Source organism: Magallana gigas, chromosome 4, assembly GCF_963853765.1.
Source record: "Magallana gigas chromosome 4, xbMagGiga1.1, whole genome shotgun sequence".
Taxonomy (NCBI): domain Eukaryota; kingdom Metazoa; phylum Mollusca; class Bivalvia; order Ostreida; family Ostreidae; genus Magallana; species Magallana gigas.
In genome coordinates, this window is record NC_088856.1 from 4,970,530 (window position 1) to 5,114,708 (window position 144,179).

General features: G+C 34.4%; 4 protein-coding genes and 1 long non-coding RNA gene across 14 annotated transcripts; 3 read left to right on the forward strand and 2 right to left on the reverse strand.

Annotated features, from left to right (window-relative positions):
• Positions 1-22,836: 22,836 nt before the first annotated feature.
• On the forward strand, positions 22,837-38,837 carry LOC136275166 (uncharacterized). Its single transcript, XM_066083489.1, has 5 exons — positions 22,837-23,089; positions 30,279-30,378; positions 37,113-37,228; positions 37,363-37,494; positions 37,709-38,837. Exons 1-5 carry the CDS (start codon positions 23,038-23,040, stop codon positions 37,783-37,785), a joined length of 477 nt encoding a protein of 158 aa, XP_065939561.1. The 5' UTR covers positions 22,837-23,037; the 3' UTR covers positions 37,786-38,837.
• A 15,713-nt stretch (positions 38,838-54,550) lies between these two features.
• Positions 54,551-74,412, forward strand: LOC136275165 (uncharacterized). Its single transcript, XR_010713695.1, has 4 exons — positions 54,551-54,717; positions 71,383-71,494; positions 73,589-73,721; positions 73,877-74,412. It is a non-coding gene; the product is annotated as an uncharacterized lncRNA (long non-coding RNA).
• Positions 74,413-99,923: 25,511 nt separating this feature from the next.
• On the reverse strand, positions 99,924-105,764 carry LOC105346475 (E3 ubiquitin-protein ligase Hakai). 3 transcript variants are annotated; one of them, XM_034449481.2, is made up of 6 exons: positions 105,726-105,764; positions 103,675-103,836; positions 102,758-102,864; positions 101,893-101,979; positions 101,371-101,432; positions 99,924-101,239 (listed from the first exon to the last, which is right to left on the reverse strand). In XM_034449481.2, the coding sequence occupies exons 1-6, from the start codon at positions 105,739-105,741 to the stop codon at positions 100,162-100,164; spliced, it is 1,512 nt and encodes a 503-aa protein (XP_034305372.2). In that variant the 5' UTR covers positions 105,742-105,764; the 3' UTR covers positions 99,924-100,161. The 3 variants fall into 3 exon arrangements, with proteins under 3 accessions (XP_034305372.2, XP_034305371.2, XP_065937075.1); XM_034449480.2 differs by having other exon boundaries at positions 102,758-102,867; XM_066081003.1 differs by lacking the exon at positions 105,726-105,764 and adding an exon at positions 105,398-105,642 and having other exon boundaries at positions 102,758-102,867.
• A 210-nt stretch (positions 105,765-105,974) lies between these two features.
• Positions 105,975-127,615, forward strand: LOC136274381 (ubiquitin carboxyl-terminal hydrolase 19-like). Of its 2 annotated transcripts, none has more exons than XM_066081004.1 (29): positions 105,975-106,252; positions 107,076-107,213; positions 107,862-107,989; positions 108,457-108,643; positions 108,828-108,874; positions 109,022-109,122; positions 109,410-109,481; positions 109,790-109,905; positions 110,294-110,514; positions 110,868-111,024; positions 111,385-111,518; positions 113,284-113,376; positions 113,530-113,595; positions 113,821-113,931; positions 114,196-114,306; positions 115,249-115,332; positions 115,430-115,524; positions 116,333-116,393; positions 116,651-116,766; positions 117,206-117,349; positions 117,671-117,872; positions 118,826-119,124; positions 119,321-119,520; positions 120,266-120,366; positions 120,481-120,523; positions 120,638-120,713; positions 123,738-123,890; positions 124,178-124,338; positions 124,730-127,615. In XM_066081004.1, exons 1-29 carry the CDS (start codon positions 106,153-106,155, stop codon positions 125,194-125,196), a joined length of 3,984 nt encoding a protein of 1,327 aa, XP_065937076.1. In that variant the 5' UTR covers positions 105,975-106,152; the 3' UTR covers positions 125,197-127,615. The 2 variants fall into 2 exon arrangements, with proteins under 2 accessions (XP_065937076.1, XP_065937077.1); XM_066081005.1 differs by having other exon boundaries at positions 105,976-106,252; positions 117,671-117,842.
• Positions 127,616-127,710: 95 nt separating this feature from the next.
• LOC105346477 (uncharacterized) lies at positions 127,711-141,437 on the reverse strand. Of its 7 annotated transcripts, none has more exons than XM_011455043.4 (5): positions 140,572-141,370; positions 135,364-135,590; positions 134,832-134,970; positions 133,359-133,550; positions 127,711-129,559 (listed from the first exon to the last, which is right to left on the reverse strand). In XM_011455043.4, exons 1-5 carry the CDS (start codon positions 140,645-140,647, stop codon positions 128,259-128,261), a joined length of 1,935 nt encoding a protein of 644 aa, XP_011453345.3. In that variant the 5' UTR covers positions 140,648-141,370; the 3' UTR covers positions 127,711-128,258. The 7 variants fall into 7 exon arrangements, with proteins under 7 accessions (XP_011453345.3, XP_065937080.1, XP_011453344.3 ...); XM_066081008.1 differs by lacking the exon at positions 140,572-141,370 and adding an exon at positions 139,900-140,110; XM_011455042.4 differs by lacking the exon at positions 140,572-141,370 and adding an exon at positions 138,208-138,867.
• Positions 141,438-144,179: the final 2,742 nt, after the last annotated feature.

Consider the following 144,179-nt stretch of genomic DNA (forward strand, 5'->3'; position numbering starts at 1 on the left):
ACAGATAATGAGATAATGAATGAGCATTGCAAGATATAATCTATCATAGAATCAAATCAATCATGCACAGGTGTAAAAAAAAATGGTTTACAAAATCATTATGAATTATGGAGAAAGATAGGCACATTTGAAGATATCTTGAGATTAATCGAAACCGGCTATAACATTCCTTTTGCAGTTAACCTACCGAGGATTTTTTGAAAAATAATAAGTCAGCTTTACAGAACTTTTCTTTTGTTACAGAAAGCATTGGAGACTTAGTAAAATCGGGTTGCGTCATACAAGTTCCTTTCAGACCATTTGTTGTAAGTCCATTGAGCGTCGCAGAAAACAGAGAAAAGAAGCGTTTGATTTTAGATTTGAGTATGTTAAATGTTTTTCTGCAAAAAGAAAAGATAAAGTTTGAGGATCACAAACTGGCTTTACAATATTTTGAGAAAAATTGTTTCTGTATTAAATTTGATCTTAAATCTGGTTACCACCATATAGATATTTGTAAGGAATGTCAAACATTCCTTGGTTTTGAGTGGAAAGGGGAATACTATTGCTTTACAGTACTTCTATTTGGTTTGTCTACAGCCCCGTTTATATTTACTAAGTGTTTAAGAGCTATTGTAAAGTATTGGAGATCTAACAATATAAGAATTGTTCTGTTTTTAGATGACGAGCTAGCTATGGCAGAATCATTTGAGGAATGTCAGAGAATTTCGCAGCAATGTTAAGGCGTCCCGATGCTAAAACACGGCTGGAAATCGATATTATTTGAATCATCGCAAAAATACTTTGACCGGGATTATTTCTCAAAATCTATGTTACATTTATTGACACCGATGTTAAACATTATATTTCATGCATTTTTGTGACGTCATATGTTCTTTGTAATCACGTGACGGGCGAATCCTATTCAAATCGCATCGGCGCAGGTGATTAATGAAACTAAATCATACATATTTTTAAGAAAAATCCTTTGTTAAGTCATATACTTTGAAGTTCTTGCTTGGGAAAGAAAACAACAATTATGTTAATAATTGTATTTATGTGTTGAATGCTATAATTTTATTTGCTTATTTATTGTATTTTTCATGTTTATGTTTGATTAGATAAGTTGCATTTCTTTCCCAGGCATTGTAGTGGTCGTTGGCCATATTATGTAATTTCCCTGCAGTGGTCACTGTCCATGTCTATTTTTAGCCCAAATTCTTAGTCTAAAAACCTCCCAGTGACCTATCATGTAATTGATAAAAATCCAATGGGGAAATTCTCCCCAAATTTAATTTAATAGCCAATCAAATTAAGCGATACGGTAACGTGGTTTGATGCGGTCAGTATCTGACCGGTGAGATTAGGGTCATTCTGTCTTCATCTCTGATAGTGTTAGCACGAGTAATGTTTTGATACAGTAAGTTTTGAAACGCAGTTTCTAGTTTTTTGTTGTATGCGATATCGCATGATTATTTGTGCTGGTTCCGGTTGGGGTACAATATGTAAACAATGAGTATTTTAAATGTGTGCGTGATTGGACATTCTTACATCAGAAGATTAAGAGATTATGGTATGCAGACAGAAGCAGACAATCTAAATTTGGACCCTGAAGTGTTTAAAGTATCATTTAGAGGAAAAGGCGGTTTGAGATTAAGCAAGCGTGTCTTCAGATCGGAGATTCTGCATTTTGACTCAATTCCCGATGTGGTGTTTTTACAGATTGGTGAAAATGATATCTGTGAAAATACAAACAGTGAGAAATTAGCTAGGGATATTATATCTGTGGGACAGTATTTAAGAGATGGGGTTGGAGTAAAGGTAGTGATAATAGGCCAGTTAATTCGCCGAATGCAGTTTGCATCATGCCAAAATTTTAACGTCTTTGTGGTTCAGACTAATGAACATTTGAAACGTTTTGCTGAGCCACTTGGTGGAATTTATTTCTGGGGACATCGGGGTTTTTGGAAGGATTTTCATTATTTAGGCCCGGATGGTGTCCATCTGCTGTGTACCCCTGCCGAGGACCAGCCCATGAGGAAGTTTCGCCGCAGCATTAGGAATGCGGTGATCATGCACTCAAAAGTTTTGAGGCCAGTATGACTTTAGATCTTATGTGCTATCACTCTAGAATTATGATATTCAATAATATGTGAATGTATATATTCATATTTATATATATTTACATTTTATTTGTTTGAATTAAGACAGTGTAGGGGCACTTTATGTATTAAGTCCCTGAAATTTAGATGCGTGATTTTTCGTGTTGATGAGCATCAGTTAAAATTCTACCTTTCATTTTAATTAAGCGTTTTGGCTGGAACTGATAAATTTTATGTTTGTTGAGTTTGCATACTAAAGAATGATGAAGGAATATTGGGTCTATGTAACCCATATGGTCAGTGGGACATGTTCCTTACAATTATGAATTTAATGTTACCATGTAATTAAAAATCAGGTTGAGATTTTTTGGTTACATGAATGTTTGGATCTACATGTACTGTTAATGATGAAGGAACATTGGGTCTGTGTTACCCATATGGTCAGTGGGACATGTTCCTTACAATTATGAATTTAATGTTAATAATGTTATGTAATTAAAGTCATATTGGGACTATTTAGTTACATAATGATTGAATCTTCATGTACTAATAATGATGTAGGAACATTGGGTCTGTGTTACCCATATGGTCAGTGGGACATGTTCCTTACAATTATGAATTACTAATAATGATGTAGGAACATTGGGTCTGTGTTACCCATATGGTCAGTGGGACATGTTCCTATTATTATGAATTTTATGTTAACATGTACATGTAGATCAAAATCTTGTTGGTATGCGTTTAACTGATCAGGTCAAAATACCAAGTACATGGTTGAAATCATCTGTTAATGCAAAAGTTGATTATGAATTTTTTTTTTATGGGTTAGGCTAATCATATATGTGAAAGGATAGGATTCATACCTATTATTCTTATTATATATTTAGCCATTATGCCACCCAAAAAGAGAGCCAGGAGAGATGATGTGGCAACTGGAGGATTACCACCAACAACACCACCAACTGCAGTAAATAAGGGGAAAAAAGGGCCAAAAAGAACCCGAAAACAGTCGGAGAATGACACTGTCAATGTGCTACCAAATATTGATTATGAACTTCTGGCAAAAGAAATTGTAAACCAACAAAAAGCTGATAGTGAGAAACAAAACATCAGTGAAAGTGTTGGGCAACCTCCGATGGTGAATTCTGTTGAGGATACTGCACCAGTAGTTGGGGAAGCTATACCGGCCGCTGCCACAATTCCTGCCTCTGCGGCTGCCACAATTCCTGCCTCTGCACTTGGAACATTACTGGATAATGTGTTCACAGGTGAGCCCGCAGGCAATTTATCTCGGAGTACTGGTAGTAGTTTTGCATGCTCTAGTAGCCCTCAAATTCACTTATCAGATTGTGTGCCTCTAGGGGCATCGGTTTCCTCAAAACTGAAACTTAAAATGTGGAACAATGAATTTGTTGACTTAAAAAATTTATTGCCGACCTCAGGAGATGAACCCCTTTCAATTGTGGTACAAGCGGGTAAAATTGAGCTACAACAAGCGGCTTCACATAAAACACCTATTACAATCCATCAATGGACAGATGCTTTTCTGGTATTCAGTACAATTTACTTACAGAAATTTCCCCATGAGGCATGCAATCTGTTAAAATACATGTTTACAATTAGGGAGATTCACAAGCTTCATGGGGACCAACCCTGGAGAATGTATGATGAGTCATTTAGGAAAATAAGAGAGACATCCCTCCTGCCGTGGGAGAGAGTAGTAACAGAGTTGCGACTTAAGGTAGCCTCTATGGGTTTAAAGTCTCCTACCCAATTTCAAGCTTATAATGGTAAACGGCAGCCCTTTCGGGCAAAGCAGTGCTACAATTATAACAATGGGCAAAAATGTCACTCCCTACCTTGTCGATTCGCCCATACTTGCCAAGCCTGTAGTGGACCCCACCCCCGATTTAAGTGTAAAACATGTCATCCAAATCTTTCACTTCAAACAGTAATGGCGCTGGTTCTTCCAACTCCAAGACTTCACAATGAACTATTAGGTTATGAGGCAGATGAATTGAAATTGTTAGTGAATGGCTTTACATTTGGTTTTAGATTAGGCTGTGTTAAGTCCCCTTCCATTTATCCTCCTCATAATCATAAGTCTACATATGAGCACCCAGAAGTTATTGAAGATTACATTCATACGGGTTTAAGTAAGCAGAGGATAGCTGGCCCATTCACAAGACCCCCTTTACCTCTTTTTAAAACTTCTCCTCTGGGGGTTGTACCAAAATCCGAGAAAAACAAGTTTCGAATCATTCATGATTTATCCTTTCCTGCTCAGGACTCAGTTAATTCTAATATACCTAGGGAATACTCTCAGGTTCATTATGATTCAATTGATACGGTACTCAGTTTGGTTCATCAATATGGGATGGGTTCTCTTATGGCAAAAACAGATATAAAGGATGCCTTCAGAATAATCCCCGTGAACCCAAAGGATTATCATATTGGGTTTTACTTGGAAAGGTCAATTCTACTATGAACGCTGTTTGCCAATGGGGGCAAGTAGCTCCTGTCAAATATTTGAGAAGTTAAGTACAGCTCTTCAATGGGTTATGTTAAACAAGCTAGAAGCAGGGGGTATGTCTCATATGTTGGATGATTTCTTTTTTATTGGGCCTCCTCAGTCTGAAAAATGTAAAAATGATTTGATGAATTTCTTGGATTTATGTGGAAGGATTAATATTCCAATTAATGATAAGAAAACTTTCTGGCCAGTAACATGCATCACCATTTATGGTATTGAGGTTGATTCTATTGATATGATGAGTCGGCTGCCACCAGACAAATTAGAAAAATGTAGGACTCTTGTATTTCAGTTTAGTAGGCGTAAAAAAGTTACTTTGCAGGAGCTTCAATCATTAATTGGAGTCTTAAATTTTGCTTGTTTGGTAGTAGTTCCTGGTAGGGCATTTTTACGTCGTCTCATTGACTTGACTATAGGTGTGAAAAAACCTTATTATCGAATAAAATTTAATAATGAGGTAAGAGCTGATTTAGCCATGTGGCTACATTTTCTTCAAAATTTCAATGGAAAATCAGTTCTTCTTCCAGAGGAATGGGAATCTTCAGATGTCACGCGACTATTTACAGATGCTTCTGGTTTGTTAGGATTTGCTGCTGTTTTTGGTTCAAAATGGTTTGCTGATGCGTGGACACAAACTCTTCTACCTTTGCAAATTGCCGTAAAAGAATTGTTTCCAATTGTTTTGGCTTTGGAAATTTGGGGTTCAGAGATGGCAAATAGAAAAATCTTATTTATGTCAGATAATATGGCAGTGGTAGAAGTAATCAATAAACAGTCCAGTAAGGAAAAGTGCCTCATGCATCTACTTCGGCGTTTAGTATTGGTGTGTTTATCAAAAAACATATTCTTTAAGGCAAAGCATATTCCTGGAAAATATAATGTGGTAGCTGACTCCCTGTCACGTTTGCAATTTCAGAGAGCCAGGGAGGCAGCACCATATCTAGACCAACAACCAACTGCCATTCCCGAGCATCTATTGCAGATTTGTCCTCAACCACCCAAACAATCTTAGTTGCAGCTTTGTCTCCCTCTGCACGTTTATCATACAGACGTTCATGGGAACTTTTTCTCACATTTCGAAATAATCCAGTGTCGTTACCTTTGTCTACCATTGATATTTGTAATTTTATTGGTTTCCTGTTTGAAAAACAATACAGTTCCAGCAGCATTGCCTCACATGTATCTGCTCTGAGTTATATACACAAAATTGTAAATGCGCCTGATCCAACACAAACATTTATTGTTCGAAAACTCCTTAAAGGATGTCACAAGCTTCTTCCTTCACAAGATGCTAGATTACCAATAACACTGAGTATAATGCACAAAATTCTCTCTGCATTAGTTTTCACTGTTCCAAATGCATCAAATCGGGTACTTTTGCAAAGTCTTTTTCTTCTTTGTTTTAACGCCTTTTTACGTTTAGGGGAAGTTGTCACAAAAAAGGTATCAGATAAAGACAGAGTACTTCAAGTTCAAGACATTACTTTTATGGGAGATAAGAACAATCCTTCAGCAGTTCAACTTGTTTTACGATATCATAAATCACAAAAGAAAAATGATCCTATAATCATATCTATAGAAACCAACCCTGTTTCCAATTTCTGTCCAGTACAGTATCTCTATAGATATAGATCACATTTTCAACATGTTTCAGACCCCTTTTTTCAATTGATCAATGGCTCTCCAGTCACATATTCTTGTTAGCAGTGAGCTTTCGAAAGCCATAGCATTTGCGGGTCTTGACCCCAATAGATATAAAGGGCACAGTTTTCGGATAGGGGCAGCAACACATGCTGCACAGTTAGGCTATTCTGAGAGTTTTATTCAGCATTTAGGCCGCTGGAACTCCAATGCATTACACAGATATATTAGAATACAATCGTTTCAACTGTAATTATTTGTATCTACAATCTTTCTTACCCCTGCAGTTTATTTATAGCAGGCCAGTGAGTAACTGCTGCTATTGATCTGTACCAAAAAATGTCCTTATATTTGTTACTTTTTCCATAAGAGAATCTTGTGCGTAAAATACGGAGGGTGTCTCAATTAATTTTGTTAGTTATAGTATGTTTACAGGTGTAGTAATGTGTAATGATAGGTCAGTGTTTAACTGCTATTTTGTAGTTGCACATTGTGTCTTTAGATATTGTTCGTACAACTTTTAAGTTAGTTTATTAGAGTGCCTGCGGGTTTCACCTTGGAATTGCCATTCATGTTACGTTTGTACGGGTTATAGTATAATGAATTATATGCACTTATTGCCAGGTCAGTGTGTAACTGCTGGTAACACTATGCCAAGTCAGTGTTTAACTGTTGGTACATTTGACTATAAACTGTGATTTGTGTATGTGTTCACATCAGCATCAACAAGTGCACAACTCACCTTGGATGGCACAATGGAATTGCCAATTGTCATTATGCAATTCACATTTGGTGGCATATTTCATTTTTGAGGTGCCATCTTTTTGCTGGTTTTGTATATATTGTATATAATTTTGAACAAAATATTGTTTTTCTGTATTATAAGGGGATCAGCATATTGATAAGTTATTTAACATTTTGTGTGAACAGCTTTGGGTCTGATCCCCTACTATTTTGTTTATATTTTTCTTTACTTTCGTCATTTTTAATAAATGACATATTTCATCATGCACAAGTGTTGAGTTCATTTATCCGACAGCAAAAACCGAGCTGCGGTGGGGTTGTGCAGCATGAGAAAACATAAAACAACAATTATGTTAATAATTGTATTTATGTGTTGAATGCTATAATTTTATGTGCTTATTTATTGTATTTTTCATGTTTATGTTTGATTAGATAAGTTGCATTTCTTTCCCAGGCATTGTAGTGGTCGTTGGCCATATTATGTAATTTCCCTGCAGTGGTCACTGTCCATGTCTATTTTTAGCCCAAATTCTTAGTCTAAAAACCTCCCAGTGACCTATCATGTAATTGATAAAAATCCAATGGGGAAATTCTCCCCAAATTTAATTTAATAGCCAATCAAATTAAGCGATACGGTAACGTGGTTTGATGCGGTCAGTATCTGACCGGTGAGATTAGGGTCATTCTGTCTTCATCTCTGATAGTGTTAGCACGAGTAATGTTTTGATACACCCACCACCATCCCCGTTTCACCACTCCAATATTCGAAAGTTGCATACATGTACAAAATATTGTTCTTTTGCATATGGCATATTTTATTTTTGAGGTGCCATCTTTTTGCTGGTTTTGTATATATTGTATATAATTTTGAACAAAATATTGTTTTTCTGTATTTTAAGGGGATCAGCATATTGATAAGTTATTTTACATTTTGTGTGAACAGCTTTGGGTCTGATCCCCTACTATGTTGTTTATATTTTTCTTTACTTTCGTCATTTTTAATAAATGACATATTTCATTATGCACAAGTGTTGAGTTCATTTATCCGACAGCAAAAACCGAGCTGCGGTGGGGTTGTGCAGCATGAGAAAACATAAATAGATATTTCGTTTATGGAACATATTGTTAAAACATTCCACAAAGTCATCAAGATAATGCACACATTTACTAATCAAAAGCGATTTACAAAGAATTGTGGTAAATCCGTAGGTTTCCCAAGCACGATTCACATTGCCACTTATATTCTCAACAAATTTTACATGAAATTTTCTAAAATTATGTTGATCTTTCACCTGCGCCAAGCTGGTTTTAGATGCATTAAAATGTCTTCATTCGGTTGTTTACACGTAGCAGGGAGAGTGTCCAAACCACTAGTTTATAAATAGTTTTTACTTAAAACGAAGCTTTAAAACTGCCGATTATTTGATACTGGTTTTTAATATGAATGAATTCTGTACGTCTAGCATTAACGGCAGCATCTATGTAAAGAAAACATGCGGTTTTATAGTAGTTTGTTATATTTGATTAATTAATCAAGAAAAATCTATTTTCAGTCCAGTACAAGATATTGAATGATTAGGGAACAGATGGAATTCAGTAAGATTTAGCATTTCCATTCCAGAAAGAAGAATTCAAGATTTTGAGTCTACTATTGTTCAGTTTCTTTCAGATTTACCAAAAATTTCAGTTAGGGCGCTGGCCAGAGTTGCTGGGAAAATAATTTCATTGCAACCTGTCTTTGGTAATATTTGTAAACTAATGATAAGATACTGCTATGTGGAAAGAGTTTTCAGAGTGTCATGGAATAATACACTGAATTTCAAGTTTCCTTATCAAATCAATAAATGAATTAAAGTTCTGGTTAATAATTAATGTTCAAAAATATAATAACAAACAAGAGGCCCATGGGGCCACATCGCTCACCTGAGCAACAATGGGCGTTTAAAAGATATTGTGCCGTATCGTCCCTCGGTAGAATAAAAAAAAATATTGTAAAGTATTCGAATTTTACACTTATTTTTGCATACACGTATTCTTTGACATTGTACCTTCATGAAATACTATTTTTTACCAGAATAAGAAAATCCTACGCAAGATATAAAACTAAACATTGGTAGGAGTACACTGTTAAGTTGTTAACTTCCAATTCCCTATATTTTCGTTCTGCCCCCCCCCCCCCCCATCTTCGCTAGCCAAGGGTTTTTGGTCCACCCTGTTCCCCATAAACCCTTGGCGGATTTTATTACGAAAACTCGGTGATGTGGTGGCGCTATCTAGCGAGCAACTTGAGTTGCGCCCCTTGCATATTTACATTTTTATTGAATTAAACAATGGGCTATATACACACTGCGGCATTAATACAACTTGAAAACATGTTGACTACCGAATATCGGAACATACATGTAATTACAAGTTTGTAGAACTATGTTCAATCTCAGTAAAATATATAGGATTTTAAAGCGATCTGGTTAGACCATCGTTGGGGAGGCAATGTACTGGGGAACTTGTGTCTCAACTTGTTGAAAGCACCGAATGTTTTACCAAAGATCACACTTGTGTATTCTTTTAAAGTTTATGTATACCAGCACTGCGATTGGATTAGCTACTCGCAGCTGCAGCGAATCATAAAACGGAGCTTGTCACCGAGTTTTCGTAATGAAATCCGCCAAGGGTGTATGGGGAGCAGAGTGGACCGAAAACCCTTGGCTAGCGAAGATGCCCCCCCCCCCTTTGTAAAGCGATCAAAATATATGAAAGCATATAGGTACATTTCTTTCATCAACTACTTACTAGTTATTGTATTTTTGAAAAAAAATATAATAGTTATTGTTTTTTATTTTAAAAATCCTACATGTATAGATGTGAAGAAGAAAATTGTACCTCAATGTACTCAATCCCTCAAATTAAAAACATTCAAAAATTTTATTTGTCTTCTCCATTATAATTAAATGACTGTTATTTACTTCGCGTACAAACCAGGATAATTTTCCGCTGTGATATTTTCTTAGGAATAGCGATAATTACTTTATCCCTGCAACAGAAATGTGTCAGAACTATGGAAACTGTTTTAAAGATGTCGTTTTTATTTACCCATGTCTGAAAAACTATCAAAATTGATGTAGATTTCACTCTATTCATTGTATAAAGAGGGGGCCCCAGAGAGTAGGTATATACAGAATATCATTCTTTATTTTGTTTGTAAAAGTATTTAACATACTCTAATTCATATAGAATTTCTAATGTTCAACCAAAATTTCAGCGTCAATCGTAGAATTATAAGCAAGATACAGAGCTCACAGTTCGCCTAGGTTTGAGTCATATTTTGTTCACATGAGTTTATTACATTCAGCTCAAGATTTTTAACTTGGTATTTCCTATTCAGCATTTAGAATGGAAAAAAAGAATGGCCTAAGATTTTCAATTCTTTTATTCACTCAAGACCAGTTCACTGGTATTTGAGGTTCAAAATCAGTTTATACAAATGTACACAAACACAGTGAAGGATCACATGTACAGTAGGAGTAATAAATGACGAAAAAAGGTTAAGTTTAAAATACAATAAGTTGTTAAAGTTGGTTTCAGGAAGAACAGACTTTGAAAATTTTCTTAATAAATATTGAAATTTTTTTTTACTTTTTAAACCTTTAGTTTTTAAGATCTGTGTACAAACATAGAATTGTGAGCAAATCTCTGTATCTTGCTTATAATTCGAAGCTTAACACTCAAATGTGGTTAGCAAATAGAGATTGTAAACAATTAAACACAAGAAACATGCACTCTAACGAATAAAGAACACGAGTTATTTTTTCGAAATGAATCATATATATATATATATACATGTATATACCTACATATTTCCGTCAGCGATATCAAACTCTATTTAAACTGAATAAACTCGAGAAAATGCCGAGAATCTCAAGAAAACCTATTGCATTAATCTACCATTACGCTAAAGATAATGCCGATAGAATGAATTTTATTTCAGTGCTTTTTTGATACATCAAATTTTGCTTAATTTGCGCAGGTAAACAGGTAACTGTTTGATTTACCGAAGTCTCTGTTTGATTTGATACGTAAAAATCACGAAATACAGACGATAGTTCCCAGGTTACAAAGCATAAATAATGAAAACGAAACGAAAATCAGAACAAGCTAACACCAACGTCATGTGTGAAAACTGTCAACGCATTGAAATATTTAGCCTCAATTTACTTCACAAAATCGGCACCAATATATTTTGCATGTTTCAAAAATTTCCCTTCATTCGCGAACTGTTGCACAACAAGCAAATTCATCATAGTCAGATCGACCCTGTTTCGTACAATGTCATGGCTGCTTTAAACAAAGAACCTCGTTTTAGAAGTATGGAATACAAGTCTTGGTAAAATGGTTATACAAACCCGGGCCGTGGCAAAATAAAAGCCGGGGCAGATCGGCAATCGGCAATTCCAAATACGCATTATTTTGCAGCAATAATTACGGCAAATACAAATATACTGGTCCATCAAATATCCTTAAATTTTAATGAGATTGGCAGATTAATAACTGCCAATCTTTTGTTTTGGCCAGGCAAAGTCTTGTCTACCCATTTTACCGGATGCCGAACCTGAAGCTATTAAACTGATTGAAACACGCCTTTCCTTTATTATTATTTTCGTAATAACTCATATTTGAAACAGAATAAGACCTTAATTTTTGCAATTTATATTTTTTTTCCCATAAGGATAATTTATGCTAAACTACGTTGAATTGGAATCAGTAGTTCTTGAGAAGAAGATTTTTAAAAATGCACCCCCTTTTTCTACAGTTTCAAGGTTTTCTCCGCTTTGAATATAGATCGGACTTTTTTTTCTGCAATTTATATTCTCCCTTCCATAAGATGCTTTGTGCCAAATTTAGTTGAAATTGGATGAGCAGTTTTAGAGAAGAAGATCAAAATGTAAAAAGTTTACAGACGGACAACGGACAAAAGGTGATCAGAAAAGCTCACTTGAGCTTTCAGCTCAGGTGAGCTAAAAATTAACAGTAACGGAAAGAGAAAGTACGATAGTTTATTCAGATGCTAGCGCTGTAGGTGCTGGGTCATTTACTGTAGGTGTGGATGAAAAGTGTTTCCATCAAATGTGGAATGAAAATGAAATGAGCAAAAGTTCGACATGAAGAAAGAAAGCGAGAAATGAAAGCCATAGAATTGGCTTTGGTATCATTTAAAGAATTGTTATTTAACAAATGCGTCAAATGGTATACAGATAACCAGAGCTGTGTGAATATTTTGCAGTCGGGCAGCATGAAAGCAGATTTACAAGAAATAGCATTTAATATATATTCTTATTTTGCAGGGAGCACAACATTTCAGTCGACATTCAGTAGATCCCAAGAGACAAAAATCAGAAAGCTGATTATTTAAGCAAACTTGTTGATTATGAAGACTGGGGGTGTCTCTAGATTTTTTCAGTTTCATTGATTCTTTATATGGTCCACATTCCGTTGACAGATTTGCTAATTCAAAAAACAAAAAGTTGCCTAGATTTAATTCGTTGTTTTGGAATCCGGCTACGGAAGCTGTAAATTCATTTACTCAAGACTGGAGAACAGACAACAATTGGTTAGTTCTGCACATTTCTTTAGTGACAAAAACCATTAAATATCTCATTAATAGCAAAGCGGTGGAAGCATTGATTGTACAAAAATGGAGATCTGCTTCTTTTTGGCCTTACATTTATAAAGATAAATATTCTACTTATGAATATATCACAGATATCTTAAAGTTCAAAGACGCATCAGGAATTTACGTGCAAGGTCAGAACAAATCCACGGTTTTATTATTTATGTTCGTTTTAGTGTTAACGAATAAGAACATAAATGTATTTATTGAAGGTATTACAACACGTGTTTCGATCAAACAAGTGTTTACCTGGTGTTTGATATGAAGACTAACCATTTTGATTGGTAATTATAATTATAGAAAACCTGTTCTACAGGTATTCTCGTAAGGTACGCACGATTTGGTAAAGAATTGAGTTTTAAGTCATTCGAAAGCTCTCTTTCAGTGCAAGCAGACGTTTCCCCATCCACCCGCCCTCAAAGATAGTCATATGAAAAATATATATATTTTGCTAATATGTGTTGTTTTGTTTTTGTAGATAAAAAAACACAAGAAAATTGATTTATGTGAATTGTATACATGTAATTATTAAACTGCACTTCTTAGAGCGCTTCTGCATCTATATACGTGTTGTTATTTATTTTATAAATTATTTATGTTCGTTTGAGTGTTAACGAACATAAATCTATTTCGTAAATGTCCAATATCATTTGCAAAGTCAACCCGTCAACCCAAGTCACGGGAGTTTACGGTAGGTAAACGGGTCGTCTATGACTGGGAAGACCAATTGAATTTTTGAATGTTTTTAATTTGAGGAATTGAGCGCATTGATGCACAGTTTTATTTTTCACATCTATTGAAATTTTTTAAATAAAATGTTCTTCCCATATAGTTCATTCCACCAACTGGTGTAATATCGAGCAATAAATATTATGAAATCTATTTTAAAAATAAAATATATAGTAAGTATTAATGAAGAAAATGTACCTATATGCTCTCAGATATTTTGATAGCTTTATAGAGTGGGGGGAGAGAGGGAGTAGGAGGCAGAACGAAAATATAGGGAATAGGAAGTTAACAGTATATCCCTACCAAAAGTTTGTTATATGTCTTGCATAGGAGTTTCTTATTTTTGGTAAAAATGGTATTACATAAAGGTACAATATCAAACATCAATTGTATGCAAAAAATAAGTGATAATTTTGAATAATTTTAAATGTTTATGTTTTGTAATTCTACCGAGGGGCATATGGTACAATATCATTTGAACGCCCAAATAAAGTCATTTTAGCCCAGGTGAGCGATGTGGCCCCATGGGTAACTTGTTTAAAAGATGGCCATGTTATACTATAGAGTCTTTAAAGCATTGTGTAAGTATTATTCTGGGTTTTTTCCACATAACGACAAAGTGCACACGGCGGATGTGACCGGTCAGCAGAGAATGCTCCCTCCTCCATTTCACCTGATCCTACCTCTGATTTTTAGAAGAGGCCCATGTTTGCTCTGCTCCTGTTCCGATTTGTCCTGTGGTCTTTTGGTTTTTGATACTGGTTATTATTAAGAGATCGAGTAATAAAATGAAACTTTAAGGTAAAATAGTTAGTCATATGATTAAAGTGAATATTTCGTTGACCTTGGCTAATGTGCATTCTGTGTTTCTTTTAAGCTGTTATCTTGCGATTGTCTGGATTCAACTGATAGCTGATAAAACTACATTTCTTTTATACAGTGCAATAATGGATTAAAAAATTATGCTTTTTTTATTGTAATGAAGTTTTTTTTCTTTAAATTTATTGCTCTTTTAACTTTTCTTGTTCTTGATTTTATACGATGGCTTTAAATTAGAAAAAAAAACGTTTAAAACGACGTGAAAAGTAAATGAGAAAAAAAATAAACGTTTACTTTTCGTCCAAATTTGAAAACATTTGAACATGAAAATACATGTCATGATTTTAATTAAAAAACTGTAATTCAAAGCGTTTATTGTACTTTAAATCTGAATACATATTATTGAATATATTTACCTTGATTGTCCAGAGAAAATGAATTTATTTTGTAACTGATTAGGCTCTACATATCTTTAGCATTCTTTTCGTCGTTCTTCATTTTGGGTGAAAAGAAGACATGGGAAGTAATATAATAAAAAGAACTTTAGTAGGCGTGATGGTCGAATCATTAACTATTAGATCCACCAAAGTTTTCAGATATGATTGACATAGCTAAAAGCTGAGAACTTAGTGAAGAAAACACCTATATTCGATACCAATAAACTTTTTGAAATTTTCTATATTTTTAGAGCTTTTCATTCAAAGCAGATAAATACAGTCTAAAAATGGCAACGACCATCAAACCCTCTTTAAAAAGTGCAGCTTTTTACATGTAACGCAGCCACCATCGTATATTTTAAAAGATATATGAGTGAACGTCGATGAAGTTTCTTTCATTGTGTATTTAACTTTTTAAAACGTTATCCTTTGTTGGTCAATGTTTTTGTTGAGTATGTGTGAAAAAGATATTTGTTGCTCATTACAAAAAGAAATCTGCCACTATATAAGGTTGGTTCTGTATGTTCATTTCACATTGATACTTGAGTTGTACATACACAACCAAACAAGTGTTTTTATTCTTAGTGCATTCAGAATTTCTAAAAACTATATTGATTTTCACTATCAGAAAGTTATTGCATTATCTGTCTAGCTACTTGTAACCCATTGTTAACTTTAGTATATACATTCAGATATACACACAATGGTTTGACGCAAAATGAGAAGAGAAGAAGTAAAAAAAGTGAAACGTTTAAAGATATAAGAGACCGTAATAGCCTCTCTAAATATTCAGCCATGCATATGCGTTTTTGTTTCCATTTTAAAGACACAGTACACACAAAATGAACAAAAAATTGTTCAAGATATTAAGCATATTAATATGCGTATTATTATAAATGTGCATTAGTATTATATCAGACATTCATTAATGTTAATTATTGTTAAATCCCGTGTTTGTGCAGGATATCATACATGTAAGAGATCTATTTGTATCATTAATACATAATATTAAAGTTTTTTCATAATAAGAGATTTTAACGTTCCATAAAATTCGTAAACATTCTGGGTGTGTTTTTTAAAATAAGTTTAGAAAAAATAACTTTAAAATTAGGGTTTCCAAGTAAAACATTAGATGAGCATATTTTGCACTTTAAAGGGACAATTTTATATTATAATTTTATTTTTTATTATTCATGTATGAAATTGTTTACTTGTGCATTTTGAATGATTAACCAAAATTTGAATGTTAGCAGTCTAGTTATAAGTGAGATACAGAGGTAAGAAATCATTGTTATGTAAACAAGGCTCGAGTTTAGAAACAATGTAAAGTATGGAACTACCATTTCGTTGACAAAAAATAACTCGTGGCAACCAAGGTAAACTGATTCAAAGTGTTCATAAATATCATTATCAACGGAAAAAGGCATTTGATTAAAATTATACCAATAAACACATGTCTAAACAATAAAAAGGCTCGAGGTTTGTTTACAAAACAAAGAATTTAAACGCTGCATCTTGCTTATAACTCAATATTTGCCTTTCAATTTTTTTCCAAGCATTAAAAATACCCATTTTAACCATTCGAAACATTAAACATGGAAAAAAAAATTTTAAGATTTTGAGCTAAAATCGTGTCTCAGTCCCTTTGATTAACAACTGTCAATTCAAAATCATCTTTTTCTAAAAGAATCCCAATTTCCATGTTAAAGAAGTAGGCAACTTAATAAAAATATGGATCACAATTTTTTTTTAGCTTTACTAACTATCCGTATACTAACAAATGGGTAAGAGAGAGAGAGAGAGAGAGAGAGAGAGAGAGAGAGAGAGAGAGAGAGAGAGAGAGAGAGAGAGAGAAATGACAACCTTTTTCATTTTAATTCTATGACTACTCGGGACATATCTGATCATTTGTTTAAATAGAAAGTATTGTTTCTGGTAATGTAACAATCAATCATAAAAAAAACCTCAAGCTCATGTTCAACGCATGTTGTTCGTGGCTTATTCAACATAAAAATACATATTTGGTATAAATGTACTAATAAGGTGCTACAGAAAAATTGTCTGAGGAACGTGCACAGTCTCTTGCAAGGTAAATATTGCTCTCTCTCTCTCTCTCTCTCTCTCTCTCTCTCTCTCTCTCTCTCTCTCTCGGTAGAGGTGCCATTATTTAATGTATATTAATTAACAATACCCCGTAAATAATATATTTTGACATATTAACAGAGAAAAAAAGGAATGAGAATATTCGTCAACACATTAAAGATGTTTTCAATAAAAGATTGAATGTTTGCAAATAACTACGCTAAAAAGGATTAACGTAAACGCATAACCACGCTAAGTATGTTTATTATAAAAGAAAACACAGTCTTGAATACAGTCACCATGTTTAACAGATAACGCCGAGTAACCAAATCTTTTTTTTAAAGGTCGCCATTTTGCTTCTCTCCGTTTTAATGATGACAGTGGATATCTCTGAGGGATTTCTTTAAAAAATTGGCAAACGGATCAGGAAACGGGTATGTGACTCATGTAAACTTGGCTGTAAGATAGATTACGTTTCGTCTCACGCCAATTTGAGGATTGGTTGTGGTCCCAAAAGGAAAGAGTGCAAACAGAAGTTTACAAGAACAAAATGTTTAATTAGATAGTAAAGATGAGACTGGTTTCCATAAAGCTAATTGTAGTCATTAAATAGCAAGAATATGTTTAAATTGAATTAACATAAAAGCATGAGATAAAATTTGTTTATTGTGATTAAAATTATTTAGAAGGACACTTTTTTGCACCGATTTTCTAAAATATCATATTGTGTTCGGTATGGAAAATTGATGTATTTTTTCCTCATTATTATTAAGATAAAATTTGCTAATAAAGAGTTAACTTGCTGCATCCATATTCAACAGGTCAAAAAGAAAGGAATGATACATGTTGTTGCTAAGCAAAGCATATAGGACCTTCCTATATCCCACTGAGTTAACAAGGTTAACACAAAATTATTTGAATTAAATGTATGAAACATTTCGACCGAACCTTGAACATTTTTTTTTCAATATGCGGTTTCAATGCGCTTTAAAATATCTTTTTATGTTTAAGGACGCACTTTTAACACTGAATCTAAGCAAGCATCACGTCCCTTCCTACTTTTGCTGTAAATAATGATATCATTGATTATTACTTCAATCTTTTGGATGTCTTTTAAAAGTTCGAATAGCTTATAGTTATGCATGATAATTAAAAAAATCAACTATGAATGTATTTTTGTCTACGGATCCCTTATTAATAAAACTAATTTCGCCTTATACGCTCATTAAAAAGTTTAACCTTTTCGAATAAAGTAATTAAGTCGTACCTTCACTGAAACAAATACATGTAAAATACAATTAAAAAGTAATAAAAATAATTAACAGTTGTAATAAGAATATATTATTCTGCAGCATAAATTTTTTGTAAAGAGTTTAACTTGGAGTTAAAAGGACTGTATATTGCCACAAACGCCCTCAATAGATACATGTACCTATAAAGATCCTCTTTTTTTTAGTATATGTCACCTATTTAAATGATCTCAAACCACCTACCTAAATTGCAATCATATGTCCTAGTAAATAAGCAAACATTAGTAAAACTTATTTTTATAAATAATCACACAATTCTGATGAATGACTAGATATGTATCATTAAGGTAGATGTAAATGTACAATAAAATTACAAGAAAAAGAACAAACCGTTAATTTAGCTTCAATTATCACCATATAATATGAACATGCTGCTGATTTAGTATTGAGCGTATATGCAAATTCATATTCATAGCACCCGTGGCTATATTAGAACATGTCACTAATACATTTTACAAGTTCAACACATTTTGTACATGTATATATTTATGCACAAAAACAACACATAAGAAAACTCCATGTTTCACTTACCTACTTAGAAGTTTTCTGTCGTAGTAATATAACATGGTATTCAGCACAGCGACCAATAAACCTCAGACAACATTTTCATCTGCATGTTCAACAATTCATATGTTGCCCAAAGCTCATTCAATAACTGTTTTAATACACCTTTCACTTAAATAATATGCCTTTAAAGCCTTTGACGCCATCTTTCCTATCATTACAAACAACAACTTTTTCTGCACTAAACTTCGGCTATTTCCGTTCTGCCGAGTTCGGACGAAAAGATATTATCTGTGACGTAGTGGTCAAACAATTTCGAAAATTAACTGATGACCGGTCAACATTGAAATTGTCTGACCGCTTGAAATGATATTCGTTTTATTGGACTTTTCATTAGTAATGATTATATATGAAAATATTCATAGGGGTATAAGAATGCACAATATTACATGAAACAGAAGGAAGGACGGACGGACGACCATATCATTTTAATCAAGCCAAAAATAAATCATTTCCAAACAAAATTACAATGATCCCCCATGCACGTGATCGCATAACATGTCATACCTTGTACATATATAATTCAATGAAATAGCGTCAAAAAACTCCATCAACAGAATTATATTGATTTAAATGTCTCTTCCTTCTGATTTGATAGACACAATTGAATTAGATTTTAGATTAGGATCTAGATTATTTATGGGCATTTAAAAATTCTTTTAAACTGTTTGCTAATTTTGGTAAATTTTAGCGTGCATATTACTCAAAAATATCCATCAGTGCTATGCTATTACGGAAAAAAAAATATTTTGATATTTTCTACATAACAAGAGGCACATGGGCCACCTCGCTCACGTGAGCAACAATAGGCATGATAAAATCAGCGTAACAGAGTCATAATTCAAACTCTCTTGGCAATGTAGATTAATACATGTAGATCCTGTATAAGTAAGAGTCCATTTTTTAACCTGGATATTCTTATGTTTATAATCAAGTCCCTTTTCTAAAAGGATTATTGTATAGTCATATCACCAGCATTGCAATTCTTAAAAAGATCATGAAGAATTGTTTATATGAAGGATATAAACCTACATCAAACTCTGAACCCCTTCTAAGGCACAAGAATCGTCAAGGGACCAAAGTCTAAAAAAATTGAAAGAATCAGCAATATGTCAAAATGCTTGCATACATTGTCAAGTAAAACCATATCATAACATTTCATTTTTTTTTTGTGAATTATTGAAATATTTTCCTTTTTAAAATAAGAATCCCAATTTGGCCCCAGCCCACTCCTCAAGATTTTGATTTGTAAGAATTTAAATCTACATTATCTGAGGTTGCTTTCAGTAAATTTACAGCTTTCTCGGCAAATGAATTTTAGAAAAAGATGTTTTATTTTTTTCTATTTATATTACGTAGGTACATTTTTGCACCCCCTCCCAGAGAACCATGATTTGAACAAACTTGAATCTACCCTACCTGAGAATGCTTTCACACAAGTTTCAGCATTCCTGGCTAATTAGTTTTTGAGAAGTAGATTTTAAAAGATTTACATTATATAATCCAATAAAAAAGTTTGACCATCCCCATTGTGGCTTTACCCTACCCCCAGAGTCATGATTTTCACAAATGTATCTACACTACCTAAAGATGCTTCCACACAACTTTCAGCTTTCATGGCTGATTACTGATTAGTTTCGGAGAAGAGGAATTTAAAATAATTAACTATATATTCCTATGTAAAAGTTATACCCCCTCAATTGTTGCTCCACCTTCCCCCCGAAGTCATGATTTTCACAAATATGTATCCACACTACATAAGGATGCTTCAACACAAGTTTCAGATTTCCAGGCTGATTAGTTTTCGAGATAAAGATTTAAAAGGATTTACACTATAATCCTTTGGAAATGTTTGACCCACCTCATTATGGTTCCACCCTCCCCCGGAGTCATGATTTTTTACAAATTTGTATCTTCACTACATAAGGATGCTTTCACCCAAATTTCAGCTTTACTGAATGATTAGTTCCTGAGAAAAGATTTTAAAAGATTTACTCTTTATATTCCAATGTCAAACTTTGACTCCCATTGTGGCCCTACCTTATCCTCGGGGACAATGATTTGTACAAATTTGAATCTACATCCTCTGAGAATGCTTCCACACAAGTTTCAGCTTTTCTGGCCAAATGGTTTTTGAGAAGAAAATTTAAAAATATTTGTACTATATATTCCTATGTAAAAGTACAACCCCCCCCCCCCCATTGTGGCCCCACCCTACCCCTGGGGGTCATGATTTTCACAACTTTAAGTCTACACTACACGAGGAAACTTCCAAAAAAGTTTCAGCTTTCCTTGCTAATTGGTTTCTAAGAAGAAGATTTTTAAAGATTTACTTAATATATTCTATGTAAAACTTTGACCCCCATTATGGCCCCACCTTACCCCCGGGGACAATGATTTTAACAAACTAGAATTTACACTATCTGAGGATGCTTTCATACAAGTTTCAGCTTTTCTAGCCAAATGGTTTCTGAGAAGATTTTTGAAAAATATCAACAAAATTTGAAAAAAATCCTAATTATCTCCCCTTGAAAGAGAACGTGGCCCTTCATTTCAACGAACTTGAAGTCCCTGTACCCAAAATTGCTTTGTGCCAAGTTTACTTGAAATTGGCCCAGTGGTTCTGGAGAAGAAGTCGAAAATGTAAAAAGTTTACAAACAGACATACTGACGGACGGACGGACAGACGGACGCCGGACAAAAAGTGATCGGAAATGCTCAATTGAGCTTTCAGCTCAGGTGAACTATAAACTGCACTAAAAAAGGGCCAATTCTCTATGGCGTAAGTGCACTTGTTATTTGCTAATAAAGAGTTAACTTGCTGCATACATATTCAACAGGTAAAAAGAAAAAGAATGATACATGTAAAAGCTAAGCAAAGCATTTATGCCCCTTTGTATATCCCACTGAGTGAACAAGGTCAACAAATAATTATTAGAATTAAATGTATCAAACATTTCGACCGAACCCTGAACAATTTTTTTTCTTCAAAGTGCGTTAGCATCGACGGTATCAACACACTTTAAAATATCTTGTTATGGTAATGGGCGTTAACTTGGTCCCTAAATCAACTCATTTGTAACACTGAATCTAAGCAAGCATCACGTCCCTTCTTACTTTTGTCGTAAATAATGATATCATCAATTATTACTTCAGTTCTTTGAATGTCTTTAAGAAGTTCGGATAGCTAATGGCTATAATAAAAAATCAAATGTAAGTGTATTTTGTCTATGGGTCATTTATTAATAAAACTGATTTCGCCTTATACGCTCATTAAAAAGTTTAACCTTTTCGAAAGAAGTAATTAAATCGCACGTTCACTGAAACAAATAAAATACAATTAAAAAGTAATGAAAATATTTAACAGTTGTAATGCAAATATATATTCTGCAGCTATATTTATTTTATAAAAAGTTTAACCATGAGTTAAATAGGACTTTGCCACAAACGCCCTCAATAGATACATGAACATATAAAGGTCCTCTCTCTTTTTTTAGTATATGTCACCTATTTAAATGAACCCAAACCACCTGTCTAAATTGCAATCATCTGTCCTAGTAAATAAGCAAACATCAGTAAAAACTTGTTGTTATGAATCATCACACAATTCTGATGAATGACTAGATATGTATCATTTAGGTACATATACATTGTACAATAAAATTACAAACAAGCATCAAACCGTTAATTTAGCTTAGAGCATCACCATAAAATATGAACATGCTTCTGATGTAGTATTAAGCGTATATGCAAATTCATATTCATAGCACCCGTGCTATATTATAACATGTGATTTATACATTTTACAATATGTATTTAATACATGAACATGAACATGAATGTACATCAATTAGCATAGAACATTATTCTGAATACGTTTTAAAAATGGTAGTATCTAAAATAACAAAACATAAATAGTGTTACGTTGTAAGGTTATGTAGAAAACCTCAAAAAAACATAAAATAAATCAAAGGGGAATAAATGATACGTCACAGAGAATAAATAACTGTATATTGTTCGAATTTCCCATATATAACAGTCTCTTGACCCAAGCGCTTACGTAAATTCCAAATGGCATTCTATTAATATTTGTTAATCTTTGAGGGTTTTTTTTTTTCGTCTCATTGAATGACTCTACTTAGATATTTTAAATTGGTTTAAAGGCAAGGACGAGTAGAATTACGTTGGTATGTCATCATTACAATCCATTATACTTGGAAAAATGACTCGCTATACGTCTTTGTGTTTGTTCCAAGAATTTCAAAATTTCTGTTCCAATTTAAAATAGATCTCGTGTAAACCGAAAATGTTTCGGTTGGTCGATAACCAAAGTACCATATTGTCACATTCATTTGGCTTGAAGTTCATGAAGCTGGAAAAACTTCCCAACATTGATTTCCCAAAGTTTGATGAAGTACGGGTTTGATCAAAAATGGCAGGTTCCAAAAGCAGCTTCAATAGAGTTATGATAGTATTGACCGTTTGTGAGTATTGAATTTTAAAGTTACGATAAATTTAACCACTCTTACGCCAGAGGTACATCGTTTACAAAACAAAAGTTAATTATTTTTTTTCAAAGGCGTTAAATCTTTTGTCATCACTCTAGCTAAATGTATTGTTTATTGAAAACTAATGTCAAATTATTTTGAAAGTTGTTGCATTGACAAAAACATTGGCGAAGGTAAACAGTCCTGATCATTGTTTTTTATTTGGTTCTTGAGGAATTTCTAAAACACTCCACCCTATTTTTTCCAATTATCTTCTTTCCCTCCTTTAAAAGGGATATGACCTTTATTTGAAACTAAATGCCTATCTTCGAAGGACGTTTTGTACCATGTTTGGTTCAAATCAGTGCAATGGGGTTCTGGAGAAGATATTGAAATGTGAAAAATAAATGTTGACAATGAAAAAAATAACATCGCTAACAAAAGGTGAAGAAACAATAGGTCTACAGGCCTTGACCATCATCTGAGTACTATACGTTCGCATTTTTAAGCCCTATATTTAAGTCTATACCCCAATCTCGGACTCCTGACTATTACCCCGCTTCTATTATTTGAACATTCATTCATGAAAATATGTGGTGGGGGGGGGTGTTACAAGAGCCAGAATAATCTCGGATTATCTATACTTTAGCTCCATGGGCCAACATTTGTCAACTTTTGGTAATAAGAGACCTGCAGGCCTGAAAAAGTAAATCTTATATAATATTCAAAGTTTCATTTTTAATGCACACAAAATGGATGCAGCTTGTTTTCTACAAGAATACAATGCACATGATATTGAGGTAGATTTCTTAAAACAGAACACATATTTATTTCAATGTTGCCAAGTTATAATTTACCATGTTGTTTGTAAGATTGAGTTATAATTGTAATTGATGACAAACAGCAATTACCCCGAGTAAAAATACATGTTCAATATATGGTCTTATTTATCACCTTTAAACACTCCCCCGATATTATACTTTAAATTTTGTGCCATGGCCTGGGCAGTGACTTACAGAATTTAATATCAGAACATCATAAACTTAATAACCATGCATGACTTTATCTCCTACGATTGGGATAGTGTAAAAACAAGTTATGAAATCAATACATTTTCATCATGTGGCGATATTGGTCCCGCCCTAGGCCTGAACACCTGTCCCAGGGACCATAAATTTCACATTTAAGTTATAAGGCTTCATGGATATTATAATCATGCACTTAGATTTTCTCGTAAAAATACAGAATTCTCCAGAAAAATATTGTTTAAGTTTTGACGTATTTTTACTATATGACCATGAATTTCAAAATGTAGTTGGAGAACTTCGTAGATATCAAACTTGGGCATTAAGTTTTTTATCCACAACGAATGGGTGTAAGAGGCCATGAATTTCACAATTGATGTAAAGGGCTTCACGGACATCACAACCATGCATTTATTTTTTTTCAAATTTATACAGGAGTATAGAGGAGGATTTTCAAAGATTTAATACATTTTTTTTTATTCATTACCATTTATTGATTCCTTATAAACAATTATATAATAACATATCAGAAAATAGCATATGGTGAAAACAGATTTACAATATATATCAGGTTCTTATAAACTAAAAATGTACACTGTATATGTATATGAGTTAATCAGAAAAAAGGAAAAAAATCAACATAATGTTGAAAAAACGTATACGATATATATCGAGTTTTTATGAAATAAAGTTGCTACATGTACACCCTACGTACATTTATACATGTATGTGTTAATCAGAAAAAAGTGATAGAAAAAAATCCTTGCATTGATAATTTACATGTGATTTTTTTTTTTTGCCAACACATAACAAAGGGTTTCACTACCATCAGTTAAAGTCTGTGTCCATGTTAGAAACCTTGTATGCAACAGAGGGACTGTCTCCCTCGGAGGGTGGGCGTATATAAATATATACATATACATAATAGATATAAGCATAAAAATATATTCATAGCATAAATGCATATTCATAGTAAAAATGCAAAATTTTGAAAAAGTTTCTTTTCTTTCATTTGATGTAAAAAAGATAGAACTGAACAATATGATAAAGTATTCTCTTTAATATACATTCTTAACGATTGACTTGTTTCTTCTAAGTTTTCGACTCTACAGAACATTTTATATTTGTAAATTCTGAATGCAATAAATGAGAGGAATATATTATAAATCTTTTTTTTTTCGTTATCATCAACAAAAAAACCAACAATGACATTTTTCCAAACAATAGTAAAATTTAAGCATTGGCTAGCCATATGCCAAACATGTTTTACATTTATACATTCAAAAATTAGATGCTGTGCATTTTCTATCTCGGTTCTACATATTTTGCATTTGTTTTTTACCCCTTTATTCCACTTACTTATTAACAGATTATTACTTAGTAAATTGTTTAGAAGTTTATAATTAAATTATAGAATATTATAATTAAATTGGAAATCAATATATTTCAACAAAATTAAAAATGTCAAAGATAAAAGTATTGCAGGATTTAATACATTTTAACTATATGGCCATATTAGTCACACCCTAAGGCCTAATTAGGCCTGACTCTGGGGCCAGGAATATTCATAGGGGTATTACACTACACAAAATTACATGAAACAGAGGGAAGGACGGACGACGATATCATTGTTATCAAGCCAAAAATAAATCATTTCCAATAATCCCCCATGCATGTAGTCGCATAACATGTCATACCTGTATAAAATAGGTTAAAAAGACCTCCATCAACTGAACTTGAATGAAGTCTAGTGTAAATTCCAAATTGGCAAAAAACGTTCAAGTATATGCAACCTGAGGTCGTTCAGTTAACATATTGATTTTTATTAAATTCCTACATGTACTTGGGTCACTAATACTGTTAAATTTATATTCTCTGGATATTATATTCTCATTTTATTATTTTTTTTATTGTTTTATGTTTATTGAGGTATTTAACACGAACGATTAGCATAGAACATTATTTTGAACACGTTATAAAAATGGTAGTATCTAAAATAACAAAACATAAATAGTGTTGGATGGTTATGTAGAAAACCTCCAAAACATAAATTTAATAAAAGGGGAATAAATTATAAGTCACAGAGAATAAATAACTGTATATTGTTCGAATTTCCTCCCATGTATAACTGTCTCTTTACCCAAGCGCTTACGTAAATTCCAAATGGCATTCTATTAATATTTGTTAATCTTTGAGAGTTTTTTTTCGTCTCATTGAATGACTCTATTTAGATATTTTAAATTGGTTTAAAGGCAAGGACGAGTAGAATTACGTTTTACTTGGAAAAATGACTCGCTATACGTCTTTGTGTTTGTTCCAAGAATTTCAAAATTTCTGTTCCAATTTAAAATAGATCTCGTGTAAACCGAAAATGTTTCGGTTAGTCGATAACAAAAGTACCATATTGTCACATTCATTTGGCTTGAAGTTCATAAAGCTGGAAAAGTTCCCAACATTGATTTCCCAAAGTTTGAGGTTTTTTCTTCGTCTCATTGAGTGACTCTACATCGGTTACAAAACGAAAGTTGTTTATTTTTTTTCAAAGGCGTTAAATCTTTTGTCATCACTTTAGCTAAATGTATTGTTTATTGAAAACTTATGTCAAATTATTTTGAAAGTTGTTGCATTGACAAAACATTGGCGAAGGTAAACAGTCCTGATCATCGTTTTTTATTTAGTTCCTGAGGTATTTCTAAAACACTCCATCCTATCTTTTCAAATTATCTTTTCTCCCTCCTTTAATAGGGATATGACCTTTTTTTGAAACTAAATGCCTTTCTTCCAAGGACGTTTGGTACCATGTTTGGTTCAAATCGGTGCAATGGGACAGTGGGTTCTGGAGAAGATAATGAAATGTGAAAAATAAATGAAGACAATGAAAAAAATAACATCGCTAACAACAGGTGAAGAAACAATAGGTCCACAGGCCTTGACGGTCACCTGAGTACTATACGTTCGCATTTTTTTAAGCCCTATATTGAAATCTATACCCCAATGTCGGACTCCTCTGACTATTATCCCGCTTCTATTATTTGAACATTCATTCATGAAAATATGTTAGGGGGGGGGGGGGGGGTTACAAGAGCCAGAGGTTTAAATTTCACATTTACGCTATATGGCTTCATGGACATTATAATCATGCACTTAGCTTTTCTCGTAAAAATATGGAAATCTCTAAAAAGGATTTTTTTTAGTTTTACTTTATGACTATGAATTTCAAAATGTAGATGAAGAATTTCGTAGACATCAAACTTCGGCATCATATTATGCATTAAGTTTTTTTCCACAACGAATGGGTGTAAGAGGCCATGGATTTCACAATTGAGGTAAAGGGGTTCACGGACATCACAACCATGCATTTAGTTGTTTTTTTTTTCAAATTTATATAGGAGTATAGAAGAGGATTTTCAAAGATTTAATACATTTTAACTATATGGCCATATTAGTCACACCCTTAAGCCTAATTAGGTCTGACGCTGGGGCCATGAATTTCACAATTATGGCTGTGTTCTTTACGAGTTTTGTTGTTGTTGCATATTTGGTCCTGTCTATTGTGCTCCGGCGTAAGTAGAGCCATGGATTTTACAATGTCGATTCATTTTCCCATAGAGATGCTTCACATACAAAATCGTAGCAATTGGCTTTCTAGTTTTCAGGGCGAAGTTTAAAATGTAAAATTATTAACGCGCAACGCACAATTGACGACGTACAGACACACGAGATACATGTAGACAAATACCTATTGCGATAGGTCGTTTGGGTAACATGGGTGACCTTAAAAAACGAAAGATTTTTTATTCTTACATCTAATAAAATAAAAATAACAATTAACATTTGTTCATCAAGTAGGTCATTCTCCTTTTTTATATCACCTAAGCTTTGACAATTTGATGTAAACTCACACAAGTTTAGGTTTGATTATTGATATTTATAAATTATAGATATTAACTTTCACCTCGTTTTGCGTTCCATTAATATTAAAAACAAACAACACTTACATTAACTGGTTTACAATGGCTTTTTAAAACATTCAAAATAATTATGAACCAACAAGAAAATTCCCGAAAGAACTAATTGTATAGAAAAAATTAAAGAGACACCGCATCTCATATTGCACATGTTCTATGAAATGATAATTTTCCCGTAACTAATATAAATTTTCTTGCAAAGTTCAAAGTATGTATCTTACAAAAATCATGCTTTGAGAAATCTAAATATATTTTCAACTAATATTTTAGAGGGACCATACAGTAAATATTCCAGGCCCATCATTTTGTTCAACAGCGCATGCGCATCGATAATAAACTATTCTCACTAACTGTTCATTGCTATTAAATTACCTCCAATTCTATTGAGAACTGCTGTTATTTAAAATCACGTGATGTAAATAACATTTCAAAGTTTAGAAAAAATTGACCACGATAAGGAAAATGAGCTTGATAATGTCTCTTTAAATAGACTATAATCATAAGACAAAATAATCGGCGCTTCAAAGCAATGGGGTTAAATACTTAGCAAGGTATTGAAGTACTAAGGAAGTTGATTTTACTGATTAATGTTTATCTTGATAGCAACAATATCTTTTTATGCATGGCAAGTAGTTTCTAAACTCTATTTGAATAATTACACACATTGTTTTCATCTATGAATTCTTGGCTTTTACTTGGTCAAGAATTCTATGTAGACGAAAAAACCCATACGAATCACGTGGTATATTATTCAAAGATAGAATTGACGCCATCAAAATCCGCGATGTTTTGTGTATGAGTAATCGAAAAATTTCTGGAAAAGTGTATCAAAGATATTTTTACTAACAAAAGATAATAAAGTCTAGTCTACGCATGTTCTGGAGACAGGTTCTATCTTTAGATTGGATAGTCAGTCCAAACGCTAACACTATAATCGATCTTTGGCCTAGGAATTCATCGATGATTTTCAAGTACTACGTTTTGTCAGCGGTGATGATATTTTATTCGGTCAAAACACTTTTTTACTTCCGGTTTGACAGAGAAACTGCATTGGAGAGCTAATTAAAATCAACTCCCCAAAAAAAAAATTAGGGCTCCAGGCAGGGTTCAAAATTAAACATAAAATTACATGGGAAAATGTTTTAAAATCTTCTCAAGAATCACTGCACCAGAAATACCAGAAATACAAGAAAACGTGCATATAAGCTATTTATAGTGAATATTTAAAATTGTAAAAATCGAGGCCTCCGGAAAAAACGGGCTTTTGTAAATTCCTAATTGTTACAATTGTGACCCCTTGACCAACAACATTGGGCCTCCAGAAGGGGATCAAAATTTAACATAGAGGTACAAAGGGAAAGTGTTCAAAAATCGTCTCGTCAAGAACTACAATGCTATTGTTTTCGAGACTAATTTTCCAACATCCCCAATTTGCAATTTCCAAAGATTCTAAACTTTGGAAGCCGTTACCACTAATCTTATACTGGGGCCACAGGCGGGGTTCAAAGTTAACATATTACTGTTTGAAAATCTTCTTCTCAAGAACTATAGTGCAACAGTTTGTGGAATTACTTTGCAAACATATGTGGCTATTATAGATTCTAATTGTTACTGTTGTGGGCCCCGGACTAATGTTGTGGCCCCAAGAGAGGTTCAAAGTTTAACATAGAAGTGAAAAAGAAAAAAATTTCTAAGTAAGAATCCTTAAATAGTGTAGATTCTAAATTATAAAAGCCTGACCCTTGACTAATACTGGGCCCCAGAAGGGGTTCAAAGTTTAGAATAGAAATATAAAGGGAAAATGTTTACAAATCTTCTTCAATTCTTCAATTTTCAGTTCCGTTTTGTTACAATTTAGTTTCGCATTTTACAGTTTCCATGTTTAAGAAAAAAAAGATTGAAAAAATGAAAAATTGTTACAAAGAATATACAAAAATAATTAGAGTTCTGTCCTTTTGTTCAACCATTGAAGTGAAAAGGGGAGTTCATTTCGAATTTGAAGTTAATAATAAATAAATACCAGATATTTCCTCCACTCTAGAGCGCTAAAAAGAGTCACAAATTATTTCTTTGTATAGATATTTCAATTATGAATACTTCATCAATTACTATATGAGGTACAGAAAACACTATTACTACAGTCCATATTAGGGCACGGTATATATTTTTAAACTTCTTAAAATTCTGTTCTAGTGAATGCATCTGTACAGTGTGGATATGACTGTGTCTACAAATTTAATGGGGGAAATAATACCAAATACTGTCTTTATTATGAGGAGCCGGCGTCTATTGGGTAAGTCAAGTACATGTAACTCCGATAATATAATCAATTCCAAGCAGCATATTGTTTAGCTTATCAATGCCAAGAGTTCTAATGAAAATTATGGCGCTGTTCTGTTTCGCCTTTGTTCAGTCATAAGGCCCTTAGTGTGTAAATTGTAATCGATGAGATCGTCAATGAAATACATAACAAATACAAAAGACAATATCTGAGAAATAACTGAATAATTCAATACTTAGGGCTCTTTTGATGTTTGATTGTACAAATTCTAAATTCATGTACAGTCTATTTGCTCAAACCAAAATATTGGTACAAAAGGAACAAATACACAGATTTTTAAATAAAATTGAAATGACGATTTGACATGAGTTAAGAGAATTTTAAAACATTTGGTATGATACAATATCTTATATCTTTGTACCTTTTCTATTCTTTTTCCAAACCCGAACATTATACAATTTTATGAAAGTCATTATCGATTAGTCTCTCATTCATGGTGTACCGTACTATGTCTGTCTCTACTACAGGAGGTGATGGTTGAATGTGCGAACACGGAAGAATTTTTTCATCCTTGGACCATATTTCGTTAAATTGGTCTTTAAATTTCTGATTTATACTAACAGCTACCCATTTTCATTTCCAGACAGGTTAGTACATCCCACAACAATTGACTTTTAGTTTATTCGATATGAAATTTACTGCTATTAGTAAGATTAGAATTAGAAATGAAATGAAAATGAATGGATTCGGGAGGTTCACTAAATGGGTTAATTTGACATTCTTCTTACTCTCTTATCAGGTAAACAATTGTGGTCTTTACATGCGCAGATCTAAAAATATTTTTCCAGGGAAGTGGTGGGGTGTTGCAGGTAAGGGATGCAGGGGAGAATTTGAATTGCCAGGGAGCGGAAGTGTTAAAACTTATTATTTACATAAAACGGTGCCATGTAAGTTAAATGTTAATGAAATGTTTGAATTTCAAGAGGCGGACCTCCTGACAAAGGATTACGTAACAAATATTTTTTTAATATCCCTATCATCTATACTGAATAATTCCAGCACTGTAAATGCTGTTGGGGTATTCAACAAACGACTAACTGCACAAAAAAAAGTTATGTCCCTTTATTTCAGAGAGCCTCGTGCACATTTACTTTTCTATCACCGTCTGTCCCTTTAAATCAAGACTAGGACAATAGCACCTGCACAACACTGGTGTCAAAAAGTGTTAACGTATATTAATCCTACTATTCTTCCGGAATTTGCAATGAACGCATAGTGTCGTATGGCTTTTGGAGTTATATCAATCATTTAGCAGACTAGCCGCTACAAATCAGTCGTGAATTTATATTCCCTGTGTTAGAGCTAGGAATGTAGGTACGTTTAGGTCCAACATGACGTCATATCGTCCATGGGCCAATTGTGGATGCCAAGCTTGACGATATTACACAATGTAAATGGAGTTAGCTTTGGTGTGATAAACCTAACCCAACTACTCAGCCGCAGAAGGTCAATTGCTTGTAGTCAGCCAAAGGTGACTAGAAGCCAAGGGAGTCATTGTGTCCCTAGTTTAGTATCAGGCAACGCCTCCCTGCAGAACTCAAGACAGTGTCTTTAGTCAAAGGGATTATACCACTGAGCTAGTCCCCAGCCAGTGGGTTTCCTTATTCCAAGGGCAGCCACAGTTACAGTCAGATTACAGTAGTCTAGTTTCAGGTTTGACAAACACAAGTTCTATGAATCCAGGAGGCACCATAATGGTTTGGGGTCTCGGGTATAGATGCTGGGGTTAGGGGTTTTACTCTGACCGCAATCATAGCACCTTCAAGAAGGCCTCGTTTAGCGCAGTTAGGTAGTCATGGCTCTAGCTGCTTTAAAAGTGTTGGCATGGCAGTCAGCTGCACTTTATAACGCGCAGTTTACAATGCGCAGGTATGATGGTAGGGCGCTGCGGTGCACCGAAAAGTTTGGTGCACTGCAATTCCGGATTTCGGTTCGGTTTGGTTCAAAACTTTCCTAACATGTATATAAAGCAAATGGCCGCCAGTAGACGCTCAGAAGTGTAGGAACATTTCAATTTCTATCAGTCGATGGAAAAGATAATAAGTCAACGACTGTTTGTTCCTTGTGTACATCACAATTTGAATATTCAACTGGATTTACCTGTTAATTTCAATCTAGTTGATTTTATTGACAAAAACCACATTTGGCGCAAGTCATGCATACAGTATAAAATATAGCTAGTAGATTTTCTTACGTTAGTTCTTGTTGATACATTTTTGTAAACCTCTTCTGGATTGAGAATTTTCTAAGAAATTCATTCGTTAGTAAATAATATTTACCTCTTAGTTGTTTATGAAGAGCACATACAAATAAAAAATGATGTTCAATTGTTCATCTTCAATTACAGTATGCTTAAAAAGAAAAAAAGCTTCTTTAAAATGGAAAATTTAAGCATGGTTGAACTTCAAGCTTGTTTAGATTTTGGGTTATTATGAATTGGTTGTAGAATGGCAATTTTTCGTTACCTTTTCCTTAGGAATTTAAATGTCTCTGAAACTGTATTTAAAATTACCTTTTCAAATTATTTTTAAAATCGTTTTAAATACTGTATTTGCATGTGAATCAATATTATTATCAAGTATTCTTTGTATACAGATTTTCCAGTAAGTTTTTCGTTTTCTTGCATTTTTTCTTTCCATTTCTTTCAAGTTTTTGATTCTCTAAATATTTCATTAAAAAGCATTCAAAACATTTTTTTGTTTGTTATCCTTAAGTCAAGGAATCTACAAAGTAAAGATTACTATTCTTATTAATGATGAGAAATATTAAGACTGATATATGTTTAATCGAATCTAACCGAAAAGAGCAAACTGTAACATATTGAACCGAAACCGAACCGAATCGAATGTACCTTAAATCGTCCCAGCCCTATATGACGGGCACCATTTGATTCTACGTTTTCCACTCCACTATAACTGATAATTATCAGCGGAGTAAACATAACTTCCTTAAGTTGAAATTTGAGAGGGACAGGATTTATGTACCTTTTTATCTTCAGATGTATGTCTGGTAGTATTTAAGCTTCAGAGAGGTGATACTCCTCCTGGAAGAGAGTTTTGGCAGACGTTTTCTAGTGTGTTCGTTGATACTGCAGGTGAGCTCAATAGTACAGAGGCAAAATAAAGATATATAACATTAAGAAGCAAAGAAACTGACACAGCTCAAAAAATATTTGATGGTGGTTCCTGATATATTTCACGAGAAATTGATAGTGAGGTTTCTTCTAGGCTGTAGAAATGGTGAGTTTAAGCGAGTAAAGACGTACCAGTTCAGTTGTAGATCGGAGTTGTTATCATTCACCTCTACGTTATTGTAGCCGTAGGTTCTCCGACAATGAATCACAAGATCGGTTTAGCGAAAGGAAAAACCACTTCCCTAAAGACTCAAGGGAAAGGAGTGGGATGCAGGCTGCCCTAGAGTTTCGAGTACACTTATAAGCTATGAGTGAAAGGAATCAGGACACTTGAGAAGTGAGTGCCCGTTCTATGCGTAGATGAGCAACTCCAGATCTCCTTTCCCACTGTTAAAAGACACTGAGGAGCCAACAGGGTGTCGGCAGTCGAATAACGTTCTTTGATAGACTGTCAACGCTACCTATGTCATTTCCTTAGACATGTCCAGGAACCAGTCATTAAGCTCGAAAGCCTGGCATGTACCTTTACAAATAATGGGCCAAGCGGTTAAAGCTACTATAGACATAACATAGGTATTACGATTGGGAAAAGTGTATGAATCGTTAAGACCATAGACCACGATTATGAGCTCGAGAGGCGCAAATTTTAGGCTTGAAGGTGAAGGAGCTTGAATGACAGCTCAGTATCTAAGCGATATTAACATAAGTCTTGGCACCTGTGATTTTTGTACACTCAGTCTATGAAGGCCAATTGCATGATATGCTTCTCGAAATAAATTTCCTGATAGCGCAGGGTGCACAGGTATCTTGTGAGGCCAGTGTAAAGAAGAATAATGACCCCCGTAGAATAAAGACCGGGGGTCATTTTTCGACGCAGAATAATGACCTCCTTGTAGAATAATTTGATTTTTTTTCAGGGGTTAATTTAAATTATCCCCCTCGAAAAATGACCCCTACTGTAAAATAAAATAGAAATTGGTTACTCGGCATCCAAATTGCAAAATATTTGACTTTAAAATTTTACTCTGTTCAGCTGATTTTGAAGCTATAAACACCGCGAACTTGTAAAGAAATCGCTGTATTAAGTTTTTCAGATCCGTAGCAAACACACACAAAGAACTAACATTGCCAAAAACTGATTGTTAACAGTTACATCATTTCTCTCGTCGACATACAGCGGGAAATGACGCTGCACTTGTGTAGAAATCTGTTATACTATACTTAGTCTGGATACTTTACTATGAATATGGCTTTATTTAAAAAAAAAAAATGATACTTAATATTCAAAATTTTTGCACATTTGCTAAACTGTACTTTATCGCGATTTTGCAATTGCATCAGCAACAGATTGCCGGGTCTAACATGTTTTTAGAAATCTGTGCTGGTGTTGCTACTGTTGCAAAGAACCTATTCCGAAATTTAAAAAAAAAAAACAAATAAAAAAAAACATACACAATGAGAAAATTGAATGATAATTAACGAACAATAATCATGAAAATCAATTGTTGTAAAAATATACGCAATATTCATTGGTAAATGAATTGTCAATTGTAGAATGATACATGTCCATATTTTCGTGAAAAAAGTTGGCAGTGAACGTAGGAATACGAATATAAAAATCATTTTACGTTAGTTATGTTTTCTTATACGTAATACATATACATCGATATACTAAAAATTTGTTGTTATGCTGTATTTGTGATCATGAATAGATTTATTTGTTTTAGAGCAAATGTATGAAGAGTATCCGACCTGACTATAGTTAATCTAAAATAGATAATAAACAATGATCGAATATAATAAAAAGAGATTATTTCTAAAGGCGTTGATAAGGGGTTTGGGCTCATTTTAGGGCTTTATATCCCCCAAAAACACACGCGTTAAAAAGAGGAAGTTTATTTATACCAAGGGTCTGAGGGCTTCTTTCATATTTAAATGTGTCTATTTAGCCACTAGAATTTGTCATTTTTTAAACCAAGCATTTAAAAAACAATATTGATAAACAGTTTGTTTACAAAAAAGAATCGAGTTTTTAACCGGGTTTTCCATCGGAAAAATCCGGTTATTAAAATGGTGAAAATGGCGGGCGGCTTCCAAATGGTACCCTCATTGTACGGATAACTCTTACTTCAATTTTCAAGATAGGAAGTTGTTCTTTTTTAGATCAATTTTAAATATATTAGAGATTAGAGGTGTGCATATTACTAGGATTTTGATGTCTGAAAAAATATTTTAAAAAATAACAGCTTTTGAACTTTTTGTACATTTTTTGGCAAAATATTGCATAAAGGGTACCCTTATCGTTCAGATAACTCCTCCTACAGTTTTCAAGATAGGAAGTTGTTCTTTTGCAGATCAGTTGAACATATATCAGAGGTGTGCATATTGCTTGCATTTCGATTTTTTATAATTTAGGCATAAATACAAAAAAAATACCAGCTTTTGAACTTAGTCATTTTTTGGGAAATATTGCATATAGGGTACTCCATTTCACTGGAAAGGAGAGGTAATGTTTATCAATTCATGGTTAACATGAATTATGGATACAGATCACATAAAAGAAAACCCGGTTTACTGTCACATTTACAGCTTTTCTCTTCTCCACGTCTTAGTGAAGATAATTCTTTTATCAGACGATACACAAAGAATTATAATTCCAATAATCATTAATATTTAACGATATAAATTGTTAACTATGTGAAATATAGATGAAACAAGATTTTTGAATCATCGAGACTGTAAATTGGGTAACTACTCCTCTCCCTGAGGGATGCATGTACTGAGAGTGTTCATTTAATCTTTGTTTAAAAATTCCTTCAATTGAAAATCAACTTGTGGTTCATACATGTAACTTATAATGTAAAGACACGGAACACTCGTGACACAAACCTGACTAGCAAAACCCCTACAACTTTATACATGTAATGGCATTTCTTCCTCAAATAAACAAAACATGGATATCAATATCTATATTTGTTCATAACATTGTAATTTTGTGTTTTTAAGACAACTTTTGACCTCAGGTATTGAACTTTTTAAAAATACTATTTTAAATTTTAAAATTTGAGTAAACGAAATCCTTAAGACTCTATTAAAAGCGATGTCAAAGTCGTATTACAAGCATGCCCGCCTCAACGTCAGAGGCGAATTTTAATAGGAGGCAAAATAACGCGATTCCATTTCATGTCTTTTGTTTAATTGTTAGAAAAAAATTATATACTTTTTTTTATTGAAATAAGGCTTAATTGACTGGCGAAACTACTACAATGTATGTTATTGCACACATACTTAGCATAACTATCGCTTAAATGTGAGCACAAAATTTGATATAAAATCGAACCAAGCAGCTTAGAAAAAGTGGCAACGTACAGTAAATGTGTAATATACACCAGTATTTAATTAACGCAAATTTTTGTGGTAAAACAATATAAACCTTTCAAGTTATGCACACATAGATGCTGCACATGAAGACCCAAGGTATGTTTTCAAAAATCAAAGTATATATCTTTTCAACATTAATTCCCTTCTGTGTAAAGTGTTTATTGAATTTTAGTTCCATTGCTGGTGGATCAATCGGAGGTCTTGTAATTCTTGCCACGATAATTGTTGCTTGTGTCAAACTCTGCAAGAAACGTTCACGATCACAATTAGATGACACCTCCGGAAAAGGTAAGCCACATTTTATTTGTAAAATTTAGCATATAAATATTTCCTGACTTTTACCTTGTCGATTGATTAAAAAGGTTACTCACATTGAATTGGGTTCTAACGATTCATCACATATTTATACATTTTATTTACAGCAGTCGTCGCTTATAATAATAATAGGAATTCACCTAACAATAGATACAGAGTTCCAGATATTTTCAGAGAAGCATCAAATAGGCAATCCTATATGGAATGTGGAGTTCCACCCAAAATAGAGATGAGTACATGTAAGACTGTATTCATAAAAATAATTACATGATGTAGTATAACTGTTTCTTTTTTAGTTACTTTGATAAATATAGTTATAGTGCTAGAATCCGGTTTTTTTTTATTCAGTATGTTATTTTTTTGTCATATATATATATATATATATATATATATATATATATATATATATATATATATATATATATATATATATATAATTTGTTCTATTCACAGGCTATAATTCGACGGATTCTTCGGAAGATAAATCTGAAGACTTTAGTTCAATCAGTTATTGTTCAACCATAAGCTAGATTATGTAAATTTACAGACAATTTCGTGCAAATGATAATTCAAATATTTCTCCAACCTTAAAAAAAATAACATGCACAACAAAATAGTAAGTATTGTGTATTATTATGCATCATGCTCTGATTGTTTGTAGGGCGAAGCCAATTAAATCAGTTACTGTCAGTAAACATTCAAAACTCGTTTTATAAAAATCTCTACACATCACGAGACTGAGACATTCGCTAATAACATGTGCAAGGTTTTTCTCGACAAACAAAACCTGTATATAAATACATTAGACAAAGACGAGGCTGATTTACTCGAGGGAATAATCACAAAAGATGAATGTTAATCAGCGGTTCGAAATCTCAAAAACGGAAAATCGCCAGGACTTGATGAATATACCGCGGAGTTTTATATTTTTTGTGGTCAGACAGGTTTTTACTGAATTCTCAAAATTTTGCATATAGATCTGGATCTTTCTAAATTACTCAGAGACAAGGTATTATCACATGTTTACCGAAAAATGGTAAACAAAAAGAGTTTCTTCAGAGTGGAATTTATTTTAAAACATTAAAATATTTTTGATTAAGTCCATAATTAAATCATTAATTCATTACATTATTCACGGATATATCATCTGCAGTCTAAAATAATGGTTTTTCTCGCCACGGGAACCCTAGTTTCACCCTACATTTTTATTTTAACGGTCAAACTCCTCAGTGCTTCAATTAAAAGTAACCCTAACATAAAAGGAATAAAAATAAATAACACCGATTATTAAATAATCTAATACGCAGATCACTAAGCCCTAACGCTGGCTGATGATATCGATAGTTTAAATGCCGCTCTTAACTGTTTCATTTTATTCTTCAATGTCCAAAACATTATAATTTACGAATAAAATATTTAAGTGAGTACTATTATAAGTCTCAAGTACATTTAAATTAAACATTTCAAATCAGTTGTTGGGTTCGAATCACTTATTTTCCTTGGTTAATATTGCTAAATAGATCAAATGTGCTTTACTAATCCGTATTATAAATTGCAAAATTGCATGAAACTCATTCAATGTATTTTAGAAACATACTGTCTTGTATGTTAACATACGTTTTAAATTTATATTATGCCTTTAGTTATGTGTAACACATGTTAACTCCAAACTGTATTTTTAATACGTATATAATATGCAACTTTACATTTAATAAACTATATGTAATGTTTGGAACTGGGGGAACTGTGGAGCTGTGGAACACTTGATCACGGGTTTCACCCCCCCCCCCCCATTTTAGACTCCAATGATTCTAATGTTTATTATATTATATTGTAATATGTGAATTATTGTAAACTAATGGGCTGTGTTGCCCAACTGTAGAGATTTTTTAGCGCATTGTTGTGGTCTTGAGCAAACATTAATTAAACACAAGCAGTATGGATTGGGGTTAGAAAGATCAAGCTACTAGGTATCACATATGATTTACCATTTCATTCATTTTATTTTTATTCTCATATTGTATAAAACAACATAGAGAAAATATACAATACATACAATATTAAACAAAAAGCAAGAGTGTATACTGTACACATCAACCTGGAGAATTGACTCTCTTATTAATAATATTGATAAATTTACATAAGTTATTAATAACAGCTAATTTATTACATGAAAATAATTCAAAAAATTTGAAAGCATTTGGTCGTCTAAAATACATTGATGGTAAATAAACTTTTCTATATTCTTTCAATTCTGGACATATCATGATATAGTGATATTCGTCGCCAATGTTATTTTTACATAAATTACAAAATCGTTGATTTCTAGGTACATTGTTCCATCTGCCTGTCTCAATTGGCAGTTTATGGTTGCTTGTTCTTAATCTAACTAATGTAGTAATGTTATTCATATAAGCACCAGAGTTTATGTAATTTCTAGGTACAAAAGTGTTATTGGTAAACAAGTTATAGATCAATCCTTTACTAGATGCGTTACAATCAGAGACCCATTTTTGTTGAAATTGGTCAATCAAAGTTTGCTTAGCAACATTTAAAATCCATTTTTCATTTTCTACATTATGCGTCAACCAGACATAGCTTAGACCACATTCATGTAAAATATTCTGTATACATTCAACCCATTTGAAATTATAATTGTTGATTTGTGTTAGGCTATGTAAAAAATTATACAATATATATGACAATTTTGATTCTTTACCTTTCAACAATCTTATCCAAAAATTCAACATTCTAATTTTTGCTTTCACACACAATGGATATCTAGCAAGTTCACCGTAGATCATAAAATTTGGTGTGGACGTCTTAAGACTAAGTATAAGTTTACAAAATTTAAGATGCAGTTTTTCAATGATACATAAATTTTCAAAACCCCACAATTCAGAACCACACAGTAAAATTGGAACAACCATTTTGTCGAACATATCAAGTTAACAATCAATCGATAGATTTAATTCTCTTGACTTTTTAATTATTGCGTACATAGCTCTGGTAGCTCTAGTCACTACATATTTCCTAGTACTGTAGAAAGAGCCTGTTCTTGAAAAGATAACTCCTAAATATTTAAATTCCTTGACGATTTCTATTTCGTTACCATTGTATAAAAATGATACATTTGAGGTTTGTCTACCTTTGCCAAAAATAATAATTTTAGTTTTCTCAACATTCACTTGTAATTTCCATTATTCACAGTACATTTGAAAACAATGAAGCTGATATTGTAGATCATCTTCGGTTTCGGACATCAGCACAGTGTCGTCTGCATACAACATAATCATAATTCTTAGATAACAATTTAAATTTTGTTCTATTTCTTCAGACAGGCTTTTTAGTCCTATGACATTTTCATGTGATAAAAAATCTTCAAGATCATTAAGATATAATGCAAAAAGAAACGGAGATAAGTTTCCTCCCTGACGGACACCATTTTGACAAGGGAAATATTCGGAAAAATCATTATTATAAAATATTCTTGATCTACAGCCATTATACATATTGACAACAACCCTCAAACATTTCCCTTTAATTTGATATTCAATGAGTTTTTTCCATAATCCTATTCTCCACACTTATCGAATGCAGCTTTAAAATCAATAAAAGCACAGAAGAGTTTCTTTTTCTTAAGAGAAAAAAGTTCAATCAGGGAGTAAAGAACAAACATATTGTCAATTGTAGAATAATTCTCTCTAAAACCACTCTGATTTTCCCTGATAAGATTAACATTATCAGCAAAAGTAGTTAACCTTCTACACAATACAGAAGTAAAAACCTTTCCTAGACAGCTCAAAAGAGTAATCGGACGGTAATTTTGTGGGTCAGCATAACTACCCTTTTTCTTATATATTGGTTTTATGTTTCCGACCAACCAGGCTTCCGGAATAATACCAGTATTAAACACTAAATTAAAAAGTTTAACATATAATGGTATCATGATATTAATGGATGACTTAATATATTCATTAACAACCGTATCTGGTCCCGGCGATTTGTTATTTTTAATAGTTTTAACAACCTCGAGAATTTCGGCCGCGGTAACTGGGTCATTGAGCAAAGAGTTACAAAATGTATCTTCGCATCTATCATTGAAGGAAGAATAGTCTAATTCAATATCTAAATCATGTTCGTTCGCGTTAACAGTTTTAAAATAGTCATAAAAATCTACTATGTTAATATCGTTAGATTCGTTACAGCTTTTATCATTAACGAGTTTCCAGTATTCTCTTGGATTTGAACTTCTTAATGTTTTAATGTTACGCTGTAGGTTATTTCTATAAACTTTGTAAGATTTATTTAATATGCGCTTATATTTTTTCTGTGCTCCTTGCAGCTCGGATTCAAACACGCTGGTTCCATATAACTTGAATTTGCGTCTAATTTTCCTACAATTTTTTCTTGCTGTGAAACAATCCGCATTAAACCATTGTTTTGTTTTGCTATTTCTAACCGAAGTTTTATTGCGCGGTAAAAATGTTCCAAAAGTGGTTTTGGCTGAGGATAATAGTACATCAGCTAAACTATTGAACAAAAAATCTACATCTTCCTTCTGTATTTCGACAGAGTCGCGTACTTTATCATCTATAGTTTGTTCAATACTTAATAAATTTAATGTATTTATATTTTGGCAAAACTCGCTCGACTTGGTTGGATCCCATGATCTGATTCTTTGTGTAGGATTGACATGATATGATATATCCTTATAATTTTCGTTATTTAACATTTCACAGCTTAACTGACAAGTCAATGGCATGTGGATATCAGAGTACAAACAGTTAAAATCTAATACTTCAAAATGTTTAACAAACTTAAAAAAATCTGCATTACAAATAAAATAGTCAACAACACTTGATCTTGTAGTGGTAAAATTCCCACTATCTGCATCTCCGTTAACTCTTCCATTCATTATATATAAACTATTTGTTTTACAAAAATTCAACAGCTGATTTCCAAAAAAGTTTGTTTTTTTATCACAACTTTTTCTATCAATATTAATGTTAAAAATATTCAACTTGTTTACATCAGTTAGGATATCACACTCTGTGTCTATCGATACTTCAAAATTTGACAAATCACTTTCCTCAAAAAAATCTTTCTTGTCAGATACTCTGGCGTTGAAATCGCCTGTTAAACACACATAGTCAAACTGAGAAATTAAATTTAAGTACTCAAGTTCTATTTCGTTAAATGCTTCTGATGAACTATAATTTGAACATTGAGGTGGGATGTATACAAAACCAAATAAAACATCGTTCTCACAATCAAACAATTCACCCTTCACCCTAAACCAATAAACATATTTACATTCTGTTTCTATAGGCGAAATACATTTAGATAAGTTTTCACGGAACCCGACGACGATACCACCCGACCAGATTCGCGCACACACCTGTCTATTTTTCGCAAACAATACGTAATTGTCCAGTTCGATGGTGTCCAGGTCGTCTGTTTTTGTTTCGTTGAAGCACAATAGATCATAACGGTTCACTAGTTCTATGAACTCTGGATAGTTGAGACGTCTGTTGATACCGCAGACGTTTATGGATAATAGTTTGAGAATATTTCCAGAATATTGTAGGTTAACATCATCAGAAGTATCAGTCTGAGAATAGTTAAGAGAGTCGGTGCCATAGAAATCATGCTGGTCATCAATCACGTTTTCATCGCGCCCTCCATGGTTTCCCTATCTCCTCTGTCCTCTGCCTCCTCGACCTCCGCCCCTGGGTCTTGGTGTGAACGTCGGTGCCGCTGCTGATAGCCGTCTCGATACGGTGGGCCCAGAACGTGTCGGAGGATCTAGTTGTGGATTGTTTGTGTCATCTTGGGGTGGTGGTGTGAATAATTCGCCATCGATGTAAAGTTTGTCATATATGAGTTGGGCCCGCTTCTGCTGTCTTTTTACTGATTTATAGTAAGGATAGAGTAATTTTCTCTTCTCATTAATTTCACGCGGAAACTGTTCGTTAATTCCATAATTTCTATTTTGTTCTCCTTTTAACTTAGTAAAGGCTGCTTTTCGCACTAGTTCCCGTTCCTTAAATTGAACAAACTTCGCAATGATGGGTCTCGTTTTTCCGTGCACCCTGCGCCCCATTCTATGAACTCGATGGAATTCTACGGTGTGCCTTATGTCTAACTTTTCTGCAATGAACTCTTTTAACTTGTCTTCACAATTTTCGTTATCTGTTTCGACAATTCCATGAAAGATTAAATTGTCCCTCATGCTCCGTGACTGTAGGTCGACATGTCGTTCATTCAAATCATTCATTTCACAACTTAATTTTTGCAATTGGGCAGAAATATTGGCATTAGTTGTTTCAAGAGTTTGTATGCTCTGTAATTTTGTTTTAATTTCTGAATTATTTTTTTCAGTCTCATCTAATTTTTCGCTAGTGAATTTGACACTTTTTTCCAGCTCATGCACAGTTTTTTTCAGTTTATTTACATCCTTGGTGACAGCGGTCATCTTGTTCTCAAATGAGTTGATTTTGGATTCGATATTGTCGAGTTTGTTTAATTTTTGGAACATAAGATCTAATTTTTGAGCAAGATTGTCTATTTTTGATTCATATTGGCTGTCCGTATGCGCTATGAATCCAACGGGCTGGGCTACAGACGGGTTTTGGGGTTGATAACCAACAGGGGATACATTATAGTCATTGCATGCATTGCATTCATTGTTGTGATCGAGCTAATCGGTGTCGAAAAGCAAACTTTTAAATATCTCGCCACTTCAGTGAAAATGCTATCGTTACTGTTACCATCACCCTGAGAAGTACTCATACATTGACTTTGTTATGATTTCCATCGTCACTACTTACATTTGCGTCTTTCTTCCTTTTTTTCCCTTTGTTTGTTTTTTTGTTGCCCTTTCCTTGACTTTTAGGATTCATAGAAACACATAGTTGTTCTCAGGAATTAAAATAAAACCGATTTTCCGTAGAAAAACACAAAAATATTAAGGCCCAAATTTTCGTGACTATACACTCTCGCACATGCGCAAAAAAAACCCAAAAGTTGATTATACTGAAGATAATCTTACAGAAAAAATTAGGTATGTGAAAAACTTGCTGCATGACTGTCCTTATAGTAATCTTACAATTTTAGCTCACCTGAGCTGAAAGCTTAAGTGACCTTCTTGATCACATTTTGTCCGTCGTCCGTCTGTCTGCCGAAAATAAAAATAAAGAGATAATTGCGGTTAATCAGTTTATAACTTCGGGTTCGGTATTCCATATCGAAAGTTCTTTGTTTAAAGCAGCCATGTTTGAATGTTGACGCAGGACAAACGGGTCAAACTGACAAAGATTAATCTGCTTGTTGTGCAACAGTTTACGTGCGAAGGGATACTTGAAACATACAAAATATATTTGTGCCGATTTCGTGAAGTAAATTGGGGTTTAATCTTTCAATACGTTGACATTTTTACTTTTGAAAGTGGTTTTAGGTTGTTTTTGTTTCACTTTTGTTAATTATGCTTTTTAACTTGAGGGGAACTTGAGGGGAACTATAGCCTGTATTTTGAAATTTTAACGTATCGAATCAAATATAGACTTCGGTAAATCAGACAGCTAATTGTTTACCTGCGCAAAATTAGCATAGTCTGATGCACTAACAACATATTACATTATAAATACTTTACATTCTATTGGTAATTCGGTACGATCTCTACGTAAAAGTTGATTAATGCAACATGTTTTGTTAAGATGCTCTGCATTTTCAGTCTAAACAGAGATTGTTTTCGGTGCTAGAAATATATATATATATATATATATATATATATATATATATATATATAAATTGTGCTCTTTTTTGTTTAATTGCATGTTTCTTCTTTTTTAGTTGTTTACAATTTACTCTTTACTAACCATATTCAGCTGTGTCAAGTATCGAATTATAAGCAAGATACAGAGCTTTGCTTACAGAACTGAGGCCATGCTTTTGTCCATTTTGAATAGGAAATACCAAGGTTAAACATCTTAAATTGAATGTAGTAAACTCTTGTGAACAAAGAAGTGACTCAAACCAAGCAGAATTGTGAGCTCTGTATCTTGCTTACAATTCTATGATTGACGCTGAAATTTTGATTGATCACCAGAAATGTCTCGCTAAACATTAAATACCTGTACAAAAAACTTAAAAGGGTGGTATGCTGTAACAACTTTCTGGGGCCCCCTCCTTATACGATGGATCTACACCAACTTTAATGGTTTTTCACTTTTTCCGACACAATTAAATAAAAACGACCTCTTTAAAACAGTTTAACATTACTGTTACAGGGATAAATGTATTATCGCCCCCCCCCCAAGTTCCGACGCCTATGCATTGAGTATAATCTCTGTAACATATCACATGACAACATTTTTCATTCGAGTGTATTCATCGATCAAATGAGTAAGGTTATAAAACGTCACACGAGTTCACGCCTAGTACACAACAATCATTTATTATGCGATAGACCAATTAAATTTTTCAATGTTTTTAATTTGAGCACCTTGAGGTACAATTTTCTTCTTTCACATATACGATTTTTTTTAATAAAATACAATAACTAGCTACTACAATGTAGTTGGAGATGAATATGTACAAATATGCATGCTCTCATACATAATTTGATTGTTTAATAAACTGAGGCGACAGAACTAAAATAAAGGCATTGGAAGTTAATTGTGTACCCATTCCAAAAAATTTTATATCTTGCATAGGATCTTGTTTTTGGAAAATGGCATTTCATAAGGGTACAATGTCAAAGATTAAGTGTAGGAATGTTAGTGTGAAATTTAGATACAGTTTACTTTATGGTATACTTTTTTTCCTACCGAGGGGTCATATGGCACAATATCTTTTGAACACCCATATAAAGCCATTGTTGCTCAGGTGAGCCATGTGGCCCCAGGGGCCTCTTGTTTTGTTTTTCCTCCCTGCCGCAGACCCAAAAACAAAACAAATTGAAGAAATCCAAAAATTTTACAAAAAATTATTATTTATTTTTTGGGGGATGGTTTTATCGATAAAATCCGCCGAAATATTATGATTAATGACAAGCATTAAGGGGATTTGAAGGTTCTGTATATTCTTTCTTTTCGAAAATTCTTGGATCCACAATGTAAATCCTCATGGAAAATTTTAATAGCGGACAAACTTGAAAGGTGGGGATGCTCAAATATATGGTAACTTGGTACAGAAGGCTTGTCTGTCATGCAAGTTTTTAACAATATTTGACAAAGCATAATGCACGCTTGGAACAAATTTATGCTGTATCCTACCACAGCCCCATCAGGAATTCTACGCCCGCCACTATGGCACAATAATTAAATATCAATTAATAAACAACATGTTTGTAAATCTTCTTGGATCTAAAAGGGGGTATTCTTTATCAATGACATTATCAATAACAAATTTAATTTTCATATAAATTGTTTAAACCTGCAATGGGCTAATATCAGCCATCCAAAAACATTGGGAGGAAATTTCAAAGAATGCCCCAAGAGAAGAAATATGTGATCACAGGATGAATTTCTGCCATTCAGCCAACTGAATGATAACCGAATAGTCTAGGAATATGACTGAATGGCAAAGTTATGTCATTCAGTCGCATTTCAGCTAACTTTCAATCATATTTCAGTTGACTAAATGGCAGAGATTCATCCTGTGGATGGCAAAATTGAAAAAAAAATTAAAAAGCGCAAAAGGCACTAAAACTTTTTCACCTTATATTTTTATCATCTGTCGCCGGAACCCCTGTTAACGTAAACTACAAATGGGAAGAGTGGATGTCTATAGAAATTGTAGAAAACGAATGGGATTAATATTTTACGATTCCATATAATGCCACAATGAACACAAAATTGACAAGTTTCCTATTACAAATTTTACAAAGAATTCTGTACACAAACAATTGTAGTCACGATTGAAGCGGTCTTTGTACATGCATAGTTTGTGAATAAATTTAAAACAAGAATGAATCATTTATTTTTTCACTGTCAATTTGCGTCTTTTGATTTGTCAAACATTGAATCTGCATATCTAGTTTTTGTATGTTAACGTTCATACATTATAAGAAGGTAAACATCACTCGACAACTTCTGTGAAAATGGCAACCGTAAAATTTAAAGTAGTAAAATGACCAGTTAAAGACGAGTTAAAGTTATCTTTTCTTAAAACAACAAAAATTTTATTCAAAATTCCGAAGGGTATTGAGCGCCATTTTGCACTACATGTTTTTACTTTACATTAAATGTGTTTCGTTTTATTACACTTTTTTATTTTTATGCATGAATTTTAAATTACAATCACTTTTTCACTTCTAAAAAGAATAGCGTGTATATGCGTTGTAATTTTACATCAATATTTACAAAGGTATGATAATGTACCTTAGATAGTCATTTTTCTCACATATTCATGCTATCCATAGGGAGAGCTTCGCTCTCTACAAATATCAATAAATGTTTGAAAATTTTGAATTTACTGTATCGGTGTAAATTAACAAGTTGTTATATTGATGTTTCTGACCTTAATCACTCTTTGTCTTTGCGAATTTCAATTGAAATGAAGTTAAGGGGTTTTAAAATAAAATTAATGCAGTTTTGTTTTCAATCATTTCGCGATGTATTGTATTTTAGCGCAATATAATGTATTTTATACATGTACATGTATAATGATAAGTTACACTTTCTGTATCCAGTATTTAGAAAAAATAATTTGTTTTTATCAAATCAGTTTGAATTGCAGACTTATCTACACTCTAATGTGTCATCATTCTTGTAGTTAAAACCATGTATCAATAACATATATTCACTTTAAAAAGAGAATCACAAATGAAGTTTATGATTGTGTATTAGTATCAGTGAATTTAATCGGCTTAGATTTTCAGTGTTTTTTGCATTTAATATTAATGCATCTACAATTACATACATCGAAGGTTATAAAAATATACTGTTCATATATGAATTACATAAAAATTTTAGCTATTTTTTGGGAAAACAATTTCTAAAAGGTAAAGTTATTACTAAATGTGATGTAAACTTGTTCATGGTAAATGTTGTAGAAAGAAAAGAAATGCTTCAGAAGAAGTATAACGTACCTTTATAAAATGCAACACATACAATTAAAATTAGGGCATTAAAATAAATAAATAAATAAATAAATATATATTTTAATGAAGATAATGTATACAGGAGTATTTTCGTCCTGTGTAATCTTCGCCCTTCTACACCTGCAAACAGTTTCGCACCGTCGAGAATTCGCAGAGTCACAATTGTGTTTCAAGTTACTTATAATAATAATCGGCTTTGAAACTTTTAAATTTTTAAAATCGTCAGCTGACAACGAGGGTGAATTGGTTGAAAACTAAACGGGGGAAATTACTTCCCTGAATACAGTATATATTACTTTCAACACCCCAAACCCCTTCCCCAAAAGCACCCCAAAAACAAAACAAGCAATTACTTAAAACCAAAAACAGGAAAGAGAGTGCAGAAGACTCTGGTCTCAAAAGTTGTTATTTTCCGTGTTGTTAATTGGAGAAAATACCTTTCAAAACTTATATCATTTAGATTGCAGAAAACCAAGAATCGTTTCTATGTCTAAATTCTTACCATATTGGAACAGAGGATGGAACTTTTCTTTCTTTTTGAAGTCATTATATTGGATATTTTTGTTGATTTTTTAAATCATAACCGTATAATTATCTATTAATAATTCAGGGATTTGATAAGGAAAAAAAGTACAAAGTCTTGTCCCAGCAGCTGAAAGTGTCTAAATATCTATATGAAGCATGACTTATCATTCTGTAGACGTATGTAGGCATTTCTACTGTACCTGACATTTAAACCCTAACTTACGCCTCTCTCAGAAACCCAACTTAGACCCGACTATATATTGGCGTAACTTTGCTAGTCTGACTAACTTAAGCCTACCTTTACGCCTTTTTGCGAAACGGGCCCCTGATGGTAACGTCGCAGTCAGTACAAGGTACAATGTGATGTTTTGTTAGTACCATCATTGGCTAGGGAGTCACATGATTGGTCCATTTCAGGGCGGAATGTCCCAGCAGAGGCTAAATATCCCCAGTAAACTGGTAGCTTAGAGTTGGGTCTGTTTTATGCTAAGTTTAGAGATTTGGCAAGGGAACACTCCAAGCTGCATCTCAGGTGGAGTTCTATTCTATGACCCAGGGGGAAGCAGAGAGTCTAGAGCAGTGTGGTGACCGTGTCATTGAGATTGCACTGCGGGCTCTAGGGGCTAAAGTTCAAAGAGAAGTATTTAAGGAGCAGGGAGTCTTGCAATTTGCAATGGGTTGCATAGCTGCAATAATGTAGCCCTCTCCCGATTTTTTTTTTTTTGGGGGGGGGAGGGCTACAACTCCATAGGATCTCCGTAATGGTGCAAGTGCGAGAGTGAATCACTCCCGCAACGATTTCGCCTCAAATCATATATAAATGACAATAACATCTGCATTTCTTACCTGAACTCAAACACTGTAGATGTCTATGACATAAATTAATCCAAAAATATATATTCTTATATGCATAATTTGCAAACAAAACAGCATGCAAAATCTCATATTTATTGCTTTTATATCTTTTGGTAAGTTTCGGAAAGAAACAAGCCAGTTCAAGAAATGATTATATTCTTAACCTCAAATGTACAAGGTAGCCGCGCATCCCCCTGAATACATATTCGGATAGAGAGACCAGGTGTTAATATAAACCAATTCATTTTAACAAGCACACAATTGCTTGAAATGGTCATGACATCATAACATTTGTACATTAGGCCTACGTGTATAACGATACCGATTTATCTTTGATAGGCATACACCATACAAAAATGCAAACAAAACGTACGTTATCTTAAATTCTTTATTATTGAATTAATTCAGTGGCCACCTATGATGTCATATGCATGTGGGACGATGAATTTTTCCCTGCTGTGGGATTTACTGAAACGAGGTTTGAAGAGGGTGCAATAAATTGTGCATAAAAAATTAACCGTTGCACTTTTAACATCAACAGTGCTTTGGGGTTTGTTTGTTTTGGGTTTTTTTTTGGTTTTTTTTTTTTTGGGGGGGGGGGGGGTCATTGGGTTTTCTTTAATTCGCTCGTAATGTATTATGCAAACATCGTCCTGTTGATTTCCACATCTGATGTGAAGTGCTGTCAGTAATTGGATTTAATACGCGTATACGTTAAAAGTATTAAACGTGGCAAGTGGTGAGGGGTAACTTAAGGTTACTACCCACATGAGTTGTGTCTCGAGTAGGCTAGCAGACCGAGAGGAGGTCCGTTCTATTCCAGGTTCTGTTCACAACTGAGGAATGATCTTAAGCTGATCGGAATGCCGAACCCGATCTTAATTACATGTACTACATTCCTCCCCATTTTAATAAAATCACACTATATGGCACAAATCAGAATTTCCGATTTAATGCCAAAATCTAAAAAAATCAAATGCTGTATATATCACATTTTTTTTACAATTAGAAATCACTATACACAATTAAAAAATCAACATAATCTTCCTAGACATTCCTTAAAGTCCTCTAATAAAATGAAATTTCCCTTGTCAGACAAATGAATTCCATCTCCCCTAAACAGAGATTTATTTTTCCAATAAATTTTATTATGTCCTACTACTTTCTATCCCTTTTCATCTATGAATGTTCCTACTTCTTTATTAATATGCATTTCTTCTTTTCTCCGTCTCAGCCATCAATTCTACCCCAAAATCTCCTGGATATAACTTCCAAAAAAAATCAAAATTGTATTTTCAAATTTTTCAGTAAACAAACTTATATCAATTTTCACTTTTTGATAAGAGGTAGTGAGCTACAAAAAGATATATCATTGGATCCCAAGTGAATGACAATGATATCAGGACTATTGTCCTCTTTTAAAGAATTAACTGTTTCGACAAAAGAAAACCATTTCATTCCTCTAATTCCATGCCAAGTAATATGAGTATTTTTAGACCAAGATCTGAGGAATTTTTAACATTGTTGCTCTCTGATGTGCCCTATAAATAAATGAAGAACCCACAACAAGTATTTTCTTGTTTTTCTGAAGATTGTTTTTTTCAAATGAACTGTATGAATTTTAGTCATGTCTAAAAGATTGCTCAGTATTTTCCAATGGAAATACTTGTGAAATTTTTGTTAAAGGGAAATGTTGTTTTGTCTCGTTCAAATAATATAAGATTTGTTCAAGGTCATTCTCTTGCCAGATCGCTGCTTGACAAGACATGAATTGTTCATTAGTATTGATGGAAGATAATGATTTGACCATGTCAAACTTGGCCAAAAAATAGATTTCTCTTCAACCCATCTTTGACCATGAATGTTAATATCATATCTTATATCTGATCTTATATGCAATCAGTGGAATCATCAAAAGGTCCTTTTTCCAAATGTAATCTTAGCAACCTTTCCTGGCCAAACCTAGTTTGCATTTCCAGCAAGATGTTCTAGGATACAAGGACCAAGGAATATGTTCTTGAATGACATGTCTTCTTACATGAGTAAACCTTAAACTATTTACAGGACACCTTTTCTATTTTTACCTAATGCAGAACCTTTTATATGGTCTGGGAGACATTCTTCTTCATTATTTGGTTCAAAGTGACTCACTTCTAAATCGGACATTTCTAGAAGAATCGTAATTTACATTTACAATACTGTAACTTAACACTAGTTAAGTTAAAAAAATTTAAGCATGCAAGAAGAAAGCATAATCCTTTTTTTAATATACTCAAGATAAAAACAAAATAGATTAAAAAAAATGATTTATGGAATATGTTATTCACATGCAGAGATATTAATTTTATCCTATATGAAATCCGTCAAGTATTTGGGTCTCTGTCTTGTTCTTTTTCCTCTTGTTATTTTTTGATTTGCTCTTTCTGCAGAATAAGAGTCTGAACTAGCACTCAGAATACCCGACGCATCATCCCTAGCATTGAAAAGGTTAATAATATTCGAAACTATATCTTCAGACACCAAAGCTGCATTTAGAAACCCCTCACTAGTCTTGAATACTTCGCCACTCTCATCAAATATTTTTGCTGATTATTAATTAGCGATTCTGATTGGGAAAAAATAAAAACAAATTGGTAATCTTCAAGAACCAATAATGTAAAATACATAAAAACAAAGAAATTAGAATATCAGCTGGATTTTTTGGATTTTACAATTTTGCGCATGCGCATTACATTCACGTTAAATGATGGGAGGCTCTTTAGTTTATGTTTCGACAATATCACATTTGCTTGGATAAGCTCAGAAACGATGGTACAAATACGTGTTAATTTTCATTGAAATGTATATTCTGTTTATCAAAGAACACACACACACACACACACACACACACACATAGATATATATATATATATATATATATATATATATATATATATATATATATATATATATATATATATATATATATGTTTTTAGTAATTTGCTCTCGGAGAAAGCTGTCCATCATTGTAAATTATGGTCAGTTTGAAGAGTAAATGTTATTTATACCAGATTCACTCTTTTGATAGATTTTTTAATAGCATGTCAGAGTTTAAAGTTTGCGACTGATTTGAGATGTTTCAAAGAATCTAAACCAATTTGAGTCCATAAATTGCATATTTTTATAAACAAATTGAAAATACATTATTTTTTGTATTTTTTTGGAAATTCAACTCATTTGTAAATCAAAGTGATTTATCCTATAAATTTAATTTCTTTTATATTATTTTCTCTCTTTATAAGATAATATGCAATTTCGCTAGCCAGGGGTTTTCGGTCCACTTCGTTCCCCCATAAACCCTTGGCAGATCTCATTACGAAAACTTGGTGATGCGGTGGCGCTATATAGCGAGCAACTTGAGTTGCGCCCCTGCATATTTACGTTTTAATCGAATAAAAAAACGGGTTATACACACGCTCCGGAACAAAATAAACGATTCTTTTAATTTGGAATGAAGATATAATCTAGAAAAGACAAGGAATGTTTATTTATATTGGTTGTAGTGACATACATGTAGGCTGTACCGGGGATGAAATATTAGATTATATTATTATAAAGTATTATATGAATGCATCCAAGCCATAAAACCAGGTATCGTTGTCGTAATTATTGTAGACAAAAGAAATTAAATAAAATAGAACTTACTGATTCTTTAAAAGCAATAACCATAGACAGGGACGTTTATACTAACGGGATACTTTGATCACACTAGCCTTGACAAGTTAATTCCCACGCAGTAAAATATGTCGTATTTTAAATTGATCTGGTAAGACCGTCCTTGTGGAGGTACTTTACTCGAGCACTTGTGCCTCATCTTGTGGAAGCACCTAATGTTTTACCAAAGATCACCCTTGTGTTTCTTTTAAAGTTTATTTATAACGCTTGTTTTCAACGCTACGATTGAATCAGCTACTCACATGCAGCTGCAGCCAATCATAAAACAAAGCTTGTCACTGAGTTTTCGTAATGAGATCTGCCAAGGGTTTATGGGGAGCGTAGTGGACCGAAAACTCTTGGCTAGCGAAGATGGATAATATGTAATTCTTTGAATTCCTTTTGCATCAACAAATATACGCGCAAATAATCATTTGTTCATTTTATTTTAATTCTTTAACATGAACAGGGCGATGTTTATATGCACATACCAGCATTAAGTTTTGAACCAACACAGTTTTTTTACTAGCCATTGAATTGTTCTGAAGGCTTAGTTGTGATGACATTAATAAACTGTAACATTAAATTATATTAGTTATATCTGAAGCATCAACTGCGGAAAGGAGCCTGTTACGATATCATTCTCTGTAAATTTATAAATTAAAGGTATTCCATAAACCTACTTAAACATTATCTATTCTGATATCAAATATAAATCGACAAAAGACACGTGCAAATATATAAATGAAATCAGGAGTCGTAAAATTTAAAAAAATGATTTTTATGAAATTTTAAATGGCATTCCTTTCGTAAATATTAAAACAAAACATGAGAGCAAATCCCTACTAGGGGTTGTTGGAAACCACTATGCAATACATAGTGACCGTCCCTTTAATTTCTTTATTGCCAGAGGGTTTTTTTTTAATTTTGGTGGGGGGGGGGGGCATTAGATCTCACTGAGTGACCCCACTTAGGAGTTTTAAATGTTAAAGGTAATGTCGAGTAAAATCACGATGGTATGATTCATTGTACTAAGAAAAACCTATTCCAAGAATTTCAGACCGTTATATAATCTCTTTTGTTTGAACCGAAACTGTTTTGGTTGGCCGATTACCAACGACAACGTCTCATTTATTCATTTAAATCAGTTGGAAACACTGACTCCTCAGTTGGAAACACTGACTCCTCTGGTTTTCATAAAGTCCTAGGCTTTATAAAAAAAAAAGATGAGAGATTCCAAAAGCAGTTTCAATGCAGCATTGTTATTCTTCTTGACTATTTGTGAGTACTGAATTGCAGAGTCATGCTAAACTTAATAATGCTTATGCCGGTAGTACATTGTTTAAGAAACAAAAGTAATTTATCATTTATTGCTTGTGATTCGTTAACTTTTTTTTTAATCTCGCTAGATAAATAAACTGATTTTGAAAGTTAAGTTCAAATCCTTTCGAAATTTGTCATAGCGTATAATGTGTTCCATCTCATACGTGTGGTCTATACAACCCGTGTAATAAACCTTAGCTTATTCAAACGGCTGATGGTTTATTAAATACTTCCGTTCCGAACTATTTTTGACACAGCCCCTTGCTTCAACGCTTGAGTGAACTATTTAGAAAGATTTTTCTGTATATTCCACGTCTACAATTTCAACTACCAAAAATCGATTTACAAAGTATTTTAATTTGTCGAAAGTTTATATTACAAATATGATTGAAAACACCTAAATGAATGTGTAGTTAATGAAACTGCAAATCACGTACTAAGCTATAATGGAGTTCATTGAGATGACGCGATGAACACAGAACGCTTTGGTTGTGATTCTTAACTAGAACTTACCAAAATACTGCCTCCAAAGACTATTTCAACACCAGTAAGCATCCTTTCTCAATACTTTTAACTTCAAATCATTAGGGTTTGTTTTATAAAATATCAAATTCAAACAGCGTTAAAATGGTAAGGAGTGAATGGCGTTCCACATTAAATGTTCAACAGTGAATCTTTAGTTGAAGAAACTTCACAGTCTTGTAAGCCTGTTGTTTTTAATTTACCGTTTTTTTTAAATTTTGTATATACATACTCTAACAAACTTTCTATCATATGTCTTAAAAAGCTTTCACAACTTTGGAAAAATTTCATAAACCAACTTAAAATGGTAAACTCCTTAAAGATGTTGGATATTCTCAAATGGCACAGAAAAAAATTGCATATTTTTAAAGGGAAATCATTACTTTTAAATATGAAATAATCATAAAAACAAAATTCCCTGAATAACTGAACTTGATATCTGCAGGTTAATTGTCTGATGATCAAATGATCGGGCTACATATACAAAGCAAAACGAGCAAGCCATTTATGTAAAAAAAAATCACTGTGATAAATACATTTAAATCTCCATATTGTGACATAGTATACTATATACTATTTAATTATTCTAAAAAATAAAATCAGATTCCTTATTTTTTTCTCTTCTAGACGCTAAGTTTGATCCTTAATATCTTGCTTGTTTGTTCACCGTTTCTTTTGGAATTTCCAGGTTTGATAACATAACGCGCGATTTTGTCTTTTTCCTTAACGAAAAGCTGCAAATGCTTTAAAGTGATTCCCCTTTTAGTAAAATCTAACGACCGTTTTTGTCGAATGGGTTTAGCTCTAACGATTACTAGCAAAGTCTCAAAAATTGGCTTGTTTGAAAAAAGTAGATACATTGAAAAATGCAAGATACTATCCATTTGTTATTTAAAATAAATAAAAGGATTGGTAAAGGTGTTGAAATATAAGTTTGAAAATTAATTATTTAAAATCCTATAGGATTTTCTAAAACTTTTATAGGAATTAAATTTCCTATAGAAGAGAAGTATTTTCTGCAGGAATTTAATTCAGACAGGTAGTTTTCCTACAGGAAATTCAGATTTCCTATCGGATTTTAAAATACTGTGGGAGTTTGATTCAAATCCTATCGGAATATAAGTTCCAATATGAGTTTTTTTTATTCCAGTAGAAAGTTCAAATATTCTATTTAAAAATTGTTTTTCCCATGGAAAAAATTTTTCCCGCAGGAATATATTTTTTAAGGGTAAATATCCCGTCAGGTGAGATACATTAATGGCAAAGGTGGTTATAAAGTCCTTATGCAATTGTCTATCATTTAAGATATTTGAATTGTTTGATACATTCAGCTTAGGCGGGTGCAAAAATGCCACTTGACACTGGCATAATTATTCGGCACAGTTTTTTTTTTATTGACAATGTACATTCTATCACACTAGTACGCAGTCGTTTTGCGATGACCCCCTCCCCCCCGACCCCCGGGCATTTTACCTATTTATAAATTAATCAGAATTAGCTAGAACTCAATGTTAATTATCAGATACCGATATAATTTCTACTTTATATTAGTAAGTAGTAACTAATAATTGTGGAAAGCATAGAGTAATGTATGATCTGCGCATAACTGCTTAAAGCAAAATTTCTCTGTTCTAACATGCTTTTAGTCTATCATAATAAAAAAAATATGTTTGACTTCATATATTTTGTGTACCAAATCGAATACATTATTAGTAGAATACTTATTGAGAATAAATGGTTTGTATTTTAAGTTTTAAATGCGTTAAAAGGTAATATCAGCATTCCGATTATTTTGAAATCATTTGATATTAGTTAGTTTGATAAGATAACGGCGCTTCTGATTGGTCGGAAAATGTTTTTGATACCTGCATCAATAAAATTGTTGCCGGTGTAAAGAAGAATAATGAGCCCCGTAGAATAATGACCGGGGTCATATTCAATATGACCCCCCCCCCTTACTGTAGATTAATTGGAATTTTCTGAAGAAAAAAGACCCAAGTGTTATTTTTCTTCATGTTAAACGTGAAGAAAAATGACCCCCGCTGTAAACAAGAATAGAAATTGGTTACTCAGTATCCCGAAAAGACAAGATATTTGACTTTGAATTTACTGGAATTTTCACTCTGTTCAGTTGATTTTGAAGTTATAAACACCGAAATCACTGTATATAGTTTTTCATATCCGTAGCAAACACACACAAACACATTTCCACAATTTGATTGTTAACAGTTACGTCTCTTCTTTCGTCGACATATATATGTATAGTCCACTAATGCATTTTCCATAGGCGGTAATGTTAACGTTAGTGTTCATAGCTCCGGCCCTAATTTTCGTTCAGCAACGAGGGACCTCTTGAGTGAAAGCTCATCAAATTGTCTCTTTCCTGTTAAAATTTCGTGCTTTGAAGTCAGATTCGTTTTCCGGCAAACTGCGTCTGTATTGAAAAACTCAATTGAAAATGAAATTAAAAGTAGGGAATTTCTCAGTTTTGGAAAGGGTGTACATCAAACAATTTCAATTCTTTTCTTCAAATGATAATTCAATTTTGACACTTGTTTTTAAAATTGAAAATCCTCTTTTCTGACATGTGTCAAGCATTCTGATTTAAAATGTCCCAATAGATGTATATACACTCTGCAAGTATAGGGACTATTTTGCTTAAAGGCACTACTTTGTTGTCCTACCGATTCTAAAAATAGTTAGAGGGATATACCCAATATAAAACAGTCATTGTGGTTATTTACAATTCTTAGCTTATATATTCACTCTAGACACTATATACAGAACCATGATTTCAAATTTGACAAAATTCAATACATAACTAGACATGATCTCGTTGCGAGCAACGAGGAGGTCTTCCGTCCGATTTTTAGAAGAGGAAATAACATATCAGGAAATGCAGATGTGATCTAAAAGAGCGATGGATGATGGATTATACACCCCGTTGGATCCCTTATTTAAAGGACCAGTCCCATTTTATTTCATATTAAATAAGAGGTCTTTTGACCTAATAACAAGTCTAATGACATGTAATAAAAAGAAACCGAAGAAAAAAAGAGGGTATGCCTTTGTAAACGGAAGACCCTAATAACAATAAGAATTGAAGGGTCTTCCGCTGAAGACGGAAGACCCTAATAATAAAAGACTGTTTTTGTCTAAATCTTAATTGAAGAGTGTTTTTCAACTTGTACTACAGTCCAACAACCCTTTTATGTTGAATATTTTAGTTAGAAAATTAAATAAAAAGGAGAGAAAGAAACAGAGAAAGAACAAATCGTGGCTCCGGCGAGATTAGAACACACAGCCTTTGCAGGTGTCTCAAAACATGGCTGACGCGAAATAATTCCCGAATTTGTCTTTGAATTTGGGGCGTTTTCGCCCGGGAGAGGAGCTGAGTTTTTGTATGAGATGAAAAACAACGTGTAAGATGTCTGGCTGTTCAGGTTTGGTAACAGTGCGAGGTCATTTGAAATATTGATGCGTGTTTGTGTCTGGAGGGGGGTGAAAAGACCCGAGCTTGATTTTCGTCTTAAATAAATCGAAATAGAATTTTGAGGTGTGAATCTCGGATTCGGTTAACAACAATTAGGGGAAGTCCTAAAACAATGACTGATGCATTTTACCCATGTATTTCAGTGTTGAGAATATTTGTTCGTGTCGTTTACTATTATGTTTGACTGTTTTATTTCAGCCGGATTGATTAAATCTTTATAAATGTAGAAATAACGAAATCAGTAACACTTAAATTTATTCGGTAAAAATTTGATGACAGTAATTTCCACAGTTCTAACATTCATAAGTAGTTCACACGCTATCGTAGATACAGACTAAACGGAAAACAAGAAATATACATGCAACAGAAATATTACGCGGCTGCTTACATCCTTTGTACTCTGTAAATTTTAAGTCCCCGTACAGGCTATACTCGCCGTTTGATCTCAGGAATTTCTTCTTAATTGTTCAATCCGCTGCATATTTGGCAGACAATACGAATGGGGTCCGAGGTACATTTACACAAAATGTCATTAGGATTGAGTAAGGGGCTCGGGAGTTAGAATTTTTTTCTACAGTACATGTCAAGCACACCAATCGAAACTCTAATGCCCAAAAATTCATATCTCTCTTAAAAATGAACGAATAGGTCTGGTCATTAGTACAGTAATCTAGACTTGAACTAGGTTGAAAATAAATGTTCAAGATGACAGATCCATTAAAATCAGGCCAGAAAAACCAAATGATTTTGTGAATAGGAAAGGGGGGGGGGGGTCGGTGGGTGTACTGTGTAAATTTAATTTCAACGTATAGGCAATAAGCGCCGTTTAATCTCAGGAATTTCGTCTTAATTGTTCAATCCGCTGCATATTTCACAGACAATAAGAATGGGATCCGAGGTTCATTTTCACGAATTTTCATTAGGATTGAGTGAAGGGCTTGGGAGTTAGAAATTTTGTTTATAGTACATGTCAAACACGACAATTGAAACTCAAATGCCAAAAACTTTATAACTCTGTTATTAATGAACGAATTGGTCTGGTAATTAGTAAAGTAATCTAGAATGGTAATTAGTTGAAATTAAAGATCAAAGATCAAGTAAAATAGGGCCAGAAAAACTAAATGATTTTATGAATTGGGAGGGGGGGGGGTCGGTCGGTGAGTTCTATATTAAACGTAGAATATTAAATTCTAAATATCACATATTACACAATTTCTAAATAAAATACATATGTTAGAACAATGTATAAGCGTTGTTTGAAAGATGTAACTATTGATTTTTTTACATCTATTTATTCTTAGGCTCAAACACTCATAAACGGGTGGTCAATTTTTAAACCTTGTCGCAGTCACCCGTTCGTTTGTATAGTTACGTGTATTAACTTCGGAGGTTTTTCTTAATCCCGACAGGCAACAGATTTGTATCAGTATATAGACATGCACAAAAAAAGAAAAAGTACACCATCTTTAATAACAATGACTTTTTAGCGTTGACTTCCAATCAGTAAGAAGACAATCATTAAACAATGCATTTCAAATTATTTGAATCCATAGACATTATCCCGTAACTTGATATAAAATATATTTAATTTTTGGACGCCAATGTACATTTAGCTTCTATCCACTTTACTCCATGTTACCTGTACTAGGTCTTATTCAAATGCTAAAACATTTGTACTTTAGAGAGAGAGAGAGAGAGAGAGAGAGAGAGAGAGAGAGAGAGAGAGAGAGAGAGAGAGAGATTACATGGTGTTTTATAATGTTCAGGAAATCAATATATAAGCAACCTAGGTCAATAAACGCATGTATACATGCATGTGTTATCTATATATGGGATTAAATACTAAGCAGTCCTCCTTTTTAAGCCGAATAGAATAACGTGGGTGCATTGCTAAATGTTGTGTGCATACAGTCATTGAGATTGCGGCATTTCTTTGATGCCGGCAAAGCGACCCAGCGAACTCTAATGCGGTCGAACTGCATGGGCACTTCGGCGGCATGTCTTTGATGTCGGCGATACGACGAGCTTCGGAATTTAGAGAGCTGCTGACAGAAAAGAGCCGCTATTTTTTTTTTAATTATGACAAAAATGAAACGGAACCCATTCAAATCCATCATTTTAAAGATAAAACCATTAATCAAACCACAAATAAGAGAGAAAAAAAGATTCGGCACTCAGGGACTGAACCCGGGTCGCCTGGGCACAAGTCTACCACTCTAACGACTGAGCTACGCAGCCTCTCACTTCAGAACTTTGGAGTCCAAAATCTCAAGAATGCGTGGATCGATTTTAAAACAAATTTCATATTCAGAAGTTTTGAGAGCGTCTCTATCGAATGAAAAAATAAAAAAAATTCAAATAATTTTTTTTAAAAAATTAAGGTTTTTCATTTCCTTCCGGTGACGACCGGAAGTGACAGCGGACGTTCAGATATGCAAAGGGCACTGCGGCCGTTCACTCTCTATCTTCTCTGAAAATTTGAAAGTCCTATCTTGAATACTTTTTGAGAAAAATCGTGAACAAGCAAAACATAAAATCTTTAATATCTCGGTACCGGAAGTGACGACCATAAAAATCTCGTGTAATTTTCTTACAAATTTTGTCATGAATAGGATCTGAAAGTTTCATTAAAATCGGCTGAAGCATTTTTGAGAAAACGTGACAGAAAAAAAAATTAATAATAATAGAGGAAAAGAAACAAAGCAAAAACAATAAGGTCTTCCGTTTCCAAAGGAAGACCTTAATTATGGATTTTGCAGCATTGATACACATGCATGAAATCTGAAGAAACAGTCCAGTCATAATTTACCTAAACAACATATAGCTCATTGGCAGTTGATGCTCTTCAAATTGCATAAATTGAGGAAACTTTAATCTCAAGGATTAAAATACATGTAAAACATAAACATTCAATATTTTACCCAATTTATTTTGTTCATATTCTCATGAAAAAGCTCAATTATGTCTGATTTTATAAAATTGTTGTCGTAAAAATCTTGAGTTTTTCTTTAGTTACAAAAAACATTGTTTTCAAACACCACGAAAAAGGTAAAATAGAGAAGTATAGGAATTTCCCTATCCATCTATGTATTGCATGTAGGTATCGGTTTATAAAAAAATAAAGTTATATGACTCTATAATGTGAGACCCTCAATTTAGTTTTTGCTCCATTTTGATGCTGGCTTGAGATTACCTCACCTATGACGTCATAATGACGTCATAGTGATGAGTTGTTTTTACTCACATAAGTGTAATAATTGCTGAACTTTTATTTAAGCCTAATTTCAGAACAAATGCACCATGACTTAACTCATTAATATATGTCATAGGGAAAAGAGACTTGCTAATAAGGATTTTTTTCTTTTACTCTTGAATATTGTTACCATGGTAACAAATTTAACAAAAATTATCAAAAGACATATCCTGTGGAAGAGAGTCTACATTTAACTTAAGTTCAAAATCCAGAAGAACAAGAACTACGGTCCACTAAGTCTGTGAAATATGTATAATATGTAAAGTTTCAATCCAGTATCTAGTATTCTAAATTATCTGCATGTAAAATACTGGCCAGGGTAGATAGTTTTTTACAGGTTCCTTCTTTTAAACTTCTTTTAAGGTAAGGTTTGCGGCTTGCATTTTTTAGAGGTTGTACCAAAGTTACATACCATTTTGTTTACTATACTAAAGTCTTTTTTCTCATGAAATTCAAATGAATTTTCCCGTCCCGTTTTATAACTACAAAAGGTCAAAGTTCATGATTTCCAATTTTCATTTTGATGAAATGTAAAGAATTTCGTGAAAATATGTACATTTTATATGTGACTATTATGGTGGTTATTTATGCTTAAAATGTTCGAAAACAATATCACTATTAATATCATGATTCACTTTTATTAATTTCTGATGAACTATCTAAAAATAGAATAAAATGCAACAAAAGTCTTAATTTTGGACTACTATTATGTAAACGAAAACATCTTATTTGAAACCTTTCCAAGTCCACCGATTTCAGGAAAAACGTATCTTAGAATATGTGTAATCTGATGTTTCTAAAACACTATTCAAAACCATATGATGCGGATTTCGTTTTCGTGGAAATTGATAAAATGCTTTTGTCCTCTTATTTTTAATTGAAACTAAAAAAACCCGCGAAATAAAAAAAACCTGAAATCAATTATGACGTCATATAAATGTTGACGTCATAACTGAAATAAAGGGTAGTTGGTGTTACGTCACAATGAAAATGTGTGAGTTATCTCCCTGTAACCGCAAACCTTACCTTAAACTTGGACGAGTGTAGTTACAAAAATAAATTTTACTTACATCAAGTGTGGCCATGGCTCATTGTTGTGTTTTATTCTTTGAAGAATTTCCATTTCAATTTACATGTTATCTAAAATGAAATGTTTTGAATTAAATTCTATATTATCAAACACTATCTCCAACATTTGCAATTCCATATGCCAAAAGCAGCCATATGTTGAGAGAGAGAGAGAGAGAGAGAGAGATTAAGAGACACAGAGAGAATTAGAGAGAGGGGGAAGATACAGAAAAAGAGAACAGATAGGCAACAATAACTACATCTTCATGCACACCTTATCTATACAGCCTAAAGATCAACACCCCTCTCCCCCAAACATTCAATATCAACCCCCACCCCAACATATTGATCTATTTTTTGGAATAGTACTATTAAATGAATACTAGTAAATATCTACGTAAAATGATTACTGATAATTTCATTCAATTTTGATTATGATAAACAAATACAATGTATAGGTTTTGTGGATTAAGTACTAAGGTGGCAGGGGATAGTTTCGAAGGAAAGACCCGGTCAAAATTTTGAAATAAAGGGAGAACCTGGGGTTTGGCTGGTTATTTGAGGGGTATAAATCGGTAGAATATTTATTGCATTCATTTTGTGGATAGAGGAGCTCATGCCAATTTCATTGATATATGACACTTTAATACTGGTAGCACTTTTCATCAGATATGGAATGAAAATGCGAAACTGTGGCCAAAATTTTCACTTTCGGTTTTGTGCTTGAAAAGTAGGGTGGGTTCAGAACACGAAATGTCACTCGGAAAGAAGGTGATTGACCCCCTATCAATTGGTGATTATTTGCATGGGTATACATTAAGCTACCAATCCTATGGTAGTTTATGGCAGTTGCTCGGGACTGGAGCGTGGTTATGGACCCGTGAAAATGTGAAAAAAGGGCAATTTTTCAGAAAATTTTGAGACCGTCCCTGGCTATTCTTTATAGTGCTATATGTAAGTTGTACTTGTTTTATTCTGAAATGTTTAAAAATTCTCAAGAGTCGGGACCATGTGTCCCCTGCATGCAAACCAATTTTAGCAAATTTAAAAATCCACTGAAAAATTAAATCACATATATGAGCACTATCTGCCTCACATTTCCTCGACCAAAAAAACTATCCCCTGCCACCTAACCAACAAGATTTACAGTCAAGTCGTACACAGACCAACTCGTATACAGGTCAACTCGTATACAAAATTTTCCGCATAAAAAAACGAAAGTCAACTCGTATACAAAATTTCGGCATAAAAAACTAAAAGTGGTAGGCTTCTACATGTTAAAGAGTGCATACCTACATCTTCGGTACACGTATGTACATAGTCATGTCACATGCATGACAAATTAATTTACTCAAATTTAATGCAAATCTATCATCATAAATATAGAATTGGAACCTACCGGACACTAATACAATTTCCTTACAATGCAAACTAATCTTAAATAACTGGACACTGCTAGAATGAAGTATTTTTCCTCACCGAAAACTTTCTGCTTTCTACTTTCACTTTTGCTCGCTTGAAATAATCGCACTAAAAACCCGAAGTGATATTTGGTCTCAAAATTTATAAAAATGTCTTCTAAACTCATATATAATTAGAACCACACATACATTTTCAGTTTTTTATGTAAGAACTCAAAATAAATTACACTGAAAAAAATTTGAAATTTTGAAAATCCGGGGGGTGGGGGCGGGGTGATGTTGTGATGGATATTTTCTTAGAAGATGTGTTATTAAAATGATTAAACTTGTTGAACTTGTTGGATATTTAGTTTATTCACATATATGAAAAGATGTACAAAAGAAAAATGCACGTTTATCATAATAATTGCAAATAAACAAGAAATTAATCTCAACGAGATTCGTCGAGACTGAAAAAATTTTGACGGACGTCTCTTCCGAATCTCAGACCAGTGCCACACAAAGTGATTCAATTTGCCCCAACTTCGGCCGGTTGTTATGATAGAAATACGCTGAATTAAATCAACTGCCCGCTTCAAAATTTTACCTTTAACATCCTTTTAACTCCCTATCAATATAAAATGTTAGCTTCCTACCGTTTAAAGATTTGTATCCCACAAAATATGAACTTGTCTATTTTTCAATTCATTTCCACACTCATTCACACCTCCAATGCTAAAGAGTTCCAGTCAAGGTCATAAATAGACTGTTTCAAAATAGTTTTACATAAAAAAAACTATAATAGGGCAAACAAAAACTTTATAAATGCATTAAGATGTCAAGTTATTTGCCAAAAAAATAAAATATAGAATTAATAATAAATAAAAAGGAAATATCCGGTATTTATAACTATAAACCTTTTAATTTTATAATGTAATATTCATAAAATGATAAGGTTGAAATCTTTGAGTACGACATATTCTGAAACAGGCTATTTCCTTGACTGGAACTCTTCAGCATTGGAGATGTGAATGAGTGTGGAGATGAATTGAAAAATAAATAAGTTCATATTTTGTGGGATTTAAATCTTTTAACGGTAGGAACCTAACATTTTATGTTGATAGGGAGTTAAAGGGATGTTAAAGCTGCTTGGTCTTTTTCTAAACATTCCCGTGATGCATTTTGGTTTGTTTTTTCGTTTGCCCAAAAAGAAATTATTTTTATTTACTTTGAATATTTCTAACTTTGAAAGGAGACTGATTCTGCTGGTGTAAATAAGAGAAAGTCCATAACTTTTTAAGAGAAATGGTTTGTTTGGAAAAAAAATTGATAATGTAATAACAAATAAATCGGACCAAGCAGCTTTAAAAGTAAAAAGTTGAAGCGAGCAGATGATTTAATTCAGCGTATTTCTATCATAACAACCGGCCGAAGTTGGGGCAAATTTTCCCGAATCACTTTGTGTGGCACTGGTCTGAGATTCGGAAGAGACATCCGTCAAAAAATTTTCAGTCTCGACGAATCTCGCTGAGATTAACAAGAAATATGCCTTACCAGCATGGAGCTCAATATGGGTATAGTCCACTAATGCATTTTCAATAGGCGGTAATGTTAACGTAAGAATTTCATAGCTCCGGCCCTAATTTTCGTTCAGCAACGAGGGACCTCTTGAATGAAAGCTCATCAAATTGTCTCTTTCCTGTTAAAATTTCGTGGTTTGAAGTCAGATTCGTTTTCCGGCAAACTGCGTCTGTATTGAAAAACTCAATTGAAAATGAAAGTAAAAGTAGGGAATTTCTCAGTTTTGGAAAGGGTGTACATCAAACAATTTCAATTCTTTTCTTCAAATGATAATTCAATTTTGACACTTGTTTTTAAAATTGAAAATCCCCTTTTCTGACATGTGTCAAGCATTCTGATTTAAAATGTCCCAATAGATGTATATACACTCTGCAAGTATAGGGACTGTTTTGCTTAAAGGCACTACTTTGTTGTCCTACCGATTCTAAAAATAGTTAGAGGGATATACCCATATGGCGGGAAATAACGCTGCACTTGTGTAGAAATCTGCTGAACTATACTTGATTCTTTACAGTGAATAATTCTTAACAACATATTATATAGCTTTATTATTCAAAGACGACATTTCATTTACATAAGGTATGCACAGCTTGCTTAACTTTATATATCGCAATTTTACAATTGCATAGGTAACAACCAGGTATGCAGTGTGTGTTCAGATATCTGTGCAGGTGTTGCTAATGTTGAAAAGCCATTCCGTAGTTTAAATAAGAAAAAAAAATTAATGAAAAACAAATTTATATACCTTGGGGAATTAAATTGTGTGATAATTAAGGAACAGCAATCATGAACGAATGAGTGTTGTGATAATGTAAGCAATATTCATTGTTTCATTGGTGAATGAATTGTCAAACAAAGAATGTTTTGTTTTCTTCTACGAACATGTCATACATAAACATCGATATTCTAAACATTGTTGTAATGTTGTAATAGACTTTTTTAGAGCAAATGTGTGAAGAGTACCTGGCTATAGTAAATCTTAAAAAAAAAGATAATAAACACTGATCGAATATATTAAGTGATTATTTCTATTAAAAAAGGTGGTGAGAGGGGTTTAGGGCTCGTTTTGAAGGATTTGATCAAACAAACTTAGAAACACACGCGTTAAACAGAGGAAGTTTCTTAATATTGATAACAAGGGTCTGAGGGTGTCTATCATATCTAAATGTGTCCATTTAGTTCATTTGAACTTTGTCATTTTATTAACTCTTCACAACGATATTGTGGTGAATTATGGGACATTATCTACCTTTACTTTATAGTGTAATTCAAACAAATTACAGGGCAGTGCAGGGCACCTATAGGGCTATTATTTCTTGGTCCCAAATTTGGGCTGTACGGGTACCACCAGTTTATTCCAAGGGGTTTATATCTCCCTTGATCTTAAAGTAGTCCGAGTATCGCATTACGTCATAATACGGATTTTACAATATTGGTTCGACTTTTACAAAGCGTTTTGATTTTGCTCTACATCGCTGTTGTAAACAATGGCAATAATAAGCAATTCGAACGGTAATACATGTATATGTATTCTATGAGAGATAGAAATGATTAATGTTGAGAAACTCGATTCTGTTAAAGTAAAATGAAAAACGAAGTTTCTGATTAACCAGGATCCCAGGTATGCTTATATCGTCTTTGTTTTGACACCCCCCCCCCCCGAATTTTTCTTTTTCTTTTACTAAAACCGGTTTAAATTTAGAAACAGAAGCTATTTTGAATTTAATCAATCGTCAATTAATTAATGTTTAAATGATATCTAACATTGTTGACAGATCTAGGCAGGAAACTGTAGCAAAATGTGATTTTTTCGGATTTTTTCGCCAGGGTCTACTTGGTTTAGAGCTTATAGCGTGAAAAGTAATCCGTCAACATATAATTTATTTTAACAAATCTTTTTTCTAAGATGTAAATCTATAGAATTAACACCATGAATTTAAGTTTGAGTCCATAAAATAGTAAAAAAAAAAAAATACCAAACGCGATACTAGCATCGCATTTTTTGTATTCTATTTTGATACATCAGGTCCATAAAGCGTACTTACTAACAAAAATTTGCGCAAAATTATGGATGAGATATGGCTTAAATAAATATTTATACTCTATTTTGTATGTTCAGTTCTAATTTTCCTAAAATTGGTAATTATTTTTAGGAAAAACGGACGTCTGGCAAATTTCATAATTGTCAATAATTTTTGCAAGGGGGTACACCCGTCTGAGAGGTGATAACAAACAAACTAGCATGTAAACATACATATTTTCTTTTGTATATGTATGGCTAGAATGTATATTTATCATTTAAAGCTAAGCTTTTAATGATTGAGCCCATTTAGTGCCGAGTATAGGACTACCTTAAACGCGATCTTTACTGCATCCGAAGTTGTCAATGCTCCTACAAACTACTGATTTATTAATCATCTTGATATTAATTAAAGTATGCCGATGATAAAGTAAAATATATTTTCTGCTCGAGTACTCTCAGTACTTTGACGATTTTCCTTATTGGCCGTTAGCTTCTACTGGCTTAATGGCTGCGGAAAGTGGCTGCTAATTTCAGCATGGTTATAATGCCTAACAATGGAGTAAACTTTTCATAACTTTGGTTTCATCTTTAATTCTTGGTGATGCACTTGCATACCTCGTAGTTTGTAGTAGGGGAAAATCGTCAATGCAAGTATAATTCATAAACAATATCGAGTCTACTCTTTCATCGCCAATAAACAGAATGTTGTTATATAGTTTCTTGTATCTCAAAATAATTTTAATGTGTTGTCACTCGTTATATAATGAGATTTATACATGTAAATGTAACTCGTAAAGATGACAACCATAGCCCGATACAATACGTCAGTATCTTGATATAACGAAAGGATTTTTTAAAGAAATACCCCTTCTTTAAATTTAAGTTTATTTGTATATGAATTATAATTTTGTTACTTTTTGTAAACTACAATAAAAATAACAATACTGTAAAGACTATCTCACAAATAATAAGAAATTTTGCTGAACAACTTTAATCTATAAGGGGGTTATTATTCTACAGGGGTCCCTTTTCTTCAGGTAAAGGGTTCCCTTTTTATGAAAATGGCAAAAGGATCATTTTTCTACGTAGAATTATACCTGGGGTCATATTTCTGCGTAGAAAAATGACTGGAGTCATTATTCTACGTCGAAAAATGACCCCCGGTCATTATTCTACGGGGTCATTATTCTACGTTACACCTGGTTTAATTTTCTCAACTGCTCTGATTTTACAGAACAGGAATTTCATAATAAACTCCGTAAAAAAAATATTAAGTTGTATGTGTTTAATTGTCAGCAAACAAAATACAACTTTATAAGTATAAAAAGATTTAAAGTTTGACAAAATTAAAGAAACAATACACATTATTTAATTCACTTAATAGAAAATTCCGCGTCTTCTCACGATGTCGTCTGCTTGAGGTAAACGATCTACATGTACAGCGCCGCTGTTTCATTTCTAGGAATAGTTATAACGACCATATAGGCCTATACACATTTACGGTAACACTGCTGTTCAAATTGTGTAACGATGAGTTTTAAAATAAAGGACAGGTGACACAATCACAAAAACATTGACCAACAAGTTGAATTGTGAATGTGATAAAATTTCTTCTATAAAACTTTATATGATATGAGTTAAATTTGGCCCCCATAATTCGAAATTTTTTAAAAAGTGTTTCTGGCACAATAAAATGGTCTGTACTATTTCAGAAGAGTTGTTGTAAAATATTTTTCACCTATGTATTTGATTTATTTGCAGTCACTGGCAGTATCTGACGTCCGAAGTGATTTAATCAAAATCATTAAAAAATTGACATTTTTCTTATCTTTTTATGAATGGGAAATATAGAGCGAATGCTTGAACAAGGAAAATTGTTTCCCTTTTTTCTAGCCTTGACTAGATACATCTCTGATTAAACTATTTTGTTTGTTCAAGCATGCGCTCTATGTTTTCTGAAAGAAAATCTGATTGAACACAAGCTGTTTTATGCTAAAAATGCAAATATGGCGGGAAAACGTTAAGTTGTCTTTACGATGTCATGTTTCTAAATTATCTAAAATTTGAAGGCAATCAGTTTTGCTAATTGATATGAAAAGTCTGAGAACCCTGTACAGAAACATGTATTATTCTAGGCTTAGAAACCCCATTTCTGTTTCCTCAGCAATTATGAATTGAGGTAAAAATGGTAAACTGTAAAGTTAACTTTTAATTGACCTCCAAGGTGGTAAAAAATGAGTCGATGTTGGATTTTCAAAAGATAAAAGTCATCAAAAATATGGAATCTTAGTCGCTAAAAAAAGGATTTTGTTGTGTCATTTAGATTAATATCAACATTTTTTATATCAATGTTATGGATCTACAAGATTGAATCAATATGCATTTTCAAATATATTTCCAACTTTACTGAATATTGATGATAATGATGTTAATTTGCTATTATCAATCACAGAATTTTCAGATTCACTTTTAATTAATTACATTACTTATTATTTTGATAATTTTCTATTATCGGTATCTTACACAAATTTTCTCAAAAACTCTATTAACCTACATGTAATCTTTAACGTTTTATAATCTCACTACTTCGTTTTCGGGAGAAGGTTCATATAATAGGCTATTCAATAAAATATGCTTTTAATAACTCTCTTTAATCTGATGGTCCTTTATTTCAAAATTATCATTTGCAACGCAAATTAATGCAGTATCCTTTGTAAATATATCCTTGTCCATTGTTCTGTTTACTATGGGGGCGATTGCTGACTAGGCCATCTCTAACACACAGGGGTTTCTTATCTCATTAAAGACAAAACTCGTAGATCACCTGCAGCTTGGATTTACAGAACACTTAATTGAGCTGTGTGCTCTAATCTGAAGCTAGTCAAATGGGCAAATTGTTGTAAACTGATTTATATTTATCAAAGAAAATGGCTTTATAAGAAAATCATTTTGTGTCACCTGTCCTTTAAATTTTATTTACATATTTTACATTAATAATTTGATGAGGATATAAATTTCACATTCATTTACAGTCACTGTGCTTATATTTGTGACATATTAGAAAGAATTTAATTAATGGGTATCAATTTAGAATTTACCATATGATATTAAGTGCGGTTGAAAATTTTGTGAAACAGCTATAATAACAACTGTTTCATGCTGAAACCTATTTTAAAAGTTATAATAACTTTACACATATCATGTTATATCTAATGAAACGTGTGAAAACGGCTTCAGAATGAGATGTATGGCATAATTACTAGTATATGATTTTTGTTTCCAGTGATCCCAACTGTACAGTGTGGATATGACTGTTCCTACAAATTTGAGGGAGATGAAGCTACCAAATACTGTTTTTATTATGAGAACAAGAGCAATCAGTCGGCGAATATTGGGTTGGTTAATAAACATTAGAGAGGTTAAGCATTTGAACTTGTACGTATACGAGTACGTGTAATTAGGGGAATCCCCTAGTTATATGTGTATTACGTCATAATTTCTGCATACCGCGTAAATCTACAAGTTGTACGAAACGTGTAGAATCAAAAGTACACGGAGGTGAAAACTTGTAGCATTTTTAAATAAAAATATGGATTTTGCGTTTATCAAGCATTGTTTTAATTAAAGCAGACGATAAATTGAGGACGACTGTGGTTTTGGTTTCATCAAATTCATAGAATTATTTAATAAACAGTGAGAGTAAACTGAACATGTTGAAAATATTAAATCTAATGATTTTACACGTTCGCTTACACGTACAGATTATTAAACATACCCTAAAGTTTGGTACGTGTACGTGTAAACATACTTGTAGCTCCACACGTACCCGTAGACGTACATGTTCAAATGCTTAACCTCTCTAATATTGATAGCGTGTCGAAAACTTGTATGCTAATCAATCTTGATGAATCTACATTTTATTGATGAAACCAGTAACACTGTTTTTTTTTAAAAATATGCAATTACAAGCACCGTACTTCTGTAGCTTAATTAACTATGCGGAAGGTTCCCCCGCGCATTCTGGTATTGTGTTATCCAGTCTTAACTCGTTTCTTGTGTGTCGTCTTTACCATGAATCTGTTTAGTAAAAAAGCACAAACATAAACTTGCACTGGTACAAAAACACTTTTGAAGGACAGAACAAGATATAAGTAATCCATAGATTTTAGAGAGTGTCATAGATGAGATAGCTATTTAATAAAGACAGAGATATTCTTTAGCAGCACTAATAGAAATACTTAATATTCTCTCTCTCTCTCTCTCTCTCTCTCTCTCTCTCTCTCTCTCTCTCTCTATATATATATATATATATATATAATTAAGAATCTTTTAGGGGCATTCCAGCTTGGGGTCGAATTTTGCAAAACACCTAAAAAAATATCGGAAATTGGTTTCACAGTGGTCTATATTTACATCAAATAGTATACATGTTAGTTCTGAATAGCTCTGAACGTTAAACGGCTGGCTATGTCGGACAAGATGTATTTTTTTTTTGTGCCCTGGTTCGATTCCATCTGTGAGCATACTTTTTTCATTTTTAAAATTAACTGCATTTTGAAACACCATTTTAGTTTTTTTAGTGCAGAAATGTACATTTTGTATTTTTATCAGATTTATTTAATCCATTAACATAATGAGTTCTCTGCACAACAAACTGGCAATTTATTGTGTGTGGCTTGAATCAAGAACTTGAACGGAAATCGATGAGCCTTAATTAAAGACTGAAACCAATACCGGCCCTATAGGTAAATCTTATATATAGGTAGAAGTGATTCTTTTTATTCCCATCCGCTCCTCTTCACATCCAGCCAGTTGCTTTATATCAATTTTTAGAAGAAAAAAAAATTAAAAACTTGTACTCAGTATATACCAACCAAATGTGTACATAGAAATACAAAACCCAGTGAAGTTCTAAAGTGTTATTTTTCCGCACTTGCGCGGGTTATTATATTTTATCATCTAGTAGATTAAAATATACCTTGATTTGTCACTTTATAACTATTAATAATTTGTTTGTTCAATACCAGTAAAATGTTTACAAAAATTGACAATGAGATTAATACCTTTAAGGTTATTTGGTTCTGAATTGTCACCTTTTTTCAAAATTGATAAATAACTTCTTTTGAGTAGAATCCAGTTAAAAAGTGTGGGTATGACAGGTAGCAGGTTATCGAATTCTATAAAACAATTATCTAATCAACAATCATCACCATATATTTACCCCTTTTGCGGTAAATTATTGATGCTTATAAACGTGATTCTATAGGCCTTAGTAAAAAAATATAGAACATAACATACGTGCACTGCAAGAATGTTTTATCATGGAATGGAATCGGTGATTTCTAGTGATTTCTTTTTCCCCCGTATTTACTCTATTCTGTATTAGTGCTTGTCTTTACGTGCTTGCAATAATGTGCTTGTAAGCCCAAAAAGCAGATGGGTTTTTTTTAAAACTAGATTAAATAGCATTTTGATATATCTAATTTTAGCCCCATTATCGGTGGTTCTCTCGGATGTCTTGCAGCACTTGTCATAATAATTGTTGCGTGCGTAAAACTCTGCAGAGATGGGAATCCGATATTCAGGATACCTTATGAATATCTCCTTGCTTGTTTTCTTTAGGTAAGGCATATTGTATTTGTAAAATTTCATTCTCACATCATATTGTCTCGTCGATTTTTCAATTAAGTGTAAATTATACATATTTATTCACACTGAATCGGGTACTACCCATGCATCACCGATTTATGTATTATTAAAATATTTTTTTTTCACAGCAGGTGGTGAAGATGAATCCGGAAGAAGTTTTGATGTTCTTTCTACTATTACCAGAATGATTTTAGTTTTTCGTACAAACAAGAAGATTTGTTCAAATATTAATGAAAAAACGTATACTGCTCAAATCTTCCAAAAATATAACATATGCGACAAAGTCATTAAAAATTACATGCTTAATTGAAATTGATGATTGTGTATGTAATCATTTTGGCGTTTTCTTGTAGGTTTATACTCAGCCTACTACAGGTTATACACTCTCTTTGAGTTATCCATCTATGAATCTAAATATAGAACAAGTATAATTCATCCAAATTTATCAAACTGCAATAATTAAACCTGATCATTTTTTTTTTGGTGGGGGAAGAGAGTTCTCTCCAGAAAACGTATTAAGGAAATATTAAAATATTGGTGAGGGCAACATTATTTCAGCTAATTTCACCTTTGTAAAAATGTTTATGAGAAAGTATGAGTCAAACTAGTACTGGCTGCCTAATTTATCTGCTTTGAAAACAATTTTCATTTTATTTGTGTTAAAATATTGTATACAAAATTAAACTTTCTAGATTTATTTAATCTATATTATCATTATTTACCCTGCAAACAAAGATTGTTCGGGGTGGGGGGGAGGTGTATCTAGGAATCACCTTGTCTGTCCGTCTGTCTGTGCAATCGTGTCTAGTCCATATCATTCTTATGGAGGAACATTGAAAATTCTTATTTCACACAAAGATTGCTTATGAGTTAAGTGTTGTCATGATTTTGACCCAAGGTCATTTGGGCAAGTTCAAGATCACTGGAAGAAAGAGTTCAAATTGTGTGTTCGGTCATAAATCAGAGAATCATTGAAAGTTTTTATTTTACAAGAAGATTGCTTATGACCTGTCAGGTGTGTCAGGAACTTGATTTAGGTTTAGTTTTGAAAGTTTAAGGTCATTGTTTTAAAAAAATAATCACTGTCTAGGACATATTTAAAAGAAAATGATCAGAAACTAAAATTTGAAACAAACATTACTTAAGAACTTTAAATATGTCCTGATCGTGAGCTTTGATCACGTTTGCAAGATCTAGGTGAAAATGAAAAAATGACAATAACAAACCGTCAACCATCTCAAAAATAATAAAGGAAACAAAAATTCAAAGCAGAGTAACACGGACCTACAAAAAGATGTAGGTAGGACCAGGTGCCTAGGAGGAGTGAGAATCCTCTGCTGACCGGTCACACCCGCGGCGGGTGTGCTCTTTGTCGTAATCGGGGAAAAAACGGAAAAGTCCGTAGACAATAAGGTGATTAATTATGGTCTAACAATTAGTATGAAAAACGTCATCCAGCATGCGACCCACTGGAAGATTGTATCTGCTAACAAGGTCGCTGTATTAACCATAGAACTTCGAAAAGATTACTTCAAATGAGACTGTTGATAGTCCTGTTTTATCAACTTGTTTGTCAGTAGCTTGCCTCGCTTTAGAAACTGTTCATGCGAAAAGCATGCTCTTGCGTTTCGAATTAACCGAGAGACAAAAACACTATGTGCAGTTGATAAAGGTGTATTGCTGCATAAGTAAGGAAAGTTGATTATAAAAAAATTGAAGTCATCGCGTTTATCATAAAGTTTTGTTGTTAGGTTACCATCAATATCCATTTCCAGTAAAATATCCAAATATGAAAGAGATGACGCGGACTCTGTGGTATCTTTTATGTCAAGTTCACTGGAATATATAGAGTCGACGTAAGTATGGAAATAACAATTGTTAATTGGTAATGTGTCGTCGATATACCTGAATCTTGAGTTAAAGGACACAGCGAGTGATTTATGTTTCTCGCGAACAATTTTTTGAATGAATTCTGCTTCATATGAATACAAAAATAGGTTTGCTTACAATGGGGCACAAAATATTTTTTTTAGAGTTCCAATGACAAGGTTAGCATTTTTTACGACTTCCATTTTTATTGGAAAATCAATTGTCGATTATATCGATCAAAAAGCCTAGATTTTAATCTGTCATGGGGAATGGTTGTATAAAGCGTTGAAAAAGCTTTGATAGTTTTGATGCTATTGATTTTGGTACGCAGCACTGTTAAGTCTTGCTATAAAAATACCAGCAGATTTAAACGTTCATAAAACGATGCATCTATAATTACAAATTTTTTATGTAAAGTTGTTTTATTATGACATATTTGTTTTTGTGCAGTGTGTATCAAACACTTACTACTATTTAGGCACAGTACATGCATAACACAACACTAAATTATGTAAGTGGTGTTTATAGATAATCATAATGTCGAGTAATTATATAAAAACGATCGAAGTCCAAGAATTTGAGATTTATAGTGACCCTGCGGATAAGTCAAGTAGCAGCATTGTCTTTGTTTGTAAAGCACATTATATTAATTGCATTTTCAAAGAACTATGTTTCCATTGTACACATAGTAATCATACATACACCCATAGCACCCTTTCTAAGCAGGAAATACTTCAAAATCGTAAATCGGTTATGGATATCTTTAATATCCACAATAAACAAAAAAAAATTGATTTACCTAATTTGTACTGGATTCCAAAGCTTCACAAAAGTCCTTACAAACAGAGATATATAGCAGGTTCCAGTAAATGTTTTACCAAACCTCTCTCTTTACTCCTTACTTGAAGTCTTACAGTAGTGAAGGAGAACTTTCAAGAGTACTGCACAACAATATACTCCAGAAGTGGTGTGAATCAGATGTGGATACTAAAAAACTAAAAGAATTATTCAAAACCTTAAGGTCACAAAATCATACGCAGCACTGTTGTGATAAAACTCATCCCGTACCATATGTTTATTTTATTAAAAATCATAAATTACATAAACAATTAACTAAGCTAGGGATAATTCAATATAAGATACTTAAATAGTAACGTCAATTCTTGTGATAAGCTATTTTACACTTACATTACGGTTCAAGTGCTATTTTGTTTATACAGGTCAGCCATATTGGTCCTTATTTCAAAACGTATTTCACTAGGGTTTACCTGATAGGTTTATCACCTGTAATTTTATCCAATAAGGTGTATGGTAACATTTCATGGTTGGCTGATCGTTTCTTTTGTGTACTCACACTATATAAAGGCGTGTTTCGAGTAGTTCGGCGGACTGCTCGCCTTGCGTCCACTGCTTATAGCAGCCTACTTCCCGGGTAAGCTCATCTTCCCGTTCGAAGCACTTTATACCGACTTCGGTATACATTTTGATAAGGCACTGTTCAATAAAAACTAATTCTTTTCTCTCAGAAGTTTATCTTATTCAGACTAGGCGCCATAGTGTAATTAATATTTTGAATTTCGAGCCCGATATAAATTATCATAAATACGTGTAGGAGTATTTTTCCATGTTTCTTATTTAAACTCTAAAGTGAAATTTGTAATATTTTCATGGTAATTTTTGTCATTTTCATACCTATTTTTCATTGATTTGTTCAACTGGAGGTACCAGTTTATCATCTACATTCATCTGTTATAAAATAAATTTGTTATTAATTTAAAACTTTGATTTTTGTTGACTTCATTTATTTTTGCTGACTACTAATCAGCAATTAGGGATAATTGGTAGTCACCCCCGTACCCGACTGTCCCAGGAGCAGGATTTATCCCCCTCTTGGGGTAGCAGTCTTATTACATTTTTGGTGGCCAGTGTGGGGGGTGACACTGTTATTCATTAAAATTTGTGATCAAATTTTTTTTCCTTAAGTCAGCATTTTGTTTTTCAAAAGTTTGTCAAAGAAACATTCAATATGAGTTTAAAAGAAAAAGTTACTTTTGAGGTGCAGGAAAAAGAGGAAGACGCTTCCTTCTCTTCTGAGAGAAATTGTCAGCAAACTGATTTGAAAGCTAATGATTCTTTATTAGACCTGTCCCCTAACAAAACCTCTGAGCATGCAACTGATACTAACTTTGCACCAAAGACTGTTTTGAAACACAGCACACCAAAGTCTAGACATCTAGACTCCAGGTACAACAGAGATATGTATGACTGGGAAGAAAACCCCATCTATCAAGGATCCTCTCAACATGCTAGTCAGCAAACACCACCCATGTTCGACAGAGAGTTCTCAAGAATTGATTATTATGATGATAGTTACAGGTATGATGATAGTTACAGGTATGATCAGCAAAACATTCGTACTGTTCCGGATACCTATCCGTCAAGTTACCTGCAATCAGGTGCCTACAGAAATTATGACTACTATTTACCACGTGATCAAAATTCCTCTGGTTACCAAACACAAAATCAAGGGAGTCATGCATATTCAACCGGATATCCTGTTTCTTCCTCACAATATCAGAATGCTTCAAATTTTGTAGAACAAACTCCATACCATTCTACAACTCAGGTCAATGCAACATCATACACAAATGACCCTTATCAAAATCCTCATTATAATGCTCAAATATCAAATACTTATCCTCAGTCACAGATTGCGCCTCAACGCTCAGTTCACAATGCAAGTAATCTTGCATATCAACCTGTACAAAACTCAAATGTTCAAGCTCAGACCAATACTCCTTTTTGTATGTGTGTAGGACAGAAAGAAAAAGTCCAGGTTGAAAAATATGATGATCAAAAGTGGGATCTTGATGATTACATGACACATTTTGAAATGGTAGCTAATTTGAACAAGTGGAATGATGTAGAAAAAGCTCAGAGACTAGTGATCAATTTGAGGGGCTCAGCTCAAAGACTGTTAGGGGGTCTTACACTGGGACAACTGAGTGATTACAATACCATTAAGCAAGAACTCTATCAAAGATTTTCCCCTAGAGAAAGAGAGGATGTATACAAGTGTGAGTTTAGAGAGTATAAGAGAAAGTCGGGAGAGAGTGTGACAGATTATGGTTATGCTCTTCGTAGAGTCGCACAGAGGGCTTATCCGCAAATGCCATACAGCAATTTAGAAAACTTTTTGGTTGACAGATACATCCATGGGTTAGGAAATTCCGATTTAAAGAAACATGTGCAATTCAGACATCCTAAATCTTTGGCTCAGGCAATTGCGTTTGCCTCAGAGTATGAAGCAGTAGAAGGTCCTATTGATTCAATTAAGAAACCTACAGATGATAGGGTTTTCACAGTGGTTCAGGAATCTGTAACCAACTCCAGTGAAATTCAGGGAGGTGCTCAGTCCAGTCATTTAACTGAGAGAATGGCAGTATTAGAAAGAAAGTTAGATCAACTGTTGAGTGTGAGTGAGTTCAGTGAAAGAGTGCAGAACAGACAGAGAGGTTCTAGTCCCAACGCACGCAATTCTGTTTATCAGAATGGTTCAAATAACTCAAACCAAAGATCATTCTCACCGAGACGACATGAGTCACAGTTCAGGGACAGAGATGGTCGTAGTAATAGAAATCCCAGAGAAATTATTTGCAATTTTTGTAAAGGTGTGGGTCACATTGAAACCAAATGTCGTAAGAAAGCACAACATTCGGAAAACTAGAATGAGCTGATCTTGAGGTCGAAAGTTCAGTCCATACTGAGAAAAACCCAATCAAACAAGTTAGGTTTATAGACCAAAAAGAGAACAAAATAATTAACAATCAAAATAGTATTGGTATTCAGGTGACAGAAAAACTAGAAGCAATGTCTTGTGTTGAAAACAATAATAAGCAGAGTTCAGATTTACTTGCAAATGTGTCGTCGTCCAAGAATTATTTGAGTGTCAAGGTCAACATAAGGAATGCACCAATTTTAGCAATGCTTGATACCGGAGCATCTGTGTCAATTCTGTCATCAGAATTTTTTCAGGAGTTGGGGATGGATTTTGCTGATTTACAACCCGTCTCTCTTGTTTTGAAATCTGTTAAGGGAGATAATCTAGACATTTTTGGGAAAATAGAGTTAGACATGCAAATGGAAGACAAAGTTTTCAGAACTGAGTTTATAGTTGCCAACATTCAGTTTTCAGATCACATGTATCAAGCTCTGTTAGGTCTGAATTTTATGACAAAGTATGACGTTTGCTTGAAGGTAAAGAAGAAAATCCTCAAAACAAAGTTAGGGAAAATTGACTTGTTTTCTCCCAGAGATAAATATGATCAAGCTCGGGTAATCCTGAGTAAAACTGTAACAATTCCAGCTCAATCAGAAATGTTTGTTGAAGGGACACTTAACAGAGAATTGACAGGGGAAGAGTGTCTTCTAGAACCATCAGATTACATTAAGCATAGAGGTTTATTGGTGGCTAAGTCAGTAGTAAGACCACAAAAACAAACAGTCTGTCTATCAGTACTGAATCTTGGTAGAAAAGTCATCAAGCTTACTCAGGATACAATTGTTGCTTCTGTACATGTTGTTTCATCAATTATAGCTCCAACTAACTCTACCGAACATGTGGGTGAGAAAACCTCCGGGAATGAAATCCCTGATCACTTGAAAGGTTTGTTAGATGGTTGTCCAACTGATCTCACATCTGAAAATAAACAAAAGTTGAAAGATCTGATTGTTGAGTTTCAAGACATTTTCTCATCTCCTGAGGGTCCCTTGGGTCGCACTCAGTTAGTAGAACATGAGATTAACACAGGAAATCAAAAGCCCGTGAAAATACCACCTCGTAGACTCCCATGGTCACAGAAAGAGATAATTGATAATGAAATTGACACCATGTTAGAACAAAATATTATAGAACCTAGTAGTGGACCATGGTCATCACCCGTACTTTTGGTGGTTAAAAAAGATGGAAGTCCAAGATTTTGCATAGATTTCAGAAAGTTAAATACTCTTGTGGAGAAGGATGCATATCCTCTTCCCAGAATCGATGACATCATCGATACCCTGGCTGGTCAACAATGGTTCTGTACTTTAGATCTCGCAAGTGGTTACTGGCAAATTCCTATAGCTAAAAAAGATAAAGTCAAAACAGCATTTAGCAGTCATAGAGGCCTATTTCATTTCAATGTAATGCCATTTGGTCTTTCTAATGCCCCTGCCACATTTGAGAGACTGATGGAAACTGTTCTAAAGAATTTACAGTGGAAAAAATGTTTGTGTTACCTTGATGATGTCATTGTTTTTGGAAATGATTTTGAAATAACTCTGTCAAATCTTAGAGAAGTTTTTCTTAGGTTTAGGGAAGCGAATCTGAAATTAAAACCTTCAAAATGCAAATTATTTCAGAAAGAAGTTCAATATTTAGGACATATTGTTTCTGCTCAAGGTGTTCAGACCGATCCATCAAAAACCATAGACGTAGAGAATTGGCCAGTACCTGGTACTCGAAAAGAAGTGAGAAGTTTTCTAGGGTTTGTGGGATATTATAGACGATTCGTTCCGGATTTTTCAGAAAAAGCCCATGCTTTGGTAAATTTGACAAGAAAGAAAGTTCCATTTGTTTGGGATGAAAGTTGCCAGAAATCTTTTGAGACTCTCAAAAATGCTTTGCTAACAACTCCAATTTTGTGTTATCCAAATCAAACAGGAAAATTTATCTTAGATACTGATGCGAGTGGTTTTGGTATGGGTGCTGTCCTGTCCCAGATACAAGAGGGTGAAGAAAAGGTCATTGCTTATGCAAGTCGCACATTTAACAAAGCACAGAGACAGTATTGTACAACCAAAAGAGAACTTTTAGCTGTAGTCACTTTTCTTCGACATTTCAGGCATTATTTGTTAGGTAGAAAGTTCCTCTTGAGGTCTGATCATGCTCCACTGTTATGGTTAAAAAGATTTAAAGAACCTGAGGGTATGATGGCTAGATGGCTCAGTATCATTGACTCTTATGATTTCGAAATGCAATATCGCCCTGGGAACAAACACTTAAATGCTGATGGGTTGTCTAGAATTGTTCCTCGAAGGTGTAAGAATGAGTCCTGTATTGATTGTGCCGAAAAAGATCTTGAGTGTATTGATGCAGAGTCTGAAGTTGGGGATGAACATTTTGACTTGAATCTGATTTTTCATAAGGGGCCAGACTGTAATCAGTCTGATGCTGATCAAGATGTCGCTGTTATTGGTCCAGTTCAAGTTGATGACGAAAGAATCTCTCTTGTCCCTAATTGGCTTGATTCTTGGTCTAGGGAAGAACTTCAAGATTTACAAGAAAGTGACATTGTCATCTCACCAATCATGGAATTGTTAAAGAATTCACCTTTAAAACCTCCAAAGTCCCAAATTCAAGGTTTTCATACAGATTCTCGAATTCTGTGGTGTCAGTGGAATTCCCTTGTGGTTGATAATGGGTTACTTTACAGGATACTGAAAAATCCAGTTAGATTAAGTGGTGAACAAAAACAACTTGTGGCACCTCGAATTTTACAGGAGAAAATTTTTGATCAATTACATAAAGAAAGATCTTCAGGTCATTTTGGCATTGAGCGAACTACAGATTTGATTAAACGAAGATTCTATTGGCCAGGTATAGATAAATGTATCAAAAGATGGTGCGCACAATGTGATCTTTGTGCAAGGTGTAAACCTGGACCTGGGATAGGTAAAAGTCCTCTTCAACAGTTCACTGCCTCAGCCCCATTGCAAGTTGTCGCTATCGACATTCTAGGTCCGTTGCCTGTGACAGAAAAGAATAATGAATACATCATCGTAATCGGTGATTATTTTACAAAGTGGAAGGAGGCATATGCTGTCCCTAATCATACAGCTCAAACAGTTGCAGACAAGTTGGTTATAGAGGTATTTACAAAGTTGGGTTGCCCCGAACAAATACATACTGACCAGGGTCCAGAGTTTCAGTCAAATCTTTTCAAATTAGTTTGTGAAAAATTTGGAATTGAGAAAACTAGAACAAATCCGTACCGTCCACAATCAGACGGATTAGTTGAACGTTTTAACAGAACATTAATTCAAATGCTTTCAATCTTTGCTAAAGATAATCAAAAGAATTGGGATGATCATCTCCCATACCTATTAATGGCATACAGAGCCACAGAGCATAAAAGTACTCACTGTTCTCCTAATCTAGTAATGCTGGGAAGAGAAATTAAATGTCCCATTGATCTCATGGTTGGAAACCCCCCAAACGACATTGAACATCAATGTCCGGTGCAGTATGTAGAATGGGTGAAATATGCTATGGGTAACGCTTTTCAATTCGCATACGACAACCTAGGTGTGGCAGCTCAAAGACAAAAAGACTATCATGACAAAACGTTGAATGTTAGAAAATATAAAATAGGGTCCAAAGTTTGGCGTTGGTATCCCCCAACAGCATCACAAAAGCTAGGCTTAGGTTGGACAGGTCCATTTGAAATAACTGCAAAAATAAATGATGTTACATACACACTTTCTAAAGAAGGGAGGCGGTCTTTTAATGCGCATGTAGATCACCTGAAACCTTACCTCGGTGCGACAGAACCGAATGAAAACAGAGAGCAGAATGCAGGCGATGCAGATGGTGCAGCTGTACCAATTGAGGTTGAACCGCAGGTTACAACCAGAACTGGACGTATCGTGAAACCACGAGACATCTTGGATTTGTAGTTAAACACAATTAACCAGTGTTCTTCTGTTTATACTAATATATGCAATGCATGCACTCATGCACTCTAGATAATTATATGTTGTAAATAAAGAGATTTTATCAAATATTAAAAATAAGAATCAAATATAAATTTGATTGTTCTAAGACATCGATATTTGATTATATATATTATTTTTAGCCATGGAGTTTGAATTTGACTTAAATGAGTTCCAAAGTGAATTAAAGACTTTTGAGGAGGAGCAGCGTCCTTTATTCCCTCCCCTTGGGATGACCTGTCCAGTGGAGGAGTGTCCAAACAGGACTCACTTCAGGAGATTCGGCCAACTCGTAGACCACTGGATTGATATCCACAAGGAGAAGAGGAAGTTATCCAAATGCAAATCGTGCAAGAAATGCTTTAAAACCAAGGCGTCAGCAAGAAAACACATCAGCGCCACGCATCGTGATAATAATGTCGAAGGTCTATTGGTAGATATCAGGGTACAGAACCGTTCCTATATTACACCCGGAAACACACTCCTTCCGAGGAAAATGACCCAGACTGAGGAAAGGTTAAGACAGAGAGAAGAGGAAAAAGAAAAGAGGAAACGCTTACTAGAGGAGTGTGAGAGAAATCCACTGTTTGATGAAGAAAGGGTTACCAGAACAAACGCAACGGTTAACCGTGATGAAGTGATGGTATTCGACGAAAATGGAAACGCACAACGCTTGAGGCTGTCCTTGAAGAAGAAATAGGAACAATTAGACAAGTGTTATTACGATGAATTGCTTATTGATTAACTTTTTATTATGAGTTTTACATTATGTTTTGTTTTGACAAAATAAATATATTTTTGTCTTAAGGGGGGAGGAATGTGATAAAACTCATCCCATACCATATGTTTATTCTATTAAAAATCATAAATTGCATAAACAATTAACTAAGCTAGGGATAATTCAATATAAGATACTTAAATAGTAACGTCAATTCTTGTGATAAGCTATTTTACACTTACATTACGGTTCAAGTGCTATTTTGTTTATACAGGTCAGCCATATTGGTCCTTATTTCAAAACGTATTTCACTAGGGTTTACCTGATAGGTTTATCACCTGTAATTTTATCCAATAAGGTGTATGGTAACATTTCATGGTTGGCTGATCGTTTCTTTTGTGTACTCACACTATATAAAGGCGTGTTTCGAGTAGTTCGGCGGACTGCTCGCCTTGCGTCCACTGCTTATAGCAGCCTACTTCCCGGGTAAGCTCATCTTCCCGTTCGAAGCACTTTATACCGACTTCGGTATACATTTTGATAAGGCACTGTTCAATAAAAACTAATTCTTTTCTCTCAGAAGTTTATCCATCTTATTCAGACTAGGCGCCATAGTGTAATTAATATTTGAATTTCGAGCCCGATATAAATTATCATAACTACGTGTAGGAGTATTTTTTCATGTTTCTTATTTAAACTCTAAAGTGAAATTTGTAATATTTTCATGGTAATTTTTGTCATTTTCATACCTATTTTTCATTGATTTGTTCAACTGGAGGTACCAGTTTATCATCTACATTCATCTGTTATAAAATAAATTTGTTATTAATTTAAAACTTTGATTTTTGTTGACTTCATTTATTTTTGCTGACTACTAATCAGCAATTAGCATGATTAGGGATAATTGGTAGTCACCCCCGTACCCGACTGTCCCAGGAGCAGGATTTATCCCCCTCTTGGGGTAGCAGTCTTATTACATTAATACTTATGGAACGGTAGCAGCCACGTGTTTTCAGAAACACGAGTGACAAATATAATCGAAAAACTAAACAAATTAATCTTAATTTCGTTCTCAGTAAAAACGCAAGATAACGACAAATTCAACAGTTTTACTATAGTAAAAATATCACGACGGAGCACGTTCGTGCTAACTGTGCACACCGTGAAAAACTTACACTACGGAAACATGACATTGCTGGTCAGAGTGTAAGAAGAACGCACCTGACGCTTATAAAAACATCCAAAAAATGTTCCTCAGAAAACGAAATCAAAACAGCGATATGAATATCGCCTTGTGAACAAAATTATCCAAAAATACACAAAAATACAATGAAAGTTTACTGGTGCCGCCATATTGTTTAGCCGAGAAACAACAAAACACACAGTAAAAGATCTGTTACCTTACCTAACAATATGTGGAAGACAGCAGACAATATACAAAAACAAAGGATACAGGTGAAAAACACAGATATGGTATGGTCTAGAGCAGAATCGGAACTGGAGCTCCAGTAGATTGGACCAGAACATTTTGGGTGGACCAGGGTCAGAAGTCATGCTTTACAATACACATACAATAACATAATGCGTTCTCTCTACAGTATTTACCTGTTATAAGCCGCACACTACTTATATGTTGATTTTTGAAATTACCGAAGTTACTGTAATGTAAGTTAAAGTTTGTAAATTGTTAAAGTTAGAAGTTAGTTAACTGAATTAACGCATGGTTATCATCCATATTTACTCTGATCTTACAATATGAAAAGGCTTTAGTAACAATATTTTGAAGAGCAATAGTGGTATAAAGGCCTTGTTTGTATGGATACTTCAATTATCTCCTTTTCCAAATCCTCCCTGCACAGGTTAAATCTTGTATCTAACAAAATGGTAAAAAAAAAATATCCTAAACTTTACTCAAACTCAAAATAAAGTTATTCACCCTTTTTAAGAGAAAACAATAATTATCTGTTTTAAGATACAGATTGTACTCTCATATTATTTATGCTAACTTTTTGAGGGTGGGCGAGTTTGGCAGTCTTTCGATGGTCCAATACATTTTTTTAATATTTAAGAATTGACTAACTTAACTCAACGGAATCAACATCTTTTTAGATCCGTACAGGCAATATGTTGAATTTTTTATTTAAAAGAAAAGGTGTTGGGGTTAATGCAGTTTCTGAAAATGTTCTCTATCTTTATACCATTAAATGTTAATTAATATGTTAATATTGATCTGGAAAATCAGATTAGCATTAAGAATTTCTACTTTTTTTAAAAACAGATTTTTGGAGCTTTTTTGTTTTTTCTGTTATGATATTCTAGAAAAGAAAAAACAAAATAGTTTTTTTCAAGTAAAACAGAGAGAGCGAGTTAGATAAAGAGATAGAGAAAGAGTGAGAGAGAGAGAGAGAGGGTGGAAGGGAGGGAGGGAGAGAGATAAAGAGAAAGAGAGAAAGAGGGAGGGAGGGGGAGAGACAAAGAGAATGACAACTTTTCTCATTCAAATTTTATAACTACTCGAGGTTAATCAATGCATGCTTTAAATCAAATGGCCTATTTGAATCAATCATTAAAAGACAACCTATGTACATGCTCAACACAAGTGTTGGTCGTGACTCATTAAAAATTCCACCCCAACTTCTCCGATCTATTTGGTGTAAATGTATCTGAAATAACATCAGCAGTTATCAGAGGAACGAACACAATCTCTCACAAGGTAAACATTAACATAAATGTTTAATAATATTTGAAAGACTTTAGTGTTCTTCAAAGTGAAACTTACTGAATACTATGCACTTCTGTCTTTAATGAAAGCTTGATTGTGGAGAAAGTGTTTTGAAAGAAGAGTCTTAAAACTTCAAGTTAAGGAGGCAAGCAATTGAACAAAAAAAATTGTTTCTCATTTTTAACAGTTAATAACGACCCATTCCTGTTTATGGTAGTTTGATTGTGGACACAATTTTTAAAAGAAGAGTCTCGAAACTAAAAGTTAACAGTAGATAACGAACCATTCGTCCATGCATCTTACGAACGTGAGAGAGAGAGAGAGAGAGAGAGAGAGAGAGAGAGAGAGAGAGAGAGAGAGAGTGTGTGTGTGTGAGAGAGAGAGAGAGAGAGAGAGTGTTCTAGTTTCAAGACAGCTCGTCGCAAATCAGCGCATGCTTTGAAAATAGCATAAATTGATGCTAGTGATATTATAATCAATCATTAAAAGACATCCTATTGTTCATGTTAAATATAGGCAATGATCATGACTTAGTAAATATGAAAAAAAAATTATCTACTTGGTATAAATGCGTCTGCAAGTTCTCACAGAAATAGCATCAGCAGTTGTCGGAGGAACGAGCACAATCTCTCACAAGGTAAACGTAACGCTTCCTATTCAACTATCTATCTATCTATCTATCTATCTATCTATCTATCTATCTATCTATTTATCTATCTATCTATCTGTCTATCTCTCTCTCTCTATCTATCTATCTTTCTATCTATTTATCTATCTATCTATTTTTATATCACCAATTGGTCCATTATTCAGTGCAATGTGAAAAAAAAGTTTAAATTTTCTTCTGAAAGGAAATCCGAACACCATGCAGAAATTTGTAAGTTTACTTTGCAAAAGTTGTTCCCCTTTGCGGGGTCAACCCAAAGGTCAAAAGGGAAAAAACAACTTTTCCCTTCTTTATGCAACCAAATATTTGGGCGTCCTGTGAAGAAATCTCTTAGGATTTAATTTATTCCTTTGATGTGTGGTTTGCCCCAACTTGGGGCAATCAAAATTCACAACGGAAACCGATTTCTAATGTCAAGTGACGAAGTTACAATCCTCTAAACTACAAAGGCTACTGTGAGAAATATATGGGTTTTTCCCCAAAGATGGCGGCCAAGGGAGATAACTTTTGAAAAGTGTGGATTGGTCTATTCGGATTATAAGAAATTTTATTTAATACATTTTATGAATGGCAGTGGCACTAAATAGGTACAAAACATTAAGATTTCAGCGACAATTCGAAAATATATTCCAGTCCGAATTTCCTCTATCAGTTTTCAAATTCCTACCCATTTTTGATCTAAGTTTACAAAAATTGAATGATGATAATACAAAAACATTTATAGCATTGAACTACTTATATTGACCTTATTCTGTTGGCATAAAATTTATATGAGGTCAATGATCAAAATTTTGAGATACGATGTCTTTTATCGTTTTTAAGCATTTTTTAATATTTTCGCAATTCGTGCCATACAATTATTTAAATGAATAAGTAAGATAAAACCAGCAGAAAATATGAAAAATTATATAGACTTAAATATAAAATCTTAACTTTCAATATTAGAGTACTGCCAAAAATTTTTAGCGGAAAACAAAATCTGCAAAATTTAGTCCGAATTTCCTCTGTTTGGCTAAAAGTCTATTTTTGTTGGAGCCTAATTCCGTAATAAAGTAAAAATATCAAATGTTTTGTCAGTGATAATTCATTTTATTAATACTTTTTTTGTTTTGAATAAATTTTACTCATTACATTGAACTTTATAACAATCCGAATTTGAGAACTCAAACCCCCGAGTAAACAACACCCTTAAGGCTATGAAATATCAGAAGCCACTAGAATAGGTAATTAAATAATGATTACTTGATAGGCTCATAAAAGACAGGGAGTTATACGGATAGAATCTGTGTAGTGTTTTTGTATTCTGCATTATTGTTTTATAAATAACTACTGTTAATTTGTTTTATAATTGGTGCCCTAATTATGGTGCCCTAATTTTAGTGCCCTGATAGTGCAGTAGGCCCTAATACTGGAGCCTGCTGCCCTAACAGGTGCCCTAATGGTGTAGCAGGCCCTTATACTGGAGCCTGCTGCCCTAATGGTGTAGCAGGCCTCAGTACCGGAGCCTGCTGCCCTAATGTCCTAACATCGTTAGGTCTCTGGGCAGTGTATAAAAGGGGGAGAGAGAATGTGAGAGGGAGCCGGGAGCCAGAGCCAGAGGGAAGAGAGCTAGGAGAGAGAGAGAGCCATTTGGATGTACATTTACAACTTGTTCGTATAATACACTTGATTCAACAGAAACTTGTGTTCGTCTTTAATAGATTTATTAAGATCTACTGGCTCTTAAAGTAAAACACAGAACTCACAAAAGTTTGTGACGGTGGAGCAAGGAGATTCCTTAGCGTTGACAAAGGGGGCCTTAAGAGAAAAACATTGCATCTGTTTCTAAATATATGCATGTAAAATATGGAATATAGGATGATGATGATGGTGATGATGTTGATGATGAAATATGAATAATATGCATGACTTTAATTATAATCATAAAATGCACCCTATTACATTTATTTTCACTATCAGAAGATCGCATTATCTGTCTAGCAACAAGTAACCCATTGTTAACTTTAGTCTATAAATTCAGATATACACAAATGGTTTGTCGCAAACTTTACGTATCCTTAAGGATGTTGAAATATTAGTAATGTCAATCATCCGAAAACAACTTAGAAATAGAGATGGGAAAAATAAAATAAATGTTTATTCATTTTATTTTTGACCCATGTCACATGCCATTTTTTTTATATTAGGGCGCCACACAGAAATGATAATTTTCCTGATATTTTTGCTAAAATTTGACATAGAAATTGATAATTTGAAGAAATCAAACAAATATTTATAGTTTGAACTATTATTTTGTTATGAATGTTATAATAGTATGAAGGTGAACACATGTACAGACTATAAAAGTAAAATCTAAGTCAAAGTTTAAAAATTCTTGCTTTTCTGGTGGCTTCAAAGGCCACTACATAATGAACACAACAATAGAGGTTACAAAATGTCATCTTTCCAAGACTTTGCGAAGAAATAGACATACATTTAATTATTCATTTAAAAGTAAAACAAGTAGGCGTCACATCTCAAAAGTTTGAGATATAGCATGAAATACGCTAATTCTAAGCCAAAGTTGGAGTTCATTTTATGATCTATGAAATATAAGCTAAATATGCCATAATATATCGATAGAAATATCAAAATATTGTTTCAATATGTTTTTCAGAATATCATGAATATATCATGATACACAATTTATCTAGAAGTAAAGTATGGTCTGCGCTGAAAATTAACTAACAGATTAGTATTTAGATGAAACTGATGCGTCTGAAAAAATCCCATTTTCAAACAATCTTAAGGATTACGTTTACTCAGGGGCGAAAAAAAATCCACTAATAGGAACGAAAAACTACGTATTGTACATTGTAGCCCTACTTTGGTGGTGCTATTTTCCACTTTCAAAATACTAGGTCAATGACCTACTTTTTCTGCTAGTGACCTTTGAATGTTTTTGGAAAAAAAATGTCAAAATTTGTCAGAATTGTATACATTTTTCAAGGTTTTCTTTATTTTGTTATTATTAGAAATAATAAAACAATTTGTAGGTTGGAAAATGATAAAATATGAATAGCTTTACTAATTTTATTTTTGAATGAATCGTTTGAAGCTCATATTTTATGTTTAATTTTGTCCAAATTTCCTCTAACAATTTCCAAAATTGTACCCATTTTTGATCGAGTTTTACAAAAAACTGACTAATTGGAGCTCCAAACAATATATTGCCTAAAACTGTTTTATTGCCTGTATTATGTTGACATTAACATTATAAAAGGTCAAAGATCAAAATTTCGAGATATTTTATCTTGAATCGATTTTATGCATTTTAAAGATTTTTCCGACCGCGCGCCAGCAAGAGATATAACTTTATAGACGAGTAAATACAACCATAAAATATGTAAAATGATATGAAAAAACATATGGAAACTTAACTTTTGCAATAACATTGCAACAGAAAGTTTTTAAGAGAAAATAAGAAAATGAAAAAATTTCCTCTGTTTCAATATTAATCTACCTTTGTCGAAACATATCTTCCTCAGATAAACAAATCATGAATATCAATATTAATATCTGTTAATAGCGCTGTTATTTTTTCCCGAACTTTTTAGGGCCTCTCATGCCTTACCATTGAGTCAATAACATTCGGAACCCGGGGAAAGTTAATGTTCTTAGCATTGGTGTCGCTGTACAACTTACTTCCGTAGCGTCTACTTGGAACGTTTCAAAATTTCGTGGTCGCGAGTGACAAATGTTTATTAAATGGATAGATTACGGCTCAGCGTGCTAATTTATATCAGTTTTCAGATAGAAGGATATGTGTAGAAATGAGAAAAATAGATGACACCAAAAGGTATAGCGATTTTTGGGTTGATTTTAATCAACTCTCCTATGCAGTTACTATGGCAAACCGAAACTGAAACAGTGTTTGGACCTAAGCACAAATCATCACCGCTGACAAGAGTTAGATCTTGAATATAATCGAAAATTCGATATAATGTTCGCTGAAGCAATTTTTTAAAGGAAAATTATTCATAAATACCTAAGAAATAGTCAGATTTTAAATAGTACGAACAATTTAGTACGACCAATTTAGTTTTTTGTAGTCGTATGTATTCCTACGCCAGAGTTCAATATAGTCTCGTTCAACCATCGGCTGTCTCCGTACATCTCCGACAAGCAGAGAGTCAGTCTATATTTAGAGGTCGTATCATCAAGCTATCGTGACCTGGTATCTATTACTTGTCGGAGATTAACGGAGACAGCCAAGCATCTGGTTGAAGGAGACTAGAGTTCATTATTGGTTGGATCCATACTTTTTGAAATATTTCGAATACCGATACATAGTTTGATGAAATCAATTCTATTTTTTAATGATTCATAAGAGGTTTTCTCAAAATTCCTGTCGGGAAAGTCCGAGAATCCATATCATTAATTAAATTGTGCGTAATTCAAATAGGAATTTTAAACTACTTGCCAAGCAAAATAACATATCGTTGATTTTAAGATAAAAAATAATCGATAAAATCAACTCCAGTCAGTACTTCAGTACTTTGATTGATATAGTAATCGTTTGAATTTCCCAGGTGGTACCTCAGTGTAAACAAACGGGAGTTGCTTACCTTCTCTCTTTTTATATACAGGGGAAACGAGTGTGAATATAAAATGCCACAGAGTCGTGATATTTCTGTTATTTTTCGACTAGAGACATATATAAGGGGTTGTTAACGATAATTAATAAAATAATTTTTTTTTTAAATTGAATAAAAAATAGACAGGGGGGGGGGGGGGGGTAGTGCACGGTCCAGTCCACAAGCACCTGTGCTACGGGACTCAAAATGAGGTCGCTGTATCCGTAAATTCGTTTTATCTGAATTCGTTTTAACCGTAAAATTTTGCTAAGATTTGTTAAGAATTTCACCGGGGATTCAAAATAACTTGGCTAAATCCGAGAATTCGCTATATCCGTGATCGAACTAAACGAGTTTTACTGTAGTAAGTGTCTTTAATGCAAACAGACGGGTCATAGGGCTCGACTTTGTCCTCAAAATAAGCCCTAGGTCAGGTCCTGTTCTCAAATGAATTAACGACTCAGTCAAATCAAGCCCTTACATAGTATAGAGCACCTGTGGAATGTCGGAATTTCGGTAAAGTAACTTTAGACAAAGATCTACATATGAAACTAATTTTATTAACTACCCCAGTAGCTGTTAATTAAACATAGGTTAAACCAAATTTAGGGCTTTGTTAGAAACAGGTGCAGCCGTATTTCTAATTAGTAAGAAAATGTATGATAATTTATTTTCCCGCCCCAAGTTTCTTAATAACGACATCCCAGCAGCAGCCAGGCACGTAGCATCAGGGGGGGGGGGGGGGGCAGAGGGGGCCTGCCCCCCCCCCCCCCACTTTTTCTCGCAGCAACAAAGTTTTTAAAATTTACATATAAAAAAATGAATTATAATGGAGTTGGCCCCCCCACTTTTTTGGAAGTTAGTAAAAAATTGATATATGAAAATAAGGAAATGAGTAGTCAAATTGAACCCCCCCCCCCCCCTCCCCCCCACGGATTAGGGTATTCATGATTTGGAGGGGGAAAAAATGTTGGTAGGGAAGAATTTTTTTTGGAAGTATAGTTGAGTCTACCCCCACCCCCCCCCCCCCCCCCCCCCCCCCCCCCACACACACACACACACACGGGACTAGGATTTTGAAGATTTTTGGAAACTTTAAATTTCCTTTTTTTTTTTTTTTTTTTTTGCTTGTCAAGATTTTTTGGATGGGTCTGCCCCCCCCCCCACTTTCAAAAACGATGCTACGTGCCTGGCAGCAAATGGTATTCTTTATTTGCGATAGGGTATGTAAATATTTCCTTTAAGAGCTCAGGATTAACCTTAATTAGACCACAAACTTTATGTGACAAAGGGACTCAATCGAAACCTGATTCTCAGTCGTGATTGGCTTAAAGGGGCATGGTCTCGATTTTGGTCAAAAATTATTTTTCCGATTTTAATGTTTTCAATGCTTTAGTAGGGCATTTTTATATGCAACCTAAATTTGAGTGTCATTCTTTGAGTTATAAGCAAATTACAGAGCTTACAATTCTTTACTATGTAAACAAAGCTTTTGTTTACGTTTTGACTATTGACGTGAAAAGCCCAATTTTAGACCTTAAATGAATGTATTAAACATTAGGAACTGTTTTATGCTTTAAATGAATAAAAAGATAGACAAATCAGCTTTAAAAAGATTGTTTATTGGTATATTGAACCTATGTAAACAAAAACAGGGCACGAGCCTTGTTTACATAACAAGAATTGTGAGCTCTGTATCTTGCTTATAACTTAATGAAAGATTATAAAATTTCATTTAATCATTAGAAATGCATTTCTAAAGCATTGTAAATAATTAAAATAGAAAAACAGAATTTGACCAAAATCGTGACAATGCCCCTTTAAGAAAAACAACGTTCGTTTATACTTTGATCTTGGACTCATGCGTATTGATGGCAAAGTATATGCAGAACTAAAAGATTTACACATCTCAATTAATGTAACACCCACGAAACTTATTATGAGACCAAGTACGGTGACAGTATTCTATGGAATAATAAAAAAAAAATTACTCTGGAAGGAAGTGAACAGCATAGACAATAACTGCATTTTGGAAGATCCAGGACTATATCTAAAAAACGCCGATGGTAAAGTTCGAAAAGACGAGAAAGTTCCAATGATCTTCGTTAACCAAACTACCAAAAACTATAAAATTCCAAGAGTCTACTTCGTAGGACGTGTAACCGCATTAAAACAAAAGTAAATCCAAGAAATACAGACTACTCGAGACACAAAAGAAGAAATTGATCAACCTAAAAGATTCGAACACTTAATTAAAAGACTTGTGAGCTAAAAAAGAATGATTAATTTGGAAAGAAAGACGGTCGTCTTGGAGTTACTGATACAGTTAAGATGAAGATGGAAATTGGAGACCATCACCCAACACAGAATAGACCATAACGTGTACCCCTGAATAAAAGACAGATAATCGATATGGCCATACCGGAAATGATGGACGCAAAGATTATTAAGAGATCACAATCGCCTTAGTCATTTCCCTTAGTAGTGGTGAAGAAAAAAGACGGATCAGACCGGATGTGCGTCGACTTTAGAAGTTCTAATGGGATAGAGAGGGGAGAGAGAGAAGTGAGAGAGAGAGAATACATGTAAGAGATGATCTTGACAAATTACAAAACTACTCGAGGCCGACATGTATGTACATCAATAATAATACAATCGTTCATCAAAGTAATAGAATTTCCATTGTTTAGCACATGTGTTGGTCGTGACCTTTGAATAACAAATATATACGTCTCTATTTCGTATAAATAGGTGTAAATCTGGAAGTAATAATAGGTACAGAAATAACATTGGCATAGATCAGGAGAAAGTAAACATACTCTCTTAGTGTAAGAGTTTTCGGGTTTAGAGTATGTAATATAAGCAGCGTATAAAAAGTTTTAACAAAGCGTAATTATCAATGAAGAAAAATCGTTTAAAATCTTCTTTTCAAAAACTGGCAAGAAACGCTGTAGCTTGTGTGGAAGTATCCACAGGTAGTTTGGGGGTAGGGTGGTGCCACAATGGGTGAATTTACGTAGGAATATATAGAGAAAATCGTTAAAATGTTTCTTTTCAAAAACTTATTGGCCAGAAGAGTCGTAACTTGTGTGGAATCCTTCGGTAGTGTAGATTCAAGTTTGTTCAAACCATAACCCCGGGGTTATAGTGGGGCCGAAGGTTAGATTGATATTTTACACAGTACTTTATATGGCAAAATCTATAAAAATCTACTCCCCCCCCCCCCAAAAAAAAAGAAAACAATTTGCCAGACAAGATGTGAAAGCATCTTCAGGTTTTAAATTCAACTTAATTCAAACCATGTTCCCTGGCGGTAAGGTGTGGCCACAATGAGGGGGGTCAACTTTTAACATAGGGATGAATTGAGCTATTGTTGCTCGGGTGGGCAATGTGGCCCATGGGTCTCTATTTAAATATCAGAATCATTGTTGTATAGTTTAGAAACATGCACGATAGATTCTAGTTACAAATATCTTTCTGCAATAAGTATGTCATTAGTTTTTACTGTTTAAAAAAAGGAGGAGTCGCCATTTTATTTGTTACCAATTTACATTTTTTTATTTTACAGAGCTGGTGATGATACTTTTAAGATTTTTAGAGTTACAGAATTGTAAGTAATTAATTGATGAAATATGTAGTAATTGTCCATGAGTTTTAAGGCATGTCATCCCGAACATTCCCGTGGATCTACATATTTGCAGAAAGTCTTGCTCTTCAACGCATTCGATTTATTCTTTCTACATCTGCTAATATGTGAAAAATAACGTTACGTATTTTGTGCAGTGTTCACTACACAATATCTGACAATAAAATGAATAAACGTCATTCGATAAACGAAGAGCAATCTATGTTACTTCCAAACATGCGTCCCTGCTTTTTAGGGTGACGTAGAAAACATCTTATTTGTGTTTCTTTCATAGTCTTTAACACCATTTACAATTTTACACTCATATCGCCCAGTAATTTTCATCTGGCACTTAAGTACAATTTTCTTTCACCGACGTTTGTTTCCACGTGTTCGGCATCATGTTATCAACATGGTTTTGGTAAATTGGCGTTCCGATAAAATATTCGTTGCAAATCGCAATTGTAATCCAATTCGCTTTGGAAGAGTAATCACTAAACACATTGCTATTTCGGTCGCTGTGTATACTTTCAAGCGAGATTTGCGATGATATTGTTTTAAATTTAAGTATAAATGCTGTTTAATTACGTTCCAAGAGCATTCAGTTAAAAATAGATTTGATGACTACTTTTAATATCACAGAAAACAAACGTGTTCGAACAAATTAAGCTATCATATTTATAAGAAATCAGACAAACGGGGAATGGTCCTAAATGAAAACTGTGTTATGTTTTTTTTAGGTTGCCGTTTTTCTTCTTCTCTCCGTTTTCCTGATGGAAGTGCATATCTCAGAGGGTTTATTTGGAAGATGGGTTAAATGTAAAGTCTGCAATGCTACTTGCCAGACAAATTATATAGTTTGTTTGTCCAAGGATTCGAAGGTTGATTGTCTCACAAAAAGGGAATACTGCAAGGAGATGTGTAAAGCATTAACATGCTAACACCGAGATTGTGGGACTCGACAGACGTTTGTTAATCTTATCATGAATGCAGATGACTATCATACTGGTCATGATCTGTTGAGATTTTTAAATAAAAAAAAATGAAATAATGAATTAGATACTTATACTTTTTAATAGCTCTGAGTTTGTTATTAGTTTATTTGTGTTGTCGTCAACTGTAACCCTATTTAATATTACATGCTTGTTGACCGGGTTTTCCATAAGAAAAATCCGGTTATTGAAATGGTAACAATGTCATGCGGGCTGGCGGGCGGGTGCCAAAAGGGCACCCCTATCATTGTACGGATAACCCCTCCTACAGTTTTACGAACAGAGTTGATGTTTTGCAAATCAATTGTACGTATATCAGAGATGTGAATATTACTTGGAGTCTGATTTTGATGATTTATGAAAAAAAATACATTACCAGCTGTTGAACTTATTTTTTGCAGAATATTGCATTTTGGAAACTATATTTCTCTGGATATAGATAGTGTTTATCAATTCAGGGTTGACAAATGGCTTATGGAAACTGTTCATATCAAAGAAAAACCTGTTTGCTGTCATATTGACAGCTTTCCACTTGTATCTATGTTTAAATTGATTTTTATTTGTATGAAATATGTGTGCATCGTCGCTATAAAGCCATAATTATATGATACGCTCTTTGACAGGGGTGTGAATAATGGATGAAACAGTCGTTAAACATGTGATTTATCAAGGGGAAGATGATTAAGCATCATTGAAAATTTGTTTCTTTTTTAACTCAAAAACCATTGGGCTAGAAAAGCTGAAACTTAGGTGGAATCATTTACATGTAGTGTAGATTCAAGTTTGTTCAAATCATGATCCCCTTGGGTAGGTTGGGGCTACAATTGGGGGTCGAATTTTTACACAAGAATATTTATGGGGGAAAATCCTCTTCATAACCGTTAGGCCGTGAATGCCGTGACGTGTGTGGAAACATCCCCAAGTTGTGTAAAATCACATCTATTCAAGTCATGACCCCCGTGGGTAGGGTGGGGGTGTCAAATTCTTACATAGGAATATATGAATTTAAAAAATATTTAAGGAGTATATAAAGAAAAAATATTCTAGATTCTTCTTCTCAAAAAATGAAAAATGCTGTAACTTGTTTGGAAACATTCCCAAATAGTGATGATTCAAGATTGTTTTAATAACAATCCCTGTGGGTACGGTGGGGGCCACAGTGGGGAGGGTGTCCAAATTTGACATACGTATTTTTTTCTACAAATCTTCCTCTCAAAAACTAGTGTGATTTGACTTTAAAAGCATCCTGTTACCAAAGGGACAATATGGTTAACATAAGAATATCTGAAGACAAATTGGAAAACTTACAAGCAGTTATTCTATTACATTGTCCAGATTGTTTGTATATGACTCCATAAAGCTGATTAAATTATGGCTATTGTTACATGTACTAAGGTGAGCAATGCGACCTTTGAGTCTCTTGTTACAATAATCTTTAATTTCAGTTTATTAGAAAATGATAACGATGGAAACATACTAGCTTTATATCTTGCTGTTGAAGAAAATAAAAAAATTCACGTTGATATTTATGGTCCAAATACTAAACTCATGGTTTTTTTATAAAAAGTCATAAAGAATTGAGTTTGATATTTACTATTTTGTTCTCTGTGGATTTTGAAGAGTGCACTCAATGCTGCAATTGATATTTATTATTATTCACATGTAAATAATCATAAAGCAAGGGATAAATTACTCGAAATTATAAAAGATTTACAAAAAGTTCACTACTACTGAATCTTGATCCAGAGAATAAAGTTTCTATTTGGAAGAAAAAACTTTCGAAGTTGTCTCGCCTTGATTACATATTAATATCTGAGAGTTTATCAAATTTTGCATTTGTTAAAAAGATTTCCTTAAAGCCAAACTACACGTCAGATACTCAGCTGTAATTATGGAAATGATATGTACCGTAATATTATTAAAGGACATGGTCTCTGGAAGTTAAATAAAAGCTTACAGTGTATTACGTAAAATTCATGTTTATAAGAGCAAGAAAGGATGGAAGAAATTACTATAGAAAAAGAACAATTGGAATCCAAAAAATTGTTAAATAAAGCTACCAACCAAGTTCATACCCCGTTGAACTTTTTAACTTGTTGTTTATTACTTAAATTTACGTTTAAAAAAGTCAAACCGTTCAGAATTATTAAAATAACTATGTTTTTAGTGTTTACAATAATTCAACCGTCAAGCGATAAACGTACGCTAATCATTGCGTGTGACGTCATGAAAAACTTCAATTAAATGAAGTAAGCAGCAAGTTAATAAGTTAACCAGGATATAAATTTGGTTGGTCACGTGATCAAATCCTGTGAAATTATACAATTTTATATTCATTCTTCTTTGAAAGCCCCCCATTTCAATCAAAGATCAAATATTTCCAAACTTAACTACATGTGTAACAATTGACGTATGATCAAACAGAAAATTCCAAGGATGTCCGATTACGTCTATATCAACCCTACAGTAGGGCCAACAAACACCTGGAAATAGTCGTTCGGTCTATACTGTACAAATTAGCGACGGAATTTACCTCGTTCTTCATTTTCTGGGTTTTTCATATTTTTTTCCCCGCAAAATGTTGGGTTTTTTTTAAATGTGTCTCTTTGAAACCAAAATTGAAAATAAAAATTTTCAAAAAAACTGTCCAGCTCTTAAGAGACAGTTTTTCATAACAATAAAAATTTGCATTACACCTCTTAATAGAAATCTGTCCCATTTTTCTGTGATAGTGTTACAATCTATACACTGGTAATTGTATCATAAGTATTGTTTTGAAGTTTTCAAATACACTGTTGCCTTGCATACATAGGATTTCATTTTATAAGATAAACATTTTCTTTTACTTTTTTTGTCTTTATTTTATCTGCTTTAGCTGTAGGGAAAATAGCAATGGAACTGCAACACCTTAATTTCGTTACTAAAACATTTATGATGGAATTATAATTATCTACTTACAGGAAAATTGATTATACAATTTATGTCAGACTCTGTGAAATCAAAACCACAAGGAAAGTTACCAACACAGCAAATTATTAGATTTTAGATGAGAGGAATTTTAAAAAGATTTCTAAATACCCAGGTACCGGGCTTAAAATTCATATTTTTGAGATAAGTATGTTTACTTTAGAGACAGATTCTTAAAAAAAACACTCTAGACTAGATCTGTGCACTTTAGACAAACATTTGAATGCAATAATAGCACATTAGATCTCAATTCTAGGCTTTTTATTATAGCTATGTCATTATTTGTTGAAACACTTCACTCATAGCACATTAAAAAATATGTTTTATATAAATGTACAAGATTTTCACAATGTTACAATGAAACACTCTCTTACACATCATAACATCCTATCATAATGTAACATTACATACAACATTAAGAACACGTCTTTGTGCCTAAAAATAGATATCTCCCAAATCAGGTCTAACACCAGCTCTGTAGTTCACTGATAATACTGGTAGCTGTCTGACTGGGCTCTCTGACTCTGACCCCCACTACTCCTCTGGGGAGGGGGAGCGTTCCATGGCCCATGGGGGTTCTGACCTCCTGACCCACTCTGTCCATAACTGTCATTAAAATGTCCCTGGGGGCTCCCGAATCTAGGTGGCTGGCTGCCTTGTATTGGCATTCTAGGGCCAGATAGGAGGGGAGGGGGTGGTGTGGAAAGGTTAGGGCCAGGTACACTAATCGGGGGCGGGTGGGAAATGGGAACACTTACACCAGAGGAGACTGCAAGTTGTGACCTTAATGGAGGGGAAGTGAAGGGAGGAGGCCCTGATGGGGGGAAAACCCCAATGGACGTCAGAGAGGGACCTTGATGCATGGATGGGAATCCTTGCTGTGGGGCGATGTTTCCAGGCATGGGCATTGGTGTTGAGAATGTAGAGGGAGTAAGCGAGCTGTATCCACCAGCTAGGTCTCTCCTCCGGTAATCAGGCTCCTCTTGCAGGGGAACAGTGATGAGGTTCGTCTTTCTCCCAGGCGCCATTCCTGACATAGAAGAGAGCTGGTAGCTGTCAGCTTGTTGTCCCGGTATGATGGTCTGGGTGGGAGCCTGGCCCTGAGATAATGGTAGTCTGGGTGGGGGGCCCTGCAGCATGGTCTGAGTGGGCAGGGCCTGACTAGGGGGAGGCATCTGACTCATCATAGACTGCTGAAACATGGCATCACTCGGGCGGGAGGAGTGTGGTAGGTTTAAATGGCTGTCCCCGGTGGCATGTCTTCCTGCTGCAGTTGTATACTGCTCTATGACTGGTGTGGAATGCTGCGACTTGGAGCTCCCTTTAGATGTAGTGTATTGTTCCACTACAGATTTACTCCCACCAGATCCGGCGTTCGAGCTGGAGGAAGACTTGGCCGAGTCCGTTCTCATGTGTCTGTGGTAGATGTGAGCCTGTAGGTCCCTGTGAGACAGGTAAGTGCGCCTGCACCCACCGTCTCCATGCTTGGGGCCCCCGTAGCTACAGACAAACACCGTACCCAGAGCAGACTGCTCTATCCGCTGCACATTCTCTTCACACCTGAAGTGAAAGAACAATTCATCAAATGATTAATAAATGTAATGCAACTTGCTCTTTTTAATTGTTTTTTTTCCTATTAAAAGTTGACAAAGAATAGCTTAATAGATTTTTACAGATCTATATGGGCTCACCTTGCACATACTTTGTCTGTCTTTCTTGCACAATCATAACAGAACACATGCTTGCAAGGAATCTGCAAAATAAGATAAACTTAAGTTTGTTTAAATATTTGTTTTAAACAAATAGTGAGGCCACACCAATATAATTTTTGTTCGTTGGACACTCAGTGTAAAAGGGTACAAGCGGGTGAGCGATTAAAAAATAAGTATTATTTTTTTGTAGCCAAAATTATTAGGCGGTACAGAAAAAATTTGAGTGAACAGTTATATTTCTTCTACTTGTTTCTGATTTAAAGATTTAAATAATTTAAAATATGAAAAATATAGCAGGAATAGAACAGAAAACAGCACAAAATTTCCTGGATGCGGAAAATAAATTATCATGTTATTTGAATATAATTATTTAGAGAAATATGAGCGCTCTGGGTGCGACGAACAAGAAATTATTTTGGTGTGGCCTGAAATCATGGAATGAAAAAGAAGTAGAAAGGTAGAAAACTTCCTTTAGACATATTTTGTACATCCTAGACTTACCATCCGGCCATAGATGAGGATGGGCAGTTTACACTTGTCACAGCAATGTATCAGGGGATCCACTACCTTCTCTCCGATCAAGTTCACCTTTAAAGAAGATAATAACATCATAATGAAAAGTTTGCTTTACTCTCCTGTATCATGAAAAAATCATGTACATCTCAAGACACAACTATATACACTACAAGTTTTTAGAACAGAAGTGAAAGACAAAATTGTGCTTACACAGACAATTTACTTTACTGAGGATTTCAAGTTACTTTGAACATTGATATTACACTATGGCAATGTCAGTAAATGATTTGACATGATTGCCAGAGATGAATTTTCATAACAACAAAATCTGAGTTACATATTTTGTTCATCGCTAGATTATGTTTATATCAATGAAAAAACAAAACAAATCAAACCTCTTGTTTTGCTAATTATTAAAGCTTTTAAAAGTATACAAAGAAAGGAAGGTTCTTCATCACAGACATATTGACACTGATTTAGTACAGTGAAAATTTTGTCAGATGATTTCTAAAAATAAATTCAAATTTTTCCAAATGAATTAATAGATACAGTTGAACTTTGATATCTCGAACACTGATATTTCTAATACAATCGATATGTCAAAGTGATTTATAAGTCCTAAACACTTATTTTTTAAGTATTTTACCCTCAACATGCTCAATATCATGAAAATTCAGATATCTGGGTTTTTAAACAGTCCCATCTAGTTCCAGATAACAAAGTTTGACTGTATACTGCGGTTTGCTGAATATGGATATGGATTCACATAAGACCATCCTGACATTGACAAGGAGCTGTTACATGAACCCTAGGTACCGGTGAATACAGGAAGCGTGCCGTAAGTCCTAACCTTGTGATTCCAGCGTAGAGGCTGACTCTGATGCAGTGGTTCGCCGGGCTGTTTGAAGATGGGGGCATCAATAAACTCAGGGTCCGCAACTCCACTGTTCTCATCCACTACTAATATAAGTGAGAAACATATAATCAACAGGTAGCTTGAAACTTTATAAAAAAGAAGGTGATGCCCGTGCCATCTGATGAAAGGAAAGAATTAATGAACAAAAACAAGTGCTCTTGAACTTGATTATTTGATTAACGTACATGTAATTCTTTAAAATTGAATGCAAAATATTTGTAGTCATAATATTTGACGCATGCTAAGAAATCACACTGATTACTGAATACTTATAATCATTGCATTTCAAAATTTATATCCTCAAAAAGTGTTCCCATTCAAAATGTTCAAATATTTTAACAGACTGGCAGATGTCTAGTTTTTCAGGGTGGCCAGTTTGATTTAATATCTTTTACAAGATATTGATTATTTTTAGGGACCTCAAAATTGGCTTATATTAAGGGATACAGTAATAAGTTTTGCAGAGGGATCAATTTATGTCTGTGAAACATTTTCTTTAAAATTGTTAATGTTACCTGGTTGAGGAATTTCAATAAATGTTACCTGGTTGAGGGATTTCAATAAATGTTACCTGGTTGACAGATTTCAATAAATGTTACCTGGTTGAGGGATTTCAATAAATGTTACCTGGTTGAAGGATTTCAATAAATGTTACCTGGTTGAAGGATTTCAATAAATGTTACCTGGTTGACAGATTTCAATAAATGTTACCTGGTTGAGGGATTTCAATAAATGTTACCTGGTTGAAGGATTTCAATAAATGTTACCTGGTTGAAGGATTTCAATAAATGTTACCTGGTTGGGGGATTTCAATAAATGTTACCTGGTTGACAGATTTCAATAAATGTTACCTGGTTGAGGGATTTCCGGCAGTGTTGCTTCCTTCTTTGGTTTAGCAGCTTTCCTTGGTCTTCCTTTAGCTGCCTTTGGCTGGGTTTTTAGTTTAATGGGAATGTTCTTTTTGACATTTCCTGTATTGACTGTCCCTCCAGCCTCTGATTCCAATTCCATAGCTAGAAATGAAGTATAAGTAAATATCCTTAATAGATAGAAATGAAGTATCAGTAAATATCCTTAATAGGTAGAAATGAAGTATCAGTAAATATCCTTACATATAACTAGCGTGTAAGCAGAACTATTCGTTGAGGATTTAATTTCATTATTTTCATTTGCGGCATTAAATAATTAAGCAACAAAATCAAATCCACTAACTCACAAGATACGGAAAGCCATGTTTTTCAGAGATTACAAACTATATCTATTGATCTTGAAAATTGTGGTTTTAAGATGGCAATCCATACTCAAATATCGAATCTTAATCTTGCACCAAATTCTTGACTTAGAAGTTTTCTTATTTGGTAAAAATAACTAAAGCATTTCTAAATATTCAAAATCTTCATAAAAATTATTTTTAAACAGTAAATAATTTTTTTTATTTTGCTGAAATTTGTTTTTCCTTCAGATCTGCAACATTGCTTGGAGCTTTGATACAACATAATTTTGTCAGTGATTTTATTTTACTAAAATGATGTCATAATGTTAAAAATTTGTCATGAATTTTATTTCATTGATTTTAACTGCCAACAAAAATAACAAAATTAAATCCTCAACGAATATTTAAAAATAGAAGTTGAATCAGGGGTACATAAACATGATAAAGGGCTTAACAATTTTCTTCAAGTTCATAGGCGCAGCCGCGCCACCATATTAGCCACCATGCATTTTGTTTAAAAAAGTTAACTCATTTATTAAATGAGTGGCACTTTTCTATGTTTATTGTCCATGGACTCCATCCATTAAAAACTTTCCAAGTTTTCATTGGAAAGTAATTTAAATGAGAATAATTGACTGTGAAAAATAGATAAATTTCAAGAGCGCTTTAATCAGGAGATAAGACTAGTTTCACACATGTCTTATCAAATTATTAGAGGGAACATAAAAACATTAACACCAAAGAACCAATCTTTTAGATACTGAATAAAGTATGAATAGAAAATTTATCAACTTGTGATATGGATAAGCATTGAAAGAAAAAATTAAAAATTCTTGAAATCACATACTTTCCTTTGGCTATTTCCGAAGACACAACTTATTTTTACTTTTTACGAATGAAACATCAAACACAACGTCAAAATGTAGACTTTGCACACAGCATTTAGTTTAACTTTGACTTAAAACGGTCCTATGATATCTTGGTAGTTAAATCATTTTGTCGAAAAATCTATCAATTGGAAATATTTCCAAAAACTAATGTTATTGTGAGTTTCCTCCATTGTATACCTGTGATGTTCAGCATGCCTCTGTTTACTATGTCTAAAAATATCCCGAAGCCAAATGTCAATTTCAATACGTGCTACTATACGCAAACAGAAATACTGCGATACCATAGAACCTGCGATACGATGGGAAACAAGTACATGTTTTGAGGAGGCATTTCAAACCAAAAAATTCAACGATCGGTCCAACGGTCACACAGTTTACATATTATGGGGAACTATATGAGCATCTGACTAACCAAGTCATAGTTGGAATAGAACCAAATAAAAAGCTTTTGGTTTTGCAACTTACAAGTACCTTTTTCAAACTAAGCCGGTCCCATCTGAGTCATCTCTCATTTTCAAATGTGATAAGTATCCGACATATTTTGTTTTGACAAAATAATCATCATAAATTGTAACATGCCATTAAATTTAAGCCCTTTCCCTCAACCTGAGGCAAATTGGTGTGTACTTTCACTTTGATTAGCTTAGCATTTCAGTCTTGCATTTAATCGAATAATTCAAATTTGCATACAAAGAGTATCAACCTTGGTTAATAAATAAAATAACAAAACCCAGCCCATAACGGTGACAAAGATCAAAACTATTAAAACAAAATGCACGTTTTCCCGTCGGCAAATTACCTTGATCGTCGGCCATGTTGAAAAAGACTTGTAACGTATAATTTGATTGGTTGAAGAAAATGGAATTCTGAACTTGACTAATTGACGTAAAATATTTCAAAGCAAACAATTTGTTTATAATGTGAAAGATAAATTATATATATTTTAAGTAAACATTTACTTAAACAATATACCATAAAATCCATATAGGTCTAATCATTTATCAGAAAAGCGTTCAAAAATTTATAATGTCGAAGAATATTTTACTGCACATTGGGGTTTTTAGAATGCCCATCAGAGACTGAAATTGCTAACGGTTTGTTCAGCTGATTCGCACGTTTCTGTTCTTAGTTTCCCTGTCGTTTGGTAGACAACGGGAAAAATAGAGCAGACACCCAGAAAACGACAGCACACGGACGGTGTGTTGACCCCGATCATTGCTGCAGGAATGGCGGACGACGTTTCCAATATACCGACTAACAAAGACTTCTCTACATTGCAGACCAATTTTGCCCTCTCTCCAAAGAGGAAAAAAGATTCAGAAAACGGTATACGAATATTTATTTCATACTTTTTTAATATCACATGAATGTACTCGACGAATGAAACAAAGTGATTATAAATGTGTATGGTCTTACTGAAATGCTTCCATTCATGTGTTCACTGTGTCCATGCATGTCATATTATGGACTGTCATAATTAATGCTATTAGATTGTCTGTCTGTTGTATTGAAGTTTTCATGGAAGTTTGCTGTGCTCTGCACTGCTGCCTATTAATGTGCTGTTAAGTCATACTCAACATATGCTCAACATTCTTTGTAGAATTTTGGGGGGGGGGGGGGTTAAAATTACATGTAGGTTTTATCAATGATAAAAGGGTCACTAATACATCATGATGTATCAATATTCCTTTTGTCATTTTTGTCTTCAATGGTATAGCTGCTTTATTGTCCATGCCATTTGACTACACAATACAGCATGCTTGTGATTGTAATTTTAAAAGTGCTTGATTCAGGAAATTTCTGTGGGGGCAAAATAATTTCTATGGGGTACAATTTAAGATCAACAATGAAATACAAGAACGTATGTAAAGTATAGTCTGATTCATTCATACTTTTATTTGCAAACAAATTGTCTAGATTAATAAAGCATCCATAAATGATGATTTAAAGATTATTTTGTATTAATTATAGTTCCCTTCTGGCAGACATTTTGATCACCATATTTCTACAGTATTTATACCACATTAATAGCATTGCTAAATTTCAGTTAGTTCAATACATTTCTGTTGTATGGTATGGTATATGTATTGATAAAATTAATCCAGTTCCAAATTAGAGTGAGAAAAATTTGTCCTCTTTTCTCTTGAAGAATTTCAAACTGACTGGAAGCAGTCTAATGATGACATAGAGATTAACATTAAAGTGGACTTCCTCACTGTGGGGGTGAAGGACCCCAACGATATTGATGTGACCTTCAGCGACTCTGATGTAGTCATTGGATTCCCAAGTAAGGGTTTTATATCTGCACTTTAGAAATAAACAATGCTTTTCAGTGATTTAGAACCATTTAAACAAGAGCTTGGACTTAGGGTATTGTGTCAAACAGCAATGTGACGCAGGAGTGTCTTTCATTGCCAGCCACTCATTCAAGGTTCTTTGAAAACAACAAGATTTGTCTGGCTTTTGAGACAAGACGAACCAATCTGTGCAAATTTCACTTTAAAACCAGTGTCATTTTTAACTTGTTTTGATGCAAGAAAAAGATAGTTACATCCTACCGAAAGTCTAAGGTCTTGTTAAAATGGTTCTAATATCGCATTGATCTGTGTTCTACGTCATAGTTAATATGCTAAAAGAATAAAGGCAGTTCACAATACCATTGTCACCGGATAATTTGGATGGGAGAAATTATGTTAACTTTGCATTTTTATTGAACTTCAATAAAATCTTTCTAATATTTTAATGGGAGCAATTGTGTGTTGATAGAGTTATGAATGCAACTGGTGATTGTAAGAATATGCAGCACAGATGCAATAAGTATGCAAACAGCTCAAAGTATTGTGATCTCTTGTGTAGAAACATAGTTCCAATCCAATCCAATTGTTTAATACACTCTACTACAGTGACATAACATGCAATGATTTGTATTGACCAGGCGGGAAGAAGTGGACTTGTGATTTCAGTCATCCCGTTGTGGGAGAAAAGTGCAAAGTTCAAATAAAGAAACACAAGATCATTTTAAAAGTCAAGAAGAAAGATTCAGGTGTCTGGAAAGATCTCATGGTAGGTATAACAGACACAAAGAGAAAATGCTAATTGTTTAAGACACCTAATCCTCCATTTTATTCATTTAAAAAAATATTTAATTCTTTCCATCATTGATCAATTTTGATTAATCATTACAAATATTAAATAGAGCAAAATTGAAGCCCATTGCAGAAAAGATAGGATGATTAAGAATGCCACACAAATGCACACAACAAATCTGTTGTGATATATAGAATTAAGCAGCTTCACATTCAATTTGGAACTGTTTGGGGTGTTCAACATGTTCAAGATGCAACGATGACTATTTATTGATTTTAATACCTACTGTTTCTGAGGTTTAATACCTCAGTAACAAGACTTTACAAGTTTCTCAACAGTTTTTGTTTTGAAAGTTAAAGTTCTAAAAATAACTTTGATGATACTTTATACATTTTGTGTGAAGCCATTATGTAAAAAAAAAATAAACCTTTGTTTGCTTTCAGGGTCCCCCCGTGATGGCCTCTCAATCTGACTTCACCTGTGATTCCCCAAACTCCCCACTAAGTTCCCCCTCTGGATCCTCTGAAATGTTTGACCCTTTACAGAGTGTGACATCCATGTCTGTGAATTCTCAGTCGGGCGATACAGACAGCGGGGTTCATGTCATCGAGCAGGAAGGAGAGAAGGATGGTAAACATTACATCTCTCTATCTCTCTCTCAATATATTCTCATGTATTATAGCTAATGTGAAGTTCTTGGTTCTTCTTATTCCACGATAATGTATGAAATAACAATCATGTTCAAAATTGGTATTTTCACATCAAATCTTTCTGTGTGCTTTTAACCTATGCATGCATGTTTTACTTTTTTCAGAACCTGTGTATGAAATCAATCACATCAAACATGATTACATTGAGAAGGTAAATAGATCAAGCAAGGTTCAATTCATCATGTTCATAATTGAATATTTGAGTTTGTTATATGGTAAATTAATGTAATAACTTAAAGGTACAAAAAGTAAATAGGTTTCAGGACACATGTATAATGAAGTCTTTCTTTTCTTTCAGGAAAATGTTTTCACTGTACATGTGTATGTGAAGGAAATTAAGAAAGACTATGTTAAAGTGCAGTATGAACCCAGGAGCCTAACCATTCAGTTCCAAACACTGTGAGTGGTGTCTATAGTGTGATAGTCCTTGTGTTTGAAATTTCACATGTCTATTTATGCTTTATAAAAAGAGCTACTTAGGTCTTTAGTAAACAATAGAAGCCTTTAACTACAAGTAATCAGCATGTAGTTTTCAAGCTTGTCTGACTTTACTGCACAATACTATATTAAAGAATTTTCACAGCTACTTATGAAATTCATATATCGCAAACTGCATAGAATGATCTCTGAGTAACTCGCACAGTTAAAGATACGAGTAAAGTGTGTTTCTTGTTTTACATTTTTAGGGATCAGAAATTTCTGCAACTACACTCAGGCACATCTGATGAAACGACATTTCTGTGGAAGGTCAATTTAAAGTATGTATTTGTAAATCACATTCATGTACAAGTTACTGAATATTCAGATTTTTCTTTTAACTCAGAAGCATTTTGTTTCAAAAAGAAAATTTTATTATTGAATAACTTGGTCATGAAATCTAGCTTGGTCCAAAACTAGTGCTATTTTTTGTGCGCCGTAAATTGCAGTTTTTTACTATGGGAGGAACTGTAGCTCCCAGGTCGTCCATCCGAATTTTTTTTCAGACCGGGAGCTACAGACCTGCAGCTATGAATACTACATTTAGAGTATCTGTATTATTTAAATGATTTGTTCTGTGTGTTTGTAGGGGAGAAATCAATCCTGACAAAAGTGTACACCGGGTCCTGGGGACAATGTTGGAGATCAAGTTGTGGAAGACTAAATCGGAGAGGTGGAGCTCACTGGAGGCCAGCCATCATAAAGGTTTGTGATCGGGTTGTTGATACTGGAAGCATAGATTATACAGGCCACCCCACCGCTGAAGGTGTCCAGAAGCCACAGTCTTTTAAAGCTAATAAGTGTCCAGTAGCAGTTATCTACATGTATTTATGAATATTGCAGATTGGATATGTACTATGCTCTCTTCAATCAGAGATTCAAGGGTGAATGTCATTGATAAAATCAAATAAGATCACAGTTTCTGCCATAGAACTTTCATGTCATTTGAGCCATTTTTTTGGTTAATATGATTTGCAGATTAATTGATTATCATTTTGCCATATTTAAGGCATAATGATATGTTTGTTTGTGATCTTAAATTTGCTGAAAGATTAAGTTTGTTGAATGCCCTGCACTCTTGTATTGATTTCAGAGGCGACAGCCACGAAGTCCAGCGAGTGGATCTCTACAGGTAAAAGTACGCCCTCCGCTACCCCCACTCCCAGCAACAAGCCAGGGTCCCCCACTAAGGGCGGAGTGGCGTTTGATGAGATGGCGGAGGTTGGGGTGTCCGGGAAGTTAGACCAGGAGGAGGACAATAGAGCCTCGTCGGAGATGGGAGCCACTGGGGTCAGCCGGGAAACCTTTATTCAGGTAGTGGAACTTAACTGTGTGTGCAATAATCTGACGGTACTATTGGCCATGCAATTTAATTACCGGTATTGCTAAAACAGTACATTAAATGAATGGTATAAGGTGATCACTTTTTAAAGTTCTTATTTTATTCAAGAGTTGTTGAACTAAAAGGACAGACGGTATTTTTTATTAGGACAAACTTCGTTTTTTTTTTTAAGTACCCCTGATTAATGAAATGAGTCCCCAAATTTCAGAAAGTTTTCACATGAATGTGATGACATTTACGTGGTAATAATTATTAAGAAAAAGTCTGCACATTATAAAATAGATAAAATAAATGGTTCAGAAGTATGATTTGTGTGTCTATACAGAAGCCCACCTGTAAGGTGTCGCCGATGAACAAGAACCTGAGCAGCCTGTGTGTGCGGCCAGGAATGACGGGGCTGGACAACCTGGGAAACACCTGCTTCATGAATAGCGTGTTACAGGCACTGTCCAACACCACAGAGTTCAGGGACTACTTCCTAGGTAAGATCTACTACCACTGCATTACTTATATATATACACATGTTGCACCACCTGTATCACATAATATTATATACATCTCCAACACCACTGAGTTCATGGACAACTTCTTAAGTAAGGTCTAGTGGTCTACTACCACCGCATTACACACAAGTTCAACACCAATGAGTAAAGAAACCACTTCCTTGGTAGGATATTCCCTTCAACTCTTGTCAACAAATACTCATACTAAGAGAATTTTTATGCATTACATGTACATGTATATATAGATTTGCAATTGATTTCTGTTGATTGATATCATCAAAGAATAATTGTTAATTAGTTATTACTATGATTCATCAGCTGCATTGCCTCTGTTTTCAGAATCCAGGTTTCAAAATGATATAAACACAGACAACCCCTTGGGTATGGGGGGCAAGCTGGCTGTTTCCTATGCTGTCCTGCTTCGTACGCTTTGGTCTGGAAAGCATTACTCCTATGCTCCTTCAAAGCTTAAGGTACCTTCATAGAAAATTCATAATGTTTCATTCTCTGGCTTTATCTAACACTTACAGCATGTTTTGATCTAGCACTATCCATGTGTAAGCAAGTTTATCCTCTGACTATATGGGGCCTGGTCAATATTTGACGCACCAGACATGACTTTATAAGTATAGAAGCGTGTTATGAACACTCTATTCAGTAATAATAAAAACAAGTGAAAAGCAACCGGGTTTTCTTTTATGTAAACTGTATCCATAATCCATGTCAACCCTTATCCAGTGAAATGGAGTACCCTACAGGTATATGCAACATTTTGCCAAAAAATGACTAAGTTCAAAAGCTAGTATTTTTTCGATAAATTATCGGAAATCAAAATCCTAGCAATATGCACACCTCTGATATATGTACAATTGATCTGCAAAAGAACAACTTCCTATCTTGAGAACTGTAGGAGGAGTTATCCGTACAATGAGGGTACCCTATATGCAACATTTTGCCAAAAAATGACTAAGTTCAAAAGCTGGTATTTTTTCGATAAATTATCGGAAATCAAAATCCTAGCAATATGCACACCTCTGATATATGTACAATTGATCTGCAAAAGAACAACTTCCTATCTTGAGAACTTTAGGAGGAGTTATCCGTACAATGAGGGTACCCTATATGCAATATTTTGCCAAAAAATGACTAAGTTCAAAAGCTGGTATTTTTTCGATAAATTATTAGAAATCAAAATCCTAGCAATATGCACACCTCTGATATATGTACAATTGATCTGCAAAAGAACAACTTCCTATCTTGAGAACTGTAGGAGGAGTTATCCGTACAATGAGGGTACCCTATATGCAATATTTTGCAAAAAAATGACTAAGTTCAAAAGTTGGTATTTTTTTGATAAATTATTGGAAATCAAAATCCTAGCAATATGCACACCTCTGATATATGTACAATTGATCTGCAAAAGAACAACTTCCTATCTTGAGAACTGTAGGAGGAGTTATCCGTACAATGAGGGTACCCTATATGCAACATTTTGCCAAAAAATGACTAAGTTCAAAAGCTGGTATTTTTTCAATAAATTATCAGAAATCAAAATCCTAGCAATATGCACACCTCTGATATATGTACAATTGATCTGCAAAAGAACAACTTCCTATCTTGAGAACTGTAGGAGGAGTTATCCGTACAATGAGGGTACCCTATATGCAACATTTTGCCAAAAAATGACTAAGTTCAAAAGCTGGTATTTTTTTGATAAATTATTGGAAATCAAAATCCTAGCAATATGCACACCTCTAATATATGTACAATTGATCTGCAAAAGAACAACAGTTACTTCCTATCTTGAAAACTGTAGGAGGAGTTATCCGTACAATGAGGGTACCCTTTTGGCAGCCGCCCGCCCGCCATTTTCACCATTTTAATAACCGGATTTTTCCGTTGGAAAACCCGGTTAAAAATGAACTTATTTTGGTTAGGGACACCTGTCGATATTAATGTGGATGTAACAAACTACTTTCACCAGATTGGAATTTTTAGATTTAATTATATTATTTGGCCAAAAAAAATGTTTCAAAAATTTTTGGAAAGCCCTATCTCATGACTTACAGATTCCTAGATAATGCTCTAACCCATTGCGCCATGCTGATAGGTAGCAATTTGTGAAATTGGATGTGTCCCATACCACCTCAAATTTTTGCTTATTGATATGCATCTATTTCATATTATATACACATGTATGTAGGGGCCATTTTTACCCATGGTCTTTCCTCCTTCTAGAGTTTGGTGGGACAGAAAGCGAGTCAGTTCAATGGGTTCGCTCAGCATGATGCCCAGGAGTTCATGGCCTTTTTCCTGGATGGTCTACACGAGGTTTGTCTCTCACAGCTGCTGCTGTAGTCAATGCTTTGTCACAATTTAAACTGAAGTATGTAATGGACTTTAGTGTTCCATAATACATGTATTAATGTACGAAACAGTTGAAAATGTTGAATGAATGTTTGGTTTACTTTGCTTATCAAACAGGATCTGAATCGGATAAAAAAGAAACCCTACACAGAAACTGTGGACTCAGATGGAAGGTCTGATGAAGTAAGTAAAGACTTCATTATTTTTTTTTCTCTTCTCCATTTGTGATACATGTGTATTCTAGATTAATAACTTTTCTTTCACGCAAGATCTTTCCATATTTTACTGCTAAGTTTGATTTGTTGCTGATGAGTTGATTTTTGATCTTATGTTGTAAGTTAGAATAGTTTTTCTGCTCAAGTTCTATTTGTTGATGTCTCCATGTTTAACTTTGAGAATTGATTGTAGGTTGTGGCTGATGAGGCATGGGAGATGTACAAGAAGAGGAATGACTCGTTCATCGTGGACCTCTTCCAGGGACAGTACAAGTCTAAGCTCACTTGTCCCGTCTGTGGCAAGGTGAGACCAGGGGACCTCACTCTCCCTGGGGATTATCTACCCTCTCTTGGGATTGCCCTCTCTACCCTCTTTAGAGATTCCTTACTCTCTTTAGGAATTCCTCACTTTGTTCATTGGTGTTCAGTGAAAGCAAAATAATTGTAAAACAATCTGCCAGATTTCTGTTTTTTTAATCAAGGCATAAGTGAACATATATATGTATTGTAAAGTGGGCAGTCTTTGTGTGATTGAGTCATCTATATACTAGTAATGTTATGATTTCAGATCTCTATAACCTTTGACCCCTTCCTGTATCTGTCACTCCCGCTTCCAAAGAAGAAACGTATGCTGCCTGTGATATTCATGTGGAAAGAACCATATAAAAAACCACTACAGGTGATTTCATTTAGCTTCGATGGTGAACAATTTGAGATTGGGGCTATACATGTATGCAGGCAGATCACTGATCAGTGTTGTATTTGCTGTATATATGGTGTATTTTGTCTTATGATACAATAACCTAATGAAATTGGACTACAATATAAGATTTATTCAAACAAGAAGACGATATTTCCCCCCCATTTTTAGTTAATTCATAATATATAATTTACTATTCAATATAAAGGTTATATGGACAAAGGACTATGTGCGGTATGGTCAAATATCTGCCCCCGATTTCAACCAATTTTTAAATAGTATCGTATAAAAATGAAATCTTCACAAATCATTGTAAAGAGGATGCCTATAAGTTTAATAATGATTTTAGTCATCATTGCTCACTCCCTGTTTATCTATGACGTCACCTAAATGACCTAATTCCCGCAAATTTGCGAACAAATGAAGATATTCTCATTTTTGCTCTATATTTTGCATTCGGAAGTAAAGAGCGCAGGTCTGCTCAAGTGCGATTTTAACATATGTTTTTCTTCAGATAGTTATACATATTATACTAAAAAATGGTACTTGAGCAAGCCTGCGCTCGATGTTTCCCAGTCGAATAACCATTGGAAAACACCCATATTTTGCTATAAAATATCAATTGATCAAAATAATGCAATCTTCATGACGTCATTTCTACATTTTGACGTCACTGTGGTGATAACCTTTTACACCTTTATTTCCAATATGATTTTAACTATCTTTCACCTTATTTTAAAGCTCTTTCTAAACCTTTGATTTTGGGGGGCAAAAATTGCATAAAACCGCACTTAGTCCTTTGGCAAAAAAGAACATTAATCTACAGTAACCGATAATAAGCCTGTAGAAAAATTTTTCTCAACTTTTCCCTGCACTGAATGTTATCCATGAATATCTTAAATTCTGCATTCTTTACTGCAGTTGGTCCTGAGACTTCCCAAAGAGTGTACGACAGAGGCCCTGAAAGAAGAGGCCGCCAAAAAAACAGGAGTCAAACCATCGGCAGTAAGTCACTTCATAATCTTTTGACTGATACTCTAAGTGAGTGTTGCTTTCTTGTCATACACATACAGTTGTTGATGAGGGAATTTATCTTATGCAGATGAGGGTTTTTGAAACGTACAAAGGAAAAATCTACAAATTTTACGGGAAAGGATCCGATCTGAGTGCAGTCCAGTCCGGGGACACTATCATAATGTAAGTTTTTTATGTACTTTATATACATGACTGCTTCAGATAACAGTTCATAGTAATGTGAATAGCTTTATATATTTGCAATTTTTTTTTAAATCGCTTCTTTGAAACATTTTTTGAAAAATTGTTGGTTTTGCAGATTGTATCTAGTGTTAGAAATTATCAGTCCAAATGAGTACAATAAATTTTTATGCTATTTTTTAGAAGAGTTGTTATAAAATATATTTTTCATCTATTTATTTGATTTATTTGCACTTACTGGCAGTATATAATGTTAGATGTGATGCAATTTTTATAGTTCAATCAAAATCTGTCAAAAATTGAAATTGATATTTTACTAATCTATCCATACTATTACACTTGACATAACTGTATATTCAACAACCTACATGTATACCTTTAGATATGCTTATGTTGATATTCCCATTATATAAATAGTGCCTGTTTGGGAGGGTAACAGTTGAAATTGACAACCGGAGGAAACCATTTTCAACCGACACGAAGCGGAGGTTGACAATGGTTTTCGAGGGGTGTCAATTTCAACTGTTATCCTCCCAAACAGGCACTATTTATTTTATTATACTGAAAGTCTTAATTTTAGAGAATTTTTATATTGCTATTATTTAGAAATGACATGAATTCTACGGCGAACCGTACGCGCATAATTTACGCGCATGTAACAATTCGTTGTGTTACCCATTGCTAAGTGTGTTGCTAATGGTGAGGGTAATTGAACGGATTATCAACTGCATCTAAACCAATCAGATTTCAGTATTTAACATGAAAGTGTAATAAATAATTTTGTTTACAGATCAGAAGTTTTGACAGAAGACATAGCAGGGGAACCTGTTCATGAAATCTATGTTATTCAGGTAGGAACTGTAATTTGTGTTACATATGTAGGTATATGAACATATAAAATGAATAAAACATCCTACAGATGAGAAGAAATCTGTATTCATATGTACTGGTAATATGGAACTAAATCTGAACATAGACTTGATTTTTCTATCTTTATTTTGCACATATGCTTATCAGACAATCTGAAATGAATATTTTCAGTGACATTTTCTTATGACTTTTACAATCCGAAAATTAGATGTACTGAAAAAAAAGTTATTTTATACAGAGAACAATAATGCCAAACCAGGTACCGACTCGCTGTGCGTCTTGCCGGCGTCTTTGCCCAGACAACTGTAAACTCAAACGGTGTACCAGGTGTTTCAAAGTGGGATACTGTGACCAGTAAGTACCTAGTACCTACTATCACGTCTACCTTGTTAAATACATTATGTTTACTTTACTGCTTTACTAAGTCTTCCGTATATATGTACTTTAAAATATATGTAAAAAAGACTTTTATTAACCACTGGAGGTTAACATGTATGATAAATATTTAAGTTAGTTACAAAAAGTGTTTATAAAAAGATCAACATGTTGAGGATGATGTTTACTGACTGTATACTTGTAACAACATCTGTGAGTATTTAGATACATGTACTGCAATTTATATATAAAAATGTATTGGCTATAAAAATATAAATAAAAAATTAAAAAAATAGAAATTGATAATTCATTAAAGTATATGTGTGCTCATGAAATTGTACAATCATGTGCTTGATTTGTACTATCCTTTGTGGTAGCTGTGAATTTGTAGGTGGTGACTTTTATTATTCCATTGTAGCTCTTGTCAGAAGAACCACTGGATCATGCACAAGAACCACTGCAACATGACCCCGGAGCCTGTGGGGTCGCCATTCATCGTCAGCATTCCTGAGTCCCGCGCCACCTTCTCAAGACTCAGCACTCTGATGGAGGCCTATGCCAGGTACTTGCAACAAACAAGGGGAGGTATTTGTAACAGACAAGAGGAGGTATTTGTAACAGACAGGGGGAGGTATTTGTAGTGTGTAAATTATTTAAAGATAACATTTAAAAGAATAGACACCTTTTACAAAGGTATGAATAGATCTCTGAGGCTTATGCCAGTTGATTGTAATGGATAGGGTACTTAAAATTGTCAATGTTACATTGTTACCCTCTTTGGATTTTTTAAAGATAGAAAACAAATTGTTCTCTCCAGGAAAATGAGGTTTTGTTTACAAGTGGTGACACTGATACCTCAATAATCTATAATTACATTTTCTAGGTACTCAGTAGATGTTTTCCAGCCTCCAGTGAAAACAGAGCACAAGATTCATTCCTCAGGCATGAGCAGTAGCAGCAGCCAATCGAGTGGAAGCATCAACAGCCTGGACAGCCAATCATCTTGTAGCAGTTCCTGTACCATCACGGCGGAGCAGGGCTCAGTGGAGGATAAGGTGGACTTTTTCATCGGTGACACAAACATAGTGAGATGTCAATGATGCAGATAGACGTAGCTCTAGTTGTGTCCTGTTTCTCTGAAGTCTATCCACAGCAGATAGACGTAGCTCTAGTTGTGTCATGTTTCTCTGAAGTCTATCCACAGCAGATAGACGTAGCTCTAGTTGTGTCATGTTTCTCTGAAGTCTATCCACAGCAGATAGACGTAGCTCTAGTTGTGTCATGTTTCTCTGTTATCTATCCACAGCAGATAGACGTAGCTCTAGTTGTGTCATGTTTCTCTGAAGTCTATCCACAGCAGATAGACGTAGCTCTAGTTGTGTCATGTTTCTCTGTTATCTATCCACAGCAGATAGACATAGCTCCAGTTGTATCCTGTTTCTCTGTAGTCTATTCACAGCCGTTATATGCAATACTTTAGAATTATGCTAGATAAAGTGGTTGCTTACTGGGAAAATTTTTGGCTGCTGAAATTTCAAATTATCCTGTTTGCAATACATGTATTAAGTACCTTATAGATCATGCTGGATGCATGTAAATAGGCTGCCTTAAATTGATTGAAATTTTGTGATGCTGGAATTTTGCTTTTATAGATATATTGACAGCCATTGTTTACAAAACTTAGAAACTTATGAAATCATGCTAGACAAATTGTCTACTAACTATAAAAGAATTTAATGCTGCTGGAATTTTGAATTTTTAAATCAACAATCCATAGTTCTAATGGGTTTGAACAATAAAGAATTGAGCTATTGTTTATAAACAAATTAGCTGATCTACTAGTTTGTGTGACATTTTGAGTGATGTTGTGAATCATTATTATGCATGTTCATTGTTATCAGTCACTAGTTTGAAATGAAATCAATAATATGATGCATTTTCGCTGTCGATGAATTTAAATAATTTTTTTAAAAATTCGCCCATTAATACATGATTCTATAATAGCGAATTACACTTACTGGTGTGTGTTTGATTGCAGTCTCTGGACCTGAGCGAGGGTAACATGAGTGGAGACAACAGCTTTTCCAGTCTACACATGGGTAATGTCAGCGACGGCTCGTCGACCAGTATCGGGGCCAAGGCCGGCAGTCTGTCCTCCCTCGACTCGACCGGAAGTGGTTCCATGTCGTCTCCAACGTCCGGAGATGTGGACTTTGTTTCAGATCATCGGGAGAGTCCAGATGAGAGGGAGGAAGGAGACCCAGGAAACTTACCAGAGTCTGTGTCATTTAAGACACCTAATCTACCAGAGTTCTCCTCATTCAAAATGCCCAAAACGTAGGATAACAATGTTTTATTATTCAGTTGTGGATTGTTTAGTCTTATAATAGTATTTCCCAAAGAGCATTGCAAAGGACGGATTATGATAGGAAGTAATATAAAAATGCTAGTACAGTGTCTCAGTTATTTAAAAGTGTACATATATTGGAATCAGATGGACAAATTTTTAAGATAAGCTTTTTGTATTTTGTAGAAATGATTCAGATCAGTTTGGGAAGTCAACATCTGACAATGAAAGTGAATCGGAGAAGAGTCGAGCTGTGCCCACTAAACCAGTGCTGGGGATCAAGTCAGACGAAGTGGAGAGACCCAAGCCTCCGTTCTACATGAAGCCGGTCAACCAGGACGGGCTAGGGATTAGGGGTCCGGAGGGGGAGAGATTAGAGGACCTAGGTAAAATAAGGGTGTGATGGAACTACTGTAAATTCCTTATATTATGCGAGTACTTAATTCCACGAACCCGCTGGTTTGTATCATATCGCGAGAATATAAAATCGCGAACGTTGAACTTTTCTCCTTATTTTTGATAGTTTTCAACTCTCTGAAAATAATGGCGAGATTTTAAAATCGCGAAGGATGCTTCTCGCGATTTTACGCGGATATTAATTCCTCGTGTTTAATTAGGAATTTACAGTATAGGGATGTGGAGGACAGAATTAATAATGATAGTGACAGGACTCTGTAAGAGTGACAAAGAACTTGGCTTCGAAGGTTCATGGCAGAAATGTGAGAAAAGAGGTTTGGGGAGGGGGATTTTAAAAAAGCAAGACTTTAACAGATACTACTTCTAAGTTTGATTAGATTCTAAATACATGTATAATGCAGGCTCTTGGTAATTTAAATTAAATGTACCTAGTTGGTACATGTTGGGAAAAGTGAGATGCAACACTGAGTGCTGTAAATCAAGGCAGTACACATCACATGTTCTAGTTGTGGTTTAATCTGTATGACTACCAATCAAAATACACTGTGCAATGCATACATCAGTATGACTACCAAGTAAATGGTGTGTACTTTATATGTTACATATACATGCACATGTACTCTACCAGCATTTGGTTTCGACAGAAGCTTCAGTGATATAACTTCATCAATTATGAAAAATCTTTCTAATGTTAAAATGGTTTGGTTTATTCAGGAGATGAGCCATTAGATCTAGCAAACAAACAGTTTCTGTCTATTGACTGGAAGAACCATGAGAAATACGACTCCTACGTACTGGTGCAGACCAAGGAACTGGTGAGTGGGGTCTGATGACCACTGCACTGGGATAAAGTGGGCCTATTTGTAATAGGTAGTTTATTCAACTTGGCCTCAATAAATATCAAAAATGGCTCTGTTTTTCTGTTCTAGGAATATACTGAGGACCCAACACTTACAGCGCAGTATACTGAAGGTACGCCATCACTATGTTAAATCCCCAGAAAAGATATCGGGGAACTATTGGAGATGTTTGTTTGAAGGCATTGATGTTATGGTTGTGTTGAGAACTGAGCCTTTGTACTTTCAGAGACAGGAAATGTTAACATCCAGCAGTGCATGGACCTGTTCACAGAGCCGGAGATTCTGAGTCCCGAGGAGGCGTGGTAATTATAGGCTCTGTCTGCTCTCATTCTCAAACAAAGTGGGATGTGTGTGGTACATGTTGTGTGGTACAGAATACAGAGCAGGCACACACTTGAGATAAGAACAAAATACTGTGGATGCAGGAACTTACAATATTATACTGTGGTTTCATTAATATTCAAGGGTATCAATTTTCGTGAATGAAGTGAAAGTCACAGTTTCAAGGATACGTTAATTGGTGGCCAATGACCCTATCAATACAAAATGTTAATAGAAATTGCACTTCAATGAACACTTAATTTCGTGGATAAAATGAATACCGAAATCCCCGAAAATTGGTATTCAACAAATATTGATGAAACCACAGTACCTTATGTTCGGGGGTTTTTTTTCGCATGTCACAAAGTTCGCGAAAATTGGTCAAACGGGTAACATTTTGAATTTTGCATTAGTTATTTTGTGCGATTTAAAAAGTTTCTTATAGAAAATTATGCAGAATATAATTTCTGCATGTTCAATGAATAGCCATGTAAAAGGGATCGCAAAAGAGCAAAAATTAGATCGTTGTGAAAAGTACCACAAATACAAATTTTGAAAATCTCTATAAGACATTATATACCGGTGTCATATAATATTTTGAACCCCGCGATATATTGAACCCGGGTTCAAAATATCGCTGCGATATATTGAACCCCCCCATAAAATATTGAACCTGGGTTCAATATTTTATGGCTGCGATATTTTGAACCCCCCTCTATTTTTCATTGGTATTGGAGAGGGGGTTCAAAATATTATGGCTGCGATATTTTGAACCCCCCTCTATTTTTCATTGCTATTGGAGAGGGGGTTCAAAATATTATGGCTGCGATATATTGAACCCCCTACCTTTTTCCAATTCCCATTGGATAGGGGGTTCAAAATATTATGGCCGCGATATTTTGAACCCCCTTCTATTTTTCATTGCTTTTGGAGAGGGGGTTCAAAATATTATGGCCGCGATATTTTGAACCCCCCTCTATTTTTCCAATTCCCATTGGAGAGGGGGTTCAAAATATTATGGCCGCGATATTTTGAACCCCCCTCTATTTTTCATTGCTATTAGAGAGGGGGATCAAAATATTATGGCTGCGGTATTTTGAACCCCCCTCTATTTTTCCAATTCCCATTGGATAGGGGGTTCAAAATATTATGGCCGCGATATTTTGAACCCCCCTCTATTTTTCATTGCTATTGGAGAGGGGGTTCAAAATATTATGGCCGCGACATTTTGAACCCCCTACCTTTTTTCAATTCCCATTTGAGAGGGGTTCAAAATATTATGGCTGCGATATTTTGAACCCCCTACCTTTTTCCAATTCCCATTGGAGAGGGGGTTCAAAATGTTATGGCTGCGATATATTAAACCCCCTACCTTTTTCCAATTCCCATTGGATAGGGGGTTCAAAATATTATTGCCGCGATATTTTGAACCCCCCTCTATTTTTCATTGCTATTAGAGAGGAGGATCAAAATATTATGGCTGCGGTATTTTGAACCCCCCTCTATTTTTCCAATTCCCATTGGAGAGGGGGTTCAAAATATTATGGCCGGGATATTTTGAACCCCCCTCTATTTTTCATTGGTATTGGAGAGGGGGTTCAAAATATTATAGCTGCGATATATTGAATCCCCTACCTTTTTCAAATTCCCATTGGAAAGGGGGTTCAAAATATTATGGCCGCGATATTTTGAACCCCCCTCTATTTTTCATTGCTATTGGAGAGGGGGTTCAAAATATTATGGCCGCGATATTTTGAACCCCCTACCTTTTTCCAATTCCCATTGGAGAGGGGGTTCAAAATATCGCGGCCATAATATTTTGAACCCCCTCTCCAAAGGGAATTGGAAAAAGGTAAGGGGTTCAATATATCGCAGCCATAATATTTTGAACCCCCTCTCCAATAGCAATAAAAAATGGAGGGGGGTTCAAAATATCGCGGCCATAATATTTTGAACCCCCTATCCAATTGGAATTAGAAATAGGTAAGAGGTTCAATATATGGCAGCATTAATATTTTGAACCCCCTCTCCAAAAGCAATGAAAAATAAAGGGGGGTTCAATATATCGCAGCCATAATATTTTGAACCCCCTCTCCAATAGCAATGAAAAATAGAGGGGGGTTCAATATATCTTGGCCATAATATTTTGAACCCCCTCTCCAATACCAATGAAAAATAGAGGGGGGTTCAAAATATCGCGGCAATAATATTTTGAACCCCCTCTCCAATTGGAATGGGAAAAAGGTAGGGGGTTCAAAATATCGCAGCCATAATATTTTGAACCCCCTCTCCAATGGGAATTGGAAAAAGGTAGGGGGTTCAAAATATCGCGGCCATAATATTTTGAACCCCATCTCCAATAGCAATGAAAAATAGAGGGGGGTTCAAAATATCGCGCCATAATATTTTGAACCCCTCTCTAAAGGAAATTGGAAACAGTAGGGGGTTCAATATATCGCGGCCATAATATTATGAACCCCTCTCCAAGAGCAATGAAAATTTGAGAGGGTTTCAAAATATCGCGGCCATAATATTTTGAACCCGGGGTTCAATATTTTATGGGGGGGTTCAATATGTCGCAGCGATATTTTGAACCCGGGTTCATTATATCGCATAATATATTGAACCCGGGTTCAATATTTCGCGGTATCAAAATATTATATGACACCGGTACTAGTATTTGAATTATAATGTGAAATTTTCTTTATAGCATATTGTCCAAGGATATTGTAAAGAATTTCTTAACCTCAGTTATTCAATATAGCAATGTAAATAAGGAATTTTGAAGCTGATTTCTGTCACTTGCATACATTTATACATTGACACATACATGTACTACACAAGTATCTGCTGCTACTGGTAGGTACAGCCTCTGTTGTAAATAACTAAGCATATTAGCTGGTAGATTCTATGCATAAGGCCCCCCCCCCCATCTTCTACTTGTAGATACTGCCCCTCCCAATAATAACTACTAATATATAGACACATGTTTATGTTACATGTAGGTACTGTCCATCCTGTAAAGAGCACCGTGAGGCCACCAAACAGATGTCCATCTGGCGGCTCCCCCACACCCTCATCATCCAGCTCAAGAGATTCTCCTTCAGAAACTTCATCTGGAGAGACAAGATTGACAAAATGGTGGAGTTCCCTGTAAGGTTAGTATTCTGTGCTATCGATTCATTAGGTGATTGGTTAGTGTCATGATGAAAGAGTCATAGGATCACCTACAACCATTTCATTGAATCTGAAATTGCACCTGTACTGATAATGGTATGAACTCTTTTTTAATTTTTGGAAAGAAGACTCTTGTTATCTTTCCAAGCCCCCCAAAAATACATACATTTATTTTTAATTTTTTTTCCCTTCCTATAAACTGTCAAAAAAATCATGTTATTTCTTACATAGCAGTAGCTTAATATCTATTGTGTCTTTTGTCCCCCAGAGGGTTGGACCTTTCTCCATACACAAAGATAGGGGCAGACAAGTCCCCACCTGTGTATGACCTGTACGCTGTGGTCAACCACTACGGGGGAATCCTGGGGGGACACTACACCTCATTTGTACGGACACCTGATGCCAGAGACCCAACCAAGAATGAGCTTGGTAAGTAGGAATCTAGAGGTTGTTGTCACTGGACAAAGAACAGAATATGGTTACAACTTCATTATCGTAAATTATCTTTTAGTACATGTGCCATAACAGAACTAAACTACTTGACGTGTTTGTTTTGAATAGAATTTAATATTTTGTAGTGATGCAATTCTAGAAATAATAAATGTACTGGTGTTAATAACCATAAGAGTTTTTTATGCATCCTATGTCATTTATATTTTAAAAGAAATATGTTGATTTCAATAAGGCAGTTAACATTTATTGATATAACATGAATTGTAGTACATTTTTTTAGTTACTTTACAAACTTTATGGAACTTTTATTATATACTCATCTGATAGGATTGATGATCCTTATCCCAATGCTCTTTGTTTTTTGTAGACTGGAGATTGTGTGATGACAGTCGAGTAAATAACATCAGTGGAGAGAGGAATGTGGTGTCCAGAGGGGCCTATCTCCTGTTCTACAGAAAGAGGGAATCTCTGGTGACCCCCATGCTCATCTCCCCTACCCCAGATTTAGACATCGGTGATCAAAATGTCAACGCCAGCTTCATGTCACTAAGGACAAAAGCCGAGGAAAGCGAGGCGGAGAAAGAGCCGTGTTACATGAAGGACGAGAATCTGATAGAAGATGAAGATGTGACATCCAGCTTGGACAACACGGAACCGGACGACTTCGGGGACGCCTCAGGACTGGATAACCTCCCCTTGCTTGTTGACCACCATTATCCGAGTATGTACGGAGTGTCCGGGGAGGATGAGGTGGATAAGGACTCTGGATACAGCCAGAGTAGATCCAGTCCAGCCGAGGATCCAGGTTATACAGACATGGAGGCGGTAGACTGACCTAGTTATGTAGATTGACCTAATTTATTGGAGATTAGAATCAAATGAATATTTTTACTGGATGATCAGTGTGCTGAGTTTTGTGTGTTATTGCTTGGTAAAAGATTTTTTGAATGTGAACAACTTTGATTATTGGAGATTGCAGATGAAATTTGATTAATGATGTGATGGTGTAAATTTTAAACAATATTAATGTAGAGTAGCATGCCACTATTCAAACAGGCTATTTTAGATAACCTGGTAAAAAAGTAATGCTTGATATCATTTATTTGACAAAAATTCTGGTTGCACACTCATTGCTTGAAACTCTTTAGTGCATTGATATTGTATTCTGGCTTGACTTTTTCCACACTCACAGTGACCTTAAAGATTTCATCTTCAAAAATATGTAAATAGATGCATTTATCTTTTGATTATTATATGACTAAAATCCACAGACCTTAAATGTAGGCCAGTGTCTGGTTCTGATTTGACGTGGATGTTGAGTTGTTCTGTGAACTGTGTGGTAGAGATGATGTTGAGTTGTTCTGTGAACTGTGTGGTAGAGATGATGTTGAGTTGTCCTGTGAACTGTGTGGTAGAGATGATGTTGAGTTGTCCTGGGAACTGTGTGGTAGAGATGATGTTGAGTTGTTCTGTGAACTGTGTGGTAGAGATGATGTTGAGTTGTTCTGTGAACTGTGTGGTAGAGATGATGTTGAGTTGTCCTGTGAACTGTGTGGTAGAGATGATGTTGAGTTGTCCTGTGAACTGGGTGGTAGAGATGATGTTGAGTTGTCCTGTGAACTGTGTGGTAGAGATGACGTTGAGTTGTTCTGTGAACTGTGTGGTAGAGATGATGTTGAGTTGTTCCTTGAACTGTGTGGTAGAGATGATTTGAGCTTTTTATTATGTGATTCATGTTCAGTCAAGTGGACTGACTGTTTAATATATTCAGAACTGTGTTTAATAATACCAAATGAATGAGTTTAGTTCTCCATGTTGACCATGGAAATGTAGTTATTAGTGTAATCAGAAAACTTGTACAGAATGATAAAATATATATTTATGAAGTCAAACTTCTGTGATTTGTGTGAATATTTTTGATTAGTTTTTATATGTTTTGGGCATTACATGTAATTTGTAAATATCTTTGTCCTGTTTCTGGCCTGATATTGTTAATTTATTGTGTCTGAAGTGTTAGGTTTCTACAGGTTTTAATATTTTTGCTTGGTATAGACGATGCCAACAAAATGGATTCTGTCTCAGGCAAAAGTAATCATTCTGAACAAATTACAAGGACAACTTTATTACACTAGTAATTGGTGTCAGGGTGATGAGTTGTCTTTTGCCCTGCTCTAATGCTGTCAGCATTGATGTCTGTATGAAGAATTTTGATTTTTGCTGACAAGTATATGTAGGAATTTTGTTCCCCATGACTTTAACTTCATGAAAGCAATGCATATTTTAGTTTTTTCAGTTATTGCTTGACATTCATAGTGTTAGTATTGGTATAGAATCCGGAATCTAAACTTTAAGATGAATCTGTAGTATGCTTAATACGTGTGTCTCATTGGACATCTTGCTCCTCAACACTGCACACTACTGGTAACCTCAGGGTATACGTACTTAGTTTTACAGTCATCAACAATTCAGTGAATAAAAATCTACAATGTATTGGTGTAGCATTACTTGTAATACATTCAAGTATCCTTAACAATATGTTAAGCCAAATTTTAAGTTTTTGAAAACTTAATTAACATGCATTTCCTCAAAACATGTAGGCAAAGGTGATTTTTTTTCTTCAGTACCTCAAAGTCTGAGAACATTATTTTCTATTGTAAAAATGGTTCTATCCTATTAAAATATTAATCTGCCAAACATTTTTTTGTAATTTAAAGCTCTAAAAAACAGAACACGTCGTTTTCCTTTTATGTTTTTTGTTTTGTTTTGTTTTTTTCCTTCTTACTTTTGCTTCACTGCTGAGGACACGTGTGAACACTGTAGACACGCCCCTTCCTTCAACATGGAAGAAAAAGTGGTAGTTTCACGGTCGTGTGTTTTACGCTCTTTGTTGGGTTAGAGTAAATAGAAGAAAAAATATTACATGGACCATTAAAGACAAGATGCAGTAAAAACTACAAAAGTAAATGGACATTTCTGTTCTGAGAGACATAGATTGATCATACATTGACAAGGAGAGTGCCCGTATAAACCGACATCGTCCACCGAGTTTTGTTTTATTCCTACGATAACAGGAACCAAAAAGCTCCGTTTTTCTCTGTGTTAAATTATATGTATACATTTTTTTTACAGACTTGTTTCATTTTAATACTTATTGTAAATAAAAAGAAGCTGTTAGCAGTGTTGTATATATGATTTGATTCAATGAGACCGTGTCGTTTTGTTGTTGAAAATAAAAATCATCTTTTACTGAAAACTTGTACTTTGTATGATATTGAAATAGCGACCAAATTTCATCGTTTACTAATGTTGTAAAAATTCACTATGTAAATTGACAGAGGAAACTCGAAAGCGTACAATTTTTGTTTATTTGATAAAAATACACAGTATTTTTAATAAAAATATATTCAGTCGCTGTGACAAACAAGTAAAGCTATTTGTAAGGTACATGTATAAACAGGATCCTAAACATTAAGTTGACACGATTCAAGTCGTATGCTTGCTGCCTTCAGAAATTAATGAGAAAAACATAGGCCTATCTTGCTTGTGCTTAAATGCCGACTCTTATGTGCCCTGCAAGTGCAATGTCGTATGCATCTGGTATGTAGGAGACAAGAGTCAAGGTTCCTTATGAACACAGGGGTAATGAAATGGTTTGGCAAGACACAACATCATGTTTGAAATTATACACAAAATACATGTACATATGTACCTTAAAAATATCGTATTGTAGAAATATTGTCTTATGATTTATTACACAGACGTGTACAAAAAGATGTCGGAACATATAGATATATAAACAAATTACACTTTACAAGCACTACAGTAGCGAATGATTGATGATGATATTGTTAAGTAAAAACTTTCGATGGCAGTGAGGGAAATACGGACGGTTTCTCCTAATATCTGTCGTATCGACTACTGGAAGTCGCTCGTGATCGGTAACTGTCGCTACGGTCACGTGATGCAGTTCGAGTTCTTCTGTCCCTGTCCCTTACGGATCCCATTCTATCGCGATGATCTTGTCGATTATCGCTCCTATATCCCTCGCGGTGATCATATCGATTATCGCTCCGATACCCGTCTCGTTTGTCTCTACGATAACTTCCTCTGGTGTCGTATCTGTTGTCACTTTTATAGCCGCTTCTGTTGTCACTACGCCGGCTTCCTCTTATAAAAGAATCGTCACTGCGATAGTGGTTGCGATAATCGTCACGAGTACGATGTCTACTGCTAGGTCTACGATCTGGACCACGACTACTTCGACGCTCCACACTCCTGCTACGACCCCTTTCGTCCCGGCTATGATAATCGCTATCAGATTCCCAGTCGTCGTAGTAATCATCGCGTCTCCGGGACCTGCTTTCAGATCTACGACGAGACCGGTCGACGCTTTGGCTTCGACGTTGCTGTTCCCTGTAATAATCATCGCTTTCGGATTCACGGTACCTCTCGTTCTCCCGACGAGATTCTGATCTGCTCCGAGATCTGCCTGCTTTGTCCGGAACGTCTCGGGTGTCTCTATGGCGCTCATTCATATGACGATAACTGTTAGAAGAGTTATGACTAGAGGAACTTGTTTCTCGATTCTTTGACTTACGTAAACTCGCAGAGCGATTGAAATCGTCGTCATACCCCTTGTTTACATATTCCCGGAAGTAGTTCTTCCCTTCTGTTGTTGACTTCTTTGGTTTAGGCACTGTGTTTTCTGAAGGTTTTGAAACAGTTTGCGGTTTATTTTCTTTGTTCTGACTGCTTTGTACCGATGTTGTCTTCGAAGGAAATGAAGCAGTACTATGAACATTTCTAGCTTTTCCCGACTTTGGAGCATTAATTTTCCCCATTTTGGAATCAGAGCGGAGATCAAATTTCACACTAGATCGCGCATCGTCGGAGAGACCTTTGTCGGGGGCAGACCTATCTCTCCGAACACTCCCATTTAGCTCACCTCTCTGAAGATTATGCATTCTAATTGAACTTTTACCCCCAACGGTAGTATCTGACATTATGGCGTAAGAAACTTTGCTCTCAACCATGTCTGTAGAATTGCTCGTTTCACTAAACGCCCGGTTTTCGAATCCTTGCGAAATGAAGTGTTTGGTACGAGGGCTTCGCCGGATACTGGCTTGTCGACCGGTTAGATGCGATCCAGAAGTGTTTGGATGGGTCGTACTGGGTGGGGCTGGTTGTCTTGACGACGCTGTAAACAAAAGTTGGGTATGTCAATAAAAAACAAAATGTGGCGGAGGACAAGAATACTAGCTGCTACTGACTGGCCTAGACAATATGTGAATGTACTCAATACAAAGACGAACGTTCGTCACGAAAAAGAAAACAACGCATCAATCAGCATGATTAACTTTTATTCAAATTTTGTTGCAGCCTTATTGATAACAATCCCCCAGCTCGGCACGGTACACTCAATATACATGATATGTGAAAAGGTAAAATTCTCAAAAATAACATAAAATCTAGGAGGTAAACATGTATGAATAAATTTGAAAAGAAGAAACATTTGAACGACCAAGTGAAAATCTGATTTATAATTCACAGTATGATATGGATAACAACTTAGATAAAGTTTTGAAGAAATTCATTGTGTTGTTCTTATGACAAGAAAAAATCCGATAGTCTTGAATAACACTTGAACGGACAAACGTACACATAATGAATACCAGTAATGACCATTCTTGTACAAAAAGTTACAGCTAGAAAAAAAAAGGTACAACTTTGAAAATCCGAAATGGTGAGTAGTATTCAATGGACACATCTATTTATAGTAACAGTCTCGATCACGTGACCAATGAACATGTATACACATGTATATAGTAACAGTCTCGTTCGAATATGTATCTTATATACAAATTGTATAAAAAGTAGCACTTTTAAATAAAAATCATTCGCATATATGAATGTTGGAGTTTGAAGTCCAGTGCTTCAATCATACCATACAACCAGCTACAGTGTATAAATCAGTCATTATATAATATATGAATCGAGTCAAATGTCTATATTGCGTCATACGCGGCATCCTATATATCAATATGATATGTGTGAAACATATATGTACAGGCATATCGTTGACATCTACATCTTTGGCTAAATGTGGATACATAGTGATATGTTAGTGTTCATATTTTTTCTCACATACACACTAAAAAAGTATAAAAGCGACGAATACCAATGGTTCGTCAAAATTCCATATGCATAGTCCTTCAATTTAAAATAGATTAAGTATATCTTATACAAATTGCGTAAATTTTACTAATTAAACGCTATAAAATTTGTCTATTTCTTTAATTTTTGCATTTTCTTTACTTCGTCAAAAATTGGTAAATTTGCAGATTTTTTCTTTTCTCGGGATCGGGAGCGATGGGATCCGCCATGATGCCCGTGGTGTCCATGGTGACCGTGAGACCCCTGAGATGATTGGTCAGAATGATCGTGATGATGATGATGACGCTGCTTCCGCGCTGAGCGGGTAGACGACCTGCTCTGACTGCGGCTCCGACTTCTACGTATACTAGCTGCGTTAGGATTCCTCTCAAATCGACTTCCATACGTCATGCCCGTGTCCGAACTATTCTCAGTCCTAGAAGGGGAATAACTCCTGTCAGTTCTCGTGCTCCGAGTATAATTTGTTGCAGTTTCATCGTCGTCAGAAAATCGACGACGGCCGGCGGCTCTCCCCAGGGACTGAGACCGACCACTCTCGTCCGTGAACGCCTTGTTAGTGAACCCCGGCCCGTCCTCCACACTGGAATCACTAGTTTGACTATTGGGTCTATTCCGACGACCCCTGTCCGACCTTTCCTGCCTCGCTTTAATGGGATCAGGGTTCATGCTAAAGTTTTTAATTCTCTGCGCACCCGGAAGTTCTCCTTTACTTTGTTGATATGACGCAAAATCGAAATCACAGCTATCGTCCGTGCTACTGACCGAGGCGCTGTAGCCGGGGTTGTCATGGCCGCTGTCCTCTTCTTTGTTGTTGCGCCGGCGACTTCTTCTTTGGGAACCCTTTAAGATTCCGTTTGTTTTGGGTTCCGGTAGTTTGATTTGTTGGTAATCGTTCTCCGGGGGGTCATAAGGTCGGTGCCTCCTGGAGTACGAGCCGCTGAGGTTCGGAATGGTCTCCCGATTCCTCTGTCTGTCTCCTTCACGTTCTATGACAACCGATGGGTCTGATGCCGCTGAAACAAAATCAGATTATTACACTGCAATAACTACCGAGAAACAGTACTTAACTACCCAGAGTATTCAACCATCAGACTAACTACAGGTTACACACATGCCATCTACAGAGACTCGCTTCGAGCTGCCAAGAACTTGGAGATATCGAAGTGCTCGAGCCATCAAGAGTTACAATGTACCTCTATAATAACATTCTAACGCCATTTTGTTGCCGTTGGGATTTTGTTTTACAATATATAAAGACATCTTTCGGTAACTGCACTTCTTGAACAAGGATATTCTACATAATCCATTTTAGGATACATCTGGTATGTTTGTATGGCTCAGACGGTGGTTAAGAAACCGGGAAAAAAATAAATCCGCGTATATTTTAAAATTGTTCTTTAACGCATCTTTAATGTTAATTTTTTAGATAAAAAATGAGTGCACATCGTAAGTACATTGTGTCATTTTGAATGGATTTTCCGCGTTGATACTAATTTTTAAGATCTGACACATGCAAAAATGTGTTAAAAGATACCGAATAAACAAAATCAGACAACATTGACCGAAATGTCGGCATGTAGGTGTCTCCTCCTCTTTCAAAGACTGACATCTGGACAATTCTATTCCAAATGAAGCTTGCATATGATTAACTTTTATCAAATGATTAAAAATACTAGTAAAGGTTTTGTGTAATAATTACATGTATAAGGAGAGAAACATTTAAAGGCCTCAAATTTCACTGACACCAATACATGTACCGAATTTCGTGGACCGCAAGAACTCTTCAAACGTGAAGGTATAAAAGATGAATGGTTACATGTATATTGTCCACTGCGACAAGTTATACGGTTCAGGCTTGATTAGTTATTGTCTATTTCTTTAAGGATATTAAAAGGATATTGACAATTTGACCAGTTTGATATTGTTTTATCCAATCTAAAAATAGTTTAAGGTAAAGCATACTATAAAAGTCTGTCCCAAGATATTTATGTTGCACATTTAGACGATTTTTAATGAAAATACACATACCTCTGAAAGAAGTGCGATTGAAGTCGATGAAAGGGAAAGTTATCAAGATAACTTCATTCACACATTATCATTTTTCCCTCCTAAAAATTCACAGGAACGAAAACAGATTTCCTACGGAGATTTATAATGGGGAATGATGACATCTTTTCTCCTTTCGAAAGTCACTCGGAATACCTCGCACAATTTTTCATCGCTATCATCCGGGCACCTTCATCTCTTTAGCAATGGAAAATCCCCGTAATTTTTTTATTTTTAGTCGTGTATTGTAACCTGACAAGCTAGAGGGAGCATTTCAAAGGGGAAACTTGGGAATTTTTTTTCTACTATTGTATGAACATCGTCTGAACCGAGAGGTATTTTAAATATGATATGGAAAATACGGCAAAAATATCTTGGGACAGCCAATATTATACATGCATACTAAAGAGCATAAAAGTACAATCATAAAAGCACAATCATTAAGAGATATGATAATCCAGTAAAATTTCATATTACATTATCTTATATCAATAGATTAAACTTATTTTATCATTGTTGTGAATTGAAGGTCGGTGGTAGATTAAATTTACAGGAAAAACATCGGAAAGCAATCTCAAGTTAGATTCTCGAAATTGAGGACTATATGTAATTGTCAACATATTTGAACAGATGTTTAAATTGTCTTAAATTATATTTGCTAATGGTTTAAAACCATATACTGCTGTGGTTTTTCTTTTTAATCATTTTCTGTGCAAGAGATATATTTTAATTTGCTCTACCACCGACCACGTGACAATGTTACTATTTATAGTTACCTGTAGTAAAGACGCTGGGCTGTAGCTGGCGCATTTTTTCCTCCTTCTGCTGTGCCATCTGCCGACAGACGAAGAAGCAGACGACAGCGATGATGATGATGAGGAAGGCCACCACGCCCACCGCGATGCCAATAATGGCACCCGTGCCGACACCCCCTCCCGCCGTGTCGGTAACTTGGTTGGGCACTTGACCTGAAGAGCAAACAGGGACAAGAGGTCATTAAAACGGACACAGTGGCAGTAAATCACATCGCACTTGCTGAAAACTACCTGTATTTGTGAACACAAATTGGAGCTACCGATAGATTAGAACCAAGAATTTGAATTTGCGTATCACTAGTTGCTGCACTATTTCAGATTTGTGCATCAAAGCATTTTTGAGGGGAAAACATGGGGTTATAAACTACTGAAACATCCTATGATCATGGTGAATATGACAGTTAAATATGTGCCGTTCATAATGCCAAATTTCACGAAAAATGATGTTTACAATTATTTCTTTCATTTTGATGTTTTAAACATTTACTAAAAGCATTTTCTTTCATAGCATTATGAAACTAATTGTTGGCTATGAGGTTTATTCAACGATATGCAAACATAACCTTAAAAATGGGAGGGAATTATCATTTTTGTTGAAGAAATGATCTCTGAAACAAATGTTTGTTTGGATGACATATCACAGGTCAATGGCGCGTTAGTTGACCTGTTTATAATTCTCCCCATGACACAACTATTCAAACAAGACTAGTTCAACAAATAAATAATAACGCAAATCCATGCAAAGGTTGGGGTACTTGCTACTTACCGTAATCAAGTAAAAATTCATAAATTTAGTTGAAAATAGTTAATTTTAATTTCGTTAACTCTAAAGTTTTTAATTTGGTTTGCAATTGAAAATTCCCCAAAGCGTCGGTGAAATGTAAACAAGCCAAAAATTATCCCAATTTACGTTTAAAGATATCAACATGTAATGGACGCTACACAAGATAACATAAAACGGATACTTACTATTAATAAATCGCCATAATAAATATAATCAAGTCATAATGAAACAGAAAAAAGACACAGAAACAACACCCCGACAGCAATGCATTAGTCACTCCATTCAGTTTGCTCCGTTTATGCGACTGTACGGGACATATCGATATACCTTGGATACACAGGTATGTCCCGAGCAAGGAACACCTGGAATGGCTACAGGTAGATTGGGGTCTGTGGGCAGGTATAGGGACTAAGTTTACACAGGGCCAGATAACGCCAGTGCTGATTGGACGTTATACACACGAGTGTTAACGTTACGAAAGTTTGCGGTTATCATTCAGCAAAGAAATAAGGCAACAAGGGTTTGTTTTCTTTTATTAATTTCCAGGATACACTTCTCTGACCGGAACTCTTCTAACATAAATGGAAGTTTTCTTGACAACACTTGCCAAGATCTCCCCGGGGTCAGAGTATCGAAGCGTGTTGATTTACCTTCAATGGTAGTGAGGATGAGGTTGAAGCTGTAGGCCTTAGTACTGCCAGACCCCTTGTCCAGGCGCACTATCAGGTTACCGGTTCGAGTCGTGAAGGTCCCCCCGGCGGGAGTGGTAGGCAGGCAGGTCAGCGTTTGCTGTGAGTAATAAACAAAACAAGGCTAATTATGCATTCATGTGTTTTCCTCATTTGTTAAGGTCCTGTATCGTGCATTTAAATGAGGATATCTTTAATGAGATAATTATACATAGCAAAGCATTTCAAGTTAGAGTATTTCAGGCATTAAAAGTCTACACTAACTCATAAATGGGATGGTATATTAATACATGAATGTATCACATAGAGCAAGGTCTATAAACATTAATAAAATCATACCTATGGATGATATGATTATTACGTGTGTCATGCATATATACACCTAAAGGCCTCGCTATTACAGACGTACATTACATGTACCATATAAAGGCCTATCAGACATTAAATAGTATATGCATGTATTCGTAAAATGAGCATTATAAGCGATTCCTACCACTGGGTATTTCTGTGTGTTGTCGTTGTCATAGAAGAACAGTTTGGCCGTACAGTCCTGTACAGACAGATGCTGGACGTACACACTAAAAGAGGAGTCGGTCCGGAACTTGACGATACAGGACGCTGCCCCTCCCGAGGTCACGGGGTTGGGATCGGCCTTCAGGTGGAAGATGTCGAACTGGGACACGGTGAACTCTCTCCCACAGTCCCCGCCGTCAAAATCAACTGTAAACAACAACATTTATCCTAACATAGCAAAGAGGCTGAGCTAGCTGTAAGGCAGTCACTAAACGGATACTCAATAACTGACAAAATAAATAATACATATATTAAAAACCGTGTACACCTGTATATTATTAGAAATTAAGACATACACCACTGTACATATACTAATGTTGTAAACAGTATACATGTATGTCATGTGAATGTGAACATAATTGAATTATTATCTATGTAGATTTTACTTGCCTATAAAGTTAATCCCTTCCAAAATTCGTTCCCATGTATTTAGATAAAGAAGTCGTAGTAGAATATCTTTTGTTTTGAACAGAAATGAAATTAAGATTCTCTCTTTTACGCACGCAGAGCCTAAGGGAATTTTATATTAGAAAAGAGATTAATAACTTCTTCCTCACGGCAGGCTTGTCGATACAGTAAAATGTAGAACACTGGAGAGTGAAGGCAAATAGTCATAAAGTCAATTAATCTACTTAATTTATACAAATTGGGGGTAATTTATCATTGGAGGAATTAAGGTTCGCAAAAAAAACTCTCTCGTTCATTGTTTACAAAAAAAATATGTGACCTGTATTGTCCCCTAACTAGTTCAGATGGGAAGAAGTGACTGGTTTGTCACTAGACTGTGATGTCAACGTTTCGCAGTGGGCAATCCTCTATAGTGTCTTTCACATATCAATAATATATATTACTTTATACGAAATCTATTTCCGTTAAAATTTTTCGTCTTTTAGTGCCCATGGATGCATAAAACCCCCTGTTATGTACTGTTGAGCTGGAACAATCACTGTGAAGTTGCGACCTCCTGGTTAATGCTATATGTCATTAAAGAGAAGACAGCTGTGTGTTCAAGGTTGCAAAGGTAATGAATGGCGAAACAAAGGTGACACCGGCCCCCTTACAACAACTGCCCCGGGGAAACTGGTCCGCCTCATAGCCTGTCTCTATATTCCCTTTGTTCCAGGCATGTTAGTAGTATGTAGTACGTTTGGAACATTTTTACGAACAGACATAAAAAATTTGTTTTCTATGTAACGTACATCTTCTCATCGTCCTAGTGTTATCCAAATACACATTATTGGAATTATTAGTAAGAGATTGGTAATGTTAAGGGAAAGGGCGATCTAAGTTTCTGAACTTGTGCCCAATCCCAATTTTAAATATTACGTAAGATAAAAATACGTTCAAATCACACATTTTTTGTTGTAAGATTTTGTTTTGCATTTACTTTTACATTTGTCCGTATATTACTTCTAAATTTTGGCCTGCAGTTGTCTAAATTCTCTTACAGTAGTCCAAATATTGTCTTCAGTTGTCTGATATTGTCTTGCAGTTGTCGAATTTTGCCTTGCAGTTGTCGAATATTGTCTTGCAATAGTTCAAATATTCCTCTACAATAGTCCAAATACGCATAGTCTTCCAACAGTCCAAATATAGCCTCGTAGTTTTTTAGATATATTGATTTACATTTGTTGAATATTGTCTTGCAGTTGTAAAACATTACCTTACAGGAGTCTAAACAATGTATTGCAATATTCCAAATATCGTTTTGCAGTTGTCTAATTTTGTCTTGAAATAGTCCAAATGTCTGAATATGTATTGTCTTACAATGGTTCAAATATTGTCTTGCGATATAGTCCAAATATTGCCTTCAAATTGTCTAATATTGTCTTCCAGTTGTCTATTATTGTATTGCAGATGTCAAATATTGTATTGCAGTTGTCTGTTATTGTATTGCAGTTGTCTTATATTGCCTCATAGTTGTCTAATTCTAGTGTTGCCTTGCAATAATCCGAATATTGCTCTACAATAATTATCCGAATATTGCTTGCAATTTTGTCCTACAGGAGACTTTTAATATGTAACCAATGAATAATTGTTTATAATAAGAATAAATATCTAAAAAAGATTTAGAATGTCATAATCACGGCGCCTCTGTGCATTTTCGTGTCTGATGGACATGAGCCCAGCAATGAGACATGGGACACTACTTAAGTTCAGAACGGTTACCTAGGAGTCACGCATCACATATCGCCCGTGTAAGCCGAGCAGACGGACTGCTTCGTCATGAATGTCTGTCATTGATTGGTTAGTCAGAGGGTGGTGCCCAAAGTCTGACCCCCTCCTACACCCTCCCCCACTCTAATTCTCTTATAATATGTCAAAGTGTATGTTCGCATCCTACAAAAACTACCCGATAGCCTAGTAATTGTGTTGTTGTGGTTTTTTTGGTCTCGAAATATTCAAGTTTGCACTGCATAAAATTACTCGTGTACTTAGGTGTGTAGGTGGGTTGTATCACACAAAATATTTTATGTAAACACCTATGATTTTTAGCGTGTGATTTCGTTTCTACAACATACAAACGAAAAATGTACCACAAATAATTTATAGACAATTTCATGTAATGGTTATGTAATCAGAGGTAATCAACATGTTATGAAAACGAGTGATATTTTCCTAGTATTATTTAACACGTGTTTTGTCTTTTTATTCCCATGCATACAAGGTAAATAAGTGTGCATTTACCTGGAGGACACATGTTACATAATAATTATCTGTTGTACATTTCATTTGAGTGACATACTGATTCCTCAACACTTACCTCGAATGTCTATACCCATGTTCTCAGGTGTTATGACGGCCAGCAGAAATAGGAAGAGGGGAATCTTCTTCAATTCGCGCATATTTTTATGCAGTTATGTGTTTATTGTTTTTATATGTTAGTTTATGGCACAAAGAATAAATTCATAACCGCATGCGTTGACCTAATTTTTAAACCGAGGGAGGGAAAATGTTCATTGTATTTTTTGTTCCAAAAGTACATGTATATGAAGAGCCATTTTTGAAGTCACATCATAGTTGTTTTCAAACGAAAGGGGACGCCCGATAATCAAATAACAAGTGGAGATATGCTCTAATCTGATAATCCGAAACACCAAAATAACGCTACAGATTGCACAGGACGGTCATTAACACAGCACAGGTAATCGGACAGGTAAATCATTAATCCGCACACGTATCACAACTGTTATTCGTCCAACTGACGGATTATCCAACAGATATTATATATAACATGATTTGATTTAGAAAGCTCTCCGATGATAGTCATACTTCCGTAATGATTCTAACTATGGAAATCGCCATGTTGGAAAAATTGATACACCTGGTGGACACAGGTAATAAACATCAAGTGGCGCCGACTAGCGAGAACTATTTCTTCATACTGTGTGTAGTCTATTAGAGCCAAAGGAAGATAACTCATGAAGTCTTCTTATAGGACATAAATATGTTTTAATCAGATTCATTCAAAATTGCATTTAAAACAGAAGAACGCATGGTTTTTTTTTGGGGGGGGGGGGTTTTTTATATATATAATTATTTTTTTTAGTCATTGTGTGCTTGCAGTAGAAAGTATTTGAAAAAAATAATATATCTAATATTCAAATTTCCAGGACTAAATCACAATAGAAGAGAAATTGGAAAAAGACAGCACGGTCCATGAAAGTTTCGAAGAATCATTTTCAAAGGCAGCCACCCGTACAAAATATATAGGTCAGCGACATTCAAACTTGTTTCGTGTGTGCACGGTATTACGCGGTGATCATGTCTTTTTTTAAATCCCCGTATGTGTAACCCCGGGTCGCTGACCTCATATAGGAGTTTACCTGAGTTACTCAGGCAGATGTATGCTATGGCTGAAAGGTATTCTCCCTAAAACTATAAATTGTTTCAACTCCAGACTGTTACACAAGATGTAGATGTGAGTTCAAATGATAGTGCAGTTTATTACACCTTAGTCATCAAATCCCAGCTCATGTCTGTGTCCTTATTATCTAGACATCTACCTGGTACACGTGTATCTGTAGGAATTTTGTAAATGATAGTCCAGGTACATTCCACACTATTACATAGGTGTGCACTCCCATAATCAATAATTCATACAAAAAATATCACATTTGTAGTTTAAGAGTGAATCATATCGACAGAAAATAGTCAATATATCCTCCTTAAATTGAAATTATTCGTTTAGTTATTGAATTTCTTTCGAAACATGTACACGTGTGATAATCTAGTATAATTATAAGCACATATACTGGGTACCGCGTAAACTTGTGTATTGTTCTAAAGAGTCAGTGAACGGGTACATGATACCCATGTACAAGTCTACAGTCAACTGTGTCCAGGTAGATAGGATTACATCATCACAGGTATACACGAGGTTACATGTACAATATTAAATACAATGACCCACAGTCCATCCAATACAATACAACAACATAAAACACACACTTACCTTTTCACAGGTAGATGCAGGTAAATCCCCGTGTATTCCGGAAGCAGCACACACCTGAATCATTGATCCTGCCCGGCAAACAGGATGTGATCGACAACTTCTTTCACCGACTAGTTGTTTACTTTGATTTGTCATAAGTTTTACACGAGAGTATTATAAATTATACCCACTTATCTCTGATTCTTATTTTCCATCGACATACATAACGTACCTGTACTTTTACTGACGATAAAGACATCAATACGAGGTGTTGAAGTTCAACCAATTGGATACTTTAAAAATCGATACATTTTTAATAGTTTCTCCCAAATTGTTCTTTTTTTTTTAGTTTAAAAGACGCGCTTTTAAATAACATAAGAGAATATATTACAAAACGTGTAGTTTTATTCTTCAGTTTTTGGAGGAGGGGGAGGGGGGGGGGGCGTGTAGGGGTTTACTGGGTAGGATGTCCGGGTTGAGAGAAAGAACTCGAGGACTAATGCATTGCTGTCTTTTCATAACAAAGTAGCAGATATTAAAAAAAAAAAACATATCGCTGTGTTTCATAACATAAACAATGTGTACACATCTGTCAGAGCATGTCTCGTATAACTGTTCTGACTGTCCCCAGGGCAAATTCCTAGACAAAGGGGTTGCACAACATACAGAATTAAAAAAAATAATAAAACCTACCATTTTGTGGGACGGTCCATTCTACCAGCACAAGAAGCAGGAGACAGCAGATCCTGTTTATATTGAAACTCGCCATATTTCCCTCACTACCATCGAATTCCTCCTCAAACCGCCATACTTCTGCTATTTAAAGTTCCTTTCGTTTTCAATAATCCGATCCGTTATAATCCACTGAGCTATCGCGAGAGATTGAGTGTCATTATGAATTAATCCAAATTCAGACACTAATCAACTGTACTGTTAATTATGGACTAATTAGATTCTTGAGGACCGTTCACCTGTCCAACAAATGGAATCGAGAATACTATAAACACACGCTGTGGTCATGTAAATTTAAAAATCCATGACCTCAAATGTTTACGACATGCGTAAAACAAATATTTCATTGAGTCAAATCAATCGATAAAATCCCATATAAACACACGCCTTCACACCTGTGTGACTCATAGACTCGGGGACCTGACCACGCCGATTTCGACAGGATCAGCTGTGCTCATAAATTCCAAAATAAAACTGAAAGAGACTCGTATAATTCTTTAAATAACTCCCGATATATCGGAACACAATTCCGGATTGGAAGCCCTGTTTCCCGTCCTGGCGGCCTCTGACGATATTGTGACAGACGGGCCTAGTGGAGGACTAGTGTTTGTGATGTCATCGACTGTCGCTCTTCTCCTGGCCTGACTGAGACGAATTATGAATGACCTTGGTTGAATGTCATACGATTGACAAAAATTTCACCTCAAGGCTTTATGTTACACCTTTTGTCAAATTTCTGTAGCGTCAACGAAGAATCGTTTTAATAGCAGATTCTCGAGTGTAAAAGTAGCAATATTTGCATACGAAGCAATTTTTCCCATATTGAACGCACCAGTTAGATTATACACGAACAAGGATACAGTACTTTACAAGAGAATGATTTTACCAGTGTATCAATATGCATATTAACTCGTATGTTATGATGTTAGTATATGGAATTTATATACTACGAGAGTAACATTTTAATAAAGGCACAAGTGTCTAAGATCCCAGCGAGAGGAGGAAGTGAAGAATTGTAGATTTCTTAACAAACTAAACAATATTAGTTGTCATAGAATTGGTAAACATTGCGGACATTTTCACCCCCTACTTTTGATGAAAATAAATGCGTTTATGAATCATCATTAACATACTTCCTCGTTTATGGAAACAAAGAAACGATAATTAAAGGTTAGAAACAGCGCATGTACCCATTGTTCATTTAGAGAATATACAATTCACAAAAAACAAGAAATACATATTTTAAAAATTAATATCAATATTTTTTAAGCATGTTTGAAAGTGTTGATTTTTAAAATTCCAAAGAAAATACTATACATTAAATGAATTTTAAAAGTTGTACGGATGTTGACAGAATATCAAAAAAGGACATTACGTATCTCTGCGCCTCATTTTTAACTCATGCACTCTAACTCGAATTGCTATTATTTCCTTATTCTTCTATTTTTTGTATAATAGTACACATAATATTCATTTTCACCTTAAATTTCTCAGTTTCTACATGTTGATCAAACTATCACCAATCAAATCTACGCACTTTAGAACTTTAGATACTACATGCAGTATAATTCTTTTGAGACTACTGTATAGTAAGGAAAAAACTCCTTATATCATAGCACCAAAATTTGAAATCTTATACCTTTATACAAAATTGTCCTTCTAAAGGAGAATAAAATAGTATGGTTTGAACATATTTTATTGCATAAACATATACAAATGGTTCCAACACAAGTTCTTACAACTTACGAGGTTCTTACCAAGTATAACAATTTACAACTGTATAGTAGTTTAGAATGGAAATTACATAGAAATGGATATTACCAATTTAAAAATAGTTAAGTTATTGAACAAAAGTACATGTAAAAACAGTTCTGTTGAATTTGGTCTAGGCAGTAAAATTGAAATTACGAGAATCTGCCACAATCTCTTATAAATCTTTGAACAGCTAAAAAAAAATATGCTGGTTTAAATTGACACTCAGAGATTCATCTTCCCACAAAAGTAAATGACAATTAATATTATTATACTTTCATGTTAAATACTGAAATCTGATTGGTTTAGACGCAGTTGGTAATCCGTTCTATTACCCTCAGCGTTAGCAACACACTTGGCAAAGGGTAACACAACGAATTGCTATATGCGCGTAAATTATCCGCGTGCGGTTCGCCGTAGAATTCACTTCATTTCTATATAAAAGCAGTAAAATTGTCTTGAAAGATAAGATATTCAGTAACATTACAAATTGTTACATGCGCGAAAATTATGCGCGTACGGTTCGCTGTAGAAATCACGTTATTCCCATGCATATAAAAGCAGTACGCGTAAAGTTTTCTTAAAAATTAAGACATTCAGTATAATAAAATAAATAGTGCCTGTTTGGGAGGATAACAGTTGAAATTGACACCACGAGAAAACCATTGTCAACCGAAGCGAAGCGGAGGGGAAATTGACACCACGAGAAAACCATTGTCAACCGAAGCGAAGCGGAGGTTGACAATGGTTTTCTCGTGGTGTCAATTTCAACTGTTACCCTCCCAAACAGGCACTATTTATATAATGTTAATTTGATTAAAGTTCAAAAGGTTTGAAAACAATTCATTTCGTGCATTGGTATAAATTTTACAACCAAAAAACAAATGATGAGAATCTTCTGATAATCCACATTGGCAATTAGGGCTTTCAATAATATTTTTTCTGAAAAGGTCGAAGTTTAAGATACAGTTATGTCTAAGTTTTGTGTGTATGATGTTAAGTCGTCTCTTGCCGAAGCAAAAATAGGACGGAGGTTTAATTTGGTTTAATTGAATACCGCTTTTGAAACCTGTAAGGGAGGAATTATTTCTGATAAGTAAACGTAAACTATTCCATTTTTTTATTATTAAAATAGTATAAAAATAGTCACGACCACCCGACCCTCTTAAGGTGGAATAACACACCTGGAAAAAGTCAAATTAACTGTAAATTATTTGATTGTGAAAGAAACTGTACATATGTCAATTAAGCAAAACATTTGCAGTTTGGGAAAAAATTGAATATCTAAAAAATTCAATTCAGTAAGTAACAACAAAAACCCATGCGGGATTCGAACTCGTGATGTACGGATCACAAGTCCGACACTTTACCCACTCGGTTATGGAGAAAGTTTAACTGTCGATAAAATCCTTTTAATAAAACAAAATGGTGTTTCGATCAGAGGTCAACCATTTTGTGATGAAATCATAATGTTATTCCACCTTAATGAGACCAGTCCACCATAACATCCTCACGGAGATCACACTATTACAAATGAAGTGGGTTGTTGTTGTCGCTCTTTGCCCTCATAAGAAAATAAACATTTACAAAATCAGACATTTTAAACAGATGGATTGTAGAAAAGGAAACAATGTTATTTAAGTATAATTTGAAATTGCAGTGTGTGAAATATTTCCAAGAAGTACATGGTTGAGAGAAGCGATTATGAGACATATTTAAGAATACTAGCGATTTGCCGCATGAAACTTGTGAATTTGCTTCATACTACTCATAAATACGTTTATCTGTTATCCACTACTGACATTGTAGATCTACAG

What these genes read in the sequence shown, in the direction of transcription:
- LOC136275166 (XM_066083489.1), top strand. Translation starts at nt 23,038, where the DNA reads ATGGCAGGTTCCAAAAGCAGCTTCAATAGAGTTATGATAGTATTGACC. An exon ending in TATGATAGTATTGACCGTTT is followed by an intron (nt 23,090 to 30,278) that starts GTGAGTATTGAA and finishes ATTCTGTTCTAG; the next exon opens with TGAATGCATCTGTACAGTGT. An exon ending in GAGGAGCCGGCGTCTATTGG is followed by an intron (nt 30,379 to 37,112) that starts GTAAGTCAAGTA and finishes ATTGAATTTTAG; the next exon opens with TTCCATTGCTGGTGGATCAA.
- LOC105346477 (XM_011455042.4), bottom strand. Translation starts at nt 138,289, where the DNA reads ATGCGCGAATTGAAGAAGATTCCCCTCTTCCTATTTCTGCTGGCCGTC. An exon ending in ACACACAGAAATACCCAGTG is followed by an intron (nt 134,971 to 135,363) that starts GTAGGAATCGCT and finishes TATTACTCACAG; the next exon opens with CAAACGCTGACCTGCCTGCC. An exon ending in GCCCAGCGTCTTTACTACAG is followed by an intron (nt 129,560 to 133,358) that starts GTAACTATAAAT and finishes TTTTGTTTACAG; the next exon opens with CGTCGTCAAGACAACCAGCC.
- LOC136274381 (XM_066081004.1), top strand. Translation starts at nt 106,153, where the DNA reads ATGGCGGACGACGTTTCCAATATACCGACTAACAAAGACTTCTCTACA. An exon ending in GCAGGAAGGAGAGAAGGATG is followed by an intron (nt 108,644 to 108,827) that starts GTAAACATTACA and finishes TACTTTTTTCAG; the next exon opens with AACCTGTGTATGAAATCAAT. An exon ending in AACATGATTACATTGAGAAG is followed by an intron (nt 108,875 to 109,021) that starts GTAAATAGATCA and finishes CTTTTCTTTCAG; the next exon opens with GAAAATGTTTTCACTGTACA.
- LOC105346475 (XM_034449480.2), bottom strand. An exon ending in GCCGGAAATCCCTCAACCAG is followed by an intron (nt 102,868 to 103,674) that starts GTAACATTTATT and finishes CACTTATATTAG; the next exon opens with TAGTGGATGAGAACAGTGGA. An exon ending in CTCTACGCTGGAATCACAAG is followed by an intron (nt 101,980 to 102,757) that starts GTTAGGACTTAC and finishes TCTTCTTTAAAG; the next exon opens with GTGAACTTGATCGGAGAGAA.